This window comes from Sylvia atricapilla, chromosome Z, assembly GCF_009819655.1.
Source record: "Sylvia atricapilla isolate bSylAtr1 chromosome Z, bSylAtr1.pri, whole genome shotgun sequence".
Taxonomy (NCBI): Eukaryota; Metazoa; Chordata; class Aves; order Passeriformes; family Sylviidae; genus Sylvia; species Sylvia atricapilla.
The window spans coordinates 14,089,635-14,233,813 of record NC_089174.1 but is presented as its reverse complement, the minus strand read 5'-3'; the positions used below and the strand labels follow the sequence as shown (position 1 = coordinate 14,233,813).

General features: G+C 37.9%; 1 protein-coding gene across 3 annotated transcripts; it reads left to right on the top strand.

Moving 5' to 3' along the window:
* Positions 1-82,477: 82,477 nt before the first annotated feature.
* SLC12A2 (solute carrier family 12 member 2) lies at positions 82,478-138,484 on the top strand. Of its 3 annotated transcripts, XM_066339143.1 has the most exons (27): positions 82,482-83,158; positions 98,848-98,967; positions 100,141-100,216; positions 100,793-100,888; positions 102,439-102,578; positions 103,357-103,467; positions 106,433-106,541; positions 106,961-107,088; positions 107,176-107,260; positions 111,345-111,499; positions 117,613-117,720; positions 118,353-118,476; positions 119,675-119,776; positions 121,026-121,181; positions 121,919-122,018; positions 122,842-122,953; positions 125,167-125,307; positions 125,504-125,610; positions 127,371-127,450; positions 128,738-128,875; positions 129,548-129,595; positions 131,022-131,144; positions 131,310-131,421; positions 131,890-131,976; positions 133,808-133,943; positions 134,470-134,537; positions 135,278-138,484. In XM_066339143.1, the coding sequence occupies exons 1-27, from the start codon at positions 82,658-82,660 to the stop codon at positions 135,411-135,413; spliced, it is 3,399 nt and encodes a 1,132-aa protein (XP_066195240.1). In that variant the 5' UTR covers positions 82,482-82,657; the 3' UTR covers positions 135,414-138,484. The 3 variants fall into 3 exon arrangements, with proteins under 3 accessions (XP_066195239.1, XP_066195240.1, XP_066195238.1); XM_066339141.1 differs by lacking the exon at positions 129,548-129,595 and having other exon boundaries at positions 82,483-83,158; XM_066339142.1 differs by lacking the exons at positions 131,022-131,144; positions 131,310-131,421; positions 131,890-131,976; ... (1 more) ...; positions 134,470-134,537; positions 135,278-138,484 and having other exon boundaries at positions 82,478-83,158; positions 129,548-129,756.
* Positions 138,485-144,179: the final 5,695 nt, after the last annotated feature.

The window sequence follows — 144,179 nt, the reverse complement described above, 5'->3', positions numbered from 1 at the left end:
CTTCAGTGTCATCAAGAATTTGATGAGATCACAAAAACCTTTAGAAATTTTTACCTAAACTTAACATGTGCTAAGCCAAAACCACATAACAAGTTAGTACAATATGACAGTAGCAAACACTTTTAAAATTCTATCAAATAGAAACTCCTAAATGAAAAGCATCACAGTGGATGGCTGGGGGTTTTAATACAAATTATAAAGGTTGTCTCTGTTGTCCTCCTGAAAGGCATGTATTGCAAGGGGTATTAATGCAATACACCTTCCAGCAGATAACTGAAAGTGTGCCATTCTGAGCTAGAACGGTGGGACTTTTCCACAGAAAACCTCACTTCAAAGGGAAAGAGATATTCTGGCTGAGAACGATGACATTTTGATATATTTGTAGATTGTACCTGCATAGTCTTTCTTCACACATTCCTTCAAGCTCCTGAAGGCAAATTCCTTTTCTGTCTTACAAGCAAATGAACAAGCACATTTTTCACTGAGTGTTCAATAAAGAGAACTGTAATAGGATCCCCAGAGCTGTGAAGGTCTGGAGTACAAGTGACAAAGTTTTCATGAGAATGGCATCAAAAATGTCTTCTGAAAAATCCTCCAGTATGTTCTCTGAGTGACTTTTGTTCTCATGCTGCATGCAGTGCATTTTTAGCTGAGCTATCTTTGTGTGAGGGAAGAGAGAGGTCAGAAACTTCACCATAAGAGAGAATAATACAAAAATACACAATTTGAACTACTTTCTGCCAGAAGAACATTAGAAGCTCCTGCAGAGACACAATGATGTCAAAGTGGAACAAAGCACCTTCATTTGAGCAAACTTTCATATTAACAAATATTACTTTTATCAGTGCCAAAAAGTCCCCAAACTCCACTATTTGCTGCTGTTTCATCATCTCTACCCTCTCAAGTGGAATGTTTAGACAACCAGAAACTACTTTTGGGGAAACAAGTCTTTGCATCCAGAAGTCATTCTCACTTCTGTGAGATCTATAAAGCCTGGATACTGTTTCAATTGCCCATAAATAAAAACTTATTTGCATTGAACGTATTGCACTACATGCAATAAATTATATTTAATTATATAAAATTTTATTTAATCAATGCAATTAAACATATTAGCAATGCATGTGAAAATTTATGGTTAATGACATTCAGATTTCAGGCCCTTAGCCACCTGCTTTTCTCAACCCATCTTTTTTGAAGGTTAAGTGTCTCTGCAGAAGTATTCTATATTTCTTGTGTATTTGTGGGACAGAAAACTTTTAGCCACTTTTAACTGCATTTTTAAGAAGCAGTATGTGAAACCAAATTCCTTTTAGTGTCAAAAGTGAAAAATTGATGACAAATAGACCCTTTTGGTTTGGTTCGGTTTGGTTTGGTGCACAATTATGGACAATACGTTCTATATTTGCTTCCATATGGTAATGTTTTGTATACATAATGTTTATGCCATGCCTTTGCTCTTTTTTACAGGGTGTGGCTGGTGCAAGTGATCCAGTGCTGATCGTGTACCTTTGTGGAGTAGACAAAGTTATTTCCAAGCATTTTCCAAAGTCTGGAAGCCCCAGTGGACAGGATTACCCATCTCATTCATATTGAAAGGGCATGACCCAATATTTTGGGAAATATCCTGAAATTTTGGGCATTAATTTATAAACTGGATTCAGCTGCAGCCAAAGGAAATCAGCCCAGAACAAAGTGAAAATTTTGCATTTAATTACTTCAGAAAAAGGGGAATGTTGCTTTTGGCACAGAGGACCATTAAAACTGTGCCAGTTAGAAGGCTGGCTTTTGCATTATTTTTTGTGTTTTAGTGAGTAACATCTTACGAGTTTGGAGGGGGCTGAATTCAGGGTCATATGAAAATAATGCAAATACAGGGTGGTTTTTTTCCCCTCGGAATAGCTATTTTAGGTTGGGCCAGACGCCCTGAAACAACTTTCTTGTCCATGGATACAGCCTGTGAATTTTCTCTAATTTATGTAGGTTAGTGATTTTGGTTCTGCTTTTGTGTAGTTCCATAGTCATAGTCAAGGTTAAAACTATGACTTTAACACAAGACTGAAACTAAATAGTAAGTCTAAAATCCTGTGTGGGTATACAAACTGGGTCTTCAAGCTCCTCCAGCTACCTACCTGCTGTGATCAGGAACACTTAGAAGGCAGAAGTCAGAGCTATGTTGGACTCTGAAAACCACTCTTGTCTTTTGTGATTTCACTTTAGGGACATTTAGAACAAAAGGAAAGCAAACAAACTACTTCCAAAACACATAAAAGTAGGTAGTGAATGCATCCTACAATGGAGATTCTTGGGGATGAGCGGTATTCTTCCTTCTCATTATTTCCTATATTATTTTCTATATTGCTTAGACCGGAAAGGAAAATGGAAATCTGTCTTAGCAAAAGATCCAGATAATTACCTTCCTTACTGAAAAGCTCATCAATTTTTTTAAAATTGCTTTGGCCTACTAATATTTTCAAAATTTACATTCTTCTAGAGAAAGGATGGCTTATGTATTGGATCAGCATGTTTTAGAACTAATTTTCTTCTGATGACATAATTTACATTAATTACTAAAATCCACTGGAATTTTTCTGGAGATGCAACACTGCCACTCTTACTTTGCTGTAACTAGACAATGTCAGCTTTAGGAAGAGAATGTCTGCACTAAATATTGAACTGGTCTGCCTACAAATTTGGCAGTTTTCCTGCCATAAGTCCCTCTTTGTGAGAAAAAAACCCTGAATTTTAGCTTGTGATAAACTTATTGGAGAAAAAAATTATAGAATATAAGTCCTAGAGTTTCTGATTTTGGACTTTGGATGTGTACTTTCCTCATTCCTCACACAGACTGTTTTTAGCCTAGAGCTTGAACTAAAAATTCTGTTTGCTTACAGAATGTGGGACTGTACCCCATGGCTTGATAAATATAAAGAGCTGTGATGCTGCAGCAATGATATTCCAATGAGCCTGGTCTGGCTGCCAGGGTGTTGCCATGCCACTTCTTTGTTGCTTGAAAGTGCCATTGTAAAACACTCATATTACAGACACTTCTAGCACTGCTGACATTGGATTTAGAACACTTGTGAGAGAGAGTCTGGTGGGGCTGAGTAGCACATGCAGCTTTCCCCCAGCCCTTCATCATTTGACACAGAAGGTGTCCAAATGCAGCCTAATCACTGTAATAAATATTCACCTGTTCACCAGTGAATGTTGAGGCACTGCACAATGTGTGTTTGAATGCTTCTCCAAGCAGTTACTGCTTGGTTTTGCACAGCTGTGAATTACAAAAAAAGCCATCTGAATTATCAGATTATATTATTTCCTCTAATGCACTGTACTATATTATCTGCAATATGTGGTACAGAGGTCCATCCTTTAGTAAGATGATTATTTTGTAATTATTTTGCTTAGAGAAATTTTTTTGTGTGTGTGCTGTTGAAGCAAGGGAAAATATGGGAAGGCATTGAAAATCTGTTGTTCTGAGCAATCTCTCCTGTATCTTTACTGTAAATTTGGCTGAGTTAAAGCAGATTCTTGCTATGGTACTGTACAGCCAGTAAGACAAGTCGGCCCAGTTTGCTATGCCACTTCACCTGGATATGAGGCTTTTATTTGACGGTGCAAAGACAAAATGGCAGGATCTCTGACAGTATCACTGGAATGAGAAAAGTATTCTCATGGTCTCTCCTTCAACCACAGATTACAACTGCTATATTTGATAACCTGAACCACAACTGAGCAAACAGGGAGCAAAGTGAACAGTAGGAAATCTTTATCAAGCAGCAGCTTTAACCATGTCTTGGTTCTGCCAGTGCCAGGAAAGAAGGTGGTGGAAGAAAACAACTCACCAGTGGCTGTGGCTGCCTCAGGTTTTGATCTAAAATTAATTGCTGTGCAGATACAATGATGCTTAATCTAATTTCTTTGGGACTACATATGGGATATATATTGATTTCTGTAAATGTGGGAACTTCACCTATGGTGGGGGCAAGCCCCATGTTACAACAAAAAGCTAGAATTAAGCTATGTTTGTAGAGGAGACTGCAGGAGAGTATGGTAAGGTACTTGTGAGCTTTACAAAGTATAAGCGTGGCTAAAAACATTTTTATATGCAACACCAAACATAAAGAGATTCTGAGTTTTTGAATTTAACTTTTGGTAATAATTCTAAACTGCAACAAGCCAAGTCAGATCTAACATGTCACATGAGTGAGTTAATATGGACAGGACATTATCCCAAATGCTTCTTTTATAGTGGCAAGAATGCTTTGATTCATCTCAGTCAGGTTCCTACAGTGTTGCTGCAATATCTGACACTTTTTGTCCCTAAGCACTGCTTTTTCTGTGAGGTTTCTCTTTGGTAGACACTGGCATTGACAGGATCCCTGAAACCCTTCAACAGCAACAAAATCATAGGAGTCAGCCTGAACTGATCATGTGGTGTAACAGCACATGTGGGAGATTAAAAAAACAGACAAACAAAAAAACCCCGAAAAAAACAAAACTAAGATTTTAGGGAAAATCTTGATCCTCATCCATTTGAAATCATTAAGGCCCCTCTGCAGATGTCATGTGGATGTAATTTGCTATTAGGAACAGATAATTAGAAGTTACATTTTTTAAAAGTTGTCCGACTACTGAACCATGCTGAACCTTTTATTCCCCCATTTTTTCCTTAATCCTTGTTCTCTTAAGTCCTATTGTATGGTTATTATATACTCAATTTTTGTCTATTGCCTTTTTTTCAGTAAAGATGACCATAACTTTGTAAATTATTTTCTTTAAAATTCTTGTTTTCTATTCCCAAAACACAATAATTCAATATGCTTTGAATACTTCATACCACAGTTAAAAGTGTACAGGAACATGCATATGGTATTTTTAAATAGTGTTATGTCAATACTACTTGGATTGAAACCTTCTATCACAAGCAAAAATATATTTATTCAACTTACAGATATCTATGTATGGGTTGTTTATATTAAACACACCTATGACTTTTCCATGACTTTTGACTTTAGTGTGTGTGGCATCTTTGCTGATTTAATCTTTGAGACAATTAAAACTTCTGTCTCCTCGCCAGCATGACAAACAACCAATATCTTCTCTATTCCAGCTTGCATATTCATGTTATCTGAAGAATGGCAGTTCCATCAAATCAAATTATTTACTTTCTTAAAGTGCTACACATGCTAAAGTGCTTTACTGGTTAGTGTTTTAATTACCTTTGGTCTCTGCTAACTTAAAGGAAAAAGCAAAGAATCTATCTCCCATGCATTCCAGAAAAAATATCTGAAAAACTACCAGCACTCTTCCATTTGAACCTCTTTCTGTGTGCTACTGTTCCTTTTTTAGGAACACGAATTTCTTTAGTCTGAAAGAAATCGGGAATAAATCCAATGAAAGCCTTTTTTTTTCTTGTGACATTAGACTAAAACCCTGCCACTCACAAATTATTACATGTCTTCATCAGTGCTTACTGTATGTAAAACATTGCATTCCAACTTTTTGGCAGAAATCAGAAATCTGCAATAAAATTGTAAGGGAAATGAGTAAAATGGTAGTTTCTCTACCATTATGCTCTATTCACCATGATTAAAGACAGACAGAGTAGTCCCTTTTTGGAAGGTTTGGGGAAGTTGTTCTACACTTACACGTTTGAGGGGTTTGTTATGTAACAAAAATACAAATTTGTGGTTTCCTACTAACCAAAGAATGTTCTAAGATGCTTCTTTTTCACAGCAGAACACTACAATCCTTCCACTACTCTATTTCACATGGTGCAATAGGACACATCACAACAAAACTAAGCCAAATAACATGGAAGTTCTTCATTAGCCACATTAATAGTAAAATCTAGGTGCCACAGAGAGGCTGCCTTAGGTGTGACTTATTTGTCAGTCTGATGAGGAACTAGACTTTGAATTCACTGAGCCTTTAAAAAATCTTTAAAATGTCATGTAGATGGGAAAGGGTTACAGAGACCATTGTTATCCAACCCTTCTGATCCTAAAAATTTAATCACTATGAAAGAATTAGGTGAGGCTCGAAGAACTTGTTTGGCTGCAAAATGTCATCAACACAGCCTGAATTGTTACTTTTTGTGCTGGACCCAGACAAGCAGAGGTAGATGAAATCTTTCATTAGAACAGGAATGCACATAATTGTGCAACAGCTTCTGTGAGTGACCTGACCTCTTCAGGTTGGTTTCTGCCTTCAGCTCAAAAGGTACTAGATGTTTTCAACCTATACATTAATGCAGTTGTACCATTTCATATTCATAGTGGGTCTTCACGCTGTTTGCCCTCTGGATAATTAATGTGGTGTCCTGGCAGTGGTCTGTGGGCATGGGGCAGTTTGAGTGAAAAGCGGAATAAAAAAGTGATAGCTCTGGAGCTGGTCACAGTTTATTATACACCAGAGACAAATTTATAGCCATTTCCTCTCCTTCCTACTAAGAAAATCAAACCAAACAAAAAAGAAAAAAAAAAAAAAAACCAAACAAAAACAACAACAAAAAAACCCCCAAAAAACCACAACCAACCAATAACAACTACCCAACAAAAACCAAACCACCAAACAAAAATCCAATTAAAAACAAAACAAAGCCAACCAAACAAATAACCCAACCAAACCCAAAGCAAAGCAAAAAATCAACCAAACAAAACTCTCCTACCAAACAAACAAAGAAACACAAAAAAGAAGGTGAACTGTAACAATAATTATTATATATAATATGTATATGGTATGGAATAAACCGTATGGGAATTTGTTCTAGTATCTTTTCCCCCAATTCATCATTTACCAAATTATTTAATAATTTTTTTCAGCAAACAAATTCAATGCTTCTCTGTTGTCTAAGTAAAACAGATTCAGCCTCTGAGATTTACAGGGATGGTACTACCTCTTTCCATCTCAAGAGTTTAATTTTTTTACACTACAGCCCCCCTAATCAGGTTTGAATTAACTTGAGCCACATTCATATCCCTCAACCAGTACAAAAATTCTTCCCAAGAAATTATGATTCAACTGATAAAGGACTCAGTGTTTCTTGGGAAAAATCCCAACTCCCTCATCAGTGTAAGAAGCCTTAAAAGTGAAACTTGCTGGTGATGTCACAGTAATGGCCTGGAAGGACTGATTTTCATGTTAAACGCTTTTAGGTAACACTCAGATATTTTGCTAAGGGAAAAGAATATACTTTGTTGCCTGTAGGCTCTAAATCTATGTCATAGGAGAAAAGATGAGTCACCCTTCGTGCTAAAACTTTGGAGGCCTTGATTCTTGCTCACTACCTTTTGTGAGATACACTATTCCACACAAGAATTCAGTGGGAATTTCCATTTTTTTAAGGAGTTATGGAAGTGACTCAACTGTATTATTGCAGCAGAGCAGACAAATTGCCAGAAGCAGAAGAAATATTCACTGTGCCAGTATTTGCAAAGATGCAGTGGGTATTTTCATACTACATATTATCTAGTTTTTCACAGATCTTGCCATTAACTACATTCCTACCCGGTGTTACTCTTTGTTTCAGCAATTTCTGTCATTTACACTGTCATTTGATCAAGGAGTCTACTACGTATGTTGCTGCTTAATGACTATTTTGCTAGTGCTTAATGCTTGCCCAAAATGGTATTGTTTCTTCAGCATAAAAACTCTAAAAGTGGTGCCAAGTTCAACGTACTACATGATTCAACCTTTGTTTCATCTCCTCATTCTCCTCCCTTTGTACTCCTGTAAATAAAAACAGCTATCCAAAGAGATATTCCAGACATGTGAATTCATGCTCAGCAATTTGGTTAATAAATTGTCAGTTTCAAGATCTGGCCATACAAAAAAGTTAAAGGGCAATGTGTATTTCTTATTACAATTTTAGTTCTAGTTACAACTCACAGTTCCTTTTTAGCAAGCTGATGAGGACTTTAATTGACATATTTCTTCATTATTTTTCTTCCAAGAAATGTGAGTCATCTTGCCATAGTGGCCCCAAAAGTATGCATCTTAGGTGCTGAGTTATTTTTTTCAGAATATCACATGCTGTTCAGTTTTCATGCCACAAGGCTGCATTTGCTTGAGAAATACCACATTTTCCTTGCTTTTACTGAAAAGCTGGAATACCAACAATGTTTTATTGGGCTGAAAGAGGAACGCATATTTGTTGAGGATCCTTTCACATATTTTTCCCTAGTACAGAGGTCCTCTTCCAAGCTTAAGGTCTGAGTTTCCTGTTTGGGTGTGATGGTTGAAACAGGTTTCAAAGCACTCGAGTAAATCAGGTCTTGTCTAAGCTGTACATTCAGCTGTTCCCTGCTCCACTTAACAGCTGCTTGGCCCTGAAATGCTGCTGCTTAGTTTCTTAGCTTTTTCTTTCTATCTTTCTAGGGTATTAAATTACTTTTTTGGTCCGTCTGAAGCCTCCAAACTGAGTCTTCAACCCCTGTCACAGGAAGGTCTGGAAGCTGCCAGATATCGACATTTTAAATTTTAAATATCAACTGCATTGTCCACAAAGCTATTTTGCTGTAATTACTGTCCTGAATGGTGGTTTCTCCAGCAAGTTTTGGATTCCTCACACAGGAAATTAAAATCATGACCATGTGCTACTGCTGTGGAAGAGAATATTTAATAGACTCCTGTCAGAAATAGATGATGGTAAAGAATCTTTGAGAGTCTTTGTGTGCCATAGAAACTGTACGTGACCTGCATTTAAATAATTTCATTTTTCATGGTGTTCAAGGTGTGCCTGGGAGAGAGGAAAAGTTGTTTTCTTTTAGTGAGATTAATTTCTGCAGAGTGCACATGGAATTGCTGTTCTTTGTGTGTTTAACTGTTGGACAGCCACCAGGCAAGCCAACGTTCCTGTGTGTTTATTTCCTTCGTTGTTTTGTGCCAGTAAGAATCCTGGAGGGTAAATGACTCAGAAAGTGCTACAAATACAAAGTCATTGTCAGAATGACAGAACAGTCAAGGTTGGAAATAACCTCTAACATCACTACTAATCCAGTACCCACTTTTACCAGAAAGCCCTGTCCCCAAGTGCTGAATCCACAAATGGTTTTTTTTCAAGATTTCCAGGGATGGTGATCCCAATGCTTCCCCAGGCAGCCTCTTCAATGCCTCACCATCATTTCAGTGAAGAAATTTCTCCTAGTGTCCAATATAAATCTCCCCTGGCACAAGGTAAGGTCATTTCCTCTCATCCTTCCTTCTGATTCTACTCTCCTGTCAGGGAGTTGTAAAGAACCAAAAGCACCTCCTGAGCCCTCTTTTTTCCATATCAAATAATGAGGTGGAGAGGAAAGAAAAGGCTCAAGAGTTGTCAGGCATGATGCTGCCTTTTTGCTCTCTCTGGAACAGATTAAAAACACAGAATTTTCTTTGCCCTGATTATCAGAAGATCTTTTGCTTTTGTTACATACACCTTCAGAAATCTCAGAAAATATTTTTCCCAAAGTGGAATGTTGACCTTGGAAAGAACCAGAGTGGGAGCATCCATTAAAAAGTCTTTGCAATTTAGAGATATATTTATATTTCTAATTGTGCTAAATTCTTGGCTAATAAAATCATCATGAAAATACAGCATACTCAAACATACTCTTTAATTAAATTACATATATAAACACACATTCATTATTTTCTTGTTTATTCAGACAAACTCATCAGATAGCTTATGAAGAGAAGACAGATAGAAAGCAGAATATATGATGTAGACTTTACATTTTGTTTTTACCAAAAAATGTTTATAGAATTACTCCTGACTAAAATGATACTAAATATTTTTACCCTTTTTCATTTTAAATTAACAGCAAGCATCTTCAATTTAAATTCATTTGAAAAATTTAATTACTCTAAAGCTCTTAAAAATTAACAGCAAAAAAATTGAAGTAAAACAGCATCAAACCAGAAATTTAAATTGATGAAAATTTCCTGTACATGCAAGAAAATGTTTACTTCCTGTGTAAGACACAGATGACATCTCTAGCATGTATTGCAACACTCAGTGAAGAGGAAAACATTTAATAAAATAACTTAATGGTTTTTAATGTGACAACTTTAACAGCTATGACTTTTTATTTATGTAATTTCTTTTTCATCAGACATATTTATATAAAGGCTATCCCCCCTAAATAACCCACTAATTAATGTCCTGTACTAATTAGATGGCAATTGAAATATGCATTCTGAGTCATCTTTACACTGTTAACAGCAATGGCTTTTCTTTTTATTTTTTTTTTTTTTTTCATAGAAAGTCCTTCAAGGTCAATATACAAGTCTGGGGTTTTTCTCTCTCCTGCCATCATCTTCCCAGTGCATCAGTAAACAACTCTGCTGACACAGAAAATACTGCAAAGAAGGTGGAAGAGCAAATGAGACTTAGTCAGGAAATTTCTTGAATGTGACAGGGACAAGTCCTGCTAAAGAAATCATAAGCCATTCTATAGCATTCATCCATTACAGCAAATCACGTTGAATGTAAAAAGAGCGGGAGAAGCCAGGAAAACTTCTCCACTGGTAGAAGGACGAAATGACCTCACAGTGATTCTGTAGCTTGGAGAAAGGACTCTCAGTTCTTTCTCATGTGCACACCCCCACCAAGAATCTTCTTATTAATCCTGATCTGACTTGATACTGATTTACCACTTCAGAAAGGATTTGATGCACTCAGTTTGCAGTAAATTTTATCTTCAGTTCATTGACAGTTCATATTTCATTGAAACCCTGTACAGCTGAGGAACATTCACATTTAAAATTGACCATAGGGCTTTAAAATAGACTTTACATATTTTATCTCCATTATTTTCAAAATAATGAACCAATCTCACTTAAAAGTAGTAGTACCAATCTAACTTAAAAGTTTGTAGTACTTTAAATATTAGCAAAAGAGGAGAAGCCTCCTTATTATTTGCTGCTCATCAGGGTAAGGATCTAAGAATTAGTGTTTGGCCTAATTTTCTTGATTTTCATCCTTAAACAGTGCTGGTCCTTTCTAACAAAAACAATTTGTCAGAAATTCGAATATCTTCGAATATATAAATGTGTGTTAATTAATTTTGAGGGTTTGGTCTACATAGCAGATAACATAAAAAATACTTTTCTTAGCTGAGACCTCTTTTTTTTGACATGTGTAATAAGATGCATCAGGCCTTGATAGGTCAGTGGAAATATGTCTTTAAAATTAACAAGAAAAAAGAGTAAAAAAGGAAAATAACCTCTGTGTGTTTCTGTGAATGGAATTTAAGCTGGTATGGGAAAGGATTCTAAGGTAGTTGTGATGTTTGCTTTGGCCACCATCACAGAAAATATTTCAGTGCTGAAATCAAAGGTTAAATGCAACTGGCAGGAAGTTATAAAGGTGAATTGCATAAGATGTTTCTGAATAGTTTACAAGTCCAACTCTTGCTTCTGTTCAGAGTGCTTGGAAGTGTTGTACAGTACTAGTAGTATATAAAACGCAAATTTTAGAGTTTAAGGTGATAAGATTTTTGGATTGAGATGGTATACATTTACAGGATTAAATTTCATTAATATAATAAATGTTGTATAACATACTTATGACAGGATTATAAATACCATATACAATATAATTGTAATGTACTATATAATTTTAATATAATTAATATAATATAAATTATGGCATTTAATCAGTTAGAACAGTTGAGTATCATATACTGCTTTTTTTTTTGCTGGAGCTCCTGCCATTGAAGCAGTTTGGAAAGAAACTATTAGAATCTGTACATAGCTATTACACTTGTTTGGAACAGTACAGTGACATGGCAAAGTGAATTTACTGGCACTGTCCTACCACACCGTCCTACCTCTGCAGTTTCCATGGTGAGCACAAAGCAGTGCTGGTTCATTGTAGCTTTCTGCCCAAACCCTTCCAGAGTTCACCTGCCACTAATTTAACCCAATTTTTCAAATGTGAACAATGCTTTGAAAACACCCTGAATCATTGCTTTTATTACGTATTGTGAGTACAGATAGAAGGCTTTTCTTCTAACATGGGCAGCCCACAGGTAGAGTAGCCACTGAGCTGAGACTTTTGATATTTAATGTGCATGGTTGTTAAGGTTTTCCAAACTGGGCGTATTCCATGTAGCTCTGTCAAGCACATGGAAGTGGTATTTCTGGAAGTGACCAAGTTGATGGAAGGATAAAAAGCCACGTCTTTGAGCCTATGAGAGGTGTATTAAGCTTGCATGACAACATAATTTTAAAAATAAATGAGATCCAGGAGTCATACTGGTTAAAAGGAATGCCTTACAACATTATGAAATTACAAAATTACACATGGTGAGGTGTGTGACAGATATTCAACACCTTATAGAGGAGTAAGGGAATATTTTCCCACTGAAATTGGTAGAGGGAATTCTATCAAGCCAATTCAGCTTATTTCCTATCCATCTGTAGACATAAATATATAAATAATCACCACATATGCCACTATAAAAGGCAAGAAAGTAATTTTAACTCTAATAATTTTTAACATTTCGGTAATTCTGACTATCACAGACAGCTTTTCTCTGTCGTATTTAACACCTTTTCAATGTTAAGATTTTGCGGCTCTCCAGCAAAAGAGTGAGTGAATCCTTCTTGGCATGACGGATCACACTGAAATTATACTGAGATTAATGAGGTATAACCATGCAGATATCACATTTCCTATGGCATTTTTCTTTCAAATACAAGGCCCACTGTGTTTTTTACCTTGCCCTGAGTGTAACAGGGATTTTGCAAATATTTGCCATTATTTTATAATGAAAAAGAACAGGAAAACTAAAAAAAATCCATGCAAAAGCAATTGTAAATAGCTATATCAAGAGTTCTCAAGACATAGTTGTGTCACAAATGTTGGTTCAAGTGTATAATAATTTTAAATATCCTTCAATATATAAATTGATCTATAGATATATAAATTTCACATGGATTGAATGAAACTGAGATTCTTGTCAGTTCCAGTGAGGATATTAGCATAGCTGCACTGACTGAAATTACAATTTCAATCAGCAAACTCATGTTCCAGAAAGCACCTTTTATATAGAAACAACATGTTGGACAGAATTGCATTTAGAATGCCACATATGTCTCATGATGTGATTATTAATTTATTTAAAGGTTCTTTCCCCTGAGGGTGCTGGAGCACTGACCAGGCTCCTCAGGGAATGGTCATGGCCCTGAAGGCTCCAGAGGTCCAGGAACCTTTGGACACTGCTCTCAGGAATGCACAGGGTAGGATTTTGGGGTGTCTGTGCAGGGCCAGGAGATGGATTAATGATCTCTGTGAGTCCCATCCAGCTCAGGACATTTTGTGACTTCCTGGTTCCAGAAGAACTGCAGAAAGAATGCCCACAGCACCAGGCATCTTGCAATTAAAATGGCACATAAAATGAAATAATTCCCAAGATTAAACAAATGGGCATTTTTTTCTCCACTAATTTTCATATTCTATATGTGCAAATCATTGAGATGAATTTGCTCAGCTTTGTTCAGAACTGGATTTGTCAACAGCCACTAGGTAGAAGAGCTGGTTAATAAGTATTTGCCACAAAGCACTTTGCTTGCGTAGCAAAGTGTATAGCATATGAAAATACAGTTTGACTAACCAAACAAAACTGGTATTTTTCACATCATGTATTTGGCATACAAATAATATCTTAAATGGTTTTATTGTCTATTATAATCATAAGGCCTTGCTCTTTGCTGTGTTTTATTCCATTATCAACTGAAAACTGCCTTTCAGTTTTATATAAAATAATAGCTCATTTTATCATGCGATGCTCTGAAAATGCACTTTTTTTTTCATTTAGCTCTAGAGGCATTGTCAGGGAGAATAGCTTTCAAGCTGTTCATTAAATAGTATCTGCTTATTACTACTTCTAATTTGGACCATAGCAACATAAGGAATCAATTTTAAGCAGCACCTAGCAATGTAATGTTTTGAACCACTCACTAAATTCCCCTTATATTAGCAGGAAGAGTACTTTTTACTACTGTTAAGCATGGAGAAGTGGTAATCATGTTTATGCATTTCAATTCATACATCATCTGGGCATTCTACAAATGAGTCTCTTCGAATCCATGTGTAACCATCTCCTCTGGGTCTGGGTACTGTTTGTGTTTGTTGTTTGTATTTTTGGTAGGTTTTTTTTTTTTTTTTTATAAATTGATGCAATGTATTATAAAATCCAAACAGAATTACTTCTTCTGCAGACCTTTTCAGCTAAGGAAATATAATTTTTGTACTTAGATATTTACCCTGCTTCTTTGAAGCCAGGCTGTTACAGAGCAGCTTTCTAACAGAGGCTCCCAAAGAGGCTCCCAAACTTGACACCATGAGGGATATTTTCATAGGAGCCCCACTATTTCTAGGAATGAAACTGCATCTCTTTTTCTTTAAAGTATTATCCAGCCATTCATAGGATGATCTGGGGAAGTTGTGAGAGATTTTGTTTCTCTGGGTGTCTCTTCTATAAAATATCCTACCAAAAATATCCACAGGACTGGAGCTTGTTTTGAGGACTTGTAATAGATGAAGGATGATTGTGAATGATTCTGAAATTCAAAGGCTATGATTTAAATGGATAGAGGCAGCTGTATAAAAACCTTGGTGTTTGATAAGAGAAAGCAGAAATCATAATTCTCATAAGGGGTTCTGGCCTGCGTGGAATTACTGCTTGTGCTTTGCTTGCTGGCTATTGGTGGGCCTGTGTGCAGAGAAAAAGAAAATTAATTGTCAACCATTCAGGTCTGGGTCTGAGGCCCCAAGGATAACATAAAATAGTTCAAGATAGAGAACGAGCCAGAGGATTCAGGGGCAGGGTGTAAAAATACAGTCCTGCAATGAAATTATAGAAGAAAATTAGGTATACAAAGCCTATATGTGACTGTAGAAAACAGAAGCCAAATTAAAAGTAATTTTAAAAGAAACTGAAGGAGGAAGACAGGAATTTGAAGCTGGTGAGCAAAACGAGACATGTCCAGTCCTTGACTGGAATTCAGAATTCCTTTCCAGGTGCAATGTTTTCTGTTGCTGCCTGAGGCTGTATGACATGCAATTTATAAAACAGCTGGGAATCCTATCTTATCACCATAGTAAATTCAAATTTAGCTGACAGCTGAGAATCACCTGGTTGTTGTATTTCTTCCCTTTATTTACATTTTGCTTGTTTAAGTTGTTCTTTTAGGGTTCTTATATATTATTTTTCTATACTATATCTTGTTGATAGCTGATACAGTTTTCTGCAGTGAAATTATCCTTCAATTCAGATCATGTCAATTAGGATTTTGCATCTTCCAGCTATGGATTTAATGATTATCTGGTAATTCCAGATGCATACATTTGGAGGGTTTGGGGGTGTTTGGGGGGAAGGGGGTAGGGGGTGCCGGGGGACATTGTGCCAGTCTGCTTTTCTTAATTTACATTGTAATTTTTTGATGTCTCTAAGGAAAATATTTAAGAATAGCATTGTTCGTTGTTTTTTTAAGACATTTCATTGCCAGACTTTGCAATTATCCCAAATTTGTCAAAGACTTTCCTCACCTCTGATGCTGTGTTGAATCTTACCAGGTGTACCTGTGTGCTTTTCTATCTTGCCACTTGTGTGTTCACTTTGTTTCGGGGGTGTGAGTGTTTATTTATTTTTGTTTGGTTGGTTTTGTTTATTTGTTTTTTAAATAAATTGCAATGTGCAAAAAAACCCGAAAATATGGTATCACTGGGACAACTGAGCAGGGAACTGAGCAGGGAACTTACCTTGCCATCCTGCAGCCAAAGTTAAAGACTCTGTGATGGAAAGCAAACCCCTAGAGGTCACTGTAATCATAAACATTCACAGAGAGATTTAGATTTGAGTAATGAATGTCACGATTAAAATAAGCCATCTATAGAAAGAAGCTTACAGTCAGATTTCTGGCCTGTCCTGAAGTGACCCCTACAAAGCCATGGTGAATGTCACTGGTGATGGTTTGGCAGCACAATCCATCACTCTACATCAGGGCACAGCGTCAAATTGTGAAAAATTACCAGAGCAGAGCTGGAGTTCTGGGGGTTTCTCCTTGTGAGAGAAGGAGGGTGATGTGGAGGGGAAGGCAGGCTGGCTGTGAAGAAGGAAAACAGAAAATAAGTGAAAAAGAAGCTGTGCTTTGTCACAGTGACTTGGACAAGATGGCAAAGTTTGCTAAACATGATGGACCAGCAATCCATATGAAATGAGTGAAGGCTTTATACAAGTGACAACTGCGGAGCAGACACTGTCTTTTGTCTGTGTACTGAAAACAATGATTCAAAAGAGGCTTTCTCATACACTAATAGGGAACTTGGAAGCCCATTCTGAAAAAGTGGACCACAATGAAGTCTTAATGCTCGTAATAAATGCTACAGCAAGGGTAAAATAAACGTTAGAGGATCCGTCCACAAAAAAAAAAAAAAAAAAAAAAAAGCATTTCAAAGAACAAACTGAATTGTTCAGTGTCTTACTTTCATTTATAAACATTCCACATTACATATGGTTGGGAAGCAGTTTCTGGTGCTGCGCTCTGATATTGAGCATGTTGATGGAAGCAAAATCCTGTTGATACTTGTATTCAGTGATTGCATTAAGACCCAGAGTAATTCACTACCAACCAATTCACTATGACATGAAACAAACAACTTTGCAAATGTCACAGGGGCTGTATCTGATTATGCAGCAATTTATTTGGATTTCTGGCTTTTACATGGTTCTCTAAAGTTCCACAACATAGTCGTATTTGTCCTCAGGGGAATGTGCTATAATTTGACAGCCAAGAGAAGAAGGTGTGTGGGATAAAGGTGCTGAGACTTCACTGTTTTCACACTTACACTTTGCAGATCATGTAAAATTCATATAGACCTTTTTCCAGTTAAGTGAAGCATTTAAAATGTGTGTCCTTTATCAATAAAGTATAGAACTGATTTTTTTCTGGTGATTACAAGTGATGGAATTCACAGAGAGGTCTTGATTCAACTGTCTGAACAAAACTTTCCCATGTTTTTTTAGACACTGGAAAGTTTGCAGAATTCTGTCAGATATGATACTCCGAGAAAGCAAGGATTTCTGGATTTGCATATGAATGCCATGTGAGAAATCCCAAATGTTACCGGGTGCATGTGTTTGGGCAACTGAATCAGACTTTCACTGTTCATACATTGCCTTAACACTGATGCTCACTGGCAGCATATGAAATAATTAATTTTTGTCCCTTTTATTGGTATGGACTAATCTCAGTACCTCATTACAGTAGTTCTTTGTGTTAACTTCATTAAGTTTTCAACATGACTTCTGAAAACAATGAAAATTCCAAAACAAATTGTATAAGATCTTAGATAACAATGGCTTCAAAAGGAACCATTAATCAAGACCTAGCCCCTGGTTCCTGAATAACATTCAAAAGGAAACAACAGTGTTTGTTTTGCTTTTTTTTTCTCAGTTCTGAACTGTCCAAACTCAACTTAAGCCTGGGGCAAAATGAGCTGAAAGAAAAAAACAAAGCTGAAACTGAATTTTAAAATTAAAAAAAAAAAAAAAAAAAAAAAGGAAAGAGAAAGAATATATATGTAATACAATATCTCAGTCAAAAGGAGCAAGAAGGCCCCCACCAGATCCCATCCCAGCTTTACAATGCTGCAATGACATTGACTTCTGCAGGATTGTGTTGATCCAATTGAGAGCATAAAAGTTCCAATGCAAGACTCTGGAAAAGCCACTGAATTTATTTCAGAGATATTGTTTAAATATAAAATTTTAAAATAATCTAATGTCTCATTTTGGAAATATGTTGCTGGCAATATACATGAAAAGAAACTTCTCATGTTTAGAAACTTCCTGTCCTCCTTCCCAATTTTTGTGATTCAAATAAGTAATATTCTCACTATGACTTGACATTTGTTTCAAAAGCAACTCAATATGATTTCTGTAAGAGAGGCTTAACATGTGAACCAAGGGAATAAACAGCTAGAAAGAAGGCAGCAAAACTGATTAGACTGAAATATTACTTAGTATGGGTAGAGGACCCTTTCTCTATACAGACATTTGTGAAAGGAAACAGTGATTATTTTAGATCCTCTGGCTGGGCTGCCTGGTGAAATGGAATGAAAGACATTCATTAAAATCTTTAATTCTTCACTCAGAATTTGAGTTATCAAAGAGTCCAAAGAATCTTTTTTAATACCTTCATGTAAACAGCTGTATGCAACTAGCTAATAAACTCCAGAGTGCTTTCTGAGAATCATTATATGTAAAATAAATATACATAATAATATTATGACAACATGATATATTTCAAAATAAACATCTTTTTCACTGGCACTTATAAATCCTGTGCAGAGCTCTCCCTCTATCAAAACCATCCTTTTTTTCTGAAAGCTAGCACTATCTTGACTCTACCTTGTTTTTCTTAATAATTATTACTGTATAGAACAATTTTTCTTTTTTTATATATATAATTGCCACATTCTAAAAGGAAAGGATTTAGAGTAAAGCATGCAAATAAAATGGCAACAAAAACTGATTCCAATGAGCTACAAACTAGTTTGCACATAGATCTACCAGGCAAAGGTAGAAGTCAACCTGGTCTTGATATGTTGACACAAAAAACTGCATGCCAGGCAGCAGAGTTCGTATTCTTATTATTTAGGTCCTGGATTTTCCCAGGTGATTTCTTCTTTGCATGAAGCCCTCTTTTTTGCAGATTTCTGGTTCCAACAATATCAAAATTTAGACAGAGAATTCTCTAAGTCTACTTAGATCATAATTCATCTCAAAATCTCCTAATTTATTTAATTAAAAAAAATCTTTTTTCCTTTCTTTCTTTCTTTTTTTCTTCCATGCAATAAAGAAAATAACTTGTCTTGACTGTCTTTAGCCATCCTATAGGATTTTAAAAATAATTTGCTTTGGCATTTATCAGGTACCAAATGTAAACATACATTATCATATTCAGATATGATCTGATTGCACAGATAGGGAGAAGAAGCCTGCACGAAATGTCCTCTATCACATTTCTTCATGGGCAACATGCAAACTCACAGCTGAGACCCATTCCAGTTGTCCGCTTTCCCCTCTAGTATCAGAATGAATTTTTTTTTCTTTTCCACACATTTGCATGAACACAATTTTTCATGTACGTGATTCCTGCAGAAATCCCTTTCTCCTGTGTGCTTTGTCTCCCTGGTGTTTTGCCTTCATTATTTCATTATTAGGGAGTGTTACCCTCAAGAATAGGATTTGACTGAAAACAGATGCATGCAAACTGAGTTTACTGTTTACCCCAGTGACAACCACAGTGCCTGGGAGAGTTGATTCCCAGGCAGGACACTGGGGACATTTCTTCTGTCTGCCTCGTTCCCACAGCTCAGTGAGCTGATTTAGAGCTCATGGAATCACTAGGAACACTGCAGTTATCTCCTCTGTGCCTTAGGTCAAGTGTCCCAAGCCTCCAAAGGGAAACTTTCATGGCTGGTGCAGGTTATTTTGCTAGAACGGGGAGATGGGTTTTCTTGATTCACACAGCATGATCTGGCCAACATGTGACAGTGGCAAAGCGCCAGGAGGATTTCAGAGGCACCTGCTGCTCCTGCCACTCCTCCTGAGCTTGTGACCACAGCTGTGATAGGGAGACAGCTGAGTGCCTTCTGCTCTGTTTATCTGTGCCATTTCTTCCACCTTCATCCCAGCTTGCTCTTAGTTAAATAAAGTAAAAACTGTGGAGTCTTCATCATAGAGAATCTGCATTTATTGTGGTTTTCCTGTAATTTTTGTCGTACTGTTCTAGCATCAGTATTTCATTAGCCAGATTGGGCAGGCTGATATTTTTTTCATATTTTTCTGTTTCTACACCATAGAACACTGGCAAATCTGACAAGAACAGCATCAGTTATCCAAGGCACTTTTCTCCCTCATCTCAGCACTGATGGTTCTCCTTAGACAGAAACAGCAGAATTTCAGGAGTTCCCTGCTGAGGATTTGTCATGTCCCTTTACTGCAGCCACAGAGTCATTGGGAAAAAAAAGTAACAAATCAAGACAGAAGGACTTGCTGATTACTCTCAAACAGAGATGTGTTTGCATTGTCAGTTTGCACAAACCTCTTCCCACTTCTTTTGAGAGGAAAGATGGAGCTCTCCCTTGAGTACAAGTGAAACAATTGGTTCAAAAAGCATTTATTTAGTAGTACAACTATAGAGGCCCTGACATTGCAAAAAATATGAGGCAGCACAAAATTTGTGAGGTAGTATGTTCCATTAGACCAGCTAGTTAGTGCGTTCAGAAAAAGTGCTTCACAAACTTGTGAGCACACAAGGCTTTCCCCAAATTTGAAACTGCAGTCTTGATTTGAGCTCTTTCCTTTATCCATGAACTGTGCTTTAGCTGAACCAGACCTTGAATTTTAGAATATCTGTGTCTACATATTGTTTAACTTCCATTCAGTGAAAGGCTATATAGGTTTATGGTTATGAAGGGCTATAAAGGTTTCCTCTTTGAACAGACTTTATTTTGTTATATAGTCAAAATAAAGTGCAGATGTAACATCATACCTACTTGAAGATGCTTAATCCAGGTTTTGGTTTGGGATTTTTGTTCTTTGCTTTATTGGGAAGGTTTGGTTTTTGGGTTTTGTCAGTTTGAGGGGAGGTGGTTATTGTTCTTTGAGGGGAGGAGGTTATTGTTCTTTGCCTTGCCTTGCCTAGTCTTTTTTCTGATTTTTTTCCTTGGGACTTCTACAGACCTGAATGATGTTATAAATGGCTTCCTCTTGGGTTCTGTGTTAACAGACTCAGGGATAAAAATCTCATCTCTTAATTATTTAGGATATTGTGTAGATCTTTAACAGGACAGAAAGTTCAGGCACATGGGAGGACTGACTGTTCAGCTCAGAGTGTTGGGGTACTTTTAGAGATTAATAACTTGGACAAGCACAATTCCCTCAGCCCCTGAACTGGACTGCTGGGTGGTGCTGTGGGTTTTTTTGCCCCCTCACAGTTTTCTTTTTGCTGAGGCAATCTGCTAATCTTATACCTGTTTTAAGGCAGAAGTTCTTCACATAGGCTTGAAATCCCTAAAATAATAATTATGCTCCTACAATGACAGCAATCAGCTGTTGAAACAGGAGAGAGAACAGGTGAGGGTGCATGAAATACAAGATTATTGAGCTTGCTAATCCTCCAGTTCCCTCAGAGCAGAAGAAATGTTTACAGCCCTGGTAAACATTGGGTTTTTTCCCTCTCCACTTCTTGTCTTTCTTTTATTTTTTAATGGAAGCTGAATTGCTTGTTCTTGGTTTTCCAGGGTTTTTTTTAGGAACTCTCCTAGAGGAAAAGCATGGGTTGTATAAACCTTCATCTGCCTCAGCTGTGATAACCTTCCTGCAGACACTCACAAGCACAGGACAAGAGCTGCGGAGTGGGACCTCGGGGAAGGCATTTAAAATCCTGCCAATTTAGCCAGTTGCCTCCTTCTCCTGAATTAAGCTGCAATCTTGTCAAACAAGGAGCTGGACAACATGGCAGTGCAGGAAACTTAGATCCAGGGAAGAAATCGATCAATCTACTTTAGATTATTTGATTTGCACAGGACAGCAATTCTTTTTGACAATTTTATAGGGTTGCTTTTATTTAGGAGCAGAGGGACTAAAAAAACCATTTTGAGTCATCCAGCCTAATCCTCCAAAACAGTAATTCTCAAGCACTGAAGAAAGGTAAAAGCACTGAACTCCAAAGTTTAGGTCTCGGTTTCCACCAGATGTTGGGACGAGTAGGAGGGAAAAGCTGTTTCCTTCACCTGGAAAGACAGCAAATATTGAAGACAGAAGACACAAGTCTCCTCTCTCCCAAACATTATTTTCTTTGGGAAAAAACCCCAACAGACAAAACAACCAAACACAAAACTACGGAAAAAAATCCACATTAGAAAACCCAAAAAACCTCCAAAGGCAAACAACCCCAACCCATTCCATATTTACTACTGAAATAATGTTTCAAAAATTCAGAAAGCATACAAGTGCCTATTACTGTAGAGCCTGTGGAAGTAAAGTGGGGATTTAAATTATTTCTATTCAGAAGTACAAAATTTTTATGAACATCTTTTGCTTCCTCTGTTTTCTTGATGCTGAAAAGGAAGCATAATGTAGTTGCTTTACCTAAGTCTCAAGTCCATAATTTAAGTAGGCAGGGCAGGGTTTGGAGTTTCAGTTGACAGATGCTCAAAAATCTGAGATCTAAGTTAAAAACTTGATAAAGACAGAAACTTGTTAAGATTTTCAGGGTTTTCTAACTTCATGTGAAGCAGGGAAGAAATTTTTTCATGTCTGTTCCTATTTTATCCGAAAATAATAGGTTATCTTCCTCTTCTTTGAGCTTTAAATTAATGTTCTGCCATTTGAATTAAGCCTTCTTCAGGCTGGCTTTCATTTCAAAAGATCTGCTATTCCTTTTTTAATTCAATTGCAATCTTGAAAATATTCCAATCAATATGAATAGGTAGATCAGGCCAATGTCTGAAACTGTTCTCTTTAACAGAAGAAAAAGAAAGCAGCATGATAAAAATAATAATGCCTGTTTTTATTAGCTCTATAATATATTGAATATAATAAATTATTGCAAGGTAATGAAGCATTCCATTGTGGAAGAAAGGAAATTAGATAATGTGCTTGCAACACTGGCACAAGTCCTCAGTTCTGTCTACCACCTAAATACATAATCACAGTTTTTCCTGTTCAGATGTTTTTGATCTAGAAGTCACATGTGAAAATTGAATTTTTTTCTATTAATGGAAGAACTGTAGAGACTTTGATGCAATTTAGGTGTCTGGCTATCTTCTCACTTTGCTGAAGAAAGAATAGACTGTCAGGTGTAGTGTTTTGAGGTAAATTAAGTTGTAACTGAAGTAGGTGAAATTGGACCACAACAATGTGGTTCTTGGCCTGTAGTAATCACAATCGATAATAAGGTTAAAGCTCTGATAGAATCATGTATATTTACCTCTGGTGCCTGATAAATGCCAAGAACAATTATTTTTAAAACCCGGTAAGATTGCTAGAGGTAGACAGGACAATATTTTTTTTCTATTCCAAAAAAAAGTGAAAAAAAGTTTTTGTAATAAAATAAAGTAGGAGATTTTGATCTAGAGTAGACTTAGGGAATTGCCTGTCTAAATCTCAATATCTCAGCGCTAAAACAGACAAATAATTGTGATTTGCATGGTTTTCAATTTTGTAATAAAACAGACGTCTAAGTAAAGAGGTCTCAATTTTGTTTTGGTAGAGAAATGGGCTAAAAATAATCACAGCACCAACTGCATAAGCAGCATCAGTTTTGAACTTAAATTTAAGGATGGTAATTGAACAATATGAACTCAGAAATCCTTTATCCCAGGTCCTGAACTCACTCTAGGATTCAGGAAATATCTAAATGGAGCTGAGAAGTGCAAGTACTAAAAGAGAGTGGTCCTATTACCAATATATTAAATCTTCAGTTCATATATGGTAATCAGTATTTATTTTGAGCTGGCAAAACTGGTCCTGATTAGCTGAACCTGTCACCAGTTTTGAGACTTTGGTCATGGTGGGAAAGGATTAAAGGTGTTTTCCTTTGTGACAAAGACTGATGATGCCTCACCCAATCCAAATTTAAGACAGATAAGCAAAGAGGTGAGAATAGGAAAGTTAGAGTGATTTGAGAAAGCCTGAGGCAAAGAAGCCTGGGAGCATTTAGGTCTGGCAAATATTAATTAGTTTTTGAACAAAGAAGAGCCCTAGGAAAGGGGCTTGACAGTGTTTAGAGTCACTGTGGGTGTGACTTCCGTAGATATGTCTCTATTTTCTACTTATTTTAGTGACATTTTAACAGTTACTTAAATGTTTTCTTTAATATTGGCAATTTCCTAAAGCAGAGACTTTGGTTCTTTTACTTTAGAAACGTTTGGGAAAGAAGGCAGCAAGTTCATTTTTGACAAAAAAATTTGCCTCTGAGAAAGAAAAAAAAAGCAGACATCCTGACATTGAGTAAAGAACTTAAATCGCTAGTTCATGAACATTTGCTCCAAGAGTCCTGGGTTGCATTTTTTTAAGACTGCCTTGGCCTTTAAAAGCCAAGTTCTTTGAAACCTGAGTTCTGAACACCTTGTCCCTAGAGGCGCCCAGTGGGAAAATCCATGGAGCAAGGAGGAGTCTGTGGTGAGCAGATAGCATGGGGATAGCTTTTGCATCAACTTTTATCAAGATAGCTTTTGCAAGAGACTTTTATCAAGAGAAACATTTTTCTGTTGAATTCTACATTTAGTTAGTTGGTCAAAAATCACAGTCATGGAAGCGCTTGGGTGGGAAGGGACCTAAAATCCCATCTTGTTCAACACCTTCCACCAGATCAGATTTCTCCAAGCCCTGGCCTTGAACCAGGCCAAGCAAGGCTTAAAAAAAACCCTGAACATGGTAAAGAAATAATTCTTGCTGCTGTCAAAATGAAGAGTTGGAAAGTTCTCAGAAAATTCCTGTTGCCTGGACTCCTGAGTGAACTTATGGGTACTGCAGATCCTTGAGGTATCCTGCTCAAGACTGAACTTGAGGAAAAATAACAGTCTTATCAAGCAAAAATATTTAAGGGTAAAAGTCTCAAAGCAGAAGAAATTAATGACTGTTTGCCCAAGCATTCTTGGGAACTGCTTTTTATAAGTGAATGAAAAAAATCAGATGGCAGCAGATGACAGTAAACAAGCACAAATTCTCTCAAAACATCATAGGCATTATATTTTCCCTATGATGATTGAAAGTGTCCAAACAGCACTACAGATGATGCTAAAATAATGTCATTGAAAAGGGTGATTACTGTTATTATTTTTGTTGTTGTTATTATTAATGTTGTTATTATTGTTATTATTAGTTTCAAATTACTTCATGGCATTTATAATTAAATATTAGCTAAATATTTCTCTATAATTTTCAGGAGAATGACAGAAAAAAAAACTGCATTGGTTAAAAGAACAGATAAATTTGGATATCACAGGCAAATTCTCATATTGATTGCATGTGAGTTCAAGAAGAGCTCAATTACAAAGGAAGACCATGATTGTAGAATTTTTTTACCTTCTGAATTGTTGAGGATGAAGGAGTAGGGTCTGCTGACAAATGATTTATTACTGAGACCATTAAGTAACATGTGGCTTATTTTAGAAAGGAAGAGAAGACTGAAAAACAGAACCAAACATTAGTAGCTAACATTAAACTTAAAATTTTTAAGAGAAAGCTTTTTTTGTAGACATGAAAAACATTGTGTGTTCTGGTAGCTATTAACCAGTGATTTCTGATTCTGATCTTTCTTGTACTCGAATAAAAAAGATGACTGTATTTTGAAGAATCATATCCTAAAGTCTTTATTTATTATTTCCCTGAAATAAATATGCATTGAAGCCATAGCATGCCAAAAGGGTAAAAAATTGGTGAAAGAAGAAGCGGAGAGATCTGACAAAAATAAACCCCAAAGCACTCAACAATTTATTTTCTACTTTTTCAAACGCTGTTCATGTTTCCTTTGTTTACATTGACATGCCCTGCTGGACTCTGACCTTTACCAACTTGCCCCCTGAATTTATGGAATTTTATCCTCTCAAAACTCATCATCTTTGGCCCTGAGAGCTGCCAATGCTGTGCCAGGTGCGTGACACATGGCTGGGCTATCACACCACTCAGCACAACTTCTGTATACATGAAACCCCCTTATCTTAGAAAGGAAGGGATGATAAGATTAAATGTCCTTCACAGAGGTCTAGAAAAGGTGTCTTTTCTGAGTTTTCTGACCCCTTTTCCAGGATTTGGCCTTTTAAGGTATTCAGACAGTGAACTTTTCTCCTTGGTGTGTTGGATGCACAAGTTCCAGACAATAATTGAACAAAAGTATGCAGTTATTGTATTCTGTGGCAAGTTATGCAATGAACTGTCAAATCCAGAGTTCACGGGAAAGGTCTGAGGACATAATCACTACCACACAATGACATCAGAGACAAACTGGATTATTATTTTTTTTTCCCCTAAATCACAGCAGCACATGGGGTGTGTTGCATTTTGGCGCAGAATTTTAGTGGAGTTACTTCAAGAGGTATTTTTTCAAAAAGTAGTGGCTGTAAGAGGAAAGGAGTACCTTGTTTTGGAGCAAAACTGTGCAACTGGGTTTTTTTCAGATGTCTGGAGCATTGCGTGGTATAGCTGATCTTGCCAGAGAGATGGGCTGTCCATTCTCTGGCGTACAGGCCTGTAGATTTGCATGTTAAAAGCAGTGAAAACTGTTTCTAAACAGAATTTTGTATCAGGAATAATATTGTTCACATCAGTTGAATTGTTTTATTGTGTGACTGTGATGGCAGAGATCCTCTCATGGGCTAATTCTTATCCTGAATTTGCCAGCCACTGTATGGGTTATATGTATGTTTTATGTAAACATACAGAGGTTAAATGTACCTAAACACACAAATATGTATATACATAAACACATATTCACAGAAAATGGTAACAGGCTGCCCAGGGGAGTCTTTGAGTCACCTTTCCTGGTAGTGCTCCAAAGTTGTGCACATCTGCCATTTGTGGATGTAGTTTAGTGTGGATGTGATTTGATGAATCCAGAGGTCTTTCCCAGCCTAAATCATTCCGTGATTCTCTGGAAAGCACACAATCACACAAGTGTACAATTAGTATATTGTATTTTGTATTTAAATAATATAGATATGTATATTTTAAAATTACACCCAGATACGGAAGGCCTAATCCAAATGTCTTTATTTAAATACAATCCGATTCATTCTAAGTCGAAAAGGAACTTTTTCTACATTGAAGATAAAGAATTTTTGAGTTTCATGGATGACAGATATTTATTAAGTATGAATGGGACGAGCAAGATACAACATTTAGAGCACCCACAGTTGCAATATTCATGGTGTTTTCAAATCACTAGATGCAGCAGATGCAGGACCACAAATACCAACTGGCAGGATGTATTTTTGAAAAGTGTCTATTTCAAAAATTCCTACACAGGAAAAAGACTGGTATTTGACGTGGGTGAAGATGCAGTCAGTACCACTGTGCTCTCATAGAACCACCTGAGAAACTCTGACAAAAGTTTTAAATGCTCTCACCTCCTCGTACCTCTTCAGCAGGAACTGAACCCACTCATGTCAATAGCTTCTATCAATCCCAAGAAATCTCTCTTAAAGAGTGGCTTAGCCAATTCAGTATTTCCCTGTTCCAGGTTCATACAGGCTGACTATGTTATTCACATTATTTTTTAAAAATAATGTATAATTCATAACAACGCATTCGAATCTGCTTTAATCTGCATTTATGAGATGAAGTATGTGCAGCTGTGAACAGTCTTTCATTTAGTTTCAAAATAATCTGGCATTAAGCAATAGTTTGAAGGGGCTTATTAACAGAAGTTACAGATGATTTTGATCAATTTGTTTGCCCGTTTATTAACCAGTATTTTTTTACTCCTGTAATGTGTTATTTTCTTCTTTCTTTCTTCTGTGCCATGTTCAGAATTAAATCAAAGAGCACATGCTAAAAATAGCAATTAAAAAATTAAAAAAAAAAAAATCTGCTTGCCTTCCTTCATTGTTGCCTTCTTCCCAAGTCAGCATTGCCTTATTTAAACAAGTTTGGTCTGGTTAAAGTCCTCCACTGTGAGCTGTGCAGCATGGACTGTCTGTAGAGCTTCTTCATGTCATGTTAGTGCAGTGTGAGAGTAATTAATGGTTGAGGTCTCTTGGAGTAACTTTGCATCAGAATTCAGTGGCCTTCTGCATGTTGTGGTTTTGAACAGCAGCGGGAAGACAACTAAATTGACATCTCAATTATTTATTCCTTGGTTCTGAAGGAATCACAAAACATCTGAGCTCTGGGGAGAATTAGATTAGATTTTTATTTTGAAAGACACATCAATAGATGAAGAAGACAGCTAGTGATCAGTATGTTATGCTACAATCACAGATTTTCATCAGGAGAGAGGAAATCCTTAAAAATCAACTACTTAAAAATCAATCCTTAAAAATCCAACAAAAATCAACTACTAAGTTGATTCTCCACCCTACTGGACATTACATTATTTGATAACTTATTAAAATATTCTTTCCCCATGTCTAAGTGCCTCTAAGAAGTGATGGGGTTTAAGGTTTTATCTGTGGGTATCCATGGAAATAATTTTAACCATTGCTGATGTTCAGAAGACAGAACATGTATTCTGGACAATTGCTTTATATTCTCCCCTCTCTTCCTAAACGCTTGCTGAGGCTGAACCTCCTGTGTTATGTTTCTAGTAAAAATAACACTGTAAGATTTTCCTAGCCAAAACCATGGAATAACACCCTTGTCTTCAGAACTGCAGCTTCATCTCTTGTGTCTTTGAAAAGTGACATTCTTATTTAATTGGACTGATATTCGGATGTACTGTACTTTTTACCAGTAATGTTCTTTCCTATTATGACTGGATGAAAATCTTCCACGAATTTTCTGCGGTTTCTCAGTGGAAAAATGACTTCTGATTTGTTTTTTAGACAAACCCTGCTGCTCATGAAAACATTCCAATATCAAACTGCAAAAGTTCACGGAGGGAAACTCTTGGCAAGTGCCTGAGTTTTGCCTTCAATAACCATCTTGATCTTCCTGCTAGCTGGGCTTCCCAAACCTGACTTCACTCTTTGTGACACATCAGACTTGAAACCACCAGAATATTTTCCCCAAGAAGAAAGACCAAAGTGAAGGTTCACAGGTGAAACCTAAGTTGTCTTTAGGGAAAGAAGTGGGAAAGTTCAGCCTCTGAGCTAAAAATGCTGTGTAGAATGCTGAAAAAGATTGCTTTGTAGTTTTCCAGCTCAAACTTGAGGTTTCACTGCAGTGAAACAAGGAAGCAGAGGGGTACACTGTGTCCTGCTCCCACCAAACTATCTCACAGATAATATTATCACATTTTATTTCCAGCAGCATTGCTAAACAGAGGCAGTTTGGGGAGAATGACTGAAATTTTCTTAATTTGGGTCCATCACCTCCAGAACAGTCTCATAAATCCTATGTATTCTGTAACCATCAGTATAGATGTTAGTCCCTTACCTTTGAGAAAACATGCCAATCCCTGTTTCATAGCCTGCTTGAGAAGACGTATCTTTACCTGTCCTCTCAAGAGTGAAGCGGGGGCAGATGGAGGGCACTGGAGAGGCAACTAACAAAGTTTTCATTCATAAACCAAGCCTGTGTGAGAGAGGTAAAGGAGAAATAATGCCGACAATAATCCCACACCCAGTTTTTTTGGAGACTTTTCAAGGCAGATCACTAGTAGTGAATGCCAACAAGTCATATCCTATGCTTCTGTGACTAGGACTTAATCATGACATCACAGCAATGTTAAATCTTTAATCTGTGTACACATCTGTTCCAACAGATGTGTCTTGTTGGAACACCCACACATGGTTTCTGCACTTCTCACACCTCATAGGAGAAGAGACAGAAACTTTTGAGTTATGCTCCTCCAATCTCCTGCTTTGGGACTAGGGGTCTCAAGAACTAGGGGTCATTTGAGTTCTGAGTAAGAAATAACTATTGCTGGGCCATTCTTCGGCTGGGTAAAGGGAATTTTTGTCTCCTTTCCTCTGGCACAGGTCAGCCGTGCCGCTGAGCTGAGCATGGACTGGCCCTGTGGCACTCAGGCATGACACAGCCTGCAGTGAGATCCAAGCAGACAGCAGTTCTGGGAGATCCAGCTGCTTCAGATTGCTCATTCCTGATTAGTTTTGCTCTGCTCCGCTTTCCCCATCAGACGGATTTGCAATTTACATCAGCTGACTCAAGCAACTTCACAGTTTTATTCCCCACACTCACACACCTGAGAAGACAGAGTGAAACAAAGTGAGGGAAGCTCAGTTACTAGTGCAGTTCTAGATTACATCTAGGCATTTGTGTTTGGAACATTATTGCCTTCTTCAGCATTTTAGAGAGTGTCATCATTGCATCCTTCTGATGAACAGGATATGGTTGATTTCCAAGGTACAGAGCAGTGATTCCCTTGGAATGTACCACAGCATGAAGAGGAATTAAAGAAGGGTTATATTTTTCAGATGTACATTTTGTTTTGGTTTTTTTCTTTGTATTTTCTTCTAGAAAGTTTTGTCCCATCTCATGATCTGTGTACAACTGATTTTTATCTGCTTTTCCAACCTTTGCTTCATGAGCAATAGTGAGTAAAGCACTGAATTTCTTTACTGCTCTGTCTGGACCACAGACAGTGATAACGATCTCTTCTGGAAAAGCTCTATCTTCAGGGCAGCTGCTCTCCTTCACTGTGAAATCTGCCATGCATTCCTCCCTGGCTGCACTCACTTCATGATTAATAATGTTTGGTGCCTGGCCATGGAACACGCATCTTGGATATATATTTCTCTCACCATTTTTTTCCTCTTTCATACTCTTTGGACAGCACTAGCAAAAATGTTTTACAATCTCTTGTGTCATTTACCTTACACTCTTCCTTTCTCCTTCCTTGCTTTTAAAATAAAAATATTGTCTATGTGCTTCTTTTCTCTGTTTCTTTTTTCTATCACCCCTCTTCTGGATTTGAAGTCAGGAATTTGATTTGGAACTTTCTGCCATTCCCAGTCAGACCTTTATGTACATTAAATGATATCTTTATATTTTTGTCATTACATACCATTATTTTACACCTTTTTTGATGGCTATCAGCCCAGATAGTTTTCCTTTTTGGTGACCTTTCTATCAACAAGATGAATACATGGTGGGAGCCTGGTACAGCCATTATCAAACAGCTTCTGAGGGATTATAACCTGTCTATTAACACCTTACATTCAGTGTTTTTCACTACAGCCCCCATTCTCTGGGGCTAAATGCCAAATGAAAATGTGAACTTTCTGCAGCATGTTCACAGTTAGGAAAGAGAAGCTTGGAACATGAAGGTTACTGTAGGAATGTAAAGACTTTAACTTTTGTTAAAACTGTGGATTTGAGAGCTCTGTGTCTGAAGGCATCTGACAAAACCTTTGTCCTTGACAGAGGTTCCTGGAGGTCACTTGGCAACCCAAGCACAGGAAATGCTGTGACTGTTCCTGACACTGGTCCCTGGGGACATCAAAGAAAAATATATCAAGGTATGTAAATAAATCATAGCAGCCAAAGATTTAGATTAAAAAAAAAAAAAAAAAACATTGTACACTATAATAAAGCCTTTCTCTTATGAGTGACAGGGCCCTTTCACATTTTATCCTCCTAAACTCCTAGTAAAAAGAGTAGCTGGGCCTCAGAAACATATCATGTACTTTCTTCCCCTTCTCGTCTCTTCCTTTCCCTTGTTCTTTATTAGCAAAAATATTTAGATAAAAAGGGGTCCTTATTTCCTAACAGTTCATCTGCCTCTCCTGTTTATTCTCCACCTGGTGTCACAGTCCTTTGAGCTTTGGCAGTGTAATATTTTCCATAGCAGTCCTGCTGGGGTGTCAAAAGCAGAGGATTAGGATTTTAGATTCTTAAAAATCAAAAAAGAAAGATGAATACTCTAAGACCCCATCTCCAAGTAAATATCCTCAATAATGTACAATAAGGAAAGAAAAACTGGGGAAATATCTAATACCTACACAGAATTGTATGTGTAAAACAGTTAAGCTTTTTCAAACTTTTCCACAAACTCCCAGAGGGGCTTCAGGAATGCCATTGCCTTTTGTTTTCATCCTCGATTAGAAAATTGCCTCTGTATTTTTTGGGAGCAGAGAAAAGTGCTTGGCAAATTTTCAGACTGGACTGAATAAAATTTTAATGACCTTTTTTGCACAGCTAAATGGCAGGATCCCACCTTAAGTAAAGGCCAGGATCCCCAAAATAAATAGAGAGAATTCTTGGCAGATAGAGGCAGAGAAGGTGGGTATGAGTGGTCTGTGGAGAACCAGGCTGTGCTGCTGTTGGTCACATTTAGGGCTTGGGGCTGTGAAAAAACATCAGATGTGGTTCTGAGGAGGCTCTCCGTGGTTTTTTTAGGGTTATCACACCTGCATGGTGGATCGCACCAAAACATATAGGTGGGTTAGACAAGCACACAAATAACTGAGCTTGTGAGATTTTAATTACAAGCACCTCAAGGCTACAAAGCAATTAGAATTTGAAACCATGAACACAAAGCTCCAGATGTAGCTCATCTACCTCGGAAGCAAGCTAAAATCATCACTAGGGGTTAGATTGTGCCATCAGGATTCCCATGAGGAAGTTGTTTATTCCCCAAGTAAATCTCTTTGAAACCCATCCTGTTTAGACTGCAAAATCTGTTGTAAAATAGCTACCAGCAAATGGCCATGTGGCAAAAAAGAATCCTCAAAAAAATTATGCATCCACATCTTAGTTGTCTAACAGAGTTATTAAAATAAGGCTTTAAGTGATGTGTATTTTTACTGTTACCAGAGTAATATTTCAATGATTTCAATGATGAAAAGGGTTTTCTTTTATGTGCCTGTAGCAAGACATTGTGTAATTTGTTCAAACCGTGGTTTCATTTGTACGTGTAGTCATTACTGTTATATTTGTAAATGAAGCATGTACACACATGGGATAACCACAGAAACTTCCTTCTTTTCCTATCTCAACATTTGCAGAAGTCTTCCTTCTGGATAGGAAAAATTGTAGCCTGCAAAGTACTTACCTACCCCAGAAAATGGTTTTGCTGGCATTTTTGCAGCTCCATCTCTACACCAAGTTGTGGAATATTGTTATGTCAAAAAACTCTCTCCATTGCAAGTGCATTTCCTGATGGTTGGAGTGCAAAGCCCCCCACTGCTGAGCCATTCCCGCTGGCAGTTTACCTGTTGCAGCATTGTCCATACAATCACATATTTCCACAGTTTTTGGGGTAGATTTCTGGCTGATACTGAATTCTGCTGGTGTAGGTGGATTTGCAATGGGTTTTACTAAAAGCTGAAAGTTCCCCCTTTTTCTCATACCCTATGCTAATCATTACATATGCAAAGACAGACAGGAAAATAAGGAAAAAAATGAGAATTTAATGCAGCTGGGGACATTTAGAGATTTGGATGTGTTTCTTTGGGTGGGGTGTTTTCTGGGTTGTGGTTTGGGTTGCTGGTTTGACTTTTTTGGGTTTTTTTCACCTTCTTTCTTAGAATTATGAGAAATTAATTTCTTGCTTTGTCAAAGGCAAGAGGAGAAATGACAAGTGAGGCGAATAAGTAACTCCAAATCGTTTTCGCCTACTGTGCCAGAGTGGAATAATCTGTTACCTTAGATCAATTACATATTGGCAAGTGGTGGCAGGTTTCAACTGCAGGTATGTGGCCTTAAATATTGTGCTAAAACACTCTGTGCAGGCACCCACTGTGGGTGAATTGTGGGTCACTTGTGCACTTTCAGGACTTTTAGGTGCACGACCACCACTTATGCCTGAACCAAAGTGTGCTGTGAAATCCCTGGTGTGAAAAAACTCCTTGGGGTTGTTTCACTGGAAGAAATTTGGTAAAGAACTTGAGAAGTGTTTTTTTGTTCACAGTATCCAAATTTACGTAGCAGTAAACACTTCAAAGCCCCCAGCCCTTCCAGAATCAGTCTTGGGAAACAGGATATGGGACTTAGCATGCTGAGTAGTGAAAAAAAGCCACCACTTTCATGTAGACGACATTAAAATAACAGGAAAGCCAACTTCTCATAGAGCCAAAGATCCCTAGCGATTTTAAACAGGAATTGTCTTTCTGCAGTAGCACATCTGCAGATGCAGATGGAAACATCTTTGAGTAGGAGTCATGGAGTAGATTTTTCTCAATTGTGGGTGATGGAAAAACATGTGTTTTCGAAGTCAGAGGAACTCCCATAGAATTTTAGGGTATTCCTGTTATAAACTGGATAACCTGCTACCACAAAATCCTCTTCAATTCAGGATTCATTTAATTGCTTGTTCCTGGAAGTCTGGGCTTCAAAATTACTGCTTGTGTCTCTGTGAGACTTAGACACACAAAATCAAAATTGCTTTTGTAGGTGTGTAAGGACCTACAAAGGTGCTAAGAGGAATTGCTGCTGCTGCAAAGATAAAAGTGCTACACTTTTTTAAAATACATTTTGAAAAAATCTAGGAATTCTACAGCCTTGTAATAGTAATATGCACCCTAAACTGAACTTTGTCTGCAGCTTCAACTAAGGAAGCAGGTTGAGAAGAGCTTCAGAGAGCAGGTAAAATGGAGGAAAAATGGATTTGTTAGACAAAACAAAGTTCAGAAGTTCTCTATTTTCTGACTGAAGAGTTAATCCTTGGATGGCTAAAGGAGCTGGATTTAGGCTAGGCACTACAATAACACAATAACAGCACGTATCTGATGGCTCCTTTTGGAACAATTTTTTTTATTATTATAATTTTTTTTTTTAGTTTTTTTTTATTATTATAATTTTTTTTTTTTAGTTAATAAACTAAATTAGAGAGATTAGAGAGAGAAAAGACAAAACCAGGAATCTGGGAGAACAGAATTTATCTGGTGAGAGGGCAGTAATGCCGTGGTTTCTAACATTGTCATATTTTTTTTTATCTTCAATTATTCCTCTGCATTATCATGCAATAAAATGAAATTATGAAATGTAGCCAATATTAAAAATTGTTGAAATATGAACAGCAATTCATAGCATACAACTTTCCCTTACACATAGAACATTAAAAAATTAAAAGAAAAAAAACCCTCATGCATGTTCAACTATTTTTTTTTTACTGTAGAAAGTTTTATATGGATCTATTTAGGTTGAGGCCTTCTAAGGTATTGTAATTTTTTGCTTTCACAAGTAAACAAAATTAATGTATTATGAATTCTATTTATGATTAGAACTTCAGTGAGTTACCCCTATGTCCTAATACCATTCCATTAAAGATTTCCCAATGTGATTAGAACAAAAAATGTGATGCCTTTAGTAACAAAAGTAACAAAAAATTTTGCACTTTGGGAATGAATCATTTTTCAAAAGGAGCCAGCAAGAATACTAGACCTCTAAAGATAGTAATTTTTTTTAAAGGCAGAGTGTGGCTATCAGTAATTTACTTCAGAGTTGCCTACAGCAATGAAAATTTTACAGTGTTTATTAAATTTTAAATATATTTTTAAATTCATTTAATATATTAAACATTTTAAGTGTTTATTAAATCTGGTGTGGAGAGACAGCTGAGGGAAGTCATTAATTAAGCTAGAGGAGGTGCAAATGACCACTGTGTGCCGACCAAGCTGTGGTGGGGGTCCAAACATTTGTTTAACACTTCTGGCAACCTAAATGAAACACCAGATGTTGCTTTATCATCAACAGCAGACATGCAAGAGTTTGTAACACACTGCTTTGCTTCCCAAACACTGTAAAGCTGTCCCAGAAAGAGAGTTCCTTATATTGCCCTTTAATTTAAACTCTAACCTTTTCTTTTTCCTACGTTTGCACTATAATATCTTCACTGAAAAACTGTTTCTTTACCTTGCACTTCCCAGGTGGTCTAATAATGCAAATAACAATATAGTGAAGAAATATCTGGAGCAGTAATTCTCTAACTTGTCTTAAAAGAAGGGAAAAGGGATCAAAGGCTGTAAAACAGCTTTAGCACACCAAACCACATAAGGAAGAAGAGGAAAGATTTTTGCAAGGGCTGTAGTGATGGGACAAGGGGCACAGTTTTAAGCTGAGAGATTTAGACTGGGTGTGAGGAATGCATTTTGTGTGATGATGGTGCTGAGACCCTGGGATAAGATTCCAGGGAAGCTATGGATGCCTCAACATTGGATGTGCTCAGTGTCAGGTTGGAGTGGCCTTTCATGATCTGGTGAAAGATATCTCTGCCCATGCTGGCTGGGATGGCCCAGATGATGTCAAAAAGTTCCCTCTAAACTAAGTCATTTCACAGTTTCTTTTCCTATGATGGCGCTCTAATTCCCCACTCACAAGACCCCAACCTGCTCCAGTAGTGATCCCATGTTCGCCCCCCTATAACTTTGGGAAAATGACTTGACCTGGAAAGTCTCAGGTGAGTTACTGCTGCTGAGTAACAAGGTAGTTTGCCAGACCATACTGCATGAAGGTGTACTCTTTATTTACTCATTGATTTTCCAAATCACGAGAAGGCTGAAACATTCAGGTGTTGAACAATAGGAGCACTGAGTACATTTCCAATGTAAAACACCACCTGAGGTTTCCTTGACTTTTAACAAAACTTATCACAGATCTCAAAATAAAATAAAACATTTTTTGACCTTTTATTTTGCCAGGCCCCAAAGAATGCTGAATTGCACAGGTGAAATAAAACGTGTTTGACTTTGAGATTGTACTGAAACATGATGTTACTGCAACCTTCTTTTGCACTTGTTGCTAAGAGGGGAAATTGCACACAAAGAAGAAAGCTTCTAGAAGAGTTTATTGCTACACAAATTTAATTCCATATAAACAGGAAATGTTTGCCACATAGGAACAGTGGTATGTTTATATATTTACTATAAAAGGATTTTATACACAGATTTGCAGCTAGGGGAAAGCCAGTTCCTTCTGGCAGGGCCTGGAGCTTTCTAGGTGGAGATTTTATAGTTTATTTATTTATTATTGTTTGTTGCCTTGTATCCTGCATGGTAAAAAGTCCAGCATTTCTTGTTCTAAAGCTCTGCTTCAACTTTTATGTTAGAAAGAAAATTTTGCATAGCCAGATAAATCGCTCAGACAAAGTGGGGTTTTATTGAGCTTCCAACTGAAGCCAATTTAAAGCGTAGACGTGGAGTTTTTTTCAGTTGGTGTTCAAAAAAATCAAAGCATTAGTGAACCACATTGTCAAATGGTGAACTGAAGTCAACCATAATTGAATTATAGAAGTAATTGCATATAGAAATATAAGAGTAAAATAACTGGTACACTGAGGGAAACTGTCCTTCTGTAGAGTATCCTTGAATGTAGTGTCTCTTATTTCCATGTGACTGTTGTAGTAGCCTGTGACTTCAAAAATGGGTAGTAATCTGGATTATATTTTCTTCTTGTTTTTGTGGTTTTCTGGTTTTAAGCTCCCCCAAGCATTTGCATTTCTGCTCTAGGTGTGTGAAACCTGTGACTAGTTCAAATATATCAGCACTGTTGTGGATTATTCAGTCCTGTCCTGGCTAAAACAAATTCTGATCTCACACTGATGTGGCAGATTCACAGGACACTTCAATGTAGCACCAACTAGTTCCACTAGATTCACAGCATTCTTGTGCTCAGACATGAGGCTGCTCTGAAGAGCCTCCGAGTCAGAACTGATTTCTTCACTTTTTTTTCAGGCAGCAAACTTGTTTTAAAACAAGCAGGGAAATCAAAACTTAGAAATCCCAAGCACCAACCAATAAAGGAACTCACAAAACCTGCTTTGATAAGGGCCATTCTTCAAGGTCATTCAGATCAAGGTGGCAGCCAAAAAATTGTGTTATCTTCACTGGTTTACATGTTTAATTTAAGTCCCTTTAACAATCTGGCTTCCACACACTGTATTGTACTTAGGCATCAGAACACTGGCAGTGATTCTTTTACAACTTACATTTTGTTTCTTAAGATTTTTAGAATACAAAATTTCTGGGAACCCTATGCTGACTGTATTCCATATGCTTTCCTTCCTGCTGGGCTTCCCCTTTTTGTTCCGTAACTTTCCTCTAGGAAAATAATATGGGAAAAAAAGTTGGATACAGGATTTAAAGACCTTCATCTTTTTCATTGTTCAAGATGCTAATAAATCATCAAATATTCAAGCTCATTTTATGGTAAACATTAAAAGTTCAAGATCTGTTCCAAATTCTTTTCTCTCAGTAATACCATAGTTGTAAGCTGTTTGCAGCAGTGATAAAAATCTGTCTACACACAACTAGTATCAAAATATATAGTGCTAAAAATTATGGATAAAAGATAATTAGAACATTTCAGACACAGTTGCTCTAGGTTTTAACTTAAGTTTTCAAGCAGAAACCCACACTTGTCAGCTTCTGTTGCAGCTCTTTAACCTGGGTTGGTTTTTTAAAACTTTTCTAGGAATATGAATAGTAAGGTGACCAGAGGAAAAGGAAATTTCTCACTTATGCCAAGTGAAATGGAACAGACCTTTTTAAAAAGTTTATTTTAAAGGAAAGCCTGCCAGAATAGGTCCATAGAGATCTCAGACTGCTCAGAGAAAGACATCAGGCTTTGTTTGCTTCTGCTGTCGTTTACTCGGGTTGCACTGTGGCAGTAGAAGATGGAGCAAGTGTAACAAAGTTCAGAGCAAAGTGAAAAGGAGATGCAGGAGCTGGTAGCAGATTTAGAGTCCAAGGCTATTCTCCTTGCTAAAATCTCTTAGAAATCTCACTGAAACCTTTGGGAAATGGAGGTTTCTTAACTGTTATTAAGGCTTCTAAACTGTTCTTACCCAGTTTATAATGTGGTATCAAGCCAGATAATGTCCACAGAGTTTTCAGAAGCAAAATACACAACAGTAATTGTATGCTGCATTCAGCCATAAACAGAACTTCCCCTGCTTAATTGTATCATTTAGAAATAGAAAATGGGCCAATTTCAAAGACAAATCAGGAAAGATAATTTTAATCATACAATTAGCAAGGTATGAATAACCTTGGGTGAGGGAGCCACAGTATCGGTTAAACTGGAAGGAATTCAGCCACCAGCTCATTGGGGAAAGCACTGAAAAATAAACAGAAATTCTGGACTTCAAAGTTACTAAGAAACTGCACTTAAAGGAAGAAATATTAGACTATGCATTTCTCTTTGTTCATCCTACTTACTGAATTCACTGCAAAATTACTGGTAAGCAGTAAACTAAACTGGAAATTTTCTTTTATATTATATCAATTTTATTCCAAATGCTTTTTATTTGCCTGGAATGCATTTCATTGACACTTTGTAAATGTTTATGTCACTAAAAAAGACAATCTAGGCAAACTGTGGTGTATTAATTCCAGTCAAGTTGGCAAATTCCCTAAGGATCTGAAAACTACAGAACAGCATGAGAAAGCACAAAATCCATATTTTCTCTCATGTCTGTAGCTGGCTAAAAAAATAAAGTGGAAATACCAATTACTCTTCTACCTTACTCAGACAGTGTGGTGGGAGTAATACTTGAGAGAGAGAAGATTTTTTAAAAGAAAAATTTCAATAAATCCAGAAACACGCTGTATTCTGACCGCTGTGCAGAATGCCACTGAGCTGACCAAGAACCTCACAAATGTGATGGATCAGTCAGAGCTGCTGTCTAAGCACTTTCCTTCTTTTCCTCAGATGATTAAATCCCACAGGATGGACAGAGGTATGGTTCTGGACAGAGGTATGGTCCCGACCACAGCTCATCAGCAGCTCAAGGTGGATGAAAGGGGAGGGATGTTACTCCTTGCAAATTAAGGAGTTTTCTGTGGGCTCAGGTAAGATTTTTGATTCCTGTTTCTAGCATGGCATGGCTGAGTAAAAAACCATGAAATCTCATTTATTCTCTGTAGTCTTTATGGACAACTTTTATCTTCAGGAGAGAAATCCTTCCTCATGACAACAGCAGTCTTTCTACTGTACAAATAATTTAGACTCTCCCACAGACTCTACTCTCCTAGAGACTGAGTTAGTGTCTCCCAGCTCTTACTTGTGATCATATTTAAATCGTTTTTACTGACCTACAAGTTCTTTAAGATCTATAACTTATTTCATTTAATCACACAGTTTGGTGCGGAAAATCTAGGTAGATTTTGTGTCATTTTAGGACACAGAAATTCAGTTATGTGAAGAAGGACATTATAAGATATTAAAACACTGAATGAATCCCATTCAAGTGACAGTTTAATTTTGTCACAAGCCATGAGATGATATATCCCATTGGCCCCCTCTCAACTTTATGAGGCTGCTGATACTGTATAGTATCAAATTGAAGGTTGGTAGAAAAATTATGTAATTGATTTTCCACTAGAGAAAGCTTCTGTGACATAAAATTCTTTGTTAAACAAAGCATAGCACTTTTGATCTTTTGAGTGTTTGTAAAAATAAATATTGGAAAATGTTAAAAATCATTCAAAGGTCCATTTTTATATTTTAAACATATGTTTTATTGATAATTTCAAAATAAGTATTTGCTTTTGGGTTTTCTTACAGTGTTTCAAAGGGATTTGAATTCCAAATAAAATATTTTGCATTTATTAAGGTAAAACTTATGTTGATCCAGTTTGGTCTTTCCAGACATGCAAAAGTATTCATGAGCTTGAAAATCAATTTTCTGACAAGGCATACTAAGATTATGATGGAAAATATTAATTCATATATATATAATAATAAACAAGATTAAAAATCTCACATAAAGAGGTGAGTCACTTCAGTTAGTCAAAGAACAAAATACCCTGTAGTTATGTAAAAATTTAGTAAATTCACAGTAAAATAAGTTCAAAGCAAATTTACTATTACAGGAAAGTAAAAGCTATTCATAGTCAGTCCTTCTGGGATGAAAAATCATCGTTTTCAAAGCCTTTGCCATCAGGTTGTACTCAAATAGTCATAGTCACAAAAGACTGTAAACTACAACTTCATCTGATGGGTCTTGTATCGATTCCACCTTGAGTCTGGAAAAACTAAGGCCCAAAGCAGGTGCAACGTACAGCACAAACAGACCTTTAGATTTCTATGTACTTTACAGAGGCAAGCAAGCATTAAGATTCTTGTTTGACAGACACAAGAAGTGGGACTCCAGTGAGGCGACACAGGCAGACAGGCAGTTGTGAGGCTGGGAAGCAGCTTTGGGAGGAGCTGCTCTGAAAACTCTGATGCTCCCCTCAGAAATGAACCAGCTTTGGGACAGCTGAGGAACAGCTCAGAACAGCCTCTGTGGGTTTACAAAAATCTCAAAGCACAATATTTAAAATTTTTAGAATGGGTTATTGCTACTTATCACCTAGGCCCTGATGAAGCACAGAGCTTAGTTGCTAATCCCTTTGACTTGAATGAGCTTTGAGTCTGTTGCTTTTTTGCATTCATACCCTTTATTGTAAGTGTTTTCTGATGCAGAGCAGAGTCTAAGTTGGTTGCATTGCCTACTTGCATACAAATGCTGTGGTTGTTGTTTGACATGGTTTGTTACCAAATCCAGAAGCATGGAATCTGTCCAAAGATTTCAAAGCAGCATCATATCACACTCCTTATTGACCAGCATCCCTTGTACACAACATAATATTTGTGGAAATGTGATCCTGCAAGGAATTTGGTGCTCTAAAACATCTCTTACTCTTTGGAGCATCAGTTACCCTTTGAAATCTCTTTGGAGCAATTATATGAAAGAATGTCTCTGTTTAGAATAAAAAATTATTGTGCTTATACCCAACTCTTAATAGTTTTCTCCTCTTTGTTCAGTGTGAAATGAGATCATCTCATACATACAGACATGCTAATGACTCATTTCAGCACTTGCAGGAAAAAAATCTCAAATGAAAGCATTACACAAAGAGAAAAGACTTTGGCAGTAGGTGTGAACCACAGCAATGCAGCTATGAACATAGCTTGAGGGAAAAAAACAACTTTTAATCAATATTTGGCTTATGATTAGAATGTTTTTCTCATTGATTACTTTTCTACATGTTTAGGAGTCAGTGAGGGCATCAGTGAGAATTACTGTGTTCTATCAGTAACCTTGGAAAATTAGACAACTTGTGAACTTGACAACTATTTCTTCCTACTTAAACATGATGGAAAAGTACCAATTCCTAAAGATGTAGTGAAATAAATGGTATGCAAAGGGAGTATATGGGCAAGGCAGTTGAGATACACAAGCAAGTACAAATGACTTTAGAAAACTTGGAAATTGCTGAGTTGAAAAATTAGTGTTATTAATTAGTCATTAATACTGAAGTCCTAAATAAGTTGCCAGATAGTGTGAGAGCCACACAGAAAGTAAATTATTAAGCTTTTCCTGAGCCTTGAATAAAAGAACTGTTCATTTTTAAAGAATATGTCACTGAAAGGATACATTTGACAAATACCTTTACAGTTTGCTTTGTTTTGTTTCCCCTGAAGAAAGTATATGCCAGTTGTGAGAAAAAAGGACAAAAGCAACAAAGGAAGGAAGAACAGACCCAAAAATTCTTTTAATGTGTGTAAAATTATCTGTTTGTGTAAAAAAGCAAGCAAGTCCAGAGGAGGACCACAAAAGGGATCAGAGGGCTGGGGCAGCTCTGCTCTGGGGACAGGTTGGGATAGCTGGGGGTGTTCATCTGGAGAGGAGAAGGCTCCATGGAGAACTCAGAGGCCCTTCCAGGTCCTAAAGGGGCTCCAGAGGAGAGCTGGAGAGACAAGGGATGGAGGGACAGGACACAGGGAATGGCTTCACACTGAAAGAGGGTAGATTTAGATGGGATATTAGGAGGAAATTGCTCCCTGTGAGGGTGCGGAGGCCTTGGCACAGGGTTCCCAAAGAAGCTGTGGCTGTCCCTGGATCCCTGGAAGTGCCCAAGGCCAAGCTGGACAGGAGCAATCTGGGATAGCAGAAGGTGTCCCTGCCCATGGCAGGGAGTGGAACCACACAAGCTTTAAGGCCTTTTCCAACTCAAACCATTACATGATCCTGTGAAAACACCAGATACATATGGGTAAATTTCTGCTGATCACCAATGGTATTAACTATTTTTCTATATTCCTTATTCACATTTATGTTTTTAAATTAAAGATTTTGGGGCCTGATCTTAGAAATTTTGTAAATGATGCAAAGTTTTCCCTTTTTGTTTTGTATTCACTGGATGGGAAAAAAGCCTTGATTATAGGCTCTCTCCCAGACTTTTTCCAACTTGTTTAAGTGTTTGCATGCTCTTCTGGAGGCAAGGGTTTGAAATAGCTTTCTGTAAGTGTAGTTTCCTCACTGTTGTGTGAACAAAAGTGCTTCTGTTGTAGAACTCACAATGGAAAAAACAATGCAGTGGCTTCAACTACCCATACTTTAGCCAGCTTTATTGCTGTTTTTCTTCCAAGGCAACTATCACCTAAGAATGTTGCAGTTTTGTTTTTAAGTCACTGAAATAACTCAAAATGTGGACAGAAATCTCAGTGTGGCTTTCAAAATCTGACATTTATCTTTAAATTAATTAAATGTGCAAGGGAGTTGCAAATTCTGTGTAGTTGTACAATTTTAGATAATTTTTACATACCTGTAAAACCTCTAAATACCAGCACCTTGATAAATACCAGCGTTAGTTTTCAGGGACATTCTTCCAGGAAGTAATAATCTCTCCTTGTAGAACAAAATTAATTTCTCTCTGACATTTATCACACATGCTTACTAGTTTAAACAAATGGGTCATTTCAGGCTACAAAGTGAGGAAAACAAAGAAGTTAGTAGGACTAACTACCTCTTGCAGATTATGTAGAAAATAAAAACATATTTCAGAGGTGATTAAACATCTAAGCATTTAAGACTTACTATCAAATTTAAGTTATTGAAATATGTATGCTGCCATTTGTTCAAATTAAAGCAATGGGGAAATACATGGAGAATCTACAGATTATGGGGGTTTTTTTATCTCTTGCAAGAAGAAGGGCTCAGGCAGATGTTTTTGTCCTGTGTAGGATGAAATACGAACTAAACAAACAGCTCTCATCAACTGAGAACTTTAGTTGCGCTTGCCATCTTCCTGGGTCTTGCAGCTCTCAGGACATATCTCTCTCTCTCTCTCTCTGTAAACCTCTCCCCACATGAAGTCCAACGAGTTATGGGTTTTCTACTGATTGTGTTTTAAATGTGTAAGCTCCACAGCACCTGGAACAAGTGATTGTTTTCCACTTCACTTCCAACACCTGTGAAAATATTTTAATTTCAGTCAGTCAGTGGTGTCATACAGCTGTAAGTCAGTAAAGACACTTCACTCTTGTATTCCCTCTTGCCCACATGTATTTCAAGGCAATACGTCCCTCTCCTTTCTCTTCCTTCTCAGCCCAAGGCATGGGAATTTCCACACAGCTTCCATCCTCAAGGGACCACCCATCCCCAATTGCTGACAACATTTACTGATATTGTGCATTTCCCAAAGAGGAATGAAGCCACATTCTTTGACCTTTCATTTAGCTCTCACAGCAGCTTTGTTCCACTGACAATGCACAGATGTGCCTAGCTGGGTTCTGCAAGACTGGCTACAAAACCAGTTTTAAGGGTGGATGTTTACAAGTGGCATTGGTTGCTTGCTTATCAACTTCTCAAACAGGCACTGTGTTGAGTTGAGAATCCAGGCACTGAGTATCACTATTACGAGTTTAAAAATAACCAGCTGGCATTATTATCCTGTTCCCCCTCCTCTCCATCCCCTCTGCTTTCACCAAAAAGTATCATGGTGCCACAATGTGAAGCCAGGAGCTGCCCCATCCTGAATTCTGCATGCAGCTCTGAGTGCTTCATATTGAAAAGCAGCAGGATGAGAAAAAACTCACATAGGCCAGATAAAGGACAAGATCCATGAACAGGAGTAGCAGAGAAGTGGAAACATACATACTGAAGTTCCTCAGGCAGCAGACCATAAAAGTCACAAGGAATATGCAGGTAGGCAATGATTTGATTACCTCTCCAAATATAAGAGTTAGGAAACATTTAGCAACACACCTAACAGGACTATAGCCTTGCAGGTTCAGCTAAAACAAAAATGAAAATATGAAAATTGTCCAAAAGTGACCATAAAAACTTAATGGAAGAACAGTCCAGCAAGAGCTATTAAATACAGTGGAGAAGTCCTTGGAGTGGCAATTACTGGAGGTCGTGACTTTTCTGGGAAAGTACTTGTCCTCAGTTCTTATTTTAGGTATCCACGGTTGAAGGCCATTTCCTTTATTACTCCAGTTATTTTTGCAGATTCTGAAAATTCTGCAGATTTTGAAGAGACAACACAGACACTGTTTGTTGTTGTCATATCTTTTTTCTTTTTTTAATTTCCACAAGGATTACTGCATCTACAATGGTGATTGCTGCTCTGTCAATGCAGATACACTAAATACCATACTCTTTCCCAAAAACAAGGGATGCTCAGCACTGCAGTTTTAATTCACTCACCTCCTTTGTCCATAACCATCTTTATCCCTCAGAATAATTGGGAAGTCCCTATCTCTCACCTCCATTTTACTACACTGGTCATACTTTATACCTGAGTTCTTTATGCTTATCTGGCAAAATCAATGAAGCAAACATCACAGATAAGAACTGTCAGTTATGGAACAGCTTCACTTGCTCAAACTAACAGGAAACACTGAAAAACTTTTTCACCAACCTTCTTTCCCTTTGATAAACCCTCATATACACAAATATGGAAAAACTTCACCATTGTCCATAGGTGCAGCTTTAGAACTCCAAAACCAGATGCACCCATACCTTGTGGGGCAGGCACATTCCCTGGAGGATTGAAATGAAATTCCCACATAGTGATTACAAATTGTCCTGTGTCTCAGAATTACCCTCTTTGCTGCAAAACACTTTGTTTCGGACTTGCTCCCTCCTTGAGACACTCAGTCATGGGAAACAGTGATTAAAACCCTCCTCCTAACACACTGTGGGAAGAGTCCTTTCAGTTGCTGCCATGGCTACAAGATATAAGCCAAAGTCATTGTTTGTTATGATTGTAGCTGTGCTGGGCCTGTTTTTTGGGGAGTTTAGTGGGGGTTTTTGTGTGTGGGGAAGGGGGTGTTTTGAGGTTTTTTAGGTTTTGATTTTTATTTAATTGACAGCTGTTGGATATCATGGAAATTAAATCATGTTGGAGGCAGAAATAAAGTGTAGGATTTTTCTAACTCAGGTGAATTATGCTGATATTTATGTCTTCTCTGGGCTGCAATGTCTGATCTCCAGTACCTCCATGCTTTAAGCACAGAATAACACACCTAATTGTGCTGCACCACAAAAGAATAAATAACTTCACCTTAACAGTTTGAAACAAACTGGTAGTTACAGAAGTAGGTTAAGTCTGCATGCTTGCAAACTTTGACATTTTACTAATGACATTGCTGGCAATCCATACTTGTGTTTTATTTAAGTTGTACTATTCTCTGAATTAATCAGATTTATCAGATTTATTCCACGTGGATTTAGTATCAGTCACTGACAAGCAACTTCAAAAACAAGATCAACAAAGATACATCTTGTGAAAAAAAAAAGAACTCCTCTCTTTATAACTGCAAGGTTGATTTGGCTATTTTTGTGGATATTTATATTTAAAGAAGTTACTTAGAAGTATAAGAAAAGCTGTCACGTACTTTAAATGAGACTTCTGCACATAAGATCACTTCCATGCATGGTGAAACCATACCACAGGATGCAAGGTCCAAAGCCCTCTTGGGTTTTTCTCAGGCAAAAACAGAGGTAAAGTGGATTACTAATTTAAAGCAGATCCAGGGTAGCTTTATTATGTATGAAGCAAAATTATTTCCTCAAGTGACTAAATGCAGGTCAAAATTGCTGCAGCAGTGCAGCAGAGCTTTGACACAGAGCAGAAGCCAAAGCAGTAGACATGATATGGTGTGATTCTGGATACGAGACTAGTTCTTCTGGGTAGCTTTTCTTTAGCAAAACAGAGAGAGCTAAAATACAGTAGGCACAACAGGTAATGTTTTGCCTTTTATTTACTTTCTGTTTTTAAAAGCCTCTTTTCAAGTATAGCTCTCTAAAATGGATAACAATAGTTACTCAGGTATTTATCACAAAAGTGAAATATCACCAAGACCTGTATTTTCCTGCAGAGAACTTTCCACACTTCTGTCTTTTCCTTTCAAAAATGGTGTAAAACACAGTGCTTTGCATCTCTAGATGAAATATGAGTGGTCTCCAAATATCCACTTCCTTTCAAAAACCAAAATTATGTATATATAGACACAGAATCAAAACTGTGCTTATCTCTCATTTATGTGGGCAGTCATGTAATGAGTGCTCTTAAATGCATCCATGACCTCAGCTAAACCTTACAGAGCACACTCTTATTTTCCATCATTTCCTCTCTAACAGAGCTGACACAAAGCCAAGGGAGCAGAGAGAATCCCTATCTTGATGTATAAAGTAATAATTAAGGGCATTACTTTTCCAGAGCCAAAGCATCCAATTTCAGAAAACCGTATGGAATAAAACACTTCAGAAAGGTTCTCAGAGCTAATTATCTCTTTGCTTTGAAGCCTTGGCATATTGCAATATTTCTGAATGTAAACAGACTGAAGGTTTGTTAATAGGGAGAACACTGGATGACAAATTCTCGGGTAAAATTATATACAGGAAGATAGGAAATGAGTCAGGATTCTCAGGAAAAAATAGATATCTTACAGGCATCTGAAAAAATGTTCAAAGAGGGGTTTTTAGATGGAGAAAGGAAGGGGAAATGTATGAATAGGAGTTACAAATCATGAATTCCTAGCTTCTTTCTTAGCTGCATACCAACTTCATCTTAAGTTCTGTCTTAAACTTCTAGTGCTAGGCACCAATGGGCAAAAGAGAGAGATTGTTTAGCTTTATTCTGAATATTAAGGAGTCCTTGATACAGGCACCAAATAGAACTTGAATAAGTAATTTGCTCTGCTTTGGAAATTCTTTGGAAATATCAATAGCACTACACAGAAAAGGTTTCTGAAAGCTGCTTCAGGAGCTTTTGATATGCAATGTAGAATGCATTTTCATATGCTAAGGAGAGTAACAGAATAATTATTATGTGGTGTCTATAGTTTTGCGTGCTTAGAAGAATCTAAAATGTTCATGGAGAAAATAAGGAAGATATCAAGAGCAAACAATCCCTAAGTGACATTAAGAAAGTAAGATTTCAATAGCATCATGCACTATATTCTTTGGGCATGACTTGCCATTTGCATGCAGCAGCACATGAGGTGGATGTCTTTCTGCATGCTCAACTTTCCTCCCTGTCTTGCTACTGAAAATACTGAAAAGTCTCTGTGAGATTTCTTTCTAGGATCAAATAAGCCAAGTTGCATTCTAGTCAGAAATTTAAGGTCGATGAGGAGTGGGGAAATAATGTGGATGTTTTTTGTTTTGCTAAGTAATTGAGAAGAATCCTTTCTTGTAAAATGTAAGTTTGAAGGTTAAATGAGTGTGGATCTGCTGGAGGGCAGGAGGGCCCTGTAAAGGAGGGCCCTGTAAAGGCTGGATTTATGGGATGAGGCCAGTGGGGTAATGTAAGAAATGGATTTGTAGAGAATTCTCAAAGCCTGATAGAAGGCTCACAGAAAACACCTGTATGCAAACAGATATAAGAAATGCTGACTTAGAAATGCCATGGAATAGGACAGACATTGTGGAGAGAGAAATAGAACCAGAAACAAGTTTCAAATGATGGCCTTGCAAATAAGACTAGACACTTTAGAAAAATAGAGCTATGAAAGATGCATTGTACTAAGACCCATGAAGGGTAATTTTAGATTATTAGCTTTAAAGCATATACAGCATTATGTGGTAAAAGCTGATAAGCCAAGAAACACTTATAATGTATGGTAATTAAGAAATAGTTATCTTCTACTTGTAATGGTGTGAATTATAACACCTGCATTATATCATCCTCCACATGAGACCGAACATGGAATAAAAGTTTTTAAAACGCTTCTCAGTTGCCCCATCTCTGGGTCAGGAAAGAGCATAATCCGACAGAGTGATGTACAACCAGGGGAAGTGCAGCTCATGGTCACAACAAACACCTGCAGCTCCAGGCTTGGGGAAAAGTGGCTGAAAAGCTGGAAAGGGCCCTGGGAGTGATGGTGACAGCAGCTGGACATGAGCCCAAGGGTGCCCAGGTGGCCAAGAAGGCAAATGGCCCCTGGGCTGTCCTAGCCATGGTGTGGCAGCAGGAGCAGAGCAGTGACTGCTCCTGTGCTGGCACTGCTGAGGGACCACCTCGAATCCTGGGGGCTGCTCTGGGCCCCTCATGGAAAGAAGGACATTGAGAGGCTGGAGCATGTCCAGAGAAGGCAGCAAAGCTGGGGAAGGTTCTGGAGCCCCAGGAGTGGCTGTGGGAGCTGGGAAAGGGGCTCAGCCTGGAGAAAAGGATGCTCAGGAGGGACCTTCTGGCTCTGCACAACTCCCTGACAGGAGGGGGCAGCCAGGATGAGGGTCAGGCTCTGCTCCCCAGAAGCACAGACAGGACAAGGATATGGCTTCAAGTTGCACTAGGGGAGGAAGTTTTAGATTGGAATTTAGGGAACTTCTCCTCAGCCAAAGAAGTGGTTGTCACACATTGGAACAGGCTGCCCAGGGAAGTGGTTGAGTCAGCATCCATGAAGGGATTTGAAAAACGTGTAGATGTGGCACCTGGGGACATGGTTTAGTGCTGCCTTTGACAGTGCTGGGTCCATTATTGGACCCAAAGTTTTTAAAGGTTTTTTTCCAGCCTGATTCTATGTTTCGAAGAACATGAACCCAAGGAGAAAGGGCTTTTCTAGGTAGGCTAATTAAGTTTTAAAAACCCACATTGTTCAAACAAGCCAGTTTTACTGACATAGTGGCAAGCAAAGTTGTTACTGCCCTAAGAAAAGTGAGGATCTCTGCACAGGAGCTTCCATGCTGCACAGAGCAGCTGCTTCCAAGGCCTTTTCCCAGATTTGGAAGGTAGAAGCAGCAGTCAGTATTTTTCAACTAAACTGTTGTCATTTGCATTAAAAATTAACCCTTTAAGACTGCTCAGATCCAGTCTGACATTTTTATTTCTGGTTTAGAAGGTTGACTCCCTAACCCACAAAACCATTCACTTAAATCACTTGGAGAACATGTGCTTATCTTAGCTCCAGGAAAGCCCCAACTTCCACAACTCAAAATCACTGCTCTCAAGCTCTTTGAAAAGGTGGTGATTTCCCAGAAAAATAAGTACATGTCAATCAAATCTCACTGACTGAGGCCTTTTGTGTATAGGACCAAAAACTTAGTTTATTAAAATCCTCAGGTACACATATCTCAGCAGTAAAAAACCCAGGCCAAAAGGCTTTAAAGAACAATAAATTTCCGTATACTAAGAAAAAGCATATGCAGATCGTTAATAAAGTCTGGTTGGCTTTTTGTTGTTAGTTAGTTGGTTGGTTGCATTTGGGTTTTTTTGTTGGCTATTTTTTTTTTTAACACAGGCTTGCTCAGGTTAAATTGTTATGATTATATTTGCTGCTGATCCCCAAAGTGCATGTTTTAAATTCAGGACTGCTCTTGCATAAAAATATCTCCAACTTTGATTGAGACAGACACATCTTTTATCGTGTGATGGTTATGATTTGGCAAAACAAGCAGAAAATTACATAATTGATTCTCTGCACTCTTCTTGTGTTATCAATCCAGGTTAGGCTGCTTCTTAACTTAGTTCAGCTTAGTTTACTTCTTTCCAAAACTGTAGAAAAGTATTTTAGGTATGTAACCTATATTTTAGGTAGTCTGTATTCTTTTAGAAATATTATTAATTGAAAATAAATATTTCAAGTATTTTTATAGAGAACAACTCTATACCTTCTGCAGTTCTCAGAATGGATAATTAGCATAAAAAAACCTTTCAGCCAGTGATGTTAAGCAATAATTTGCATTATTTAGTGTCCATCATTGATATTACATTGTACACACAGAAAGATTAATTTGCTTCTAGATTTTTATCTAGTAGTCTCATGATTTTAGGACTTCTAATAAGAGTTCAATATGATTTTAAATATGATTTCATCACTCTCCGAGGTCCGCTGTCTATCTGCTTTTGCAAGTTTTTAAAATGTTGACTTCAGTTTTGGGTACTTACTACCTTATTTCAAAATTCTGAAAAAAATTTAAGATATATTTGTTTCTAAGTCTGGATGCAAATGCAGGTGTGTGGAGCCAAAGTCCTGGTCTCTGAAATATCTGTTTCAGGCAAATATTTCAAAAGTTTTCCTTCTTAAATTAATGTCATGGATTACATTGCTCTTTCAGCCATGTAGGCTAAAACAACAATGGGTCTCATTAATTAATTAATGAGAAGGATAAGAAAGAAAATAACCAGCTTATCACAAATATATTCAACAGTTTAGTCATGATAAGGTGCTCTTATCATGATGTGACCTTTCAGGATGCAGGACTGAGTAAAATAGTCACAGCTTTCTTTATAAAGGTCAGACGCTGTTGAAATTTCTCTTCGACACAGAACAGAATTTGTTTTACCATCCAACTTCTCACAAGGTGAAACTTGTCAACCAAATTCAGTTCAAAGATCTGATTCTAGGGTCCTGGTGTTCCAACATTTTTTGCCTTTTTAGCTGAGAAAATCTACGAAGATTAGAATAATTTCTCTAAAGCTCCTCTGAAATGTGGTGATCTTCATCTACAACAATATCTCAGCCCTAGTTTCTACAAGTGCAAGATTTCTCTTTTCACCTTTGAATCGAGAGCATGTTCTGTTTCACAAGTCTGATTTAAAGAGTAGAAAGTTGTTTAACACTGTTGATCATCCGAAAACCTGTCTACATCTTAAATATAGTGGTGAGGAGGGAGAACAGCTACATGGTAGTTTTAATGATATTAATAAAGTTTTTTTAATCATCTTGTCTTATACTAATTGGGGTTTTTTTTTTTTCAGCATTATAGCAGCATTTTGAGACTTCAAGAGGTAGGATTGAGCTGTTATTTTGTTACTGCAAATACAGTAAAACCCAGTCTGACCTCTGGTCTAATCTGAGACAACAGGAAAACCATGAAGAGAACATTTAAAGTCACAGAAGAAATGTGATATCTAGTTGTTATATAGCCACCTGTTGATGATCATAGTATGTTTATATACTTCATATTAGCTTTCTTGTTATTTATTTTCCCTTATATATGGTTATGTATATTGTCCATCTATAATAACCATATCTGAGCAGACTTTCCCAGTATAACAACCTGCACAAAACTGTCAAATAAAACTAACCTGTTTTGCAGATTACTAATTTAAAGAATTAAAAATCCATATCCATGCTTGTTACTAAAAAAACCAAACCAAACCAAACCACAACAACAACTACAACAACAACAAAAAAAGCCTGGGAACGTTGAGGGCAGGTTTAAAACCTTATCTTCCTAAGAGTAGTACTGTATGATTTCTGTAATATTCATTATCTGTAAATTCTCACATTACTGCAGAAGTTTGACTGAAGCATTACAATTTCATTTCTCTTGAAAGATAAACCAGACGACCTGTGCAGCTCACAAAAATTATAAAAATTAGAAGATGGAAAAACCCCTCAGGTTCATCTTGGCCTTCTGCCCCTTAAGGAGAAAGTGAGTCCAGCAACATAATTTTTCCACAAAATTAGGACAGCAAAATAAAGGAATATATGAATCATGAAAGTTGCAGCTTAATCTTTTATTATGCCAGCATTTTTCCTCGGGACTGCAAGGCATTGTGTTTCCAGAATTAGGATACTAGACTCAAAAAAGAAAATGAGATATTCTTCCTGACTTCCTGCTCAGGAAGTTACTAGAATGGTATTTATTTTCAGTGACTAAACCCTGGGTTAACCATGGCCCAGATTAGCAAGGCAAATCACCTCTCCCAACAGAAAGTGTTTTGCTTTACCCTGTAAATAACCAAGCACATTTTTCAACACATTAGAACCTTGAATTGCAGTAGTTAATTCATGAGACATTGCAGTTGAAGAAAATGCATCCTGTTGATTAAATTCTTGGATGGGGATCAATGGCTTCATTGCTAGGAGGTATTAACTTTCTGAATATCACCACAATGTGTTCCATTGCAGGAAGCACAGTAGATTGCACATGGCTGAGTGAGAGGAACCCAACATCCAGCCACCTGGAACTAACACACACTGCTCCCTGAATCAAGGAGCACTGCAGAGAGGAAGAGGAGCACACATGTAAAGGCCCTGATTCACAGCTGACACAGTCTGACCTCTCTTGCATGTAGCACAAAATGGAGACAACAGCTGGGTGCTCCTCTGGTTGTAGAACTTGTGCTGTTGTGACAAATTGACAGGCAAGGTGATTCAACTCACAGGAGGAAATGGGGAGGTACGGTTTCAGTAGTTTTAGAGGAATTGAATGGTTTGACAAAAACTTTTTTCACTGACAAAAGGGAGATTCTTGAAAATTGACTGGAAATTAATTGTCCATTTCCAATTGTGCATTTTCTTTCTCTCTTTTCTTTCTCCTCTCTCATCCCACTACTCTCTTCCTCCCACTGAAGACAACACAGTTTTTAGAACTTGTTTCTCCTGTTTCCATTTGAATTCTTTTCAAAGTGAGGGCAGACTGATGAAAGACATAGATTACTTGTATTATTTTCCTTCAATTTTCATATTTTTATAGCTTGGGAGTGACCTACTCTGCCACACTGAGCTGGATATTCATATATATGCACATATACAAATTATTTCAGTGGACTTATTTGGATATGAGTAGGAGTCTCTTGAGGGTCTTTGGTGATCATTTATGAACACCTCATTCCCCATATTTTCCTTTCATGGTTCCAGATCTTCTAATCTTCAGATCTTCTAATGATATCGATAATATCTCGAGTATGTGTGCAGGCTGAGATGTACTTCTGTTATCATTCTTTGCTCTGATACACAATCTCAAAATTAAGAAGTCTGCTAATACATATTATCACATATTTACTACTGATACATGTACCAAACATTAGTGTGCTAAAGTTAAAAGAATTTTCCAACATCTTCTCCCACTGCTGCATAGACTTCTTTTTAAAGAACTTGTTGGGTGACACCATCAATGTTGTTTTTAATTAGTTCCTTAGTTTTGCTTTTTTCCCCATTTTTAATCTAAAGATTGTCTCATTTTATGTTCCTGCTTTCAGTGATTTTCTTCTAAATTTTTGTTCTGTAAGGAGAAAAAACCCCAAAACTTCTGAAACAAAGCTGAAATTGGTAGGTAGTTACCATTCAGGAAATACCCCTGGCTCACTGTACACATGTAGCACCTACTGCTGTCCCCATTTGTTATGAGGTTGGTGACAGAAATGTTGTTTAGTTTATTCTGGAAATGACTCCAAATGACCGAGCAGAAGTCACCAGGCTCGTGAACTGCTCTCCAGAATGTGCTCCCTTGGTGAAAGTACAGATTTTCTTATCAGATCTTCTTCCACCCCATGGTAGGTACAGCATGTGGCCTGACCCAGGTACTAGCACTTCCTTTAAAATGTGGGCATATTCTCCCCTGAGACAATCCACAGTGTACCTTTTTAAAGCTGCTATTGTGGCAAGATTAGAAGAGCAAAGGAAACGTTATTTATTTCCTAGATGTTTTCTTTTATTTCCTCTCTAAAAAACTGCCATTTCTGTGACATTCCACACAGATTTCTACTTCTAGGGCCAGAAAAAGTTTTTACTTGGCATTATTTGGTATTTTGAGTAGACACATGGTTAAAAATCTTTTTTCCTCTAACCGAGGAGCTCGAATCCTGATGTTCAGAATATGCCAGAGTGTTGAAAAGATACATACTCCTGCTCCATTAACATCTTAATGAACTTACAGAAAAGCCCATTGGATGTCTTAATATCATGTTTCACACATGCTGAACAGTCTTATGGGTTTTTTTACATTCCTTTGAAGTCCTTACATGCAGAAGACCATCATAGGATTTTTTTTTAACCTCAAATACTGAGAGCAGTTGCAGATCTGACTTCAAGCACAGTGCTGACTGCTGATATACGGTGCGTCAGAGAGAAAAAAAAAGTGCCCGGCCTTTGTCATGAACACCGCCTGCTTCAGGCACTGTTAGCCTTTCAAATTTCTGATTTTGCTGCAGAGATGGCAATGAGAAGGAGGAAATGGAGCTAGGAAAGGACAAAAAAATTTCAAGCAAAAGCTCTAAAAACAAACTGCAGTTTCCTTCCAGCCCAGGGAGTACGCCAGAAACATCCCTGCCTGAAACAAAACAGAGGGAGGAAGGATGAGGTTGAATTTTGTGGTTTATAGTATATCTCAATTCCACATGAGAATTTATTACAAATCTGGCCTGGAACATAGTTATTTCTGCATCAGCACAGAACAGATCAACTTATTTTGTCATTTACTTCACAAAATAGTTCTGCAGTTTTACAGGTACATTCTGAGATGGACTATTTCCAACGTCCTTTAAATCTGTGAGACATATGACAGTTATGAAAGAACACAATTTTCAGTCTAAACCTTTTTGACAGTGATTTTCAAAATTCCTTAAAAGACTGAGTGGAAATTTAGTATTTAACTAAAATTTTTAAAAAAATCTTGCATTGTAATTTCAGGAATTGAACTTTGTCACCCTATCAGACTAAGTGCTTAATAAAATGAGGTGAAGGCATTTAATTTTTCCCAGTTCATGCAGGGAAATTATCTATCAGGTGCTGATAAAGAAATTTCTCCTCTGTGATGTCAGCATACCACAGCCTAGAAGGCTAAAAACATTTTACAGAAAACTTATCTCCTAACAGAAAGTCATGGATTCTGAGACTTTTTTTTTAACATAACATCCCATGGATCAGTGTGGAAAGACACAAACAATATTACTGCCCAGGGCAGACTGAGAGCGGCAGGAAGTGTTTTTCAGTGAGAACCTTCCACAGAGACACCAAATGTGGAAGGGGCCCCCTGGACTTCTAAGCTCCTCAGAGTGAGGCTTTATCCAATCCTAAATCCAGACTCAGCCAACAATTTATGTCTGAACAATTGTACAGGTGTAACTGAATCTTTGGATTAAGGATGGTAAACCAGACATATTTGTATGAAAGTAAGTTATTTATTATATTTGCCGAAAGAAGAATTGTTTGCACCTGGTGGGTAAATACAATGCTTGTTCTTCAACAATCACTGCCCCGTGGAATCACACAATGCTCATTTTGTAGGAAGAAGAAATGGAAAGCAACCAGGTGAGTTTTACCAGTTCATGGGGCGGTAGGTGTGACTTTGCAGTTGCCAACCAGATACCACCAGGGACCACCACAGAGATCCCCAGGACAGAAGATGAGCAGAGGAGAGAAAAGACCTCCATGCCAATGATTTCAAGGAAATTATTATTGTTTGTATGTTTTTCCTGAGAAAACCTATTAACATGTATGCAAAATATAGTGTATAAACAGGGGCTTTTTTTGTACTCAGCAGGCTCAAAATTTCAGAGGAGATTTCATGCATCCTGCTGAATAAAGAATGCCTTCTCAATTCTGGATTAGTATTAAGGAGTTTTTATTTTTACCTAGTTTTGGCAGTATTATGATAATGATTGGACTACAACATCGTAATCAGAATTCTTCACTACACAGTACAGTTAGCTATAACTACTGTATAGCATAGTTTTTGAAGCAATATCAAAGTAATTGTATTAAAACCAGTTTTTAAGTAGAGATTGGTATTGTTCATCCACCCCAAGATGGGAGTAAATCTCTTCAACCTCGAGAGATAACCTCGTGGAAGGTCCCCTCTCCAGGGAGGAATCTCCATACACACTCCAGGAAGGAGTGTGTGAGAATATCCTCCCTTTAAAAAGTGGACCTGAGCTTTTATAGTATCAGCTGATGGACTGTTAGTCAGATGTCCCCAGGCCAGCTCCCAGCTCAGCAGCCTCAGATGAGTTATCAGTAGTATCACTTGTCGATTCCTTTATCGGGTACTTAACCTGCCACATCCTCACCTCACTCTCAAGATGTTTGACTTTTACCAGTGATGAGCCCAACTGGTCTCAGCATTATTCAACACTAAACACTCCAAGATACCCCCTTTTTCATTCACCTCTGATAGAGTATTGTAGTTGTTTTACCCCCACTCCAGGCAGTGCATCCGGCTACAATTACTCCTCACACTCTTTTTTCCTCTAGAGCACCTTAAGTGCTGGATGTGAGTTGGAATGCTTCTCAGATGGTTTTTCCCCTCTCATTCTGATCATATGGATGGAGAAGCATTTACAGAAGAGTTCTTTTTTTGTTGTTTGTTTTTTGTTTTGTTCTGTTCGTTTGTTGGGTTTTTTTTTTGTGTTGGTTTTTTTTGTTTGTTTGTTTTTAATGGTCCTTATGAGCTGAGAGCAACATTTCCACCTTCAGAAAGCTCAGCCGACTGGAGTGCTTGGATTCTGGGGCAGGAAATAGTACTGATTTAATTACTTACAATGCTGTTGTCAATGTGCAAACAAGCCTTCTAACTGAAGACCGTCATACCAGGAAGCTGCTTGGCAGAATAAGAAATGCTATCTTAAGGACACTTGTGCTGCTTAAGGTAAAGCAAATGTTGTAAGGCACAATAGAGACTTTGAAAAGCAGCGGTGGCTTGTTGTGACTATAATTCATATTTATGTCACTTCAGTTGTCACAGACTCAGAAAAGCCTTACAAACTTGAGTCATCCTGGATGACATCCAAACCGCCCACACACAAAAAAACCCTGTCTTTTATAAATACGTATCTTAAATATCCTACCAATTTTCTGGAGTGACTGATATTCTATTGCCTTTGTGTTATAAGAGCCTTATGCATGGCAAATAATATATAATTTCTTACTGTTTTCCTAGTAAGACCTTAAAATCCTTGAAACTGGTAGGAGTAAGTTCCTAATAGCATACACACTACTGAGAAAACTAAGAAATTATTAGGAAGTCACTGCTATTCTGCTACATGGTGCATTACTCAGACATTACTGTAGACTGAAATTCAACTTTTTATATAAGCAGTGAGTGAATATGAATGAAATATTCTCAAAGTACCTAAAACATCCTAGATCTCTCATCAGGCACTGGACCTCTTGGGCAATTTACCATCAGTGACTACACATGAAAGGTGGGAACTAGAAGCAAATCAAACTTTGAGAACCATTGGTATCTTAACAGCTGTAGCAGATGTTGAACAATACTAAAAAGGCAGAATTTAGTTTTTGGATTAAAGCTGGAGGAATCTATGTTTGCAATGTCTTTACCATTCTTGGGAACACTGCTTTACTAGATGTTTTTTTAAAATCAGAAATAGATGCTTTTTGTGATTCCCTGCTGTGTACCATGGACAATAAACTTGTCACTTAAAGTCCTTTGAGATCTGACCTATACAGGACCTAACAGGGTGAGTTTTATACCGCTTTCTGCTCCCTCATTGGGTACCACTGACTGCCAGCCCAGCTTGCCACTAAAGGAATTTGGGTTGTTTAAACATCCTAAAGTCTGTGTTTGTTTTGTTGGCATTCAGAAAGTGTTGTGTTGAAATGAAATATGGGACCTTGGTAAAACTCTAACATCCAACTGTATCAGCCATGGTACCAATTTTCTCACGTTGTTTCTGGATCTTCAAACTCTGAATACGATGTCCCTTTACAGCATCTAACACACAACTGATCCTCACAGCAGCTTATGAACAGCTGGATTCTTCTAAAAATTATGCTGGCAAAAATTTAAGGGGGGTATGTGTCCTTTTTAGAAACTTGTTTGTTGACCTACTACATTGTCATAATCTCCCTTATAATTGCTGTATATTTATTGGATTCTGACAAAGAGTTGCAAAACATGCCTCTGACGATTGCCTACATTCAAACACATTTAGATAGCACTTGCCTTAAGCAATCGGTACTGTGAAAGCAATCCTTATGTAAAAGAGATGAAAAAGCCCTGTAAACTGAAGAGGAGACCATGATCTGTCATCTGCAGAAACACAGAGTCAGTCAAACAATAATACCAACCATGCTAAAACAGTGGAAAAACCCAAAGCATTGTACATCAGCATTCCAGTATCTCACAAACGGTTCTTGCAGCTTTATGACAAGAAGACACAAGACATCAATCTTCTCTCTATCTGCAACAATAAAATCATATGCCACTTGGGACATGTAATTTATTTCTTCTCACATGCAGGAAATGTTTTCTCATGCACTAAAATGCTCTGAAATACATGTGTTACAGTGCTGTGCCAGTGAAAAAACTCATTGGTACTGTATCATAATAGTGGTAAGTGAGGAGTGCCAGACTAGATTTCTCTGCTGTATTTAGACACCTGGAAAAATGATTTGCACAAAGTTGACTGGGTTGCCTTAATGGGTCAGTAATCATTCTTTTCTTTCTATGAGGAGGTCACCAGCATTCACAGATCACCCTGATGTAACCACTACTATTGGGACCTGGTTTCACAGACAGCAGAAGGCATGAAGGAGACACCAGTTATGTCAAGAGGGAAAGCAATGAGGGGAAGGAGTGCAATGCAAATTGCAACTCAGGGAAAAGGCAGCAGACATCACTAATGTGATTAAACCAAAGAATTCCTCAACAAAAGAACGTTCATGGACCTGTTTCCATCACAAGTGTTTGTTAGAACACTGGCGCATCTCAAAAACTGATCACTTCCAGTGCACGGTGGGTTCTGCCTGAAAAAACCCATTAAATAACAATATTAGAAAGTGTGTGACTGGCTGCTCAGCAATTTGATTATGTGTCCTCCTCTTTGCAAGCCTGCACTGCCCCTTGCTTGAATTTAGTAATGAAGAAGATTAAAGCTGTCAGTTACATATAAGGGTTAAGAACTCCAAAAGGATTTATGATCTCTGTGCAGTCTTCAGGGAGAATATGCAGACTGCTCTGTGCCAAAACACTCCTAGGCTTCCCTGCAGTGAGGAGCATTACAGGAAAAGTACCAGTTAGACAGAGGGAAGGGGGAAGAGCTAAGGAATAGGAAAATGCAACCGTCAGCATCTTACCTGCTGTGTGTGTTCCCCATCCTTACTTCACTCTACTCCTCTTTTCTGTCAAGAAATGGATTTGAATTGACTCAAATTTAATGCAAAGTTTAATTAAACCAAGTTTTGGAGTACTAGTACATCATCTGAGATTACAGTATTTTAGTATCTGAAAACCTAGAAATATAATTTGTTTTCAGCTCCTCTCCTCTAGGTATTAAAAATAAAACCTTCTGGAATTATCACAGGCCAGTCTCTTGTCAAAACATAATCATATCATCTGCCCCTGCTTTTTGCACGTATCTACCAGTCAGCAGAGGTCTTTCAATCACTAATTTCTTGAAGTCATCATGAAGAGGTCTTTGAGAGGACAGAAACCGCAGATGAGGAAAAAAATGTGTCATTTGACTGCAGATTTGCAGCTGAGGCCAACTGCTTATGAGCTGCAGCTGTGTGAAACCTCCAGCTAGAAGAACATGCATCTCTGTAAATATCAAAACCACCCCTCAACTGAAGTTCACCTTGCTGAGCAGTCCATATTTCTATAGCTGCATCACACTATGGCAAAGGTGATGATAAAGGTTTACAAGAGCTTAAGCTCACCCACATGCTTAATCATACAATTTGCATAATTTGGGTTGGCATTTTAAAAACTGCCCAGTCGGCACCAGATCTGCTGCAGGGGAGCAGGTCAGTATCAACTATCAACATCGAACTGGGGGCAGGGGGGTTGTTTTTCATCACTCTCTACAACTTCCTGAAGGGTGGCTGTAGCCAGCTGGGAATTGGTCTCTTTTTCTAGGCAGCAACTGACAGAATGAGAGGACACAGTCTCAGGCTGCATCAAGGGAAATATAGGCTGGATATTAGGAAGAAGTTTTTCACTGAAAGAGTGATTAAATACTGGAATAGTCTGCTCAGGGTGGTGATGGAGTCACAATCCCTGGACGTGCTTAAAAAAAGGTTAGATGGGCACTCGGGTGCCATGATCTAGTTGAGGTGTTAGGGCTGGGTTGGACTAGATGATCTTGAAGGTCCCCCAACCTACACACATTCTGTGATTCTGTGATTCATTGCACATCTTTTCCCCATTAGTGATGAAGAACCACAGTTTTGTCGGCCTCAAAAAGAGAGGAAAACAAGCCAAACGGAGAGTTTCAGTCTCTGGCACAGGGAAGGGCTATGACGAATGCAGCTGAGTAGCCTTTTCAAGCACAGCATTGCATGTCCTCACTTGTCTAGCAATTTATATCTTGTTTGCATAAGGTGTGTGAATGAGATGCATCTTTCCTGTGAAATGGGAGCATTTCTGAACAGTTATGTAATAAAGGTATTAGCATGCCTGTCTGCATGCATAATGCCAAAGGAAAGGTAGAATTGTGGCTGAAACTGGAATAAAAATTAAAAGGCTTGAAGCTTCTCTATAACTCCAAATCAAAATTCTGTACATCTTTTGGACCTTTCCAAATCACAAAACACTGGCAATAGGGAATGCAGTGGGCTGCAAATTGTGCACAACCTAACTGTGGGTCTGAGCCCCAAGTACTGCCAAAACTGGGTAAGGAGGGAAAGAAATTGATACCTGTGTATATTAGATTAGCTCCAAAATGTACATTCTTAGTGTATCCTCAGTGTGAAGTAATTTTCTCATAATCAAATGAGCATCCATGTGTAACAATTCACGTGAGAAAAAAACCTAGATCACCTAGAGATTCAGTTCTACCTGAACTGTGCACTTCAGCACAGTTTGGATTAAATCAGCTGCCAGAATGACTCACTGAACCTGGATCATTACCTTGGAAAAGAGCTCTTCTGGAAGGAAATTAATGAGTTGAAGGAACAATCTAGCAAGACCCAGGATACCAGTATCAGTTCCAAGCAACTAGGCGGTTTCTTTATGGAACACATGTATTTTTGGATAGCACTAAGACACTGCCATAAGGAACTGTAGGAGGAGAGCAGATTACAAGCCAGGATCTCAGAAAAAGTCAGAGGCAGGAAACAAGCAGAAGAAGCTGTGGGGAGCCTGTCTAGATCCAAAAGTCTCTTTGAAAAGACTGAAGTTAGAAACTGAGAAGATACAGAAGGAGAAAGACAAGTTAATGTATCTTCAAATTATAATGCTTCTATTGTTATCCCCATCCCTTCCATGCCAGAGCTAACAACTTCATAGATATTATGACTCTTTTTCTGCCAGAAAATGAAGAGAAGCAGTACTTCAGCACCCCCTTTTCCCTTTCAGCTCCAGTGCTGAGCTCCTGCTCTTCAACATCTGACTTGTTCCTTTTACAGGCAATGCAGGACACTTTAGTCTTGTGTGAATGCCTTTCCAGCATGGTTGCTCCTCCATGTGGCCCAGAAGTCCCAGGCAGATGGCTGACAGCAGTTCACTGCATTTGTCTCTCTTCATTGAGTGAATATGTAAAAAATTCGAAGCAAGAATAAATTCAGTAAAGTGACAACAAAATTATCAGGAGTACAGTTCCTTTCAGCACTCCACTGTTAGACACTAAAATCAGTGTTAAAAAAGGGAAAAAAAACCCTTAATATTTCTGGTTATCCCCATATATCCTCAATATCCTCAAATCTCAGGATTTGTTTTTTGCTTAAGTTTAGCAGTAGTCTCACATTCAGGTGACAGTAATTCCCTGTAATCCCTGACAAATTCTTCTGAAGTTTTCCTGTCCTAGAGCATGCAACTTTCTAATATTTCTCCCAACAAATTATACCTGTTTGAAAGTTAAGTGTCCTCCATAAAATCTAAGTGGCTTCTCCAATGAAAAGACAGGTGCTTCCCATTTATCTTACATTTTTATCTTCATGTGGCTGAATCATCCACTGGAGATGCTTATCTCTCTCCATGAGTACACTGTGAGAATAGGCAGGTAATTTAAAACTGACGTTTAAATTTAGATGATTAAAATTCAAATAAATTAGTCTATTAGTGAATAGATTAAAAAAATTGTGGACAAATACTCTTTATTAAAGGTATTTATCATTAACTACATTAATGTCCAGAATATGTTCAGAGTGCACTGACAAGACTATTTTCTTTTTCCTGGTCAATATTAGGATCATTCTGCCTATGTTGGCAAGAATTAAAAAGGGGAATGTAATAATTTTTAAATAAAAGTCCTGTTTATTGTCAGTGCTCCATTTCAGATGCATGAGATCAATTTTCCTATGTTGAGTTCTGATACTACATTCCCATGTTTCTATGTTTCTATCCTAGGATGCTGTGTTGAATTATGCTGAATTCTGATACTCTGCTGCAATGTACAGGTACCTTGACTATCACAGGAATAAGAGTTTCTACATATCTTTACTTGGCTTTTCAGGATCAGGGGATGCTTTTGAAATCCCTGGTATGAATGACAATTTGAGGTGACCTCCAAAGACACCAGCAAACCTAGGAACAAAGCCTACTTATTCTCAGTCTGCTGTTTAAGATATGGAGAGTTCTTTCTGTTTTCTAGGATTAGCTTTCTACCACAAAATTGGAGAATTATAATCACAGAATACCAACATCTTGTGCAGCATGTGTTCAAGGGAGCCCTGGATGCATGGACGAAATTCCCAGAGGCATTCACACATCAGTGTAATACTTGGTTAACTCACATACTTCATACATTTTCTCTCTCTCTTTTTTTTTTTTTCCATTTCTTTTTTCCCATGAATCATTAACAGAAAGATTATTTTCTTACCAATAATGAGAAAAAGCAAACATTATTTGGTCATGACCTTGATTCATGACCTTGTCCAAGCAGCAAAGCAAGATCTTGGGGCTAAATAATGACAACTGTAGACTTAAGGAGCAGAAAACTTCCACGCTTGAACCCTGCACAGAAAGAAGCACAGCAGCATTCAGGAAACGCCTGTCTTTCCTAGTTTTGCTTATTTGTGTTATTTGGAGCAATCTGTTATCTTGGTACAAAGTGACTTCATCCAAGAAACTTGCAACCCCTTGCAGCCAAGTGTCAAAGAATGAAAGAATGCAAACAGTAAGGCAGAGAGTGTGGAAGTTTAATATTTACTTAATGTTTTAAAAGAGAACATCCATTCCAACATATGTAGGGGTTTAGATGCTGTGGAAAAAGCAGAGTTCTCATCTGAGGAGCAGTGCACCAGCTATACTTATCCTGTAGCTTTCCCTCTTCTGCTTTTCAGCTTTAACGATATTTCACAAGCAATTCTGTTTAGACACCAATTTACACATTGCAATATTCTTGTCAAAGTAATTGTTTTTGGTTTTGTTTTGGTTTTGGTCTGGAACAGTACCGAGAGGGGAGACAGAGAATGTGTGTAACTTTAAACACTCACAGACTTGTATAAAGTTTGATCGTTTCTTGTTTATGTTTCCCATGACTTACAGAATTGGGAAACAGGCCCAAATGAATAATTTAAGTATATTCACTGTATAAATACAGCCACATCCCAAACTGAAGCATTAACTGGGAAGAGACTGGACACTAGGCAGTTTTTTTGTTGATATTTTGCACAATACATCCTCTAAAAAGGACAATCATGTATGTGGTACTCTAATGGCCTCTTTTTCAGAAATTAGAATACTACCATTTAGTAGATTTTCAGTTGTAGTTAATCTATGGAAGTACAAGTTTTGTCTTCTATTATTCAAGATCCTGGCAACAGATATTGAGACACTACTTTCTAAATGCATCCCTTTAAGTTCCAGGTTGTAATTCAGAATAACCCAAGCCCAAAGCACTATCTCAGGCACATCTTGATATTTCTCTTGGAGCTAAGGTGCCTGCACAGTACTTAGGAAAGCTGCTTTTCAAAGGAATGGCCTTTCCGAAGATAAAGTGAGCACAAGCTTGAAAGAAAATATTAGGGGAGTAGTTTATAACTAATCTGATTTAGCCAGCTGATAGGCATAGTCTCTTTCTAAAGATAATCAGCCTTCAATCCTTTTCTGGTGGTAGTAATCATTCAAGAACCTTAGTTTGGACCTGCTAAACCCCTATACTTGTCATTCGCTCCCACTGGCTTTCCCTTGTGTACCCCTTAAATTCCAGGTGTTTTCTGCACCAGTCCTCTGCTTTCTCACTATTCTGGATCTGCCTTCCTTGATGACTGTTAAGTAAGAGTTATCAGGCATGTTGTAAGAGAGCCAATGATAAGGAAAGGCTGCCTGGGGCTCACATTGTGAATATTTCAGCTGTGGCATCCACAACAGTCTGCCTATCTCACATGTGACTAGACTGAAAACTCCTGGGTAGTCCTAGTCCTAACCTCCTAACAAGGTTATAGTGAGAGCCAGCTCCACAGTCAGCAACTTCCAGTCCAGCCGACATCCAGGCTAAATCCACTGGAGGCTCATGCTATCTGCCTTTGCCCCTTCGGCTCTTTTCTTTCGGCCTCTCCATATGGTTTCTGGGGTCTAGCCTTTGTGAACTCTTCAAGAGATGGTTTGTATGTTGGTTTGTTGGTTTAATAAATTCTGGAATGTTGGTTTAATAAATTCTGCCTTTGCAGCCTAGCTAAACAATTCACTCTGGGGATCTTGGGACATTTGAGATTGGGTTTTCCATTATGTTTTAGTCCTGGGAGGCACACCGTGGTTTCTAAATATGAAAAGGTAGAAGAAGAATGGTAGAGGAGAGTCATCTAAGTACTTCTGAGGTTTTGTGCTGGACCAAGATGGGGGAAAAACTACGAAATTGCTATTATGAGTTGTATGTCACCTCTCTTCATCTATTTATTCATGTTTTGCTCCAGTAATGATGATAAAATCAGCAAGAACAGGTCCTTGCTTCTCATTAAAGCAAGTATAAAATTAAATATGTAGAAATATATATTGTTGCTTTTTTAGTGCATTATACCTAAAGTATATTTGGAGCCTCTCTGAGGTACACAATGTCCTGCTTGCAGCCAGACAGCCAGTAAAAAAAAGATCCAGGGTTCTGTGCTATAAAAAACTGACACTCTGAGAACACTGCACCTCCTAAACCTTAGCCTGAAAGCAATTTACCAGAATACAAACCTGCATATCATCAAATAAGAAAGATCTTACTTGTTAATAGGGAACTAAAGTGATAGGAACATTAGGACAAACTCTAAATGACCAGACTCATTCTGTTTAACAGAGGTCAGCTTAATCCAAGTAAACTTCAAATTTAAGAATGCTTTGTAGCATCTTGTGTGATCCTCCTTGTTCATATCAACACTTGAACAATCATCTGGAAGGGTCCCTGCAACAGGATTGAAATGCCCTCTCACTGCTGCTTAGGAAAATTTTTGGAATATCTGCTTCTACCTCTGCTTCACCTATCATTTTGTTGGCTGATTAAGGCATTTGGATGGCCCTGCCCATGCACACATGTAAGAAAGGACATGTAGTCTTTGCAAAGCAAAGACAACAGCACAGGCACAGAAAAGCTGATCCTGGCAAAAGTATGCCAGGCAATCACCTGACTAATCACCTAACAACATTTCATTGTCATTATTGCTGTCAAAATATGACTGTTGCTTCCAACTCCCTGACTACTGGGAATCTCCAGAATACCCTCAATATTGCTACTCACAAAACTCTCTGAGCTCTCAGCCTAAGGGACATTCTTTTGTCTCCTTCTGTAAATATTTAATTGCTGGCTACAAGCATAACATCCAACTGACATAAGCATACACACATCCTGGTGTCTACATTTCCATTACCTTGCAATCATAAAGTAATTGTGTGTATCATGCTGTGTTAGAAGTCATTAAAACATTATGGATCATGTAAAAATCACTGTGCATCATCAAAAATTTGTGAAAATCTACGTAATCATAAACTGATAATGTTTGACAACTAAAATTCAATTAAAATAATAAAAAAATCAATCAAATAATATTGTAAATGTATTGATAGGCATAAGAGAAATCATTTTAAAAAACCCTCTTAAAATTCAGAGCTTCGTTTTATAGAAATTGGACATAGAGAAAAGATATTCCTGCATTTTGAAATATAACAATGCATGAAAATACTTACACTGTGTTGTTACTCTAAGCTCTGCTGTAGTATGTAAGATTTCATTAAGACATGTCAAATAAATTGCTCATATCTGAATCACAGCACTACAGCAAATCTAACCCAAGATGCAAAACGCAGCAGAATGCATATGAAATCTCAACAATTCCGCCTGAGAGATATTTGTAAAGAAGTGGTTTGTTTGGATGTGGGGATAACTTCTTCAATTTTTAATTTTTTCAGCATTAAACAAGTAACATCAGCACTTGAAGGTGAAAAGAAATGTGAAAGCACTTATCATGTCATGACAGTGTGGAAAATACGGCACTATCTTTGGCTTTGTTGTTATTAAAATCACTGTTTTTGCAGAGAACCCCTTGGCCTCCTGTGCAACAAACTCCTTCAGCAAACGCCAGCATCTCAGCACCAATGAATTCTATTCCTGATCAACAAAGCATCTAGTCAATTTTGACAGTGTTTAAATTTGTACAAAAATTGTACGTTTAAGTGTGCAGCTCAAACCAGCTGTTCTTCTGACGAAGAATTTTATGTCATATGAATGTAAATGGCATAAATTAAACTGAATCTGATGCCTTTTCCTTTTAATTTTAACCTTACTCATGCAGCACTTACTTTGAGGTTACTCTACTGAAATTAATTTTTGCTATCATGAAGGCTAGATTTAAATTTTAACTTTAAAAAAATCCCAACCAACAACATATTTAAATCCACTTCACAGGGAAAGGTAGTTTTGTCTAATGCAGATTTCTAGCTTTTAAAAATATAGAGGATACTGTTTCAATCTGATTTCCCCCAAAACTCAGCAAGCAGCACACTGCAAACAAAGGAAAATGTATTCTTCAAAGTGCAAGTCGTCAAAGTACTTCATAGTTCTAATAATAGCTTTCTGGTGTTAACAACCTAGAATACAAATGACATCCGCAGAATATTTGTTAATTGTGTTTTTGAATTGCTTATGGCTACACCAGAGGATATATTCCAGGCTCTGGTTTTTATTAATAGATGCCTGCTTTGGAAAGCATAAACCTCCCTCTGTCTGTCCAACCTCTCCATGGCTAAGACAGCAAGTTCCCAACTTTTAGACCACCTACTCTCAATAATATACAATAGCTGCTGCTTTCCCACAACACATGGGGAATATCGACAATGTGCACTTCTGTAGATTCTGTGAAACCTTAAGAAATGCAAAATTTTAATTAATCTGAGACAGCAGTTGTATTTAATGCTTTCACAAACTCCAGCATTCTGTAATCCTTCAGGAATAGGTAAGGTTCAGTTCATAAGGATGTTTATAGCAGTCATCTAAATGTATTGAGATTAGACTCAACTGTAAATAGAATAAAGTGAACTTCCTTACTAGACATCTATTTATTTCTCTTTTGATCACTTGGAAACAATTCAAGTGCAATCAGACCCCAAGCAAAAAGTTTGGACTTATGAAGTTTACACAATATTTTGATAACAACTGCTGAATTTCAGAAAATTCTGACAAAAACTCATGTCTGCATTTTAGCTTTTCAGCTTTACTAAACTGACTGAATCTAAAGAAGGGCCAAAAGTATTCTCCTCAGTTTGGGCAACCTACAAATCTAACTCATAGACCACATTATAGGAGCACAAATAATCTGTCCCACCATCACTGTTAAGTCCCCCTCTCTTTCTACACCCATGAGGCAGAAGACACATAGTGAAGTACCTGCCTCCACATGAGTGCTTCCAATACAAAATATAGGAGTTATTTTTAAAAGTCAGAAGTTGTAAAGAGGGCAACATGGTTTAATTCTGAAAATGCTGTGGAGTGACCTCCTCAGGAGATGTAATATTTCAGCAACAAAACTAGATATTCTAAAATTTTCAGTATTTATTAATAAAATATTTTAATTATGTTGCCAGTAACACTATTAAATTACTCGCTCTTTTTGTATAACAAGGAGATAGTCTTGTAAGAAGTACTAACCAGTTTTTCTAAAAATGTCCCTGAAAAATACATACTCACTGCAGACACAAACATTTATACATTGCAGCTTGTGGTACAGATAAAAAAAAATCCATGAAAACATATTACATAGGTATTGACAAGTTGGATAAGAATGCAAAGACTGATCCAGGAGCATGTATCTGCTACTTTTGGCACAGAATAAACCTAACATTACATCTGCCCTGGCTAGGTGAAAGATTGCCCAGATATAAAAAGGCAGAACAAACACCAACAATGATGCTTTCGTGTCAGAGGCTGGAGAACATTGCGCTGTGAGGGTAGAGCAGATAGAAATGCCTGCTTAAAAGCTCTCCAAGGGCAGAGAATCAAAGCTACTTAAACACCAGATTAGAGAGAAGCACCAGATGAGAGAGGAAATCTACCATTGTGGGTTTTATTGGACAAACATATATCCTGAATGTCATTTGGGCAACTGATTTATCTTATCCCGAAGCTACATTTACACACCTTCTGAAAAATGTGTTTTCCTTCCTCCTCACTCTGCCCATTATTGTTCTCTCATTAGCTAAGTCCATTGCACATTTTTCTTGGTCAAATATGCCTCTCTACATTGCTTACAGCTGTAATAACCCTACTGCTTCTTTTCAAGAGGGAGAAAAATCAAGAAGAAAGCTGCACACACTGCATCCAGAAGCCAAGGTCCAGGGGTAGAATCCTGTGTGAAGCAGCTCTCTCCTCACAAAACAGGCAACAAAAAACTGCCCTCTCCTCTCCTTGCTTGACAGCGTCAGCAATCGAGTTTCGATGCAAGCACTGACATAACCTCTTGGGTTGTGAGCCAGCTGCCTAATTTTACCAAGTATAAGAACTTAGCTGGCCTATCTGCTCTCCATGGCCAGCAGGAGTTAGGAGCCTCTGGAGGGAGGGTTGGAACAGCCAGTTATGCGGACTGCCTTCTAGAAGTTCTTCCCTACACCAGTTCTAGGCGGATTCTGGGAAGACGAAGTACCTCAGCTGAACAGAATAATTCACTTCACGTGAACTGAGGCTTCTGCGTAAAATAAATTATTTTCCTCAGAGAACAGGGCTGCAAAACTGAGGGGCTCTTAGAGTTAACCTTTAACTGGAATGGCTAACCCAGTGCTTTGCCTTACTGCCAGGCAGGCAATTTCCTAGTGTTCCAATCAGAAGAGAAGGACAAGGTGCTTTGGCACAGCGAGATTGTAGGATGCTGGCACTGGGAGACAGTTCTCATGGGAGCTCTGGAAGAGGGTATTCTATAGCTGTCTTTAGGCAATTCCCATCCAAGCTAGTCCTGCAAAAGAGAAATGAGGAATAAAAGCAGCAAATTTATTCACAGAGAGTGGATTTTTGCTGGCTATAAGTCATGTTTATGGTGGTTGCTTTGTAAGGTGGGGAGCAAAAGAAAGACCTGTCTCTAAGTGACTGTGGGCAGGGAGAGAGAGAAAGCAGAGGAAGAAAAAGAACAGCCTTATCCTGGCAGGAAAATAATGGCGAGAAGGAGAGGAAAGAATTTTCCCCACATACTTTCCCAAGTAGTAACACCACTGAGGTAGCATCTGATTTAGTTTTCTGAAGGTTGTTTGCATCTTTGGATATTTGGCAATAATTTGACATACAAAAATATATTTATTTATATATTCTTGGCTATATTTGCCAGCCAAGAAAATAACAAAGTACAGGATTTATTTTGTAAAATTAATTTTGCAAAAGACAACAAATAATTGGCTTATATTTTTTGCAAATAATACATATATTTTTAAAATACTTTACTACCTAAATTAGACTGTCATCATTAACTTCTATGTAACTAAAAAACTCCTGATTTCTTGTATGATAAATAAATAAATATGTAAATAATTGGAGGATTGAGTTTTCATTTCCAACGAAGTTTTAATGCAAGAGTGGTAATGCTTTATCTTCCCTATGTATTCATAGTTCCTGTGAATTACTGGGATACATTTCAGGTGGTGCATTGTGATGATAAACCTCTAGAGCTTTTTCTGAAAATTCACTATTTTGAAGAAATGCCACTTCACATTCAGAAAATAAATGTTAGGAAAATACAATTGGCAGAAAGATGTCAACTTACAGACCCACTAGCCAGATTTAGAACAAGGTAAATAAATATCTATTACCAAAACTGAAAAGAAATTGAGTAGAGGTTACAATATTTCATAGACAGGTCAGGACCTAAAACAAATTGATAATTCATTTTGATCTGAAGTTTGGTTTGGGTGGGTTTTTTTGGTAATAAGAATAAATTAGCAAAGCATTTCATTTACTCAATTTTTATCAATTAGATTTTAAAAAGCAGCACAACATACATGTAAGTTAAAGATAATCTAACTGCAGAACAATGGAAAAATTATCCAGAAGAAACTACTTTTCTGCTTAGTACTGTGTTTGCCTCTGATATCTGCAGAATGACTCAACGGAGAAAAGATTGGTCTTGAATTTGACCCATGTCCAAGTCAGAAAGAAGGTGAAGAAATCAAGAGTGACTTTAATTGTGTATGTGAAATGTTTAGTGTTCAATCTGACATTAACCAGATTAAAAACAAGAATTTTGGTACATCTGGTTAGTACAGAAAGAGGGATGGCAACAGCTGCACAAATTTAAAACACACTATGTATCATAACTTTTTGTCCTAGATTTCTAAACTTTCTGCCTTTAGCCCTGACCTTTCCTTCCTGTGCATAGTTGATAAACAGAAAACAAAATTTTTACTGTGGACTCACAGTGAATCATATTTGTATTTATGAGTCAATTATCTTAAAGGAATAGTCATTTATCCACTAATATTATTTACCAAAAAAGTAATTCTTTTCCAGAACTGTAAGGACTACATCTTGTGAAGTACTCATAGCTAACACAGCAGTTTAAATGTAAATTTATTTTCTAATTTCATTATTCTAGGCAGTAAAATGATTACATTACATCGTGTTTTAAAGTCACCCTGGTTTCTTTGAGAAAAGTAATTCCCTCTCTTTGGGAACAAATAGATACAAATTGTAGCTTTTTATTTGAAAGAAAAAATTAATGAAATATTATCAGAAATCTGATTGAAGAGAAGATGCAAACACATGAAAAAATATTAGATTATGAAGTCAAAGTTGCAGTTTCACAGAGCACTGCTAAGTATAAGTTTTCAGGTAATCTTATTAGAGAAGGCCTTTCCAGATCTTAAATTCCATAGTACACATTAGCATGCTTCAGTCTACACTTTAGTATAAAGAAAAAATAGTAATATTTTGCAATTTGACAAGACACTTTATTTGCATCTAGTTGCCAAATGCTCGAGATGTCAACACTTCATTAACCCTTTGACTGAGAATTAAGGAATGAGTGGAAACACAAGCCTTCCAAAATGCCAGTTTCAGCATTTACCTATTATATTCATTAAAAAAGAGAACACCTGCTCTGCGGTTGGAACATGAAAATACATATGTCAATATTCTACCCAAACAGACATAACTGTCAGCATAGCAAAGTAAAGATGCCATCCATATTGTAATAAAAGTAGGAACTTAGAAAAAATACCCACATTTTTCTGTCTAATATCACATTTTTGAAGTGTGTACTTCACTTCCCATTAAATTTGCTTGTGTGTTACTTCCTGCAAAAGTTTCTCCCAAAAGTTTCCTGTATGCAGAATTCTTCCTTATATTTAATAGAAGAATTTGCTACAATGCTATAGATGGAGGACAGTGTATGGTCACCCAAGGAGCAGGAGTTGTAGAGCCAAATGGAAAAACACAATATGAACCATAAGAAAATCTTTTGTGGAAGTCACTGTCTGTACCTCTCAACTAGGCTCAGTTGCTAGAAAGCTAAATCCAGAGAAATTCAGTGTAAATATAAGTACTCATTCTATTTCCAATTTTTATCAAATACACTTCCTTAAAAAAAGGAAAAGGAAAAAAACCCAACCAAATTAATAATTTCAGTGACAATATTTAAATATGCCTGATGAGAGGGGAAGAGCTTCAGTCTGGAACTCAAACCTCCTTGTTAGTGTCTATATTTTTTTACCTCTTCTTTTTCCCCCTATGCTCCAAACTGCAAAATGGGGGATTTCTTTCAGCAATCCACTTCTGTTTGGCATGTCTTTGAAACAAACTGCTTGACCATATTGGGCCTCACAAATTTAATGCTAGATTCTTTCTTTAGTGCCTTGCTGAACAGCACTACATGTTTACATAATTTTCTACATTGGCGTCTGGCTATGTATATAAAACAGCCATTCAACTGACTATTTGTTTCAATACAGTATAGGTCATTAAGAATGTTTTAAAATTCAGTGGCCTAGAGTACTGATAACTTTATTCTAGCATCAGATACCTTTCAACCTGCTCAAGATCTATTGCTGAAATAGGCCAAGAGGAAAGACAGAACAGAACAAGACAAGGAATATAAAACCGAATACTAGCAATAGCTTTAGAAGAAACAAGCAGATAGGGATTCATAATTTCACACATAAATGAGACAAGACAGTGGCAGAATTGAGACGAATCCTTGTCTAAGGTGTGTCTTTGTCATGGAAGGTAGCTGGTCACTCAAGGAACAAGGTTTGTCTGTACAGGGCAAATGAAAGCATAAATTGAATGAAGAATGAGTCATCATTTCCATTACAAAACAGAACAAAAATATTCTTCAAAGAGATCATACCATAAAGGGATAGGAGGAAAAACGGCTGCTTGCTGACAGAGTAAAGAGATAAGAAGGAGCACTACCAAAAGACAAAATCAGTTATTTTTCCATTTTGATGTTCTAGTTGAGAAGGATAACCAGATTTCAAAAGTAGCGGATGTGCTGAGACAGCTGCAGGACAGTATTTCTATTGCATTTTCTTCCAGCCCATCCTGAAGATTAAGAGGCACCTAGGATATTAATTCCTTTTGACATTAATGGGTGATGACAATAGAATGTGATATGTGGGGATGATGTTTGCCATATATTTTGACACGGCAGAAGAAGTTTTTTTTGAAACTGGATAAAACAGATTTTACAATATGATATGTGGGACGGGAATGAGCTACAGTTACAGCAGAAGTTCTCCTTCTTGTTCTGAATGAGCTGCCTACAGGATGCTTTGAAAATATGAACCAGTAAATCAATCAAAGCAGCAGCAAGTCAGTATCGGTTTCAATGGTGCTTTAGGTATCTTTCATCAAGGGGAAAGCAAATGATAAAAGAAAATTCTCTTTTGAACACTTTTACCAGAATTTGCATCACATTTTGTGCTTAGAACCTAGTTCAGGTTTGCAGCATTTATAAAGGTACCGATGTCCAATTTCTGCACCAGATGTGTCTGATGTGTTTTCCCAGGAGCAGAAGCACTACATGAGCTAAGTTAATGCAAACATCATCTGGAAATCCAGTCCCTGAAGCGACCAGTGCCAGATGCAAGAATGAGGAAATTCCGACAACAACTCACAAATACGAAAATGCACTGATTTTGAGGAGGTATTCTGTCTATCCTTGCTAAGAGCTCACATACACTTTGACAGAAAAAGATTAAGAGCTTTAATATTTTCCTCTGCCTGAAAACTGCTGATGTTTTATTGGTCTTTTGAATGGCTAGTCTTTTCTCCCTGCCTACCTAAGTCTATGGCATCTGCATCAGCATCAGCAGGCTTATTATGCTGCATGTCATCAATCTTTAACTTAATTGATAGTTCTACTGTAGTTCAAAGACTGACTGTAGCTCCCTATTTTCTGTCTTCCAGTGCATTTTGCATACATGTACTAAGCTTCTTCCTATCTGACCCTTCACAGCCTTTTTCAGTCTCTCGTTTTTCCACATCTGAGCACTTCTATTTCTATTTTCTAGAAAACTGGAAATTTTTTGTCTATTGTGCTTTTTTTTTAATGCAGACTGATCAAATTGTATGATTGCAAATGGAGATAAAATTTCATAGAATCATAAAACTGTAGAATCATAGAATGGCTTCAGTTGAAAGGGACCTTTAAGATCATCTCATTCCAACACCCTGCCACGGGTAGGGACACATTCCACGATCTCAAGTTGCTCCAAGCTCTGTCCAACTCACCCTTCCAGGGATGGGACAGACACAGCTTCTCTGAGCAACCTTTGCCAGGGACTCAACATCCTCACAGGTTTAATCCCTTTTTCACCTTTTTGTACAATCATGGGGTTTTCATCTTTTTTTTTCCCTTTGAAATAATCATGTTTACATGGAAGTGTCATATATCTGTTAGCTACATGCTATCTTTTTCAATGAATTTTCACAAACATTGAATTCCCTTAGCACTCCCAGTGACCACTCATCCAGGTCACCCTGAACTTATCCTAGGGAAAGAGTTCAAAAACATTTTTAATGATAAGAAAAACATTTGGATTCTAGCCCTATATAAAGACATGGGGCTACTTTTTTTTAAAAGTAAAACCTTCCTGTAATGATTTCCAGAGATTAGTGATAAATCTTTGAAAGAATCCAGGTGAGTCAGTATCTGAGAATTTAAAAACTTCAATAGCGTATACAAAAATACCCCAAGAAAAAAGAACACTTGACCAAAATACTTAGCATTGTTCAGGAATACAATATACAGCAATTTATCCTGTCAACATATCCTTAAAAGTTACACAAAGGACCTACAACTAGTATCTGTCATGCAATCTGGATTTCTTAGCCTGAAAACAAGGAGAAAACAAGTGTATTGCCACAAAACTGCATTTTCAGCTTCCACTGCTTATAAGATTAGAATGGATTTGACTCCCTTCAGTATTAGCAATTTCCCCAATGAATCTCTGGGTAGAACAAAAACACGGAAATGAAAACTGAGAGGGTATTGTGTGTTCAATTTGGGCTGTCATCTTTCTATGCCTCGGTTTTCCCATCTCTGAAATGGTTCAAGTCAGAATATGTTCTTTTACCATTATATCTTCTTGCACCTTAGTTTCTTTGTGCTCCTACACTATTTCCTGTTCTGGCAACAAAAGGAGAGAATAGTTATTAAAACTGCTTATGTACAAGCTTCTTTGATTTGCTCCCAGTGGCTGCACTCTAAAGGCTGGACACATTCTGGGGCACAAGTGCCCTGTGCAGACATCCTCAGGGATGTGACAAAGGTTCATCTTCTTCGCCTGGTCTCCAAGGATCCCATCCTCTGATACCAAATATATACCATACAAATCACAATCATATACCATACTTCCCCAAAGATCTAAATATGAATTGAAGTTAAGGAGTAAGAGATTACATTGGTGACATATGATAGAAGTAGTGCAGTCCTCCTTTACCATAACATTAACCTCCTGAACATATAAACTCTACAAACTCATACATTAACATGAAAAAAATCTATGACTGGATTAAAACTCTTGGTGCTGATAGTATATGGGACACATTTTGTTCATCATATCAAGATTTCCATTCAAACAATTGGACTTTCCCCTCCACACTGAACCACTCAGTTTTAAGCTGTTATAAGGCAGGACAAAAACTAGAAGTTTTCTAAACACTGAATTAAGTAGGCAAAGTGAAAAAAACAAAAAACAGAAAAACAAACAAAAAAACCCCCCAAAACAAAAAAACCCAAAACAAAACAAAACAAAACAAAACAAAAAAAAAACAAAAACAAAAAACAAAAAAACCAACCCAAACCAAAAAGGATGACTGTAGCATAAATTATTGATAACCTCCACAAAATTTTGATAATCAGTGTTTATAGAACATGAAAGAATAAAAAAATAAAATTAATGGACTAACTGTCACAGTACAAGAAAAATTAAAAGAAAAGAACTGAAAATGAATTGTATGAGTAGAATGTGGTTGGCTGGCTTGAGCTTCTGGAAATAGAGATATCTGTGGACACTGGTGGGCTGCTGGCCAACCTGCCTCCTTTGGAGTCTTTACAAAATGGGTACTTGCTCCAAAGGACATGCATTTCAGAAGATAATTAATGGGATACAAAGATGTAGAAGCTATTTTATCTTCCGGAAACATAAGTAAGTAACCAAACCAAATCAACAAACAAAAAAAAACCCAAAACAAAACAACAACAAAACCCCAAACAAACAAACAAACACAAAACCCCACCCCCCCAAAACCCACCAAAAAATCAACAAAAACCAAAGAAACAAAAAACCAAAACTCCCAAAAATCCCCAAACAAAACAAACAAAAACCACCCCAAAACAAACCCAACCAACCAAAAACCCATAGCAACAACAACGAAAAGCTTTGAAAAGGAAAAATGAAAAAGAGACATCTTTTAGCTACAACCCTGAAGGGTAACACAGTTCCTTAATCCCTGCGTTCTGGCTACCTCGTGATTGTAGGCTACAATCTCCAGAAGTTTTATGTCTGAGACAACTTCTTGCCTGTAGTTCTAGAGAGCAAAGAGATGAACTGATGAAGGAACTGAAATATGCACAATGGACTTTGTTCACACAGAGATGTCAGAAACTATCAGAACAGGTTCCTAGCTCACAGAGAAATGAAATAGGAGGATCTCTGGTGAGATAGACTGTATGAGCTCTGTCCTGGGCATCTCAGCCGTCTGGTTTGGAATCAAAATTAGTCCTCTGTAGTCTGGACTGAAGTTATTGAGTGCTCAGGCTGCCAACTTTACATTTCAGCAGCACCTCAGTGATAGCCTAGAGCTTCATCTGTAACAAAATTCTTAGAGACTGAGACATAGAAATTACTAACCCATTAAAATTACTAAAAACAAACATACAAAACCAAAATCACAGAGTATAATTTTATATAATTTTAAAATAGACTACACAAAAGGCCTGTTTGTTGTCTTATTTCTACAATTGTTGTAGTAAGTTCATGCATATTCTTATATAATTCTTGATGTTTGTGCCTATAGCCACAGTACTTTAAAATAATGAATTCCATCTCCCTTTGAATAATTTCTTCTTCCTAATGCATGTATGTACACACTGCGATTTTCAAATGCTGGGCAAAAAGAGGAGTGAGTCAGACAATAAGTGCTCTGAAAGATATGTGATAATTGAAGTTTGTAATTATAAGGTCTGTCTTTGCATTTAATCTCACTCTGTCACATGCACACCTTGGCAATGGTTTCTGGAGCCTGTGGGGCTTTGTTGTTCTCAACCGGACTGTTACGGGCACAGGATGAAAGGCAACTTTTTCGGTACCAAGACAATAAGAATTTTAAAGATAAACCAGTACCTTAAAACTAGACATAGGAACTCCCACTCAGGGCAGGAAGCAGGTGCCGAATATCCTTTCTCCAGCTACCAAAACTGCACAGCATCTCGCAAAAACTTACATTTCTGGATGGACATGAGATGTACCCTGCACCTCACTCCTAAGTAAATGCATCGGTGACAGAGTATTGAAACTGGGGCCCTTTGAAGAAGATATCTAAAACATATCTTGCATGTCAGTCTTCAGAGAATGCTAGAAACACTAAAATTTTAGGACTAGCGTAATTATGGTTATGGACTCACTACCACCAGGTCTATAAAAAAAAGGACAGTGAAATACTGAAGACACACAGGGACACATCTAAGGCATGATCAGAACAAGAAAGGCCTCCTGGAAGAGATTTTCTAGCACCATCTAGCATCTGCCTGCCAGCAAATGGATTTCATTTTTAAGTGTCTTAATCATTGGATTTTTCTGGCAGCCCTTCAAAAGTGCTGCTGCAATTACCTTTCTTCTTGTAAGCTAGGATTAGTGTAATACAAATACAGGTAAGTTACCACATGACAATACTGTATTTATCAGGACTTCATCCAGATTTCTTGGAGAAGAAAGTATTACATAAAAACTGATTTGGATGAACACCTGTAATAATTATAAAGGACACAATAAACAGCACAGTAGGAGAATACAAATGCTAACTCTGCCCCTATTTTCTAAGGAGCAGGAAGGAAAAATAGAAGAGAATAAATAATGTAAAGGAAGTGAAGAAAGAAAAAAGCAGAACAAAGAATGAGGCTGTGTGTGGGCTGGGAAAATGGGGGACAAGATGCACAAACAACATTTTTAAATCCTAATGATGATTGCATAAAAGGGCAACTAGGTAGACAACAATCCAAGAGGGCAAACAACAGTGATGTGGTTCAAGTAGCACACGGACAGAACCTGTTCTAAAATTTTAGCACTGAAGAACTGCATTGAAACAGTGACTGCAGCTTACTCTACAGGACCAAAAAGCACACAAAACCCCCAAATCCACCTATGCTCACCACAAGAAAAAAAAATTAAAAAAGGAGAAACTGATCACAGACAAAGCTCCTGAGGAGACTAAAAGGAGTTAGATTCTTACAGGTGCCAATTGCTGAAAAAAAAATTGTGGAGAAAGAGCAAATTTTTATCACCAATCAAAAACGTCTTGAGAAAGCTGGAGAGGTAGTTGGAACAAACAAACAACAGGAATAAGGTAAGTTACTAGAGACAACCTTTTCTGTACAAAAGCTGGAATGTATTAAAATAAAATCAAAACAGATCATGAGCATGAGATGAATGCCCCAACACAGAAAAATATACAGAAAAAACAAATTACCACATAGATCTGGAACAGCAAGCCCATCAAGAGCCTAAGGCCAGTGGATGATGATGATATAAAGAGCCTTCATACAAGAGAAGACCCTGTCAGGTAGGCAAAATGAGTTGTTGTCATCTGCTTGCACTTTGGAAGAGAAAGGCTTAAGATTACAGTTCTTCTGCTTGGCAAAGAGGCACACAGGAGTGAGATCTAGTTTAAATGACTGGAACAATCATAATGGTATAAAATATTTGCATTTTCCAGTGTTTCACATTAGTTATCAAATGAGCCCCATGAAGTATCTGGTGAAGCTGGCAAATGGCAAGCTCAAAGTAGAAAAAAGACAATTCATCAAAGGATACTGACACCTCCACAGCTTTCTTTTCCCTCCTTCCTTTATAAAGAAAAAAAAAATCCAAAACACTTACTAATGCTCTGCAGAAAAGAATTTTGGCTGGAACAGGAGTAATTTATTGCTTGCTTTTACTTAATGTGTTACACTATTTTCTTTACCAATAATATCCAACTCTACTGTGGTGCTATTTTAAGCAGTGGTATGTCAGAAACCATTTGATTATGAGCTTAAAGTGAATATTCTTTTATTTTTCTCCCTCAAAGTTTATTTCTTACTATAAATGACATTTCAGTTGGCAGTTATTGGGAACTTGTGTGCGCTTTATCCTCCCTTACAGTTACAGAATCTCTAAACCTTCTTATCAGTTACATAAAGTCGCAGAATCCTGATGAAGACTTGGTTCATTGTCCTGTTGCCAGCTTATCATACAGTGGTAATTCCTCATTTTTTATCCTTTTAATTCTGAGAGGCTTGCATTTTCCTCATCAGTCTTTTCCTTATGTCCTCCATTCCCTTGTCTTTCTTGAAGGATATGGTTTTCTTCAAAGCCAGTATTTAGCACTGTTTCACATTCATGCAACCACGGAATCACAGAATGCTAAGAACTAATGCCAGGTAGGCCATTGGCCTTGCAGACATAGCCAACACACATCCACCCATACACGAACAATGTTCTTTAAAACATATAAATATTGCAATATTGTTCCACCATTATCACTGTATAACATCCACGGGATTTCACAAGCTGCGTCCTTCCTCTGTTATCACCTATTTATACAAAGAACTGACAGAAATTGCCATTTCCAAGTCTAAACTGTTCTAAACACCTTATGATATGACATTCTATGCAGATGTTGATCAAGAACTATTTCTGTCTGCTTATGAAAAAAGTATGGTGGATTTTCTTTGCATATCATCTGTTGCTTAGGTGCTATTTACTTTCAGTTCTGAACAAAAATCTTTTATTTTTACTCATTCCCTTCATCCTTCACTGTTTTTCACGTCCCTGCACTCTGACAAAAGTAAAAACTTCACCATGGCCTCATCTTTTTATTTTCCAGTTTTTAATGGATTTTTTTACACAGATTTTATTTTCTTTACACTGAAAATTCACCAAATGTTTCAAATCTTTTGTCTTTTTTCTTTTTAATTTGTGAGTCTATTGAAGAATGTCTCAAACTATTTTGAAGTATATGATTTTTATTGTTTTTCTAGAACAGTGTTTAAGCAAAGAAGGATCAGTGTACCCACCTTTCTAACCTACTGACGCATCCTCAGTTTTTTTAGGCATGAACACATCCCTAGAATTGAAATACTTCTTTCTCTAATTGTTATGGAAAAACAAGCTTTGTTTTATAGTTCTCAGTCATTTTCTGTTGGATGATGTCACCAGGTTTGCTGGTGATTGAAAAAAAAAGTAGAGATGAGTTGAGCTAGAAAATGGATGTTTTCCCCCTCAGATTTGCTAAGCAGAGGGGGAAAATAAACAAAACTGCACATCAAGGGAAAAAAAAAAAAAAAAAAAAAAATTTGGATCCCAGAAGTACCAACTAAAATGTCACTGAAAAAAAGAGGTGGCATTGCTCAAGAGGCCTGACTGAAGTGAATGCTTGCTTGATGATTTTTAGCACCCTAAATAAGGTGAAACTGTTTTGGAGACCTAGCCCACTTCTTGAGACATTCTGTGAGCTGCTACCTTCAAGTATAAAGACAATAAAAACATACAATAAAAAATCATAGGTGAGTTCTTGTTTAAGTTCTGACTGTGGAAGCTGAAGTATTTTACTGCCATCTGAGGTTTCTTTCCACAACCTGAGAGCCAACTTTGTATGCTTTAATGGATTATCCAGGCACTTATGTTCCAGTAAGAGCTAGGAGGCAGAATGACTTTACTTTTCACGTTAAAGAACCATGTATGCTTCTGGAGAAAGAATAAGCTTTAAGAGAACAGGGACAAAAAGCTGTAGCAGTGGAGACAGAGAAAGGCGTTACTGACGTTAGATCCATTATGCAAGTAGTTTTTATAGTGCACTTGATAGAGGTCCAGAGGCTGGAAGGTAAAAAAGGGAGAATCCAGGGTGGGGAGTGTGAAGGGGCCCAGGAGTGTGAGGGGTGCAGGGAGTGTGTGAGGAACCAGGGAATGTGTGAGTAGGTCCAGGGCAATGATAATGATGGGGGCACTGAAGCATCTCTCAGGACAGGTGAAGGAGCTGGACCTGTTCAGCCTCGAGAAGAGGCAACTGAACAGGATTCTCATCCGTGTTTATAAATACCAAGAGCGGGGGGGGCTGGGGGGGGTGTGCCTAGAAGTTGAAGCGGGGCTCAGTTTGGTGATGGTCAATCACCAGGGCGAGAGGAACAGGGTGTGTGCGAGCTCTGGGGCTGTATGTGGTGGACAGGAGGATGTGAGGGGATCTAGGAGTATATGAGGGGTCCGAAGAGTTGCGTGAGGCACCAAAGCACCTGAGAGCTCCGGGAGTGCGAGGGGTCAAGGGGATATGTGAGAGGTCCGGCATGTTTGTGTGTGTAAAGGACTAGGGGTGCCTGACGAGACCTGAGGGGGCGCATGAGAAGTCTGGCGGTGTATGTGAGTGACTGGGGGGGAGGGGGGGGTGGGAGTTAACTGAGGGGATCTGGGGGTATGTATGGGAGGTCCGGAGTGCGTGAGAATTCCAGGGCGTGTATGGGCGGTCTGGGGGCGTGTGAAGGCTCCGGGAGTTTGTGAAGGACCGGGGAGTGCCCGAAGGGTCTCGGGGGCAGCCGAGCGGTGCCATCACCCCGCCGCACCGCACTGCTGCAACTGCCCCCGCGCTCCTCTCGCGAGACATGGCGGTGGCCGGCGGGACTGTGCCGGGCGGGATCGCGGCGCAGCCCCCCCCCCCCGCCCCTCCCAGCGCCGCCGCGGGGCGGATGCGGCGGGGCCGCCATAGCGCAGGCGGGAGGAGCCGCCGCCGCGCGGCCGGGGACGTGCTCCAGCCGCCCACTCCGCCGCAGCCGGGAGCGGGCGGGGCCTGTGCGGCGCCCCGGTTTTTCCCCCCTCGCATCCCTTCCGCCGCGCTAGTCGGGGAAGTGGCTGCGCTGTTGCCTGGGCAGAGTGAGATTGGGTGGAGGGACTGGAGGCACCGTCACCTGGCGCTGCGGCGGGAGCGGGGCGCGGCGCTGTGTCTGCGGCACCCCCGGGGCGCTGCTCGGCCGCTTAAAACCGCCGGCCGGGAGGGGCCTTTGGAGCAGCGGCGGCCGCAGAGCGAGGGGAAGGCATGGAGGGCAAGGAGGTGGCGGCGGGGTCCGCGGGGGATGAGGGCTCCAGGGATGCGCTGGGTAAGCCGCTGGGTCCAACGCCGAGCCAGAGCCGCTTCCAGGTGGATCTGGTGGCCGAGGGGCCCCGCAAGTCCTGCGGGGACGTCGGCGTGGCGGGTAAGGGAGTCGAGGAAGCCAAGGGCAGGTTTCGGGTGAACTTCGTGGACCCGTCGGCCGGCGGCGAGAGCCCCGGTGAGGCCGGGGGAGGCAGCTCGGAGGGCGGCAATGTGAGCGGCGTCCAGAACGGCGGCGACACAGTGATGAGCGAGGGCAGCCTGCACTCGGGCGGGCAGCACCACTACTACTATGACACTCATACCAACACCTACTATCTGCGCACCTTCGGCCACAACACCATGGACGCCGTGCCCCGCATCGACCACTACCGGCACACGGCCGCCGACCTGGGCGAGAAGCTGCTCCGGCCCAGCCTGGCCGAGCTGCACGATGAGCTGGACAAGGTGAGAGTGGCTCCCGGGCTCCTCCGGTTCCGGGGGCGCGACGGCTCCTGGAGCGTGTCGGCAGAAAAGCTTAAAAAAAAATTTTTAGAAAAAAAACCCCACCCCAGCACAAAAATACCCACCAAAAAAAGCCCGGAAAGCTAGCCCAGCCTCGAGGAGGCGCAAATAGCGCGGATGCGTAGCTTGCTTCTCAGTTCTGTTATTTTCTTTTTTTGTCTTTTCGTGACGCAGTGGTATCCATCCCCCGCCCCACGTGCATTTTGGGAGATGTTCCCCCACTGCTAGAGGTATTTCGAGCCGTAGGTCTATTTTCCCTGTCACCGAACGGGAAAAGATTCTCTCTTACAGGTTTTCCAGTTCCAAATCGCCTCTAGCAGCTTGGGTATTAATTCGGGGGCTCGCCATGGGAATTAGTCTGGAAAAAGGAGTGAAAACACTTGGAAGAGACGCTTAAGCAATTAAATAAATAAGGATGCGCTTGCTTTGGTAGCGGCCGGAGGTTTGTCTCTTCGGAGCCGAGGCAGAGCCCCCTGGATCGAATGGGATCTGGGTCGGATGCTGCTGGATCTGCAGTGGCACAGATCCTTAGCGAGCCTCCCCAGGGCTGCTTGGTGGCCCCTACGCCGGGGTCAAAGCTTTAAACATTTCGGAGCTGTGCGTCTCGGGCTTTTTCTATTTTGAACTACGAGTCTGTGTGTTACTTGAGACAAGTTGACAGTGAGAGTCTTCTTTGCGTTGCAGGCTGTCTTGGGTAAAAGACTAGCTTTAGCTGAATGTAGAATTAACTTCCTAGACTTTTTTTTTTTAAACTACTAAACTAATGCTACCTAAAGCATTATATCTTGCAGTGCTGTTTTCTCACAGTTTGAAAATTGGCGTATGGCTGTGCTCAGAAGCCTGTGTTTTAAGTGGAGTCTTTCTGCTGGTTTTAGGGAAATAAAGAAATGCATGGGCCTCGTTCCAAGGAAGTGAAGACTATTTTGTTTCCAGAACTTTTTTTTTATTCCACCTTTCCCTCCTTATAGGCAGAGTTCCATGAGGAAATGTGTGTCCTTTCCAGAACACATTTACCTGTTTTGCACCATTATTAGGCTGCTCAGTTCATCAGCATTGATATGTGGGGTTTTTGGGTGGGGGGGAAGGCGGGATGTGATTGTTTAAGTGTATCCCATGGTCTGACACTGACCATGGAATTCTTCCAATAGAAGTAACTGGTTAGTGCATTATAAAAATACGTGTTTGTGACATCTGAGATTAGATGTCAAGTTTTAATTACTAACCATGACTGCAAATTACTCCTGCCCTCCAGGTCCCCTTTTGATGGAGCTAAATGATGATCTGTGGTCTGATTCTAAGTTAGTGTGAAATCGAAATTGGTAATTACTGCTATGTGTTTGGACTTGAGTAAACTATAATGTTTATATATGTGTGCTCATAGTACATGTGAAACCACATTCGTTTTCTTTCCTCCTGCTCCCCCAAATTTCCGACTTCTGATCCGTGATGGGGCAACCAGGTACTGGACACTCAGCTTTGTAAGCAGAACATTTCTTGAATTTCTAAGGTTGGCAGATAGCTTTTTCAGTGTGTCACTGTTGCAGCACTCTGGAAGGCTCCTTGACAATATTAAGATACTTCAGTGTAGATTGTAACATAGTCTGGAACAATAATTTCTAAAATTGTAATTTCTTTATTAAGAAGAAATTAATGGCAAGAAATTTTCTTTGTAGTCTGTGGCATACAGGAGTGATAGACAATCTAATTATAGGGTCATTATCAAAACAGTTTCACAGTGAACATCAGTTAAGTCAAATTATTAATTTCTTAAATGTCATTAATTTGTTCTGCAGTGTAGATAGATGTACATATAGAGATACTTCATTTTTTAAAGTCAGATCCTGTCTGCTTGGGCCCCTCCTCCCATAAAATAAATATTTGGGATGAAATATGGAATTTTTTTTGCATTTGATATTAAGTCTTAATTTTTAAAAAAGTCTCGGTATAAATGTCAGAATTTTAGGTTGAGGTTCAATGGAGTAACTCCAGTGTTCTGTCAGAGGATGTTTAATGTCCAAAGCAGTGAAAGTGTTAGCAGCTATTTAGGCTTATATGAAGAAGAGAAGCCATTACTTTTGCTTCCAGCTTAGCAAAACACTTTCTAAGATAAAGCTGTGAGCACAAAACTTTTTAATAAGGATGTGTTGTACATGCTAATAGCATTGGGATACCTACATTCCTGACAATCACAGGAGTTTGAAATACATCCTATCTCTGATTGTGTACTTGGTTTGTGAACCCAGAGCCTTGATAACTTTTAAATCAAGGTAATTCTGAACTTGTACATGGAAGATGTTCTTAGCTATTGTGCCTTTTTTTTTTTTTTTAACTATTTCCAGGGGCTTATTTTCTCCATTCTCAAAGTGACTTTCTGTTCCTCCTGACTAGCAGGTCTCTACTGTTGAGTAATGCTGTGCATTTGGGAAAGTATCTTACTGACTTTTGGTAACTTGAAGAATTAATCTTGCTCTTTGGCTGTGGATTTTGTACCAATTTACAAGTACAGCACATTTGTGCAAGGCAGCTGGTGCAAACATCCTAGTCCTCTTACATAAAGTTTCCATTGTGTGAATATGTATTGTTCCTCTTGCTCTTGACACAGTGCATCAGGAATGGCAGATACTTGATGTTAAGAATGATCCGAAACTATTTACCAGCATTATGGTTCACTGCTTTGAATGCAGCTATTTTATCCGACAGTTAGGTATTGTGCTATTCTGTTTACTTTTAATAGGTAGATAAATGCGAGGCAATGTTGGGGCATTGTTGATGCCAGTGCCAATTATAGAACAGATTTTTTTCCTTTAGCTTTGTTTAGAAGCTTCATCTGTCTAACACTTCTACTGATTCTGTTCTCACACAAAAGCGATATTGGAAGAATGACTATTTGAGGAAGACACACACATACGCATGTGTTGGTCCTGCAGTCCTGGTGTTTGTGTGTTATTCCAGCAGTGGCTTTTCTCTTTATGAAAGGAATTGTCCTTCAGACTGGCTGTGGAAACACAGCTGGGTGGTGCTGCAGTACTCTGAGGTGGATAAATTGTGTAACACTGGTCTTGGTTGATGATATTAAACTCCAGGCAAGGAGGTCTTGTCTTAGTATGTCATTGGCTGCAGATAACTGAGGTGATCAACCTATTCCTTACCCAGTTGGTATGTATTAATTTGTCTCTGCTTTAAAGAGATCAGAAAGAGTGTTTGGTGATGCTGTTGCAGTTGCTGTCTTGTAGATAAACGGAATGTGTTGCAGGAGCTCTGGTCTCCAGAGATTTAGAGGTTTGTTAGCAAAAAATTTTGATGTTTGTTTTTTGAGGATGTTTGTTAGCAAAAAAGTGGGAGGGAAGTCTGCATACCGTGACATGCAGGTTTTTGTTGCAGTAGTGTTCTCTGTCCTCTTGAGAGGGATCTGTCTTCAGACCCCAGGAAGATTAAAAGCATTCTTGCTTTTCTTAATTTTTTTTTCCCGTCTTACAGCTTTTCGTGGGTCAGCTGCAATCTGTAGAAATAGCCTGTAGAAATACTTCACGTGCCTTTGTGCTCCTCAGTTTATCAATACCATGTCATAATATCGTAGAGCTTACTGATCTGACAAGTGTGTACTCTTAGAGCATTCTTACCTACACACTGTAATCCACTGAAATAATTTCGGATTTTTCTGTATAGAATTGAGTTAACTGGTGAGCTTATGTTTTTTCCTTAAGACTAGATCTCACTGTATACGAGTGGTTCTGATCTGATCTTTGTGCAGTCCCTCGCAGCTGTGGTGAGTGGATGTGGTGTGAACCAAGCCCTCTGCTGGCAGCTCTGCTCTGCTGTTAGTTAAATACTCACCAGGAGCGCTGACAGGGTAAGGTACTGATCTCAGAGGATGATTCTTACACCACCTCCCCCTCTCCGCCAATCAAATTATAAATCAAAACAAAAAGAAATCCCAAGGTATTTAAGAACACAAATGTGCTTTGCTTCTTCCCACACAAAAATCTGTGCACCTGTCATCTGAATTTGGAGATGTGTAAAGAAAAAACACAATTACTGGTAGTCCTGATACAAATTGAGGTTTTTTTTTGTTTTTACTCAAGTTGGATGACTATAATTGTTTGCCGTTGTCTTTCTGGCTTTAATTATTTTCTCAAACACTGTTTTTCCTCTGACCTGATGGCTTCAAATGTTTAACAGAAGCACAGTGAAAAGATCAGTGTATGGCATTGCTTTTTAATGAAAATGCATTCTGTCTTGAGTGTTGAACAACTGCTGCACCTCTAATATTTGTTTGTTTTTATTTTCTTGCCGTTCATGGTTTGTTTGCTTAGACTGTAACAAAAGCAGAACTCAGCTAAAGATGCATGAAAGGTTAAAAGATGGTTGTTGGGTATCAGGTTAGCTGAAGCCTGTTACGTAAGGTCTGTCTTTAAGAGCTCCTTCCTTCCCTCTTATGGAAGATTGAGACCCTCTTGCAGATAGTTCCTATTGCACCACCTTGCTGAATCTTGTTTACAGTTTGTAGGTCTCTTTCTTGAGTCCCTGTTATTTTTAATTTAAATTACATTTCCTTCTTCCTGTCCTTCATATGTGTAAGAATTTGAATCTTCTTTCTGAAGTTTACTCTACTAAAATAAAATAAGATAAGCTCTCTTACTTTTGGTCTTGGTGCTGCTGTATGTCTCCCAGAAGCCTATAATTGGTAACTGTTCTTTCATCATTTTAAAGCAGCAGTGACCTTAATGCACCTGTATTCAGTGAGGCTTTATTTGCATCATGCGGAGGGAATTTTGTTTTTAATGCTTTTCAGCCTGTGTCAAGAATCCTCACTTTGCTTACCCTGATACCCCCACTTAAGCACAACCATTTCTATCAAGGAAAAAATCAGTGTATTTCTCTCTTGCATCAGTAAATAATATTTATGTTCCAGGGCTTGTATTTTATAAACAGTGTGTATAATTTTGTATTTTTATGTTGGTTGATGCTTGTCTCTTATATCTCTTGAATCTTTGATGAGTCTTTAGTCCAGAACACCTATGGAATGCTAAAAACCATGAACAGTGTTCAGCAAACTGCTAATATTGTTCTTACTACTTTTTTTCCTTTCTACACAGCTCACAGTACGAATGTGGACTGCTGCTGAAAGGGGTGAACTTTTTGCTGTCACAGATCTTAGTTGGATCTGATACAGATCTGATCTGGTTTACAGAAAGCCAACACCCCCTCAGCTGCAAAATCTTGCACTGCATGTGGTGATTCAGTTTCCTGATCCAATACTTTAAGGGATCTCCACAGTATTTTCACTGTACACAGGTATCAATAAAAAACATTTTGAGTGTGAGCTCCTAATATGCATGTATTCATTTACTTAAAAACTTTAAATACATGTGCTACTGTACAAATAATGTGTATAGTACAAAGTGAAACTTCAAGAGTGATACAAAGATAAAATTAACACTTTTTTTTTCTCTCCATTAACATTACCAAAAAAAAAATATTGTCACACTCCCAGTGGACTGTTCCAGAGGTGGTTAAAGAGGAAGGTGCTGCATAATTAATCTTTAGATTTAACTTTTTTCCCGTTTGGTACTGTGCTTGATTAGACCTCGAATGATTTTCATTCTTGAACAACATTCTTTCAGGGGAGGAGCTTGGCAAGATTGGTATCTTGGAGTAATTTAAACCAGTGTACTACATCTTCTGTTGAATTCTTCAGATTTTTTCCTTAAGCCTCATATAGTACTCAGTCATGAGCAACCACAAACTCATTTTCCCCACTTCTTGGTGCAGGTAAATAGCAGTCACACTGGTCATTGGTTATTACTATGCATTTTTTAAAATAATTGACTTCAAATTATTTATCTTCCAGAGTTTCGGGAGATACCCAGCTTTTTTGCATGAACGGTCTTTGATTTATTTCTGCACTTCACAGTACTGATTATGCCTGAAAAACTTACTGGAATTTCATTTATGCATAAAAAGTAACTTTGTCTATATTGTCTGTGCCATGTACTGATTTAAGGATAAGGTAAAAACAGTAAAGAAATTCTGAAAAATTAAAGTTCCATTTTAATAAGAGGGCTTATCTCTTGCGTCTTTGTTTTCACTGCTCCTACTGCAGATGATTCAGTTGTTTGGGTTTTTTTAAATTCAAAGAAAATAACTCTCTCTCAGCTGAGAAGGAGCTGTGATGCTAGATTAATGTTTCTCCTTGGTCTGTCAGTCTACATGGCAGAGACTCTCTAAGATTATACTCAAAATTTAAGATTTTGAGTAATACTGCATTAGAACTGCAAGTAGTTTGGCAGCTTTGGCTGAGATGTGGTGCTGTGCCAGTGCAAGTGAATGCTTTTCTATGTGAACATAACAGCCCTGGTCAGTGCTGGCTCAGGCTGTGCTGTAACTGCATTCACCACTTTACAACATGACATTAAAAAGTCAGGTGATACTTAAATGATTTTTTAGGATTACTTCAATGGGCTTTTTAGTTTGTTGTAAGCCAACAAGTAAAATATAACTTTAGAGGAACTTAATGCATTAGAGCTAGACTTTTTACAGAAATGGGATGTTTTATTAGGGTTTTACTATTGCTGCATAGGGCCATTTGCTCCTGTCTCCTGCTTCTTGAATGGAAAGTGTACTATGTCTAGCAGAGTTAGATGAAAACCAAAAACTGCTAGGAGTAAGAATGCCTCAAATAAACCTTTGTTTTGGGGTGGAGAATACATGACTTGGCTATTTTTTTTTGGTTAATTTCCCTTCCAGTAGCTGGTGTGGAGTTCTGTTTTGGATCTGTGCTGGACACAGGGTTGGTAATTTAGAAATATTTTTGGTTTTTCTGAGTAGGACTTCCACAGAGCCAAGGTGTTTCCTGCTCCTCCTTTTGCCATGCTGGTGAGGAGGCTGAGGGTGCATGGGAGGCTGGGAGGGGACACAGCCAGGACAGGTGACCCAAATTGACCCAAGTGATGTTCCAGGCCATGTGACATCATTCTCAGTATAAAAAGTAGGGGGAGAAGGAGGAAGGGGACATAGGGCATGATGGTGTTTGTCTTTCCAAGTCACTGTGAGGTGATGGGACCCTGCTGTCCTGGAGGTGGCTGAATGCCCCTGCCGAACCATGGGAAGTAGGGCATTAATTCGTTGTTTTGCTTTGTTTGTTATGTGTGGCTCTTGCTTTGCCTGTTAAACTGTCTTTACCTCAACCTGTGAATTATTATCCTTCAGTTCTCTTTCCAGTCCCACTGGTAGAGGAATGAGCAAATGACTGCTTGAGGCTGGGCTGCTGGGGTTGAACTAGGGTTGGAAGTAAGACGTGTCTAGGGTTGCAAATATGGATGACTTGGAAATCTAATGTGTCTGAAACAATTTCTTGACAAGACTGAAATGGATTCTCTTATACTTAATAACAGAACATTGTATTTCTTGGACTACACTTGAGTATGCCAAATTTCTCTGCAGGAGGCTTGCTAATTGGATTTACTTCAGCTCTTAAGCAATCAAGTGCTTCATCTGCTTCATTCTGGAGTGTATCAGGTTTATGTGTTTCAGATGTTTATGTGAAAACTACCCATGTTCAGAGCCTAGATCAGCTTTCCTGTGAAGTGTGCTTTCTCGTTCCAGGACAATGGATATCCTAAGGACTATTGCATTCAGTGCACTGTAAGGAATAATTATGTCTGTAGATCGTCCAGAGTGCAGCCATGGTTCTGGAAAGGGTCATATGCATCAGCACAGAAATGAAGAGGCATTCTTGAAGTGTGAAGTAGGCTACATTCCCTAAACTCTGAAGGGCTTGATTGCCCCTACACTTGTGCAGGAAGTCATGCCTCCTGCAACTTTCTATTAACCAGAACTGGAGAGACTGGTAGTTTGGGCTTTTTGTGGGCGAAAGTTTGGTTTTTGGGGGTTAGTTATCTTTTGTTTTTACATTAGCAGACCATGTTGACTACTCCGTGACAAGAAGGCCTTATTTTAGCTGCAGAATTTCTTGGAGTGCAGATCATAAGGATCGTGGATCTTCCACAATGCAAAGCTACTGAATAGACGCCTTTTCTCATTTGTTTCTAATTTTCATGATCAGCTTGGCCATTTCTGTACCATCCTGTGCTTATGGAGGGATGCGTGAATCAAGATATAAGGATGTGGGGTAGTTTTCTTTATTTTGCAAAATGCTCTCATTACTTAATGGTTTTCCTAGGGGAGGAAAGCAGATATTTATATTTCAGATAGAATACAGGTCTTTCATACCTGTAGATGTCAAGAAAACTTTGCTGCTTTATCACATGTTAAAACTGCTTCGGGGGGATGTAGACTTCATGTAGTAAGCTTAGAAAAGTCTGTTCACGTAAGACATTAAAGTAGTGCTAATCTTCATAAACAAATCTCCTGTTTATCCTTTGTAAGTGTACCACCTTGAAAGAAAGGATTTACTCGTAAGCTGAAATCAATTGTCTGAGTAAGTTTCCTGATTAAGTCTTGCTAACTTTATTAATACATCATACTATATATAAAAGTTGGGAGGATGAGTGGATGGTTATCCCTTTAAAAGAATTAAAGTAAAAATGGCTTACTAAATCATTATATGTACAATATATATGCACACACATAAAAGCCCACACTATTTAATGTTTCTCTATTAAAAGCAGTGTGCAAGACAAGTACAAGCTGATGGCAGAAACACAAAGCTAATCCTTAAGTTGACATGTTAATTGCAACTATAAATTTCTTATGTTTAAATTTGCTTTGCTGCAATCACAACACAACACTCTTTGATTTCAGCCTGAGATAACATTAATATTCAGTGTGTGATGCAATCTCTTTTAAAATCTCTGGAAGTGGATGCCAAAGGCCTTTGCTACTATATTTTAAATGTATAATTGTAGAGAAGGTAATACAGTCAGAGCACTTGAGTTTTGATCGCTTGACTGCAAACCTGCAAAGGATTTCCTTTGACCGAGGTGAGTAGCCACTGATTGTAGCTGTTCGTATTTGAGTCCAAGGAATCCCAAGTTTTAAGAACTGACTGTTTTTTCTGGGCAGTTTATCTTGTGCTGTTCTAGGTAGCTTCTGGATGCCATTTAATGGCTTAGTAGGCTTTTGAAGTAATGACTGTAAAGACATTGGGGTGGGAATTGTGGCAAATTTGCTAATAGAATTTAAAATCTATTCTTGTTTTATAACCAAGTAGTAAGGTACGTAATACAACTGGTGAAGTTTCTGAACTGCTGTCAGCAGCAATAATTAGTCATTGTTCCCTGATAGTATTCATTTTCATTTAAATCCTTTTGAGTTAGTTCTTTAAAGAAGATGCTGAAAAGGTGTTAGGCAGACTGCGGTATCTTGAAGATGTCTTTGTGCCATGTTTTCTTTTCTATATGTTAATTGACTGGGTTTTTTCACCCTACTGGGAGCAGTGTTGATCAGTCAAGCTTCCCATCTAACTCCTGAAAAACCTGAGCAGTTGAATCTGTTTTGTTAGCTTGGTAAATTATTTTAACTGATAAATAATCAGAAATCAGTCAATTGCTCCAGGTGTTCTGTGAAAGATTCTGACTTTCTGAGTAGCAATTTCTAGGTGAGGGGTAACACTGTCTGAAGTACCAAAGATTCAGAATGTTACATCTGTTTAGAACCTACATTTTCATTGCTCTTTCATCAGAATGAGGCCAGTTACAAAGCATTAGTTGAGAGTTGTGCATGCTTGTTCTTAGTTTCCATACCTGTTGCTATCCTTATTCCTGCAGGACAGGACTAGTTTACAAAATACTGCCCAGTCAGACTGTTCTTTAAGAGAATGTTACATAGAGTAAGAGATACTTTAAAAGTCATTACCTGTGATACTTCCTCCCTTTGGAGTTGTTTATTTCCCTTACAGGAAAAAGAAAAAAAAAACACCAACTAAAAAAAACCACTTAAAAACTGTCAGACTTGGCAGAGGAATTTTAAGTTTAGTATTAAAAAGCTCACCGTGATTTGTAGTTTATGAGCAAAGTTAAAAGTAGTATCCCAGCCTCTCTTGTAACCATTTTTGGAGAAAACAACTACAGCTCAGTAGTTGTTTTTTGAAAAAATGGTTACAAACAGTAGTCAGTGTCACAAGCTTGTGTCAAAGAATGGTAAAAACTTGTATTTCCTCCTGTGTATTTAAGTACTGAAAATCTCGGGCAACCAAATTCCAGGCTTCTCTAGATGAATGTTATATCATTACACTGTCAGTTGTCCCTGGACAACAATATCCTTAAAGCCATTCAGTGGAGATTTAGATGTTTTGGAAAGGAAGCTCAGTCCTCTTGATCCCTTTCGTAACTATGTCAATAAAAGCATTAAAAGATGAAAACAGCTTATCAATCTGACCTCTAGACAAAAACTGGGAATTTTATGACTGCAAACATCGACATGCTGCAAAAGTAATGTTTAAAGAACAGATATATTTTATACTGCTTGGTGTCCTTTAGGCAACATTCAGTACCTAGCTTATTATTTATGCTTTATCAGACAGCATCACACTTGTACCAGTACAGACTGTTTTCGAAAGTTCTGTTATATCAGACGTAAACACCATATCAGAAGGATTATTCTATGAGTTACTTTATGCATAAAATATATCTACCTCTTCTAAAATCTTTTATTCATCTGTTTGGAAGTGTCACAGATAGTGGGAGCTAGAGTCCAGAAGTTCATGTGCTTTTTCAAGAAAAAGATCTTTGGTAGTGTTTAAAAATCCTTTGAAGTGTTACCACCATTTGAGGCAAAATATCTATTAATTCTTGTATAACTTGATAGCTTTATTCTGTAATTTTTACTATATCTATTCTCTAGCTAAAGTAGCCTTTAATTAGAAAAACAAAAGACCAAAACAAATGTTTATAAGTCTTTTCATGTATGTTTTGAAGTATGTTAATTCTGAAAATAACAGGTTTTGTAGCCATAATCTGTATAGTGTGCAGGTCTGGAGTTGGGATATTTGAGAGTATAATCTCCAAGTAATGATTCTTCCTCTGTTGAGACAGATGGCTGTATCTGGATCAATACAATTTACTGCTTGTTTCCTTCCACAAAATAAGAAACATCTTAAAATGGCAATGCCTACAAAATTAGCCTTTGGGAGATAGAAACAGGAAATTGTGATTGTAAGGGCTAGTGAACAGGTTGGCAGTAGTGCTGTGAGCCACAGTGAAGGACTGCAGAAGGTGTGCGAAAGCCTCTCACTCTTGAGCAGAAGATTTCCTGCAAACATCCCCAACCTCAGAGCTGCTGAGAATGTTGACTGGTGAGGGCATAGAGTTGTTCCATCAGTACTCTTTGCGCAAAGATGGTTCTCAAGTAGCTTTCTTTATTTTTTTTCACTGTTATTAGTAAGCGTGAGAGAACTATGCTCAGTACGAGAATATAGGTATGTAATCAGAATAAAGTATGTATTAGAATATAGTGTCAGAATTTAGAATGTAGGTACAAAGCTGTTTTAAGTTTAGGTGGCTTGATTAAATGTAGTGGAACGCCATTTTTTTATTTCTTTGCAGAAGCTGCAGCTTGAAAAGATTACACTCCTGATTTTTAGTATTATTATAAAATAAACTACTGAATATAAACCAGCTTCAGTACTATATCCTATGGGAGGAAGCTGCTGTTGTGAAGCCTTTCTAGGGAGTTTGTGTTGTGTGAAGAACCTCATGTTATGTGGCGTGTACTAAACCTTTAACTGGCCAATCTTGAGGAATGAGAAAAGCAGTTAAATGCTGTAGTCTGAGGTGCTTCTCTGGCCTCCAGTTTTTGTTCAGGACTAAGAGCAATGGGAGGGATTAGCTAAAGAAGTTAGCAACTACTTAGAACGCACCAAATCAGGCAGATCACAGTGATAGCAATCTGTCTGGAGATTGAGCAAATAGTCTTACATAGAGACTTGCTGATGGTCCTGTCTTTTATTTGCAGCTTGCAAGTTGTGATTCTTGAAAAGAAACAAAACCTCATGTGTGTTTATTCTGGTATTACCTCATACTTCAGCATAGCCCAAGTATATTGCCATTAAGATGTGATTTAGATAAGTTCACCACAAAAGAAAATTAGGCTGTATGACATACACCACTATCAAGAACACTTAAATAAAGCAGTTTTTGCTGAACTTTCTGATGCACCAGTGTACTACAGGCTGTGTGTGAAAAATCTCAGATCTCCTCTACCAAAATACCAAGTACTTTCTCCTTACTAATCTAATAGATGTGGAGGCTATTCACAATTGTCACAAACAACTTATTGTTGTGATCCAGCACTGGAAATGAAATAGTAGAGGATCTGTGTAGGAGCAGAAATTAACTATTTCTTGTCTGAAGTACTCTCAATATATGATAAAATTGTCACCTTGTAAACATACTTTATTTTTCCTTTTATAGCGCAAGTGAATGCCATGATTGAGTATTTTAAGAATTGTGGTAATACGACTGTTTCTGATGTGAAATGCTAAACCCCCTTTTCTTTCCGCTTCTGTCACACCCCCTCCACATCCACAGTGTGTTAGTGTTTTTTACTGTTTATGAAGATCTTAGCTGTTCTAAAATAGTGCTAGGGCAGTTTTTTCCATTCAGTGTCTGACTTGAGTGGAAGCATTGTTTCCTCATGAACACGAGCATGAAATATACTATGCCTGCTTGATCTACAGCTGAGACCACAGTGGTGCTTTTTTAATAGTGCGTTAGAGGGCTGAACTTGGAGCCTACTGGAGTGAAATTCTTTTGTGCCCACACTTGGTAATATCTGTCCTCAGTGCTGATTTATTTGGCACCCACCAGCACTGATAACTGGGAATAACCTTTCAGTTATTACATTTTGCTCGTCCCTCAAAATGTTTTCCTAAGAACTATTGCATGGTGTGGAGAGACAAGAAAAGAACAAAACTTTCCTGTGTTCACAGTGTGGTATCTTGGAGATGATCTGGTAACTGATAACTCAGAACGGTAGTTGTCAGCCATTATCTTCTCCCCAGAACATAACAGGCTGAGCTGTGGGCTTGTTTGAGCACTACAGTAAAATGTGTCACTGCCACATGGTGACTGAGGTTTTGAAGTGACCTTTAGGGGTCACCTTGGTGATGTGTGTAGGTTTTACCAGTACTTTTTTAACCATGTTCACATGATGAAGTATTTGATCCTTCCTTAGACTAGGTACAAAGGTATTTCTCCACCTTTTTACCAAACCTGAACTTGCAGCAAGCAAACTCCAAGCTTGTTAAAAAAAAAGGCATAACCACAATGTTAAGGTATGAAGATACAGATTCATCCTGCTGTTCCTTGATCCTCCCTAACCAGTCTTCTCAGAGAGCAATTTTATTATTTCTTACTACAGATATAATGCGTGTTGTTGTAATAGCAGATGTTACCTAATATTGGCAAGGTTTTTTTGCCAAAGCTTAAAAATTGTTTAGATAATTTGAATGTGACTCCATTTATGTAATAGTTTAAAACAGAGTTTGTTCTAAGTATAATGTGATGGTTTTCTATAAGGAGTAAGAATAGGTTTTATATGAACAAGTAATAGCTGGTTATGCTGTCTCATGCTTGATTGGAGGGTTTGGCATTGTTGTGAATGTTTATAATCCTTTTTTTTCTCTTTGTTTCCTTGCCACTTCTGAAACAAGTCATAAAGGGAGACATTAATGCTTAGAAGGATTTTCACATTTTATTTTGCACTTCTAAGCTATTGGATCAGGGTAGGTGGTCAGCTCATCCTCTTCTGGCATATGGCTCACGCATGAGTAGGAGAAATTTTCTTAGTTCTGATTTGAGTAGGTCAGCATTTCTGAAATGCAGCAGCACTGTTATCTCTTTTTGGTCCTCACTGTTCTTCTTAGCGTTCTAAATTATTACATGCCACTACTTGATTTGGCTTGAGTGCCTGAATACGAATAATCAGCAATCAGTAATTCATCTGATCAAAGCCTGTGCAAAACTCCCAAGCATTATAGCTGCTAGTTCTATCCAGGAAAGTTGCAGTACACACATACATGAAAGAAAAAAACCAAAAAAATCATAATACATATGATGATATTTTTCTTTCCTTTTTTAAAAAAAATACTATTATTTTTATTATTTTAACCCCTTCTGGACACAATATAATGTACCCTTTAAGAGAGTAAACTGTTAAGGGTAATGATCTGGAAATTGATCATGATTCTGTCAAACAGAGGAAGACTTGTGCCTTACAGGATCACCAGATGTGTTGCAGTTGTATCTGTTTCTGTGAGAATTTCATAATTCCACATGAGTGAGAGACGCAGATATGAATCTATGCTAGTGATCTTTGGTTAAAGTTGACATAATCCGTTTTTTTAAAAATCTGGTTTGTGTGTTTACTGCTGATTATATGCACCTATGGATGACGCCCTTCGTAATTGACAGGTTTAGAAATATTTCCTCTGGACTCTGTGCTGAGGCTATATCTGGTACTAATGTATCAAGAGTAGAAGGAATTTGGTAAAATACCTAATCTTTATTAGACCTTCCCTGCATACACTTGAAAGCCTTATTCGTGTCCACTCTATTTTGTGTCCACTCTATTTTGTGTCCACTCTATTTTGTGTCCACTCTATTTTGTGTCCACTCTATTTTGTGTCCACTCTATTTTGTGTCCACTCTATTTTGTGTCTTACTTAGCAAATGTGGGTTTTGCCCTTTTTGTCATTGGGATTGAACTTCTAATTGTTGAACTGTTTTCTAAGCCCTGGGATGCAGACTTCTTTATAGTGTGTTGTTTGAGTTGGTTTATTGAATGTTGTTCAGGGTCTTTCAAGTGTATCCGTTCTTAATACTTGTTGCTTTGGATAAACTAACATACTTAGCTTAGAGTGCTTCTTGCTTTCTCATAGCAAGTGTAGGAAATGTTTGAGTTTACATGTTCTGGTGTTTGCCTGGCTTGGCAAAACAGAACTGCCATTTAAGCAAGCATATATGTGTGTGTATACACATACATGTTTTCAGTTTATATTTAAAGTTGAGATTTTCTGCATTTTTTTTGGGAGTTGAATTATAAATAAAAGACGTAAGCTGGTTTTTGTCCATGGGGCTGTTGTTTTCTCCATCTGTCATCCTTCCTATTTAAATGAGGAGCAGTGTTTGGGAAGAGACTTCTCTTCCCTCCTTTTCCCTGAAATGCCACTCTCCCATCCTTCTTTCTGACAGCATCACCTTACAAAGAGTAGAATAGTTTACAGGGAAATAAATAATTTATTTCCTGAAAAATTGATTAAATGACAGCCAAGTCTGAACTACAGGAAATGCTACAACAGAGACCAGTAACTTGTGGTAGAATAGTCTGTGCTTTCAGATTAAGGTGTAAAATTTCTTGTGCATTTGAAATCTTCCAGCTCTTTTTCTACAGACCAGGTGTTTGACTTTTTTAGGCACCTAGAACTAGGTCTTGAATATACTTAACACACTGGCTGTTACTAGTTTTCTCTTGTAAATTTGTTTTATGTTCCTTGAAATCTAAGATGTTCGTCATGCAAGGGACAAAAAGCAGCAGCTCAAAACTTCTGCCTTGTCGTTCTTTGAATTTTTCTGTTTGTGCAAGTGAGATGGGTGGTTTTTTTTTTTTTTTTACAACATAGGCTTCACATGCCCACTCTGTCAGTCACACAGATTACAAACTTTTTTCCTAAGGAGCCCTTTGAAGATGGCTATGCAAATGGTGAGGAAGGCCCACCAGCTGGGGATGCAGCTGCTGCTTACACACCTGACAGCAAAGGTGTGGTCAAGTTTGGCTGGATTAAAGGTGTGCTGGTAAGTTTGATATATGTTTTTTCAGTTTCTTACAGATGCTAGTATATTCTTGCAGATCTTTCCAACTACCTTTGTTTCTGACAGGCATTGTGTAATACAAAGATTATATGTATGAGAGGTGTCATAAATGCTGTAATTTTAGGAAAGATTGCCCCTATTTCAACTGAATTTTAAGGCAATAAATGCTTCAGGGCTTTAAGTTCTTAAGGGATTATGGATTCCTAGCACAGGTTTTAAAGAGTGATGATTTCCAAGAAGGAAAAAGATACTGTAGTAGAAAAATACATACTGTATTTCTGTGGAGAGGTCCTTATCTCCTTTATTGTAGGATTGATGTCTTACTCTGACTAAAAGAGAGACCCTAGATCTGGTTTTAATCTCCTGACTAAATTCTGTACAATGCAAACTCTATTTTAATTGAGATCTAAGAGTTGTAAATACAAAGATTTAAAAAAAAAGGCACACCTCCATGCTGTTATTGTGCAGCTGTGTTCTAAGGTACAAAAGTTATAGAAATGGAAAGTTGCAGCAGAGGTTTTGTTATTTTTAAAAGAGTAAGTTATTTAGTAGGGTATTGCTTTTATGTTGGTTTTGTGGTTTGTTGTTGTTTTTGTTTTGTTTTGGTTTTTTTGTTTGTTTTTTTTGTTGTTGTTTTTGGGGTTTTTTTGTTGTGTTGATTTTTTTTTTTTTTGTTGTTGTTGGTTGGTGGTTTTTTGTTTTTTTGGCTTTTTTTTTTTTTTTTTTGGGAGAGAGAGAGAGAGAAATGTGTGGGAGATTCAAACTGGGGTTGTAGACCTCACAGTCATCATAGACTTCTATCTTACTTTAAGTCATGTATTGTATAGTGTGAATTTTGGAAACTAGAGATTAGGGTCTAAATTACTGTTGTTAGGGTCTAAATTATTACTGTTTGCTTAAGACATACAAGTGTCAGGTACTGAAGTTCTCTTAACTCTTGTGTTCAAGGTAGTAACTTTTTAATCATATTTAAGTCCCTTTTTAAAATCAAACTTAAAGTTGTATAATAACATATTCTTGTGAAGTAATTTGAAAAGTGATGAGGAAATATGGTAGCAAGATACTTTCAAGAATATTAAAAGCTGAAATGAAGACTTAGTAAAAATGACTGCCGTTGCAAGAACTAATCTATGTTCAATTTCTGTTTTATCCTAGGTACGATGTATGTTAAATATTTGGGGTGTGATGCTCTTCATCAGACTGTCATGGATTGTAGGACAAGCTGGGATAGGTATGGGTACTAATGGCTGTAATTTTATTTCCGTGATTTTCAAATGTGATCCACAAGAGGTGTTGATCCTGAGCTTTTACTTCAAACAGGAGCAGGAAATTACCTTAATATTGCCAGGTTTTGTGGTAATTTAGCCTTATCAAAAACTTCAACCAGTTAGACTTCTTCATTTAGGTACAAGGCAAGTATTTTAAAATTGACATTTTTAAGTCTTCAGTGAAATACAAAGATAAACTTGTTATCTCTGGTTATTAAAACGTGCATATAGACTGTGTAGTATGTAAGCAGTACTTTTCAAAGGCTTAACTTAGTGTTGGACTGATCTGCCAAGGCTTAACTTGGTGTTGTACTCATCTGTGTCTACTTGAATTTCTAGAATACAGTCTTACCTTGCTGGTTTAAGAGAATCTTTACCTTGTTTTATTTATATCCTGAGAAGGGAAAGAGGAAGCCTTTTGCTTGAAAGTAAATTTGTGTTGTATTTGTAAGACTGAGTATTTAAATGAAATTAAGTTGAAGGTTTGTAATCTTTGATACTACTGGACTGAGAGTGGGTTTCACCTCTTTTCCCAAAAGGTCTGTCTGTCTTGGTTATTGGAATGGCCACTGTTGTGACAACTATTACAGGACTGTCTACTTCAGCAATAGCCACAAATGGGTTTGTAAGAGGAGGTAATGCTATTTTCATCAAGTTTTTAAAGCTTTCCGCACTTGGAGTGCACACTTTAATGTTGCTGAGGAGCAAAGCCTTACCTGTGTTCTGTATGATTAAACAGTCACGTAATTAACAAAAAGTCATTAGGTAGCCTACTAATTAGATTTGAACTAGTACATTGCTTTTCTGCTGTAAAAGAAACTTTATTGGTGTAAATTTTTGTAATGCAAACATTTTAAGGATAGGTATCCAGGAATGAGTAGGGTCTTAGTATCTCCTGAGCTGCACTGCTTGGTTAAGAGTATGCTTATATGTGTTCATGTCCTGAAATAAATCTTCATGTAAGTAACTCTCTTAGCTCCAGCCTTCCCGAGGGTGATGGTTTTCATTCTTTTCCATGATTTATGTGGTGGTGTCCACTATTTTTGGAAATAGTCGGTGCCTCTGACGTAATCAAACTGCTTCATGACGTTACAAGATTGCTACTAGGAAAAAATATGGTGGAATTGATGTAGGAAATTATAAAACTATCTTCATTAAGATAAAGGATGAAGAGAAAAGCCTCACTATCACAGAGTTAGCATTATGTCAAGCTTAGTTTCTAAATGCCCTGTTTTTTAATTTCATTATGTTTATCAGGTTTTCCCATTTGTATAGGAGCTTTTTTTATTCTAAGTCACTCATGAAAAATTGGACTTCATTAGAAAATTTGAAGTGCTGAATTGGAAGAACTGTAGAATTTCATAACAACTGTTCCTATGAAAATGTTACATTACAGTAAAATTTTTTTTTCAATGTTACATATACAATACAGAGTATAGCCAAGCTGGATACATGTATAGGATTTGCACAAGAAGTCTAATGCTGTGAAATTGAGCAATTTCTGTTGAAGATTTTTAACATGCACTCAGTTACTTCATACTGGAGCTGGAGGATTTTGTTGCTTCTAGAAAGCTTAGCCTTCAGTTTGAGGAATATACCTTTCCTGCATTTTTCTAAACTTTACTTTCCTCTAATACTCCAGATACTCAGATTTTCATTTTTCATGTGGGATTTGAAATGTTGGTTTTTTTCCAGCTCAAAAGTACAAAGTACAAAGAACAGGCTCTTGAGAGTCCCATTGGAGGGCAGGAAATTCCTTTAACAACAGAGCTTTTAGAAACAAGTCTTGGAAGTTTGGAACTTCAGTGGGTTTATTGTAGTCTTCGCCAGTTTCTTGATCCTGACTGCACAAGTGCTTTGAGCAGTTTGAAGTAAAAAGCCCAGTTACACTGCAGTATGTTTTACAGTTAACCACAGAATCGGTTGCATACCTGAATAATATGATGTGGTGCCTGAGTCATGGTTATTTCCAACTGGTCTCTTTTCCTAAGAACTTGAAATATATTCCTGAAGCTTCAGCACGTCTGTCACTAAAATACTGAGTTGAGGGTTATTTTCTAATACATCAGGGAATAAAGAGTGAGTAGATTCTGGCTTGTGTAAGTGTTAAATTGCTAATGACTGTCGGTTTTAGGCTTTGTCATGTAGAGGACTTTTTTGTCATTTGTATTCCATTTTCTTTCAGGAGGAGCATATTATTTAATTTCCAGAAGTCTGGGGCCAGAGTTTGGTGGTGCCATAGGTCTGATTTTTGCATTTGCCAATGCTGTGGCAGTGGCAATGTATGTTGTTGGTTTTGCAGAGACTGTTGTTGAGCTACTCAAGGTATGTGGATGATGGTGCTTATATTGATTATACTTTATATGCAAAGTTCTATACTTCCTATAGAACATTTGAGTTTATAAAGTATATGCTTTATATGTAAGTTTAAAAGATTATACTTGATTTTTGATTCATCTAATCATAAAACTGGGGTTTGAAGAGACATTTCAGGGTTACTTAGTCCATCCCCCATCCAGGTAGAATCACAGAATAGTTTGGATTGAAAGGGGCCCTAGAGACTGCCCAGTGCCACCCCTGCCATGGGCCAGGGACACCTTCCACTGTCCCAGAATGCTCCAAGCCCAGTCCAACCTGGCCTTGGACACTGTGAGGGATCCAGGGGCAGCCACAGCTTCTCTGGGCACCATATGCCAGAGCCTCGTGACTCTTACTGTAAAATGTTTTTCTTACATCTAGCTTAAATCTGCCGTATTTTAGTTTAAAACCATTATTCCATGTTCTGTCTCCGCAAGCCCGATCCAAAAGTCTGTTCCCATCTTTTTATAAGCCCCCTTTAAATATTAAGTGAGCACAGTAAGGTCTCCCTGGAGCTCTCTTTTCTCCAGGCTGAACAGCCCTTATAGTTTCCATTTGGAAGATTCATTGTTTTAGAAACAAGGCAAAACTCAAATTACTTGTATCCTTTAAAGGAATTCGCAATCAGTAAATTTGTGGTGTGGTTAACTAATAAATTATAATGAAGAAAGCACTATTCTTTAGCAGGGAAGGTATTTACTTACACACAGTCATATACTTCATTATTTTTTGTTTGTTTTGTTAGGAAAATGGAACGTTGATGATTGATGAAATGAATGATATCAGAATCATAGGGGCTATCACTGTGGTCATACTACTGGGCATTTCCATTGCAGGAATGGAGTGGGAAGCAAAAGTAAGGAACTCCTGTCTTTTTTTTTATTATCTGCTTCATAATTTTGTTTCTGTTTTTGTATCTTTGCAATCAAATATATTTTTAGTATATTCAGTGTATTCAGTATTGTAAGATGTTCTGTTAGAAGTCAGTGGGCTTTTCTGTAGTAGCTCTTGATCTGACACTAGTATGTGCAACTCGGAGGAGCATTTCAGATCTTAAGCCACTTCACTGGAAGCTTAAACTTCTGCGTGAAACTAAACTCCAGCATGATCCACTCTTAATGACATTTTCAAGTAGATTAATGTTTTTTCCCCTCTTATGGGAAATTACAGCCCAAGAAAAGGAAGGACTTCAGCATGGGAGTTTTCCGTTAGTCTGAGCTTAAGGCAAATTCTGAGGGTGAAAAACACAGGGGTGGTTCCAAAGCCAATCTAGAACTGTGTAGTTTCTGCTAGCTCAAATGCAGTACCTTTGCCTTTTCTTCCATTCTCTTCTGGTTTGGTTTTCACCTGAAACAGCCAAACAATGGGATGCATTCGCTAGACCCAGCATGGAGAAGTGTTTTGAACGTTGGTGGTGATGAATGTGTAAGACGGAAAACCTCCCTCCCTTTCTTGGTGGCTGCACAGTCTTAGGTCAACTCTGACTGAAGATATGTTAGAGTACCTTACTGGAGAAGGTGCCTTACCAGTTTTCTGCTTGGCATTATGAAGCAGTGTAGCTTGCTCTGTTTTCTGCACCTTTTAAGTTTTTTCTGAATATCTGTCCATAATGTGCTCAAAAAAAAAAAAAAATTTAGAAGAGGCTCTCACTTGGGGCTTCCTTCCCAACTTATATTTATATCACAGTAGGTCCTATTTTCTGCACTGAGAGGTAGCTGAAGGAACATTTCATGAACTATTGTAAGTTTCTTATGCTCCTGCATCAAGAAGATGATGGTATTTATAATCAAAATGGGAGAGGGTTTTTTATCATTGTTGCTTCCAAGAAATAGGGATCTTAGAAGAAGTGAGTGAAGATTGAGTGCATTACTTTGATATAATGGGGAGAAAAGAAATTTACAGAAACTGACTTTGGCGTGAACTTCTAAATTGAACTTCCGTAAAAACTGTTTACCTTTCTCAAGTAGCCTTTCACTGTCTATAATTTATGATGCTGTCTTTATGTACCCACCTGCAAACAGTGCTGCCTTCCTTATTCTGAACTGTTTTGAAAGAATTATTTGTTATTAATCCTCTGGCCACTGCCACTTGAAGTCGTAGGAAGTGTCTTGGTTTTGCTGTGTAGCATAAGCAGTTATATAACAGTAGCTTGCATGAAAACACCCCTGTTTAATGTTTCTACATCAAACCTGAATTGTGACATTACTACAGTGTCATCACTATTTTAGGGATAGCTTTTGAAAGTCTTGTCCACAATGTAAAAGTCAAGACTTGGTTTCTCTGTCATGGAAGGAGGCAGGTTGGAGCAATGATAGGCAACAGAACTTGTCAAGCGAGCATTTCATGTGGGCTAACATACAACTTAGCATAGCAAAACACTAATGTCTCCATCTTGATCTGTGCATCCTTCTGTATCTTGGCCATATCTTAGAGAATGCTTTGTAAAATGGAGAAGGGGAATAGATCTAAAAGTGAGGAGAGACTGGCATTGTTTCTGGGGAAATTTGCTTTAAGAAGTAGCTCTTCCAAGTTTGTGGTGTTTACTGCTCAGCTCCTTGTGTTGAAGTCTTAAAAGCCCATTCTTTCAGACTTTGGAATTTGAATAAGATATTCAGCATACATTCCTAGCTTCAGGGAGAAGCCTAGGTTAGTTACTGGAAAAAGCCACTTGCAGCAATTGCTGTGTGGTGACTTCATGTTTATTGTTTTTGTCTTACTGAGGACTTCAGTAAGCACCCAGGTGTATCCTTATACCTTTCACCACTTCTTGAGGCTTTACAAAGATTTAAATGCAGGGCACAAACTGTATACAACTGTATACAAATCTGTGTGCAACATGAATTTTTCTTCAGGTGGACTTTTAATCTGCTCCATGCCATTTTGCTCTGTTTGTCACTGTTCCGCCCTGTTTTCTGGAGAGGCTCTGTTGAACTGAAAACTTTGTTTTGTAGGCATCAGCAATGCCACAGTGATATTGCACATTAATTCCTGATCCTAGCCCTAAAAAAAGGTCTGTCAATAGCTTCCCCCAAGGTACTGGCATTTGTTTTTGAGGAATCAAATAACCAAAAGGATAACAGCATTGTGATTGCTTATTTAAATGGAGTACATGAACCATTCCTACAATGCCTAGATTTATCTTTGTTCACACTTTTGAAGTGTTGGATAAAGTACTTCTTGTTCAACTTGTAGGGCTTATAATAGTTCTGCAGAAAATCTAGACTAAAAATCTAGGTTGTAATAAGTGAAGTCTCAAAACAATGAATTAACAAGTAATTGTTTTAGTTTGCAGTTTAATTTCTTAAGTAAGGGTTGAGAACATGAAAATGTAGCAAAATAGTTCCTTGCATAAAATAGGAAACAAAAGATGTTTGATTCTGGATGTAATAAAGTTTTCAGAAAATACCACATAGTAAGGTGTAAGATGAAGTAGCACCATGGCTAATAATGCAATAGTAGCATTTGTATTGCATTTGGCTATTTTCATGTGAATTTCTTGAATGCCCTCTAATGCGCTCCTGGAAAGCTTATATGTAGAGAAATTAGGCCTTTTAAGCTTTTTGTCTTTAGAAGTATAATTTTGAGGCATTTGATAATTATAAACCTTTCTGATTAGGCATAATATGTGGAAATTACTCCTGTTTCTTAATTAAAAATCCTTGTGCAAGTTCTCTCCAGCTTTCCTCATTTTTTTTTCAGAGAACATGCTGAGAAGGTGAAACTGAATTTGGAATCAAGTAAACATTTACATTTTATAGCAGAGCACTTGATACTGTGAGAAGAACAAGTTCTTCTTTCTGACAGCAGTCATTGTGTTTCAGGCACAGATAGTCCTGCTGGTGATCCTCATACTTGCTATTGGAGACTTTGTCATAGGAACATTTATTCCTCTGGACAGCAAGAAGCCCAAAGGTTTCTTTGGTTATAACGGTATGTTGGAACAGTTTACAGTATGGTAAACAATACCTTTTTTTCCAAAATAAGCTGTTATAATTAAATTAAGCATCTAATATATCTTATAGTCCTACTTAACTATGGAGACTTTTTTTTCCTGATTTTTTTCAAACTTCTGCACTTGAGTCAAAAGTTGAAAATTCTTTAATATTGAATATATATTAAATTTTTAAAAGCTGGACTTTACTGTAAGCATTTTTTGTGTCTTTAAATCTGCCTGAGTTTAGTGTGTTGACTTCTACTTTGAGTTGAAGTAATGAATTAGGGCTTAAATGTTCTATGCTTAATTTTAAGTCCTGTGACTGTCAACTTTTTTATTGGTCTGATAGTGGATGGCATGGGTTAGTACTTCAGCTTCCATGTGAGTGCTGACAGACTTAAATCTCATCCTGCAGCCGAAATATTCATGGAGAATTTTGGACCAGATTTCCGACAAGAGGAAACTTTCTTTTCTGTCTTTGCTATTTTCTTCCCTGCTGCAACTGGCATACTTGCTGGTGCAAATATCTCAGGGGACCTTGCGGTAAGTAGTGAATTAAAAACATTTTTCACCACCACTTGAATGTGCATTGACCTCTGTCATCACTGTCCACTGATACTTTTCTTTCAGGATCCTCAGTCAGCCATACCGAAAGGAACTCTGTTGGCCATCTTAATCACTACATTGGTTTACATAGGAATTGCAGTATCTGTAGGTAAATAGAGAATGTTTTTAACTTTATCCTTTCAAGTTCTTTCTGAAGCTGTATTTTGATACAAATTTATGTAATTTGTTACATAAAGTCGTGTAATTGACTTTCCTGCATGGGAAGGCAATAGCCAAAAGTTCCTGGTTTTTACTGGTGGGAAGATTCAGTTTTCAGCTGGTTTTATGATTTTGTGAAATGACTTGATGCTTTTCCAAGAAATGTGCTTCAGACTGAAGATGACAAAAGACTTCTATTGGTGTTTCCCCATTTGTTATAGTTACTTATTGTTAAAGGATTTAAAATTTAGCAGTGGGATAATCCCTGGATTAGTTTTCAGGAATGAAAAAACTGAAAAAACACCTGTATTGTTTTAAGGATTATGGTAATCAGCCACGTACCTGCAGTGAACTGTGAGATGATCAGACAGCACTGTGGTGAGGATGCTTGAGCAGTAATTCCCCAGTTGAGGGAGGAGACCAAGGAAGGCCTTCAGTTCTTGTCAGCCCACTTTTGGAAGTGTCACATTCTTGTGTAAAAAGGAGAAATAACCACAGACTGATCTGTGTCTTCTCAGTCTTTCTTACCCCACAGTTGTTTGAGATCCTCTGTAGAAGTTGCCCTGGGGTTGATACCAGCTTTGCTGTAGATTACCAGTGGTTAACTACAAATTTCCCCATGAATAAAATAATTCTAGTAACCTTAAGATTACAAGACTGTAATTGAATCATGCACATTTCTTGTCTGTGATTGGAAATGTTTTTACCCATGTCACATGAACAACTTTCTGACAGCAATAATGATTTTTCTTATGTGAAAGACCTTGTTTTATAATAGCTGTGGTGCCTTTTGAATGAAATTCTCATTTATAAGAGTGCTGTTGATCTTACCACTAATCATACTTCCTTTCCAGAGAGACCATTCTTGTTAGTCTGCTTCTGTTTGCTAATGTGGTAGTGTAGTTCTGCCAAGTAGTTTCTCTGTAGTGATTGTGTTTTATGCAGCATAATGAGCTACACTCATTTCCTAATTAGATTGACTGTGTAGACATCTTGCTACCAAATTTGAATCCTTTGGAACCTCAACCCACACAAGACTGAAATAATTGTTAATACTCACTTGTTAATGGAATACTTTGATCAGCTTCCAAACATGAAAAATGCAATATAAAATTGACAAAAGAAGCATTTTGGAAAACCAGCTGGATGTGAAATTGTTTGATTCATCAGAAATGTTCTGCCATTTACTGACTTAGACTTTGAATTTTGCTAGTTAGAAAAAGGCAGCAGGAGTCAGATAATGAATGAAATTTAACTCCTTTTGGGGTACTGGATTTAGGAGTATATGACAAATACAAATATTTTTTTATTCTTTTCCCAGAGTAGTGGTAAGCAAAGTCACTGAAGATTTGAAGGGGCTAGTAAACATTGCAGAGTAGTCATAGCTGAGGAGGAAGATGTTCTTAATTTAACTCACTGTTTGTATGCTCCATAGTTAGTAAGAGGGCTAAACTGAGTAGAAAAGGCTGACAAAAGGAAGATTACTGATCCTGCTGATAGAGCTAGGCAGCTATTTCCAAAAGTAACTGTGAGATATAGGTATGCAGCTTGATAATTTAGGAAAGGATGGATACAGACATGCAGGTGGTGTGAGGCAGACTTCACAGGCAATTTTGCATCAAAAATCTTGGAAGATAACCTTTCAAAGAACTACATTTATTGCTTTAAAAACAAGGGACGCCCTAACCAAAAAAAAAAAAAAGAAAAAAAAAAAGTTCTGAGTAGCATTAAGACCTGCTTCCTGTAGTTATGAAAGTAAAACCAATTAACAGCAGCCAAACTGTAGGTGTTTGCAACACTAGTAAAATTAAAGACTCTGAACTGCAGTCTGGAAGGGCTGTATTACCTCTGGAGTTCATATATTAAGGGGATAACTTGATAGAGATGCCTATAAACGTCTTCATACTTAAAGCATGGCAAAGCTCTATTTGACTTTAGCAGGAATATGCTTATAAATGCCTGTGAAAAGGTATCTCCTTCTTTTCACAGGAGAGGAGACCTAGAGACTTCTGGGGAAAATACTGCCAGAATCATATAAATAAATGAAACTTTTCCAAATGAGTGTTAGAAAAAGTAGTATTTATTATTGTTACTTTTATCTAAGTGTCTTCTGCTGAGAACAGAGCCTGCCTGGCTGGCTTCTGTTCTACATTTTCTCACAGTAAATCCGACATTTACTTGGCAGTTTTTTCCTATTGCCATGTCTCTTTTTGCTATATTTTAATTCCATATCTGAAAGTCCTGCCAAACCAGCTGAGTTTGAACTTTGACAAAATGAGGAAGAGGAGGGCTGAGGTAGTGCACTGTAGGTGTTTAATAAGTTTTTCAGTATTATGAGCCTTCTACTGCAATCTGTCACCAGCAAAATGTTACATACAAATAGTTCAGCTGAGAAGTGTGTTGTCAAGTCCATTATCTGCTGCTTGAGTGTCTGGGGAAAATACTTGTGATGTGAAGAAGGAGAACCATTTTTCTCTTACAAAGCTTTTAATCCCATTTAAACAAGAAAACCTCAGTTCCTCCACATAGTCACAAGAAAAGCATAAGATAGATGTTTAGTGTGGGAAACTTTTACTGTAATTTAACCAGTTAGGCATAATAAGTAGCTAAAAAAGAAATGAGGAGTGGAAGGATTAATTAATGTCCACCTACTGGGACCAGGTGTTGCAGTGGGCTGTCAGTCAAGTTGTGATGACTCACAACAGTAAAAATATGGTATAGCTAATTAGGAATTCATTTTCCCCATGGAAGAGACACAACATACATAGATGCCTAGGAATATAACTTGCAGCAGATCCCTGCCTTCTTCACTTTGCAGGTAATTAATTTAGGTCCTTAGCTGTCATGGGGTTCTGTTGCAAGGCAGTTCTTGTCATTCAGGTTCCTGAAAGATTAAAGTAAGGGAGTTTTATTGACTCTTAGACTTTTCCCCACTCCTTGTTTAACTCCAGTTCATGGAAGTATTTCCTGGTGTTCAAACAGTTTGATTACCTCTACTATTAGACCACAGAACATTAAATAATACTTAGTCTGATGTACTTTTAGTCATATATGGGATAAAGCCCCCTTGAAATAGAAAACTTAATGGTTTTTTAGTACTCTTTAGTTTTTCTTAGTACTTGTAGGCTGAAATGCTGTTTCTCCAGCATTTTCTTGACCAGCAATATTAAAAGTAATCATAGATGAGCTGAAGCTAGTAGTTAAGGAGATGATTATAAAAAAATGTGGGAGAAATGGTGCTGTGTCTGTTTTTCACTAAGAAACCAACTGAAAAGTGCCATGGTCACATAGGAGATGGCTTATTTAAACACTGGGAAATGACTTGCAACAGGCTTTCATGAAACTTATCTTTCTTTTAGTGGGCGAGTCAGAGTGACCAGAAAAAAACAAATGCAAGAGAGTGTGTACCTGTCTGGAAACATCTATACATACAAAACAAATCTGCAGTCCTTCAGGAAAAATTATCAACAGAGAAAGTATAAAGTCAAAGTATAAAATGGCTTGGGTTGGAAGGGACCTTGAGGACCATCCAGTTCCCACCCCACCATGGGCAGGGACACCTTCCACAATCCCAGGTGGCTCCAAGCCCTGTCCAGCATCGCCTTGGACACTTCCAGAGATCTGGGGGCAGCCACAGCTTCTCTGGGCAGCCTTTGCCAGTCCTGTCAAATCAAACTTTAGTTCAGGAGCTATTTGGAAACTCACACTTCAGAAAATAGTATTTTAAGCTAAAATTGTGCTCTTGAACTTTTACAAGTCTACTGATGTGGTTTTCCTCTGTGCTAGAACTTTCTATTTCTTCCTACAGTCAAATATATTAAAAAGACTAAAGATTGTTTCAGCCAATGCAGCAGTTGTATTGTATTTGCTCTTCACAGTGAAGATAGGCTTAGTACTGTAGTGTGTTAAAAAACTTAAATGCTGTATTTTAATGTTGCTGTGTGAGATTATGTTTACGTAAAAAGGATTTAACACATATCCTTAAATTCAGGTTCAGTTTTTAAGGCTCTTTCTTATTGTTATGTCTATTGTAGGTTCCTGTGTAGTTCGCGATGCCACAGGAAACGTTAATGACACCATTGTCACTGGGCTGACAAATTGCACTGCTGCAGCCTGCAAACTAAACTATGACTTCTCATCCTGTCAGTCTCAGGCAGGGTGTCACTATGGGCTGATGAACAATTTCCAGGTATAAAACTTCCTCTGTAATCTGTCTTTTGGGTTTTGTATTTGTATTTTGGTTAGTTTAGTGTTTTGTTTGTTTTTTAGTGGGTGTTTTTTTGGGGACGGGTTGGTTTGTTTGTTGTTTGTTTTTATTGTTGAGGGAGGGGCTGTGCAGGTTTTGTTGGGTTTCTTTTGTTTTGGTCGCCTTTTTATTTGGTTTGGGTTGTTTTGGGGGGTTTCTGATGGGTTTTGTTTGGTTGAGTTTCTTTGGGTTTTTTGTTGCTCGTTTTGTTTGGGTTTTTTGTTGTTATTTTGGTAGGGTTTGTTTCTTCCTTGGATTTGTTGGCTTCGGGTTTTTTCTAGTTGCTTATTAGGAAAAGTCATAGGCCAGATATGCTCATATCAATAAATGCAAGTCTTATCTGGGATAGGTGAGTAGTACACTCTAGCTGGTATGCAAAAGAATGTATACATATTGGAAACTCTTGGGTGTTTATTTGCAGGTAGTATAAATATTTACTCTTTTTCTGAATAAATTGCTTAGATTTAGGTGGTGGTGCTGCAGCTTTCTTTAGGTACCTAAATGTCATCATTCACTGGTGGGGGCAGATGCATTTATTTTTAAGTAGTGATGCTGAGTAATCATAGGTAGCTTCTGTCAGTAACCTGCTTGCTAAATTTTAAAGTTTTTTAAAAAACACCATGATTTTTTTAAGACTGTTTTACATATTTATCACTGCATCCTCTTTAATGGGAATAAGGTCATGAATTTTCATTAAACATTATGTTATAGTATTTAAAAATCCTCTACAACTTAAGGGGTAATTCACAGTCTTTTACCACAGCCAACTAGGTTGTTCATGAGCTACTAGTAAGGATTCGAAAGAATCCAGGGAAAATGAACTTACTGCCCACTAATTTCAGCTTAGTTTGTGGTTGTCCAATCTTTGCCCAAAGTTTTTCTAACAGATGTACAAAAAGTTGGCAAGAGATTGAACTGAAATCCACTGTTGGAATTGTAATAGTAGAATAATATGAGTATCTTGTGTGGGGTTAACTTTGTTTTTGTTCAGAGAAAGTCAGAATTGCTCTTGTGCGATTGACAAATTTGCAGAATCTGATAACTTCTATTGTTTTAAGGTCAAAAGAGCCAACATTTTGTCAGATGTACAGCTGTGAATGCCCTCTGGTTTCCTCTGATTGTGTCTTTTAAGTCATGACTTTTGTAAGGTTCTTAACATAAGTGTTACTCGTACTTAGAGAAAAGAGAGTTGGGAAAAAGAGCTGGTGTCAATTAGGAAGAGTCGATTTTAAAGCCAGAGGCACCACAAGAGAATATGGTGCCTCTGACACCCCACTGCTTTGTTGTAGTTTTGAAAACCTTCTCTGTGAAATTTCATTTTTCTAATACCCAGTGGCACTCTCCCTTGTTTTTTCTCTCACCATCCCAGCTTTTGCTGTGCATCTCTGAGAAAAGTCTAATTCTGTCTTCTCAGGTGTCAGAAGGAAGATGTCTAGATGAGAGGTTGTTTATCTAAGGAGAAACTTGTCCGTTTTGTAACTCAACTGCTCTCAAGGTTGTATTTCTGATTGTTAGGTGTAAGGAGAGGTATTTTTTTCATATGCAGAGCATGGTGTATGTGGGAAGAGGGTGTCCCAAGCTTGTGCATGTCTCAAGTTCAAACTTACATCCCTTTTTTGTATAGTAAATGACTGAAAACAAATATTGCACAAACTAAAATTAATCCCTAAGGTGGTGGAAGATTGCTGTATTTAGCTTCCAGCTTGTAAACAGACAGATTCTGGGGCAGAAAGTGGCAGTTTGTGTTCACAGTGTAATGGCTTCATCACTTCAGGACGCTTTGTGCTGCACTCAGTTCTTTTGGCAAAGAATTGATCCAAAGTTCTGTTGGGGCAGCTCAGGGTTTGAGTGTGTTCAGGCAGTAGATGGATGACCTGTACCATGATTTACCTATGGAAACCTTAGATGGGATACTCTAAATGAGGACAGTAGGTGAGACAGGCTTAGTCAGACCTGCCTAGGAAGACCATCTGTAGTTTCTGTTACAGTCAGTGAATTACAGGTTCTCACAGACTTCTGATACTTTGTTCAGTGTCAGTGGTTATTCTGTGTCTAGGCTGTCACCTGTAGAAGAGTTTTTTCGTAAAATTTTTCTGGACTCTATATCCTCAGCCTAGAGCTTCCCAGCAAAAAGTTACAGCTTGGGGTAATTAAAATGCAGGGGTTTTTTTTCTAACTTTGGATGACATTTGCATGAAAGTAGTATGAACCTCAGTTGGTTGCTCCGGAGTGCTGGACCTAGGAACTAAACAGTCAAAATACAGTATTTTATGATCCCAAATGTTTGAAATTTAGGAAACTGTCTTAACTGTAAATGCCAGGCAAACATGATGAGGCCCTTACCAGCAAGAACTGTATGTCTGTGTCAACACATCAGTTGTTACACAGCCACTCTGCCCTTTTTTGCCTGATTTTGCAGGGAAAATTTCAGTGCTATGGGTAGCTGCCTTTGTGGTCTCCTTGGTTTGTGGTCAGGAGGTCTGAATTGTGTTGGGGATGGAGGGAAGGGACTTTAACCACAGCACACTGATTCTGCTGGATCTGGTTCCTCCTGTACTCTCCTAGCTTAGAGAAGCTTCCTGAAGTCTCTTAAACTAAGGCATAACTTGCAAGCTTTTAAAATGCCAATATTAATTGCTTAGGCAATTAATTGTTTAGGCAGTTGTTGCTGGGATATCTTTCAAATTTATGAAACAGTATAATAGTGAAAAATACAACATCAATAATTGGAGGCATTGGACAGAACTAGAAAGAGAATGCAAAATATGAGTTGATTGTCCGAAGCAAATAGCAAGTTGAGGCAAGTGTAGTAATGTGAAGGCATCAAAGTAAAAATGTTGTACATATGAGAGGAAAAGTGACGGACAGTTTTACAGATTCCGTCTCTAATGAGGGAAGATTGATGAAGCCATCCTTGCAGGGAAAAAAATTTACATACAGCTTCTATAAAAATTATTCTGCACTTGTTTATTATGTTGCTAAAGCAAAATTTTCTTTCTACAATAGTAGTAAAGCATTTGCACCTTTAAGTTTCATTCTGTTACATAATGTAGGGTTATTAGAAACTGCCATTTAAAACTGTAACTTCTTCTGTTTGCTTATGAACTTAAATTAAACTGAGGCATAAGAGAGATAGCATAATAGATAGGTTGTTAGTTTTACTCTTCTGTGATTATAGGCCTGCCATGCCGTTGTTGTTGTTATAAACTTCCAGTAGTCTTCAGGAAACCCGCTCCTTCATTTGTCACACTATTTTGACAGCTACCTGACTCATTTTTTGCAACCTCCGTTTGTTAAATTGCTTTTTCCAAGCAAGGCATGCCTTGAACTGACCAGTGAAACCTGATGTAGTGCACAAATTCAGTTGACTGCCTGGCAGTCTTTGTCAGTCTGCTCTGGAGAAATCCACTGAACTTTACCGTGAATTTAGCCCTAGTGAACAAAACTTCATCATACATTATGTCTGAGAACGTCTGATATAGTAAGATTTATTTAGATAGCAAGATTTTGCAATTTCAGCTGAGAGTAACTTTAAAGGGGAGACTTTTGCATGTTTTTTCTTGCTTCCCTTTAGTTGCTCTACTGATAATTTAAGTGAGATTACTAGGGTGAAGAAGACAAGTAAGCAGTGCAAGTGATGTAGAACCACATTGTGCTTGAAAAGCACCCTGCTGGGTTTGGTCTGATGACTAAAATTCTTCAGCACTGGCTGTCTTAAAACAAGTTTAGCTTTTTTCTTTGTAAAGAAAAATACTCTATTAAACCATTAATGTTTTTTAATTATGCAGTTGTGTATCCTAATTCACATGGTCAGTGCAAAGCTGGATGCAACTGTGGTACAGAAATAATCAGTAAAATAGTAGAGTCGTAGAGTGGTTTATGTTGAAAGGGACCTAAGATGATCATCTTCCAATCCACATGCCATGGACAGGGATGGCACTCACTTTTTATAAGCTCCCTCTTTTTTTAAGACCCCTTGAGTTACTGGAAGTTACTAGCTCATTACTTGTCCAGTTTACCAAGGATTGCAGATTTGACTTCTGTCACTGAGATTAGAGAGATGTGCTGGGATTTGATCTTGGGGAGATAGGAAGCAAGTTTGTTTTGACCTTGAAGTTATAACTGGGGGAAAAAAGCCTGGCTTAAAATGATGGATATTCAGAGAAGAGACAGTGAACTTTTCCAAGATGTTTCCCAGTTTCACTTGTTTTATCACTTGGGCTTTCCGAGACCATGTTACTCAGCAATAAGTTAGTTGGAATATTGTTGTGGTTTTGGTTTGAGTTTCCTGGCCAACACACGATTTATGTTGTGGTTTCACGTTCGCCAATTTTTGTTTACCAGCTGGGAGATAGGATTTTGGGAGAAAAAGGCAAAACAGGCACAACTTGAAAGTAAAAACAGATAGATTTTTATTAACATAAAAGAGACGTTCAGACACATCCCTCCCTCCACCTCAAACTGTTCGCTTTCCCACTCAACAGAGAGAGAAAACCATGATTTTTCAGTCAGTTGCCACCATTTAAACACGATCCTACATCACCTTAGGAGAGGAGACTCTCTAGAGTTGTGGAGAACATGCCACAAGAACAAGTCTAGGTTTGGTGGCTCTCAATGTCGTAAATCTGCAACCGCATGGAATTTTTGCAGATTCTGTGCAGTTCCACCCATATAAAAGTTTCCCAAGCTGCTTATGGGCCTCCGCATGTTTGGAGTGTCATTTTAAGAATGCTTTTCTAGTACAAAACAAGGATTCTCTTCTTCTATCTCTAGAATCGCCTCTATCTCAAAAGAAATAGAGACCTCCTCATTCTTTCCCAGGAGCTGGGGACATAGTATATTCAAAATTCTCAATTAAATCTCATGTATATATCAATACACACAACCCTTTGGCTAGAGCTTGCATTCCCCCAAGCAGCATTATGATACTACAAAAACAGCCCATTTCCCCGTAATTCACATCCAGTCAAAAATGTCCATTTCCTCCATCCCATCTTCCAATAGTCTTTCTGAGTTCTTTCACATTCTGCTCTCTACATTCTAAATGTCTCTCTACATTCTAAATCACTCTGTCTTTCCATGGAGGAGGGGAAAAAGGGTTGTTGTCTTTGCCTAGAGTAATTTTTTCCTCCGCTCCAGCTGACTCTCAGAACTTCAAGGCTGCAGGTGATGGTGGGAGGAGGAAGGGTGAGTGAGGGAGCATGCTCAGGAGTGCTGATGGATGAAACCTCCTCCACCCCTGGTCAGATCTAAAGCAACTCAAACTTGGATCAGCTCCCTGGAGCTCTGGAGAAAAGTTCTCAAGAGTCTCTTGTCCTTCGGACCAGAGGCTCCAGCAGCCAAGCTAAGAGCCTGGCCACTGTGGCCCCTGGCGCAGGGCCAGCCCTGCCCATCTGCGATCCTCCTCTCCCCATCGGAGGAGCCAGGGAAGGGGAAGAGAGAAGACGCGGCCAGCCCCAGCTGCTCTCCCACAGGCAGGGCTCCCTCTCGAGGCCTGGCACAGCCTGAACTTCTGACTTAGGAGGTGATGTTAGCTCCTTGCCAGCTGGAAAAGGAAAGGGCCGAGTCACTTGGGACTTTTGATTTAAGACTGTGTCTCCAGAGGTGTATACAGTACTCTTATTCATCAGCCAAGCTGTCAATCCATGCTAGAACTTCCTTAGGAAAAAAAAAAAAACCCTTTCACTTTTATGCTAAGCCATCACAAATATATAATACATTCCAAAGTATTTTTCATCTATGCTCCGCCCACCTCCACGTTCATCTATTGCTTCCTTCTAATCTTCTTATGAGCCCATGAAGACTTTTTGCCCTTGATAATTTGAGCTACAAATTATAGATATATTGTGTGGAAAGCCACCATCTCTTGTCCTGAAACCAGGATGCATTTATATTCCCTCATCTGTCTCTAGTTCAGTTATATATGTGAATGCATGATATTTAAACAGCTTTTAAGTAAAGAGTGTGTAGTGGTTTTCTGTTTGTGTAGTTAATGATGCCATCTGTTTGTGTTGTGTACCTTTTCACATATTTAAAAAAAATATTTTGTTTTTCAGGTCATGAGCATGGTATCAGGATTTGCACCACTGATTTCTGCAGGTATTTTCTCAGCCACCCTGTCGTCTGCATTAGCATCTCTTGTGAGTGCCCCAAAGATCTTCCAGGTAAGTAAGGGAAGAAGACAGTAATATTTTAAAGAAGAATTAATTTTGAGTCATGTTTTTTGGAAGGAGACTGACATACTGCCATCGTGATCCATATCAGATGACACCAGTAGATTGTTCTAATATTTATCTGTTGTTTAGAATAGGAGAACAGTTTGCTACTGTTTCTTGGGGTCCCTGAGTGTATTTTGCTCTATCTTCTTTTTTAACTATTGTATATCCTCTGTCTTCAGTTGGGTTAAAAAAAGTTCAGAGGGGAGTCAGTACTGTGGGTGTGGAGAACTAGTGTGTTTACTGGACAAACTTTCAACTTCCTGAGAAAATGCAGTCTGTAAAAAAAGACTTTTTGTGATTGTAAGACAGTAGACAAGGAAAATAGACAGTTACTTACAGAAGAGCAAAGCAGCTTCTTGCAGGTGGGCATTACGGAAGGATAGAATAGTGGAAATGTGAAATGTCAAGATGTAGAGACACTTGAGAATGTTTAGTCCATGATGGTTATAAACTATCAGGAAGTGTTCAGAAAGATAGTATGCAATGGAAGATGACATGAACAAAATGCATGTTGGCATGAGCAAAATGCATGTTGACTCTTGATTTTTTTTTATTATTTTATTATTTTTTCCCCTTAGGCTTTGTGCAAGGACAGCATTTATCCGGGATTTCAGATGTTTGCTAAAGGCTATGGGAAGAACAATGAACCACTGAGAGGATATATTCTAACATTTTTAATTGCTCTTGGATTCATACTAATTGGTTAGTTTGAAATTTTAGTAAAACTCAATCCCCTTTTGTCCTTTAGAAAGCATTCTAATACGTGTCGTGAAGTAGATGACAGGGTCCTAGAGATGTAATGCACAGCTTAATTCTAAACGAGCATTCTAAATCTGTTTTTTTTTGAGGCTTACTTTCCCCTATCTTCTAGATACAACTCTGTCAAGAACTGCAGTAAATTTTAACTGTACCTCTCTTTTCAACCATAGATACATGTCTTTAGGTACTGTCAGTCAATAGAAATACATCCTTTGCTTGAGACAGTGTTAACATCTTGTAAATATGAACGTTTATTTCAGATGTTAATGATAGCTTCAGTAAAATACAAACTTACATGACCAATATTATTTAAAATGTGCTTTTCTGTTAAGTTACAAATGGTAGAGCTGAGTGCTGACATTGCTGTTGCTAAAGGTTTTCTATGTATAATCAATTACGTGTGTTCTCTGTAGGTGGCAAACTAATTGTGCTGTGTCCATCTATGAGTCCTGTGCCAGTGCTTTAAACTTCTTTCCCAATTTGCCCTGTCCTCCTTCCTCCAAATTTGCTTGAGACAGAGCTACACCCGTGAGGTCCCTACTGACCCATGCTGACTGAAAGCTTGGTTGCAGCTAGAAACTTGCAGACTAGGATGGCACATTCTGCATTTTGAATAGTTGTTTTTTTATTTTTTAATGATGGTGAGACTGCACATACAAATGTTTTGTACCATGCTGCCTCAAGAAAAGGGGAGAGGATAATGTTTTCCTGTCTCACTGAAGGGGATGTAAGCATCACTTTTATGATTGTTTTGGTCTATAGTACTAGAATCTTCTGGCATTCTTCAGAACCCAATGTATTAGTGCACTGTTTCATCCAAGCCCTCCTGGGAATGAAATTTTCTCAAGTAATGATCTTAATAAAGTATGCAGTTCTTCCAGAGTGCTTCTAGAACATTCTTATAGTGTTTATATTTTTTAAACTGAAAGCTGTTCTTCTTAACTGTTAAAAGATAACTTAGTAAATAGGAGATCATTGACATAAAGCTCTATCAGCAAAAAGAGTAGACTGCATTTCCCAAAAGGGATAAACTTAATTTCTTATCAGAAAATAAGATTCTTTGTAGCAGAATTTTTACTGTGTAATCTCTAAAGCCATTGGATAATACCTTTGATAACAACTTCTTTTTTTCATTTTACAGCTGAACTGAATGTCATTGCTCCAATTATTTCTAATTTTTTCTTGGCCTCATATGCGTTGATCAACTTCTCTGTATTCCATGCTTCTCTTGCAAAATCTCCAGGTAGGAACTATGTTTTAGAGGTGGGAGTTTAGCTTTGCAATCCTTTATGCATAAATACAATTTTAAAGATTTTAAGATAAATTAAGGTTTAGTTTAATTATTAAGTTCATATTTGATTCTCACAGCATTAAAAGCTTAATATGTTGTATTCATGGATCTTCTGAAATTTTGAGAGCTGGTGGCTTGGAGGCTACTAATTTTGATCCAGTAGCGCTTGGCGGCTACTAATTTTGTCATATTTGCTGAGGGAACACAAGATAACTGAGTTTATTCAGAAACTGGGGAAGAAAGCTTTCTTGCTAATTCAGTAGCTGGTGTTGGCAATACACCCTTTTGCTGTCTTCAGTTTCTCTTAATATGTTCTGTCTTCCTGTCCAGAAGAAACGGGAATTGCTGGTGTTACTGCTACATTCTTATAGTCGTTAGTTTGGGAGGTTGGTTAAACTACAGGAATAAGCCAAAACCTGGTATTTGCAGAACCGGTGTACATTATACCCAGTCCACATGCAGTTGTACTGGAATAACACCCTTAAAAGCTTCTTAAGTTGCTGAATTGGTAGATTTATTTTTTTCTTCTCAGAGCGTGGATACAATAGTTTGCACAACAGTTCCGATTTTAGTAACTGTTTTAATACACTTGTTAATCTTGGATGTGTTCATGGAGGTGTGCATGTGTGTACCTGATTTTGGATAAACTTGTGGCAAATAATATAAGACACTGACAGTCCAATACTTTGATATACCCAAGTTCTGTTTGGATATACCTGTCCTTTTTCTTTTCATGTAGTGAGAATTTCTGTGTGAAAACGATTAAAGTGCTCATCTAAAAATATTAGTATGTAAGAAATTGAGATACGAGGTGATGATTTATGCTTTACTATATTTGAAAGGAAAAATTAAATGTCAGGCAAAGCTATTACCAAAAGTTCCAGGAGTCTGATTCAATAGACATACTCACACAAACATCTTCAAACTTCTCTTCTGAGCTGTGCTTTTGAGGGCCAAAATTAGGAGCATTTACATATCTGTATGAGAAAGATGCTAATTCATTTGAAAGGTGTTGGAAAATGCAAAATGAAAATGTGCCGTCTGCATTTAACACATGACTGAAACTCAAGACATTGACACGGAATGGATGCAGAATACCAGAGAATGGATAGACATGCAGTACCTTCCTTCTCTTGTAGTGCTATCTAAATTAGTTTTCTCCATCTTTTTTCTACCCTCCAAAATTTATTTTTTTTACTAGGCTGGCGCCCTGCTTTCAAATACTACAATATGTGGATTTCTCTCGTTGGAGCTATTCTGTGCTGCATTGTAATGTTTGTCATTAATTGGTGGGCAGCACTTCTAACCTATGTCATAGTCCTTGGGCTTTACATCTATGTCACTTACAAGAAACCAGGTACGTATGGAGGTTTCTTTTGGTTGTGGAGGGGGGGAAGGAAAGGAAGAAGTTATGACCTTGGTAGGAAAAAAGTCCCATCAACTTCTTTCTGTTTGGACCACTAGATTAAGTTTCTGTTTCAGGTTTTTAGTTGTAATTAAATGGAATTTTGCTTGCACAGTCACTGCTGTTCCCCCTCCTTCCAAATTATGAAGATGCCAGTTAGGCATAAATTGGAGAATTGGAGGAAAAGGTGCATATGAAAAATAGTAAATTCATTGTGGCTATCAAGAGATGTGTATGGGAGCAACAAGATGATGATGGTCTTTGTTTTCCTCATAAAAATAATAATCTGGGATCTGCTTAATCTATCAGTTCTCCACTGAAACTATCTTACTTTGTTTAAGCAGTGTTTTGAGATTTTTTTCTTTGCTGTGGTATAAAATAACTCAGCACAGCATTTTTTCTTCAGGTAGTATTCTTTTGACTCTGAAGTTGTTGTGATCTTTGAAATGTGGAAATAAAAAAGTTGGTTACTCGCTTCCTTAATGTTTTTGCTAGAACTGATGCAGAAATGCTATCTTTAAATGTAATTGCCTATTACACTGTAGGTTTTGTTGACTAATTGTATAAAATGTGGCAAGATGTGGCTTAAATCTGTGAATTTAGTCAGTGTACAGTGTTCATTTTGTGATCATGTCATTTTACTACTGACAACTGTAAATAATACACTGGAACCTCAAATCTTTCAACAGATGTGAACTGGGGATCCTCAACTCAAGCCTTGACTTACCTGAATGCACTGCAACATTCCATTCGACTCTCAGGAGTGGAAGATCACGTGAAAAACTTCAGGTGATATTTAAAGACAGGAAATTCTGTGTTCTCCAGGTTGCTGTCATGAAGTTTGCTTTCAAGGTTTCCATTAAGTCCATGTTCATCTCCTGTGATTCATCCAAGTAAATGGAATTACAGATTGACTAGGATTCTTAGTACAGGTGCTATCCCCAAGGTCATGAAAAACTTTGCAGCAGCAATTTTCAACAAAACATCCATGAAAGTCAAATGGAGCAGCTGAAGGGATTGAAAGAGGTTACTTTAGGGGAATTGCATGGTATTACATATTAATTATGATGACTTTGAAAAATAATCACCTGTAATGAGTTCTGAAGTTTGGACAGTTGCTCTTCTAAAAGTGATTTAAAAATTGCCTTTGACTTCCTTGGACTAGGTTGGCTCTGCCTTATGAAGGAAAGTAATATTAAAATGAGGATATGATTCCAGTATTTCTGCTGGACACAGAAGAATCTAAGCTATACAATGCAAGAGGTGTGACTTACTAGTGGGGAAGAAAAACTTTATCCCTCTGACCTAGTCTTGTCTGAAATCTGTTCTTGAACTTTTTAAATGCGTAGATTTTCAGATTACTGGGATTACTGAATTTTTATGCAATTAGTCATAGATCTGCTGACAGTTAGGTAACAGTGTTTTCTTAATTTAATATAGTGTTATAAAAGTGGATGAGGTTATTACGTTTGTTGTGTAAATATGTTGTAAATTTGCAGTGAGGAATGTGTTGCTATGGCTAATATTTGGAAGAAATGTTTCTGTTAATAAAAAGCTCTAGAACTCCAGATTAATTCCAATTCCAATCTTCTTTTTTCCCTCATAATTCTAGACCTCAGTGCTTAATTATGACAGGTGCTCCAAATGCACGTCCAGCTTTGCTTCACCTTGTTCATGCTTTCACCAAGAATGTGGGCTTGATGATATGTGGCCATGTACATATGGTAAGTTTATTCTGTCTTTGCTTTATAAAGTTACCCTAGTGGTGGTTTTTTCCTCTCTGCTTTGGGGTTTGGTTTGGTTTTTTTTAACCTGTTTAAGTTTGTTTCTGGCTCATGTTTAAGTTTTGGTTCGTTCATTTGTTGTTTTGTTTTGTTGGTTTTTTTTAATTAAAGCATCATTAGACATTAAATGAGCACACAGAGATTTACTGGTAAGTTTTGCTAATGTATGGGCCATCACTATTCCAGTTACGTGTGCTATAGGGGATAATTTGTAAAAAATCAGTGCCTTTGATAATTTGATGCTTAAATGCTGAAGGACCTTTTACTTCTAATTGAGGTTAATGTTGAGAGATTGATTCCCTTGAGAAGTTCTTAAAAAGCCTGGGAGAAAAAGAAACCTTGAGCAGGGAAGTCAGTATCAGTTTAGCCAATAGCTAAAAATTGCTTTTAACCTTCCAAGTAGCTTTTTATTCCTTCAGTTACCAGATTCATCTAATTGTCAGGTGTTTCCATTTCTGACCAGCCTCTGATACTTCACTAAGTATCCCTGCATGTTTTTGTAGAATATCAAGTGAGGATGTTTTTGCAGAGAGCATTGTGTGGGGGTGGTTCTGCAAGGACATAATTTTAACAGTTCTTACTAGCTAGTATCTTCTGTGGTAAACCTGAAGAGTGGTTTTGTGATGGTGGGAAGGAAGCAGTTTTCAAGTAACTTTTCTTCAGAATCAGCTTGTCATGAGTTTTGTTGATTGAGATACAGGGTGGCTGTCATACAGTGATCTGTACCAAACCTTGCGTTTAGCTATAGAGAGGCTTGGTATCTCTGATAAACTTTGGTAAATGCATTTTACCATGTTAGAATTGTGTCGTTTTCCTTCATATCTTAAGGCCAAACTGTTGTCCATTGCTGAGAACATTTAAGCAAACGTGTGGATTAAGACATGTAATCCAGGACTGATAACATGTCACCTACCCAGACTTCTGCAAGGCCTTCAGCGCAGTCTCACGTGACATTGACATCTCCAAATTGAAGAGACCTGGATTTGAAGGATGTAGGATTCAGTGGATGGATGCAGCCAGAGAGTTGTGGTCAATGGTTCCATGTCCAGCTGGAGGCTGGTGATGAGAGAGGTCTCCCTCAGGGCTGTGTCCTGGGACTGGGGCTCTTCAATACCTTCATAAGAGACACAAACAGGGAGAGCAGGGGCACAGTTTTGCAGCTGACACCCAGCTGAGGGTGCTGGTGACACACTTGGAAGACTTTGAATTGAAAACAAAGATTACTCTTAAATGTGTTTAAATTAATTACACTTACCAAGTATGGCTCGCTTCTGATCTAATGAACAGATTAGAGCAAATCAGGTTAATGCAATCCAAATACAGATACTCAGTTTAAAGAAGCTTTTAATTTCTGTCTATATGAACTTAATATTTCAGTGAATATGAAACGACAAACTGAGTAATGCTAGGGAGGTATCACAGATGCAATCCACTGCCTTTTAAAAGTGGGGCTATACAGAAAAGAATAAGGTGGTGTCATGCTTCTTGTAGGAAAGCAACTCTGATGATTTTGTGGGAGCATATCCTTTCCCTGTTTAAAATTACTTTCTTACAGGAAGGGTGGCACTACCTTATTCTTCAGTAGCTCTGACCATTTGGTTGAGTCTGTGTTCTTCTGCAAAAACTGGGCTGCTGTGTGTTCTTGATTGTACCTTGTTCTGTATTCTGCATTTTGATGTCTAGGAGGAGCACAAAAAATTCACCCCAACAGAAATAACATAAAGGAAGTATTTAAAGAGGAGGTGACTTTGACTGCAGGATACAAATACTCCCATGAAGTGTAATATTATGACATCCTGCATCTGTGTATATTTCTTTACAAAGTCCTTTTCTTTTGAAACCATGTTAATGCTTTGGAGGACAAGCTTTTGCCACCCCCTGGGGAAGAAGGTTGAGCTCTGCAGGAACAAAATTGCTAAAGTTTGAGCAACCCTCTTCCTAAAAATACTATTTTTTTTTCTGTTTTTGCTGCTGATAATGCCTGATATTTTGTGGATTTGGCTGTTTTTGATAGTGCGCAAGCATGTTTTGAGGTTCTCTGAGTTTTAATTTGTTTCTAGCAGTGACATTAAAGAATTGGGAGGAGCTTTTTTACTCCCATTACTTACATTCCTAATTTTTGCTCCTCCCCTCTTATTTCCTTTTTTTGAAAGGGTCCTCGGAGGCAAGCCATGAAAGAACTGTCAACTGATTTGGCTAAATATCAGCGATGGCTAATTAAAAACAAAATGAAAGCTTTCTATGCACCAGTGCATGCAGAGGATTTGAGGGATGGAGGACAATACTTAATGCAGGTATTCTTTAAAACAAATTTAAAGTGCTCAAGAAGCACATCGAAATCAGAAAGGGCTTTTTATTTTGAAATACATTCCTTTAGCAAAATTATCTTAAAGCTTTGATGAAAGGTACTTTATTATTCTTTTAAGCAGAAAACAGAACCTTTAGTTATGTCAGTAACATGTTTTATAAAACCCTTCTTGTTGTTCTTAGGCTGCTGGATTGGGTAGAATGAGACCTAACACCCTTGTTGTTGGATTTAAGAAAAACTGGAGACAAAGTGATATGAGAGATGTTGAAACATATATCAATTTATTCCAGTAAGTAGAAAATAACAAGTTTTAGCTGCTGTGTTCCATTTCAGTATGTTTGGTAGCAAGAAAGATCTTAGTTACATGAAGTCTCTTGCAAGTGGACCTAGATTTTCTATTCAACAGCTTTCAATACCTTGGTATTTTTCTGATATGGAAATTAATAAGCAAGTATTTATAGTTTAAGCAGATCAGAAATCTTCATAATAACTTTCAGTTTCTAAAAAGAGTTATGGCAGGGGTCAGAGCTACTCCTCTAGCTAAAAGGAGGAGAAATACTTTACTCTCAAGATACAAAGCACTGACGCCCAGGATAATAAAGAAAAGAGAAGAAAAAAGAAATCCTAGAGTAACTTGATAGTACTAAAAGGCAGACCAGTTGTGGCTGAAAATTTTAATAGAGTAACTTGTGCTGCTACCTAAACACTTAAGGAAAAAACCAATGCTTATTTTACTTACACAGAGGTTTTTGTGTTCAGCTAAAGTGCTGGTTAACCCACTTCCTTTTGTGCTTTATATTTCTCGTTTTCTATGCTTTTAGAAAAAAGAGAGGATGGGGCTTTAGGCTTTACAGGCAGATATTAGAAAAGGACAGAAAAAAGTCATCTCACCCAGGTCTTAAAGAGAATAGCAGAGGCACCAAATACAATGGAAAAACAAGGAAACACATTGGTTAGCTTTTCTTTTCTTCATATTTTATTTTGGAATGGTTTTTGCCAGAAGATCTGTCCAGGTCAGCAAGTCATGTGATTCTCCACATCCCTAAAGAAACCTCAGGAGATAATAACTCCAGGTCAGATGTATTTCTGGAAGATAGAAGTTTCTGAAGCACAGTAGAAACACATCTAATCTCTACAGCTCTAACACATTAAAAATGAAATTAAAATGTTCACTAATAGAACAAATCTTAAATCAACCTCCATTTTTCTTGCACTTACTCTAGAATACATTGATACTTCAAACATTTCTAATCGAGTTACTACTTCTAAAGTGAAGTGCTTAATTAGTGAAATCCTGAGAAATTTCTGTCTGTGGAAATGATATGGGAGGGAGTTCTCTGATTTATGGTTGTTAGTAATGAACAAGGTATTTATATGTAAAGGATGGTGATGAATGACTAATGCAAACTGTATGATCTGGTTAAGTTCAACTTTTTCTTGTCTTATATTTTGGGAGTGGGGTTGTTACTACTCCACTTTTACTCAGCAGTTTATTCAGGGTTTTTGCTTTGTTCTACAGTAATGAAGTTCTGTCTCTTTATTTTTGTCTGGAGTGAATTTCAACTTTATCAGATGTAATGGGACTAGGCACATTATAGCTAACTTACAGCTAATTTTATCTTAAATTACATAGTCTTAGGTGGTTTTAATACCTAAACTTTTTGGAAAGATGCCAGAAATCTTTAGTTCTCAGATCAAAAATATCTACTCAAATCTCTTTTTTGATGGATGGAGATAAAAACATCTGTACTTCTTGGTGTATCTTACTGTCTATGCAGAACTTGAGTGACCTATTCACATTAATTTTATTTAATCACTGTTTACATAGTGGAGAGAGGGAGGAGAAGGAACAGGTATCCTTTCTAAATATTTTTCCTAAAATGTGGTTTCAGTTAATATTTTGGATTTGAAACTGCCTTCTAAAGCAAATTTATAATTTGGGACTTCCAGTGGCAGTGCCTAATCACTGGAATTTGTTCAGGGAGGGTGCATTGTTCATTTGTGAAAGAAAAAGCTGTGAATTGTTTTCTTTTTGTTGGTTTTGTTTAGTGATGCCTTTGATGTTCAGTATGGTGTAGTTGTCATTCGCCTCAGGGAGGGCCTGGACATTTCTCACCTTCAGGGCCAAGGTATGACTTGTCTTGTTCTATGTGGTAAATTTGCTTTGTAATTACCTTTTAAAACTGCATTCTGAGAATAATAAAGCTCAGTAAAAAAAGCAACAAAACACCACTGTTGTGGTGCAATAAAATTCAGTGAAATTAGTAAGTCTGAACTGTAAGATAGTAACCTATGGTCAGGAGCAGAACTTGGGTTTTCTATGTTTCACCATTTTGTATTTGCAGATTGTATACAGCTGCATCCAAAAGATCTTCTACTTTCCTGAAACCGATTAGTGACGCTGGGAAGTTTGCATCAAATAGTTGGGACTCAAGCCCAGAAATTGTGAAAATCACAAATATGGCACTATGCAGAAAGCCATTGAGTTTGGTGTGGATTGCCAACCCCTACATGACTAGTTTAGGGATTCTGAGTAGTCTGCCTCAAAGGAAAGGTTTCCTATGTAGAAGACTTGGTTATGCTTTCTGAGTAGTGTTCTTATGTGGAATGGTGTGATTTTAGTTAAATTCCAAGCCTGTGAGCTTTGGTGCAGCTGTCCTTATTTGGTAATGTGTAATTTGTTTGTGGCTTGCTCCATACAATACTGCCACCATGAGGAGAAAGGACACAAAGAGGGGAAACCCCCTGGAAGAGGAGGTTCCTTCACTGGAAAGGATGAACGTTCTAGTATTTGGAGGGAGTCAGGGAGCCTGTCACCATATGAAGGCAGGGAAGAGGAGTGTGAGGAATGGCAAGGAGTGAACCTGCAGTGTGGAAACAATGCTGGTGAGAAAACTGAGAATGTAACATCAAGTTATCAGAAGGATCTTGGTACCCACTGGGGACTGTGTGAGTTTGCTTCAGCTCTGACAGCTGCTCCCCAGAGGCCAAACCTGGGAAAAAGGCTTGGCAGTGAGACAGACACACTTGGTCTGTGCCATGCCTAAGGCTCATTTTCTTGGAGTTAAAGGCAGAAACAAAACATTTCAGCAAGTGAGGTTTTTTTCCCTCTTCTAGTTGTAGTTCCGCAGTGTTACTTAGCTCTGTCTCTAGACTCTAGGCATGCAATCAACACCACAGCCTGGGAAAGTAACAGAAAATTACAGCTCTGCTCAGAGGAGAAGTCTCTTTGTCCTCTGAAGAAGTTCACAGAATACTTCTGTGTTGGTTTTCTCACCTCCGGCTCTCTTTGTGGTGGTGTAACAGTTGCAGCAGCATGTAATTAATATTAAACTGACTCAGTATAGTCACATTCCTGTGTTGATACTGTTTGTAAAGGTTCAGTGGTTTGTAATACGTTTTTTGCTTTCACACAGATTTGCTGTCATCGCAAGAGAAGTCTCCCTGCCCCAAGGATGTCCTAGTAAAAGTGGATTATAGCAAGAAGTCTGAGACAGACACTTCCATAGCTTTTGCTCCATCATCTAGTGAAAGAGCTCCAACTCCCCGCAAAGGTAACTGCTAGTTAGCAATGAACCTTGAATTTTCACTCTGTCTCTCTCATTTCTCCTCGGTTCCTCTCTCTCTTTGCTCAGGGATTATTTAGGGGGCTTTTTTTGTCTGTGGAATAGAAGTGTAATGCTTTTATAGAGTTGATGTCTAATCTCTTAGGTGCTTTGGTTCAGATCTTACCAGTACATAAAACAAGTGGTTTTTCTAGTCCCCTAAAAAAACAGGTGGTAGGTAATGACTTACAATTGAATTTTTTTATTGAGTTTGAGAGACAGTAAACAATGCTTTTGAGGGTTGTGCCTCACATTTGTATGTTATGAGTGATTGGAAGGCTGCTAAATTTATGGAAGTTTGTTCATTTCAGACTAGAATATTATGTGCATATTAACAAATACAAATCATTCAAGATACTTTGACATGACAATAAACAACTTCTTTTCTTACAAAGCAAAAGCCTTAATAGTTAGATGGGTAGTGGAAGTATAAATAATTTTTTTGAAGTACAAATGAATCTTAGGATTTGGAGACTGCATTTGTGTGCTTTTCTCTGTGCAAAAAAATGCTTCGTTTCACATCTTTATTTTCTGTGCTTTTTTAATTTATATTTGTATTGTGTTCAGTAATATCAAAAAGGAAATTAACCTTTTTATTTCGTGTCTTTAAAAACCTTCCAGAAGAGGATGAGGATGGAAAGACTCCAACACAACCACTGTTGAATAAAGGCAGGCATTTTCCATCTTTTTGTGTTAAATCATTCTTTCACATTGTTGATTTCAGTTTTACTTTTGTAATTCTTTCTACACCTAAGTACCAGAGAGGAAGATACCAACCATGCAATATTTATTTGTTTCTTCATACCTGCTTTTGAATGTGCTTCATCCTTAAGGACTAGGCTGTGAAAGAAAGGCAACATTGTGGAAATTCCCAGAAGTTGTTTCTACTGAGAAAGGATTTGCATTAGTGTTGGAATTAAAAGGTTCTTCTCTTAAAGAAGGATTTGAAATATGTTCAGGACCTTTCTGCTTTCTAAGTTCTGTGTCTCAGGTGTCTGTCTGGGTCTTTGCTTGGTATTTAGGAAATAAATCTGATGGTGTAGTGAAGTGCTCTCACTTTATTCGGTGTATCTTCCAAAGTCATGGTTGTTGCTCTGTTACTTGGAAATAGTTCAGTATCCTGAAAATTAAGACTTAGTACAGCTACTCAGTGAGGTGATCATGTTAAAATAATGCATTTTGAGAAATTACCTGAGCAGTTTTCACTTCCTTGTTTATTTCCGGCTTAAGTTAATCAGGTGTTTTTGCCTTAATTACAGTTAATCTGAACTATTTTGACATTTTCTTCATAATTTCAGCAGCTAGAAGCTTCTGTGTTTTAATAATGGAAAGTGAGATTATATCTTGAAGCACAAAATGGCAGTTTGGAAGAAGTCCCAATATGGAATAAAGTATTATGTTAGTGTAAATCAGTCATGGATGTGCTCTAAATTAAAAAATTCCTAATAAAATAAGGACAAAGATGAATGTCAGACTCCTGGCTCTTGCTCAGACTGAGGTTTTAATTAAGGGAAAGAGGTTAGGGTTTTTTTTTCCTGCAGTTCAAAAAAATTATCTTTATTATTCTTACTAAAATTGCTATTATTGTCTTGTTCTCAGTAAATCAAATAACTTTGTTATGCAAAACAGTACTTTGTGCAAAAGGTCCCAATATGCATAAATAGCTTTTAATTTCACCACCTGATTTAAGGAGAGAATTGTTTAGGACTTGACATTTACTTGTAAATGTTAGTTACCTACATATTTTTAGAGGAAATTCTGTTGTTTGCAAGAGGTTGATTGCATGGCCTAAAGCTCTGGAGCAAAGTTAATTAAATTGTCCAGGCAAATGTCTGTGTAAAGACCTCAAACATCCTTTATATCTCAGATGCCTGCTAAATTATTTCAGCTGCAAAAATTATAAGTCTCTGGACGCTCTTAAGTACAGACATTTTGGTTTATATCCAGTGAAAAAAGCCTTGGATTTGGGGGTTGGGGTGTAAAGAAAATTTTTTACAAGTATGTAAATCACAAAATATTAAAGAGTTGCATCTGATGATTTTCAAAGTGATTAACTAGAACACTTACAAATTTCACCATATATTTTTTTTCCCAGATTCAAAAAGCTCATCCTCTCCTTTAAACTTGGCTGACCAAAGACTTCTTGATGCCAGTTCTCAGTTCCAGAAGAAACAAGGCAAGAGCAATATTGACGTCTGGTGGCTCTTTGATGATGGAGGTAATGTGCTTTATAGTTTAAAAAAGTTTAAATGTTGATTAAAAGAAAAAATATTGGAGCAATTCTGGATTAGTTGCTAATGGATATATGTCAGTCAGTTCATATAAAATCTGTACTATTTAACAAAGTGCAATTTCCTTAATTGGTCTCAAATTCAAACCACAGGTTTGACACTGTTGATTCCTTACCTTATCACAACCAAGAAAAAGTGGAAGGACTGCAAGATCAGGGTGTTCATTGGTGGAAAAATAAACAGGATTGATCATGACAGAAGAGCGTAAGTTTGCCTTAAAAATTCCATTTAAAATGCTAATACACAATGTTACACTTCGGATTACTTTCTCTCCTTACTTTCCTTATTTCACTTGTTCTTTCCTGGAGGTGTGATCATACTCTGTTGCCTTTCTCAAAAAAACATTTAGTTTCCCCCAGATTGTTTTTGGGTGAGTTACCACAAACCAATTTTTCTGCAATATTGTCTGACACCATTTTCAAGTATTTTCTGATATTATCTTCAAAACAGCTCTTCTCTTATTTTAAAGCTATAAAACAAACTGTTTGAGATTTTTTTCCAAAGCGTGTTATAGTCATATGCCAAGTTAGTTTGATTGTAGTCCTTGTTATATTTAAGAAGCCTTTTTTCTGTCTCTTAAACCAGTTTTTTTTATTACCAAACATCTGTCTGTTTAACCTGTGAAATAATCAGAACTACAGTCATATATAAAGGCTTGTTTTTCTGATGCAGGATGGCTACTTTGCTTAGCAAATTTCGGATAGACTTCTCAGATATTATGGTCCTTGGGGATATTAATACTAAGCCAAAGAAAGAAAAGTAAGTGTCAAAACACATCTTGTTCATTCATTGAATTTCTGATGTCTTTAATTAGAACACTTCATTCTTTCCTACATATCTTATGGTACAGAAGTTCCCGTGTTATTCAGTGTTTCACAAAAATATGGAAAAATAATTAGCAATAACTCTCATGTCTAAGAATATAGAAATCTGTATTTTACTTGAGTCTGTGGCCCTAGATTGTAATACTAAATTCAGAAAAATGAAGTTTAAAAAAACCTGAATTGTCGGAGCAATCTTCTTTAATAGGAGAGATGTTCACCAAAACTTAAATGATCTGAATCTCATGAAGTCATAGTTTAATTAACAAAGCTTGGTCTTAAAGTAGCCCGATTTGGGTTTTTGTTTTGTTTTTTCTTTTTCTCTTCTCCTATTCTAACTTGTTTGGACTTCTAATATACACAGGAATGATCATATATGTGATATTTCTTACTTTCAAATTCAAAAAATGAAGCCATGGATGGCTTTCAGCACAAATTTAGAACAGTATGTGTATAATCTGAAAATATCCTCCTTTGCCATTGTCCTCCTTTCCCTTCAGACCTTCTTGAGTATGCTGAAGTTTCAAAAGTATCTTTTATATGGGCATGCATTTTTCTGAAAGTCTTGATATGCTATGGAAATTGAGAAGTGTTATTTTAGAACTTTGCTAAATGCTGAAGTTAATATGAGTCTTTTATATCTTTTTTAAAAGCTTTTTTAAGATGTATAGAATACATTGAGCAACTAAAAGAAAGTTAAACAAAATATTTCTGGCACTCTGGTGCTCTTTGATATTCAATTTCCAGGAGCCTGCTACAATGAAAGGTGGAAAACTGATGGAGTAGCACCCATTTATGCATCACAGTAGAGATCCTAGGATCATGTGAAGATATTTTTGTTTAATAGAAGTGATCCATGACAGCGTTTTTCTTTCTGTCTCTGTGAATACATCCCCACAATATATCCAAAATATTTCTAAATACCATTTAGGTATTAACAACAGCTGGAAACAAGTGGAGGAAGATTAATTTTTAACTGTTGCTGTACTGTATAATGTTAATATTAGATCTCCTTTTTGCTCAGCCAAAGAATAGCAGATCACATTTGTTTTCTTTCTTTTTATTAAGAGGAAGTTATTGTACAATAACGACAACCAAGGATAGATACCCACATTACAAACAAAACATCTTATTATTTCCTGGAGGGAATGTAGGTAAAAAAGTAGGGTAACATGAGTTGTTCTTTTTAGTAGGAATTAATTCTTCCTTGATCTTCAGAAGGTTTTATTCTGAAGTTCTTGCTCTAAAGTCCTGTTAAATTCAAAGTATTCATATTCTTAAAAGTGCAACGGGAAGACTAAGTTAGGTATCTCTGGTGTTTTTCATTTGAATGTGGCTCCTGGACTGTACTGGATAGAGATAAAAGAAAAAAGGTAAAAAGATCAAAGCCAGAATCCTAACAGCAAGAGTATGAGACTTGATAGCTTGTTTTTACTGTAACAATGTAAGCTCCTCCTTCTTCAAAATTACTTCTGAAAAACCTCCTCTTAGTTATTGTCCCTTTCTAAGAATAGTTCTGTTCAGCTTCTAAAATTAGAGGTAAATTTCTGAGCTGAGTAAAACTGCTAATTGTATGGCATATTGTTTGTTGAATCACAATGTCTGCATGTGCAAAAAGCTGATTTGATGTTCTAACTGCAGCAGGCAGGGGTAAAAAAACTTGAGTTCATTTTTACATAGCAATTAAATGTAATTTCTGGTGCCATGAAAATAATTCATGACATAAAAACTCATATCTGCTCTAATGTTTGTTCATTTAATCCTTCTAGTATTGCAGCTTTTGAGAAAATGATAGAACCCTTCCGACTTCATGAAGATGATAAAGAACAAGAAGTTGCAGATAAAATGAAGGAGGATGAACCATGGAGGATAACAGATAATGAGCTTGAGCTTTACAAAACAAAGGTTCTGGTTTTTTTAGAATGTTACATCAGTTAAAACTTCCTTCTCCTACTGCATTTGTAGTAAAGGTTGTGATAACAGTGAGTTAATTCCTGTTATTTTCTCCTCCATAGCAGTTTTTGTGAATAGCAGATAAAAAGCATCTAAAACCATTTAGATGGTTCATAAAAGCCAAAAGGTTCTACATTTGAGTGTGAGGAGGGGCCTGCTTTCCTACAGTATAAGAATCATTTAGTCTATAGCCAGGTGTTTGTGACACTTTTTTTTTTTTTAACCAAACCAATGTTTTTTATTTCTTTATTTTAAAAAAAACCCGCCACCGCTAAAGCTTGCTGCTTTCATTTTTCCTAACCTTACAACATTAAGTTTTTTGATAATGAGAATGAGTTTCCACACTGAGGTAGAAGTACCTGCTTTTTGTTAATTACTCATTCCAGTTGGACACACTGGTTTTCTTTTCCTTTTTTTTAAGAATTTTTTGTCGTTTTTAAATAAAGGCTGTTCCTAACAAGTTTCATTTTATTTACAGACTTATCGACAGATTAGGTTAAACGAGTTGCTGAAAGAACATTCAAGTACAGCTAACATAATTGTCATGTAAGTAAATTATTTGAATTTGTAGTGTTACCTGAATTGATATGGAGCTGTAATTTGAAATATGAATGTAAATATGGACAGGAACAAAACTTTGCCTTGGCATTGAAGTATAGAAATATTCAAAATTTCAGTGCTCACTGTATTTATTTGTTAGAAGTATGGAGCCACTGCTTTGCTGAAGAAAAAAATGTGCTTTTTAGTGTTGTGCTTTTGATTATGCTGCTTTAGTTGTCACCTCCACATCTGTGGTGCATCTCAGGATTCTTACGTTCTTTCTACTCCTGCCTGCAGTTACTCCCCTCTTTCTCAAATCCTTCTATTTCCTTTCCTAGGGGATCTCTCTAGATAAAATGAAGTCATTTTCTTGCTCACAGATTTTTTGGGAATTGTTTTTAGTGTGAACAAGCAAGAGGCAGATTGAAGGTTTCTTATTGATGTATTTTAAAACATTGAAGATAAGGAAAATGTCCTCAGCTGAGGAGGATTCTGCATGAAGTCACCCAAGTATTAAATGGTGTTAACAGGCCAGAAGTAAGGGGGAGATAGTTATAAATTACTGCGATGTGTGAGATACAAGCTCTCAACTCATTAATTCTATGAGGGAGTAAAACTAAGAAGATGAAGAAATGTGACTCAATATTTACATCTTTCTAGAATCATCTGTCATATTTATTATTATTTGACTTGTACCTGGCCAAGCTTTTCTACTCAGTGAAAGTTGTATACCTTGTGGCTTGCAGGAGCTTGCCTGTGGCACGAAAGGGCGCAGTTTCCAGTGCACTCTACATGGCCTGGCTGGAAGTTCTCTCTAAAGATCTGCCACCAATCCTCCTTGTTCGTGGGAATCATCAGAGTGTCCTCACCTTCTATTCCTAAGAGTGTTGCACATGGCACAGTTGTGGTGAAATGGTACTGCAGTGCCCAGGGGAGAGTGACTGCTGTGGTCGATAGTTCATTAACATCACAAAGGCAAAAAGTGACTCTTCTTTCACTATTTCACTGACTTGAAAGCACACAAGGAAAGTCACTGTATTTCTAAAGTTGAGATATCTTCAGTTTTATTCTATATTTTCTGTAATTTAATCTTGCTTGATGGGGGAGGATTCCTTGTTAGACTGAAGAACAAGGTGAGCTTTTTCTTTGCTCTTTGAATAGCAGCAATAAAATGTTGTATTTTTGATCAATGAAAGGATTATAGATTTATAAAAGCCTTTTAGCCTTGAGGTGCCTTCTGAAATTAACCAAATCTCACCCATACACCCTATTTTGTAAATTTATATAGAATGTCAAAATCTGCCTTCAACTAAGAGTTTCGATCAGACTTTCTTTAGTTTTTAGTATATTCCATATTACAATAAAAATGAATGCTGCTTTTCAGTCTTCCATTGAGCTATTAGTTCTTAGTACTGTATGTTTTTTGTCATCAGAAAGTTGGATTGGATTTTTGGTTGTTGTTGTTGTTTTTTTGTTTTTTGATTTTTTGGGGGGTTGTTTGTTGTGGGTTTTTTGTGGCTTTTTTGTTGTTGTTTTTGGTTTTTTTCCTATTATTACATCTGTTCAATTTAGAAGTGTGAGAATCGGGGCAGGTCAGTAGAAGTAAAGCAAATCCCTGACATTACTGTCATTAAGTTTAACAGTTATAATAAAACTAATTCTTCCTGTAGAGAGGGTTCTTTGTCTCCAATCTGACAATGTGTACTGCTTTTGCAGTAGTCTGAGACAGCTAATTTTATCTACCTTGGCAGAGTCTTAGCTCTGCTGTGAAATCAAGCTCATCTTGCTGGCTGAGGCCTTTTACCTTAAGACAAATTGGAAGAAAATAAATGAAAAGACCTGTCCTAATTCTTGGCCTCTTAAAATTTAGTGTCACTTTGAACTTATTTTTGAAACAAAACTCGACTTAATGCTTGAATGGGGATAATACAAGCAATGTGATGCTATCTAACAGAAAACAGTACACACTATGTAGAATTGTGCTATCCAGTATAAAATATAAAAGTTGCAGTTCTCTCACATTTTTCAACAAATGGTTAAACGGACCACTAAGTTCTTAGGGGAGATGTTTTTAGGTCAATTCATTCAGTTGTCAGAAAATGAATTTAGTCTTATTAAATAATACTCAGGTTTGATCATCTGGCAATTTTGATCTATTCCATACTTCCTACTTTATACATTATCTATGTTCAATAAAGAAACTGCCAGTCTTGTGTGCCCTTTCATTGTAAATTTTGTAAGCTTCATAATTTAGTCTACTACAAACACCTGCAAAAGAAATTTCACTTGAGCCTTTGTATAAAGGCTAGTAATGTGAACTATTTTTTAAATTCCTAGTATTTTTTTGATAGAAAGGATTGCCTAAAAACATTTCACAAGCTTTTGATATTAGCATTGGACATGCTACTTCAGTAGCATGGATCAGTTTACCAGTGGGTGAGTGACTTTCATTTAAGGATGCACAGAAAAGGTTGGGGTGTTTTTGTTTTGGTTTTGTTTGTTTGGGTGTTTTGCTTTTGTTTGTTTGAGAGGGGTTTTGTTTGTTTGTTTGTTCTGGGTTGTTTTTTCTTTTGCTAAATACAGGATCACATTGAAATGTAACCGTTCCTTTTGAAGGACAAGGTATAATCGTTGTGTGGCAAGGTAGAGCTTCAACTTCTTGTGATTAAAGATAAAAATACACTGTGCAGTGTACACTGTTTTCATGTTCTTGGTAAACTGCAAAACCATCTTTTTTCTTTTTTTTTCTGTTTCTGTCAGTTGGATTTGACACTAAGGAATCATTTCACTTTTGAAAAACTTCTAAGAAAAACAAACATGCATGTCTTGCTGCTAAGTGTGAGATAACTGATGCCAGCATGAACCCAGCTTGTTACGATAAAACATGTTAAGACAGACAGTGTGGGGTCAGAGTGATGTTTCCTTCCAGTTGAGGGGATGTGGATTAAACTTAACAACATACATATATATGTTGTTAAGTTTAATATATATGTTTAATATATACATATTAAACTTAACAACATACAATATCCAGCGTAAACAGGTTTTACAGTGTGTTGTAGGGGATAAGGTTGTCACATTGTGCATATGGAATCATTACCACATTTCTCCTTGTTTTGTGGGTAACATTCTTTTGAGCAGATGGACAGTATGGTATGGACTTAGTGCTGCTATCTTAAAAAAATATAAAAACAAAACATGCACAGGTACACTTATTTAAAAGGTTTATTTGCCCATTCAGGAAACTGTTGCTTGTGATCTGTAACATGACACGGAAACTAAATGAAGTGTGTGTATACATGCATATATGTGTATAAAATTATATAAAAGTATATCTAAATATATGTAATGGGGATAGTTAAGGTCATGTCTGTGAAATACCATAGGATGCTTTTCACATGCACTGTCAGGAGTCCACTAATGCTAGGCATGAGGGCAAATTCCAGGATTATTTGCTCAATTAAATTTGAACCATTAATAGTAATTATCTGCAGCAGATGTCAGTTAGTGGCAGTCACTCTAACTCCTGCTTTGATTTTGACGCCAAATTTACTTATGTTTCAATCATCATTAATTATGTGGAAAATAAAATCACTTACACATGGCAATTCATACCTTCTTATAGATTAGGTTTCTTTGTGTGGGTTTAGAAATACAGTAATAGCTGGTGAAAATCAATTATTTATTTGTTCACTTGTATCTAGGCTTCCTTTTACATACATTCATTTTATATGCCTTTTTTCTGACATTACATATTTTAAAAATAAGTAAAAATAATTTTAAATATTTGAGCATTAGTGGGTCATGGCCCACATTGTTTGAGGATGTAAGATTTGACACTGTACTGTAACTGTCCCACACAAATGCTTTTCTAATGTTTTAACGTAATTATTGCAGTTAATACTTTGTACCAGGGGGATGTCACTGCAATAAAAGAAGTGAATTCAATACAACTGTCTTGTCTAGCAAAGCCTTTTTTTGGTGGTGGTGGTGGGAAGGGAATAATGTTTGTAATTCAAAGATTAATGGTGAATTTGGTTCCTAACGCAAATATTGTCCTAGTTTAGGGCAAATTTTGGGAGGAAACCTCCAGTTGGAGTCCCTCTGGAAAGCTAATTCAAGTGGTCCCTCCCCCAACTGGTTCAGTAAAACTTCCCTTAGAGAAAAAGTGGAAAAAACTGTTTGTTCAACAAGCAGTGTTCACAAGCATAAAAAAGGGATAATACTAAACAACAAAACCTTTTGCTGTCCTGAAGAGAGATGGCAAAATTGACAAAGTCCTTGCTGTGGGTTGTAGCTCAGCTCTCCCAGTCTCTTATCGGTCCCTCCAGCACTGGAAAATGCTTTCCTAGGCCCCAGTGGCCACAGGTGTAAGTTCCTGGTGTTCTGGGGTTTCAGTCCAGAACAGGTTTAAACACTTCCAGGAAAAAGGAAAATAAAACCACAGTCCCAGGAACTTCTCTGCCTCAGCTAGCTAAAAACAAAGTAAAAAGCAAAGGAGAGCTCTCTCTCCTGCTGTCCACTGCAGACAGCACAGTCCAGGAGCGGAATGCAGAGGAGTGCATGCAGTTTCTGGAAACCAACTGCACGCTTCTTGTTTCCAGTCTTAAAGGTGTAAAGAACCAGTCTTAAAGGTGTAAAACTTAATATCCAGCATAAACAGAACAGACAGCTGGGGGTACAAGCATCATGAAGTCACTCCAGAACAAATATGCTTATTGCATCCATCTGGTAATTACCTTTGTAGTGGAATTTGTGCAGGACCAGTGGAACTTGAAACAATTTATGTGTCTGGCATAAGACAAAAATTGTATTGTTTTTGGGGGAGAAATGTTTGCCTCTAGTAGGTCTCAAAACAGCAGTATAAGAAATGGACCATGTAAAATTTGCCATGGCTTGCCAGACAGCACAGAGCCATCCTCAGACCCTGGAGTGTGTCTCATTTGCAATGGTAGTATCTGAAAATCTCTTCTGATTCATTTTGCCCCTCCATACAGAGAAGGACTCTCTAAACTCCTCCTTAATGCCATTGAAAAAGAAGTCCACTGGGATATGAAATGTTTTGGAAAAATAGCTTCTCAGACCGTTGCAAAGTTGCTTTGTAAGCAAGACACAATTGGCCCTAACTTCAATGCACTCCACTAAAAAGTACTGAAAATCTGAAGTTTGAAAGCATAAAGAAAGGCTGAGTTCTTGTATTAAAACCTACAGAACACTGAAAAACTTCATAATCTCATCAGTTTTGGTATTTTGTTTTGGCTACATTTGGACCTCTTCTGAATATCCATTGTTAGTGTTCAAATCGTGGCCTTAGCAGTGAGGTTTGGAGGCTAGTGGGAATGGAAAGCTTGTTAAAAATACCCTGCCAGCTCCCATGGCATTGGCTCTACCCTGGTTTATTCTGTAAAGAGGCAGAGAAGATTTGTAGCCGCTTTTTCTAGATCCTCCTGTTTGCTTGGTGCAAGTGTGAAGAAGTGGATCTGAATAATGACTACCTTGCAGTGAATTCATACATTGTTGATCTTGAGCATGTGTTTAAAGGTTAAAAAAATGAGGATTTTATCAAGGTTGATCTCATTACTTTACAAGAGAGTGAAGGCTCTGCAGAGAATGATTGCTGTGATTTTGTTTTAAAACAGGGAAGCAGGACACCCTTCACCTTGGTGGTGCTGGTTCTTCACCAGTCTCACTGGTGATACTTCTTACATACCACCTCTAGGGTCCTGTAAATCTCAAAGCCTGGTTTGTATTCAGCTGGGGTGGGAGCCAGACTTTGGGTCAGTAAGACCACTCAGGCAGCAAGTGGTGCATCCCTCCTGCTATTCTGCCTTTGTGTGATGCAAAACAGGTTTCCAGGGTGTCTTAGGCTGCAATGCAAAATGTAACCAAAAGTATGTGAATTCTATCACCATCTGTTGAAATCAAGTGGAGCAGTGTTCATTGCCTCTTCTCCAGGGGTAGATATCCTCTATTAATGGACCACTGAGTCTCACTACATAACTGATAAAATTACATCATCCCATTGTGAGATGCCTCAGCCAGGGGGGAGGAGCCAAGTATTCCTATCTGGATAAAAACCTGAGCTTTTGACCACTACACCTACATGTTACCACTGGATTCCCAGAGGAAGATTGGATGCATCTGCATCACTGCCAGACCTTCAGAGGAAAGTTACACCCTTCTACGGGATCATTGTTTCAACAGAACCACATCTGCCACTCCAGGAGGACTGCAGCCGCGATTTAATTTGGCTGCTACCAACACTCTGACCAACAGGATGTCACAATGTATTCAGTGGGTTTTGGGGTTTTTTTGGTGGTGTGGTTTTTTGTGGGTTTTTTTTTTGGTGGTTTTTTTTTTTGGGGGGGGGTGGTATTGTTTTTTAACGACTACATTTTTATTTAGTTTTCCTAGTAAAGAACTATTATTCCTATTCCCATATCTGCCTGAGAGCCCCTTAATGTCGAAATTATAGTAATTCAGAGGGAGAGAGTTCACATTTTCCATTTCAAGGGAGGCTCCTGCTTTCCTTAGCAGACACCTGTCTCTTCAAACCAAGACACAGAGTTAATTCTGGATTAAGGCTGCTGGAGACCACTGCCTGTATTTAGGAGAGAGATGTAAGTTAGTCCAAAGCTTTGAGTGGAAGGAGAAAACGGTGAAGCGGTAGCAGGCACATTCTTCAAACAGCAGCAGGGAAGATATTTTTCTTGAAGTACAGGAGGCTTCCTATGCCCAGAGGTACATCTGGTACTGATAGACTGTGCTCCATCCTTCAGGCTCCTCTGGACTTGGTGATAGCTGCATGTACAGAAGTTACCAAGGCAAGCCTGTGCTGACTTCTTACTCCCTTAAATTGAACTGAAAGCAGCAGAAGAAACCTGAGAGCAGTTTCTTTGTCTCTCCTGTGGTCTACCTGCTGTCTCCTCCAGAAAACCTTGGCTTTCTATCTCCAGGAACCCTTTCTGCACCCTGCCTGTACAGCCAACTTTAATTGCACATCACAACATGTAGGGAGCAGGGAAAGGGAATCCCTCAGGATACAAACTGTCAGGCTGTGTTAAATTAAACTTTTTAACACATCTTTCTCAAAAGATCTCTCAGTAGTGAGCCAATCTACAGAGAGCAACAGCGAAGGCCTGCAGGGAAAAGTCCACTTGCTCTGCCTTCCTAATAGTGATGTAAAAATAAGACAGCCTGTCTTGTGGCACTCATAGCCCTCTCACCCCTATTGACAGCAATCTAATGGCAGTAGTCCCTGGCTCTGAAAGATTTTCCTCACAGTCATGGTCCCTGGGATCAGGGGAAAACTGACCCGGCTGAGCTGCAGCCAAAATGAACTCCAGTGTGAGGTTCCATGTCCAGGTGTATCCCCTGGTAGCCCCTCAGATCCATCCACAGTGATAATAGAACTGCTACAGAATATAATTTTTATAAGGGTGTCCTGGGTTGTAGTATAGGATGTATTCTATCACCATCTTCATGAACTGATGAATCCAATCCAGTTGGAGCAGTGCTCTTCCCAGGCCCCCCTTCCCTCTGTGGTGCCTTCTGTTAATGGCCCATCAAATGCCTTGCTGCATGACTCAGAGATAACTCCCACCGATGGTTCTCTCTCTTTAATGGGCCATCAAGGACCTCCTATATGACTCATCATCCCATTGTGAGATGCTCCGCCCAGGGGGATGAGCCAAGCATTCTCACCTGGATATAAGCTGGGATTTGGGACAGTACAGGCAGCCCTTACTCACTGGATTCCCAGAGGACCAGAGCTACCAGACCTTTCTATGGGATCACTGCTTCAGGAAGACCCCCTCGCCTGGACTGCTTCCATCACCCTGCTTGGGTTGTATTCTGACTCTGTCAGTGGTCTTTTTGTATTATTGCTTTTTATATTTTTCCCCTTTTTCTTATCATTAAATTGTATTTCTCACTCATTTTACTTTGAAACCACAACATATTTTTGGCGTCCAACGTGCGGCAAGAGAAACTGAAAAAAGTCAGAATTACAATTTTTTATTGAAAAAGACACCTGTTACAACGCTCATCATGCTTATATGTGTCTTATACCTATCTCTCTATATTTGCCCACATATGGGACACTCTCTGCCAGTCTTAATACTCCTGCGTAGACCAGGGTATGGTATTAAAATTGCTTTATTGGTCTATTATGTCCATTGCTTGATAAACTCCAAGGCAATGAACATCATTCAGAATATATACGCAGTTTTGTATACTTGTTCTGGTTTAGGATGCTATGTCTGGGGCCTCAACAATCTCACCCAGCCCCTGTGGTAAAAAATTATTTTTTCCAGCTTTTCAGGCATGACACAGCAGTTCTTGAAAATATTGAGTACCCTCTGGATGCCAAGGACAGCATGATGTTGCTGTTAGTCCTGCTTTGTTTTCTCTGTACGGCCCGCACCATGCTTAGAATCAAAACACTACATAGTGTGATACAGCATGTTCTTAAAGAAGTGGAAGAGCGAAAAAGGAGCAAAGCAACAGCATCAGCATCTACAGAGACTGTCACAGAGGAGAAGGGAACCAATGGCAAGGCAGAAGGGAACCAAAGGCGAGGCAGCAGTGTCCTCATCTACACAGACCATCACAGAAGAGAAAGAAACCAAAAGTGAGGCAACAGTGTCTACATCTATGCAGACTGTCACAGAGGAGAAAGGAACCAAAGATGCCATCCGGCATTTCCACACAAACTGTCACTGAACCGGAACAGCCTAAACCAGGTGGCAGTTGCCACCACTCAGAAGAAGAAATCAAGGAGCAAATCAATCCGCATAGCGACTGACGAGGATGGAGCAGGACCTTCGCACTCAGCTGAAGAGACAGAGACAGCGATCATCACTTGCTCTCTATCTCTGGGTGAGCTGCGTGACCTGCGAAGGGAATTCACCCGCCAGACCAACGAGTCCATCCTGACCTGGCTGCTCCTCATCTGGGACGCTGCAGCCAATGACACCATTCTGGATGGAACTGAGGCCAGGCAACTGGGATCACTGTCCCGGGATGTGGTCATTTACCAGGGAATTGGGAAAACCCAAGAAACTCTCAGCCTCTGGCAGTGACTGCTAACAAGTGTGAAAGACAGATACCTTTGTAAAGAAGACCTCCTAGTGCACCAAGGAAAATGGAACACAATAGAACAAGGTATCCGATGCCTAAGGGAATTGGCTGTGCTGGAGATCATTTTGTCAGAAGATGAGAGATTTCCTAAGAGCCCAGATGATGTCCAGTGCACATCACGGATGTGGTTGAGATTTGCACAGCTTGGGCCGAAGATGAACTCCCATTACCTGGCAACACTGCAATGGAGAGAAGGTGAGGACAGGGTGGGTGTCCTGGCAAATAAACTAAGGATTTATGAGGACACTGTCACCACCCCAGTTCGTACCCATATCTTGTCTGTGGAAACAAGACTGGCTGAGCAAGTCTGGAGCTTGATTGAAGAAGGCCATCAGAAACTGAAAAAAGAACTTAAGGAAGAAATTTACGATATCTCACCATATCTTACCATAAGAGAAGAGTCTCTGCTATTAGGAGCAGGTGTCCCCCCAGCCAGGCAGAGAGGACACACATCACGAGGTTACCTCTGGTCTTTTCTTTGAAAGCATGGAGAAGACATGAAGAAGT

Coding starts and splice junctions, on each gene's coding strand:
- SLC12A2 (XM_066339143.1), top strand. CDS start 82,658: ATGGAGGGCAAGGAGGTGGCGGCGGGGTCCGCGGGGGATGAGGGCTCC. Junction 117,721..118,352: donor GTGCCCCAAAGATCTTCCAG/GTAAGTAAGGGA, acceptor TTTTCCCCTTAG/GCTTTGTGCAAGGACAGCAT. Junction 131,977..133,807: donor ACTAAGCCAAAGAAAGAAAA/GTAAGTGTCAAA, acceptor TAATCCTTCTAG/TATTGCAGCTTTTGAGAAAA.